Source organism: Pinus tabuliformis, chromosome 7 (assembly GCF_031772625.1).
Source record: "Pinus tabuliformis cultivar Carrire ecotype Pingquan chromosome 7, CPIR1, whole genome shotgun sequence".
NCBI lineage: Eukaryota > Viridiplantae > Streptophyta > Pinopsida > Pinales > Pinaceae > Pinus > Pinus tabuliformis.
The window spans coordinates 1565982516-1566126694 of record NC_142293.1 but is presented as its reverse complement, the minus strand read 5'-3'; the positions used below and the strand labels follow the sequence as shown (position 1 = coordinate 1566126694).

At 38.4% G+C, this 144179-nt stretch overlaps 5 protein-coding genes and 1 pseudogene across 5 annotated transcripts; all 6 read right to left on the bottom strand.

Moving 5' to 3' along the window:
• Positions 1-17002: 17002 nt before the first annotated feature.
• On the bottom strand, positions 17003-18373 carry LOC149254040 (replication protein A 70 kDa DNA-binding subunit A-like). The gene is made up of 2 exons (XM_089454662.1): positions 17501-18373; positions 17003-17293 (listed from the first exon to the last, which is right to left on the bottom strand). Exons 1-2 carry the CDS (start codon positions 18371-18373, stop codon positions 17003-17005), a joined length of 1164 nt encoding a protein of 387 aa, XP_089310788.1.
• A 2031-nt stretch (positions 18374-20404) lies between these two features.
• On the bottom strand, positions 20405-21775 carry LOC149254039 (replication protein A 70 kDa DNA-binding subunit A-like). Its single transcript, XM_089454661.1, has 2 exons — positions 20903-21775; positions 20405-20695 (listed from the first exon to the last, which is right to left on the bottom strand). The coding sequence occupies exons 1-2, from the start codon at positions 21773-21775 to the stop codon at positions 20405-20407; spliced, it is 1164 nt and encodes a 387-aa protein (XP_089310787.1).
• A 2030-nt stretch (positions 21776-23805) lies between these two features.
• Positions 23806-25176, bottom strand: LOC149254038 (replication protein A 70 kDa DNA-binding subunit A pseudogene; annotated as a pseudogene).
• Positions 25177-27206: 2030 nt separating this feature from the next.
• LOC149254037 (replication protein A 70 kDa DNA-binding subunit A-like) lies at positions 27207-28577 on the bottom strand. Its single transcript, XM_089454660.1, has 2 exons — positions 27705-28577; positions 27207-27497 (listed from the first exon to the last, which is right to left on the bottom strand). The coding sequence occupies exons 1-2, from the start codon at positions 28575-28577 to the stop codon at positions 27207-27209; spliced, it is 1164 nt and encodes a 387-aa protein (XP_089310786.1).
• A 9351-nt stretch (positions 28578-37928) lies between these two features.
• On the bottom strand, positions 37929-41998 carry LOC149254036 (disease resistance protein Roq1-like). Its single transcript, XM_089460054.1, has 4 exons — positions 40985-41998; positions 39778-40876; positions 39364-39675; positions 37929-39138 (listed from the first exon to the last, which is right to left on the bottom strand). Exons 1-4 carry the CDS (start codon positions 41233-41235, stop codon positions 38023-38025), a joined length of 2778 nt encoding a protein of 925 aa, XP_089316180.1. The 5' UTR covers positions 41236-41998; the 3' UTR covers positions 37929-38022.
• A 10750-nt stretch (positions 41999-52748) lies between these two features.
• On the bottom strand, positions 52749-110841 carry LOC149254035 (calcium-transporting ATPase, endoplasmic reticulum-type-like). The gene is made up of 6 exons (XM_089454659.1): positions 110811-110841; positions 109871-110722; positions 109591-109740; positions 109029-109395; positions 52898-53054; positions 52749-52802 (listed from the first exon to the last, which is right to left on the bottom strand). The coding sequence occupies exons 1-6, from the start codon at positions 110839-110841 to the stop codon at positions 52749-52751; spliced, it is 1611 nt and encodes a 536-aa protein (XP_089310785.1).
• Between the last annotated feature and the right edge of the window lie 33338 nt (positions 110842-144179).

Below are 144179 nucleotides of genomic sequence, written 5' to 3'. Positions count from 1 at the left end.
TATTTTTTACAATGTGTTAATGAGATTCATCTGAGTTGATTCCACTTGAATTAGGTCATAAAAAAATTCAAGTTAATACCAAAATTTACCCCATTGAATTTTCATTTGATTAAGTTAGGCATTTGATAGGTTAACTAGCTCACTAGTTCTTGAATTTCCAGTTTTTAGAGTAATAATTTTCTGCTATTTTTTAGCACGTGTTAACAGGGGTATTTTAGAGTGATTCCACTTGGAATGGAGACCTAAGACATCCTACTTAATAATAATAAAAAACTTTATCCCATTTGAATTTGATTTACTTGGGCATTTAGCAAGATTATCGCTCTTGTAGCATTACAGGCATCTTATAGCAACTGCTTGTAGCAAACTAGTAACATCACTTTCCTTCACCATTTTTGATCCCCACTGCAACTTTGACTTATTCTAGATGAATAATGACCCATAGGATCTAAATCCATGATTAGGGAGACCTAAGGACCACTCTAGACCCCTCCTTCCTCCACTGCAAGCACAAAACAACAAATAGAGTTAGGAAGCAATTTTCACATTTGAAACTCTTCAATGCAAGTGAAGTAGACTTAGTTTCTGAATTTCTTAGTTATGTGTTGTAGATTAACTTTCTTCTTTCCAAGCAATTTTCAATTAGATTAATGATTTCCATTTTGCAAGTATAATAATTGATTTGATTTATTTGAAATTAGAGTAGCATGGTTTATTTTTGCAACTAGGTTAGGTTAGATTTTATGACATTCACTGCATTAGATCAACGAAAGAAGGACACATTGCATGTTTCACATGCAGTGTCGACACCTCTTAATGTTGTACGAACCCCGGGTTGATAATTTAAGTTGGTAGCCTTGGGAGTTGTGGGATTCTTGTTGCAATAATGGGGCTCATCACTTTTTGGTGTCGTTTTCGGGGATCAAACCTGGGTCACCCGACAACGACGCAAAAAAGTGATGAGCTTCAATATTGCAACAAGATTGCTTCAACTCCCAAGGCCACCAACTTAAATTATCAACTCGGGTTTCATACAAACTTAAGAGGTGTCGGCACTATATGTGCAGCATACAATGTGTCCTTTCATTGATTTGCTATAATGGAGTGAATGTCATCAAATCAAAGCCTAAACTAATTGCAGAAATAGAAGTGTTACTTTGAAAAGGAATTAATCCTAGGCAAGAACAACTATTTGTAATTGAAATCCTAAGAGCTTGAATTCAAATAAATAGGCCTAATCTACTTTTTAAAAATGCATGTCCTAATTGGTGTTTATTCTTCCTTAGTCATGGATTTAGAGCCTAGGGGTCATGATTCAAGCCTAAGAGACAAAAAACAAGCTTTTGGAGCAAATCTAGTCAAGTTTACACGTGCTACAAGAGTGTTACAGGTGAAACAAAATTGCTACAAGCGAAACAGAATTTCTACAGGAGGAGATAATTTACCAAATGACCAAGTAAATCAAATGAAAAGGGGATGGGATGATTTTTTTTATTAATTAGGATGTCTTAGGACTCCATTCCAAGTGGAATCACTCCAAAATACCCTTGTTAACTCGTGCTAAAAAACAATAGAAAATTACTACTCTAAAAACTGGAAATTCAAGAACTAGTGAGTTAGTTAACCTATCAAATGCCTAACCTAATCAAGTCCAAATGCATTGGGGTAAATTTTGTTATTAACTTGAATGTTTTTATGACCTAATACAAGTGGAATCAACTCAAATGAAGCTCATTAACACGTTCTAAAAAATAGCAGAAAATTACTACTATTTTGCTACAAGGAACTTCCAGAAATTCTAGATTTGTGAACTAGTAAACTAGTCCAAGTAGCTAAATGATGGAGATCACTTTTCAAAGGTGTTCTAAGCATGCTTGTGACTTTGTAAATAACTTGAAAATCACTTACTTCAATCATTTAACCCAATCCTACAGCAAAAGAAGCATCAATACTAAATGCAGAAATAGAAAAAACAAGAATAAGAGATGCATGTGAATAAGTGAAAATAAGAAAAGAAAATTATACAAAAGGGCTCTAAGGCTCCTGGGATGGCCAAGCCCAAGGATACTCAGATTCCTATGAAGGAGACCAAACTTTATAAGCTAAAAATGACACAAAACTTCATTATTTGAATCAATCCAAGTACATCCTTGCTAGAAATTAAAGTGGAGCTACCAAAGAATAAGGTTTCTCCACAAGAAGACTAAGAAATACCTGACCCTAGAGGAAAATTCGAATTGGTACTTATAAAAAATGATGATGAAGCATTCTCTTTGAATGAGGAATATTTCCCCTCCAAAATCCCTCAAATAGTGGATCTGGTTCCCAACACTAGGAATCTGCATTAAATGACATGGAACACATTCCTAGATTTTCTCAATCAGTGGAGCTTCAGAATTTGTGCAATAATTTCATAATATATTGTTTATTTATTATCCAATCTTGATCCTCCTCTAGTAGGGAGAAAGTACCTAGATTATCTCCTCCTCCAAATTTTCATAATTTTCCCAATATTCTCACAATATTCTTCAAAAATAAATAATATTAAGCACATAATATGAAATCATCTCTAAACCTTCCTAAGAACGTATTAAAGCAAAAAAACATTATTAAGTGTAGAATGAGAGGTTTAATATAGCCTTAAAGTGCCTAAGAAAGGTTAGATAGGCCTTAATTTGTGTCTAATTTAGAGGCCCATCATACCCCCTACTGAAATTGTTGCTCATCCTCTAAGCAACCTATCGATCTTCTTGCCTTGTTGTTCTTCATGTATGCTAGCCTATTTCATTCTTTGTTTGTTGGTCATGTGTTGCTCCTCCTGCTTCTCTTCTTGCTACTCTTCTATTTTCATTTCTTCCCCTATCTTAGTTTCACATGAAACTTCTTATGCGGGTTTAGGGTACTTCTTTCTCTCAGGTGATTCTTCAATTGTAATGGTTTCTATTTGTGAGGGAAACACCTTGATTTTGGTTTGTCTTCTTGGTATTCCTCTAGCACTTCTCCTGGTGAAAGGAATTATTTCCTAACATCCATTACCTCATTACTAATGTCATTCTCATTGAATTCCAAGCCTCTTACTGCTGATACAAATTCTTTGCCATGACACATCATATTATCCATTAAATTCTTATGAAAACCCTTGATTAGAAATCTAAATTATCTTTTCTCATTAAATTATGGAATTGAAAACACTTAACAGAGAGACCTTTCTTCTTACAGAGGGAGAAATGATGGTAAATAAACTGAGGCAAAAGAAAGGAATGATGTGATGACCAAACTGGTGACTTCGATACCTTTCACCCTTAGAGAATTTACCATATTTGTTGCAAATCCTTTGCAGCTCTATTGTGTTTCTTTGTACCTTATAGTAATTAATTAATCAATATTCAACACCCTATTAGCAAATTTTTTCTCTTGTATCCCTTTGTTAACTTCCTGTATCAATCTTTCTATCTCCTGTAGCAGTTTTGTTCGCTCTTGTAGCATTACAAGCCCCCTGTAGCAATCGCATGTAGCAAACTTGTAGCATCACTTTCCTTCACCAATTTTCATCCCCACTGCAACTTTGACTTAGTCTAGATGAATAATGACCCCTAGGCTCTAAATCCATGATAAGAGGGCCCTAATGACCACTCTAGACCCCTCCTTCCTCCACTGCAAGCAAAAAATAACAAATAGAGTTAGGAAGCAATTTTCACATTTGAAACTCTTCAATGCAAGTGAAGTAGACTTAGTTTCTGAATTTCCTATTTATGCGTTGTAGATTAAATTTCATCTTTCCAAGAAATTTGCAATTATATTAATGATTTCCATTTTGCAAGTAAAATAATTTATTTGATTTGTTTGCAATTAGAGTAACATTTTTTATTTTTTCAACTAGTTTAGGTCAGATTTTATGACATTCACTTCATTAGCTCAACAAAAGAACGACACATTGCATGTTGCACATACATTGCCAACACCTCTTAAGTTTGTACAAACCCCGGGTTGATATTTTAATTCCTTAGGAGTTGCAATATTCTTGTTACAATATTGGGGCTCATTAGAAAGGAAGAAATTTTTCCTAGTTGTGACACTTACTTGCTTGTCTTCTTTGCTCCATCTAATTCCGAGAGGAAAGGTGGTCACTATGTTGATAGTTTCAAGACAGAGAGAGATTGTCAACCCTATGAAAACATTTGTGGCACTGTCCTCCCCTTGACAGTGTAATTCCATGGCAAATTGATGGGCAAGATCATCATCATACCCCTTTAGTAGCTCAAAGAAACCCAACCACTGGTGGTTTCTGAAAATGTCAACTACAGGAGGGTGTTGGTGAATTCTCTTGGTGTCTGAGGGTTCCCTTTTGTTAAATACTCCCCCCATATCTTCTCTATTACTCCTTGATTCTATGTAGGTGTGGAATTCAAGAAAATTCAAATAGTCTTAGTAGTGAAACAATGGCACAAAAAGTGGTGAAATAGTGTCACAATGCTTGGTAATAGTGAGCAAGAAGGGTGCTTGAATTGATATCAACCAAACTATTTTCTTTTCTCTTAACCACAATAGACTTCCAACAGGAACCCCTACTAATCAATTTACAGTTATAGGCTCTTAATTTCAAGCAGACTGCTCATGAAATTTGGTGTAGAAACAAAGAAGGAGGGTATCACTTCTTATCAAAGCAATTATGGGTGTGCATGAAGGTTTTGAGACAGTATCAAGCCACTGTGACTCTTTTTCCTCCTCTCAAGTCCTCCTATAGCTCCTCTCATCCCTCCTGTAGTAATTGCAGGCCTACTTGTAGCTTTCTCCTGTAACACTTTGCAATCAAGGTTCGAAGCTCCTTGGTGGCACTCTAGGTTTCTCAATGCACTAGCTCATCCTTCCTCTACCTGTTTTTGGAATGAGTGATGGTGCAAATGAATTCGAGCCAACACATAATATCCTCTTTTGGTTAAAATCTCAGAGCCCTATAATGACTTGGATTTAACACGAGTTTCCTCTTTTGGATTGTTTTCCCCACTAATTGTAATCATTTCTCCATCCTCGTTATTATCACCGCACTCTTCAAGGACACCACTTCATTTTGAATTGACATTTCTACGTTGTATGGGCCACTTAAATCACACTTGATTTTACTAGTCGAGGGTGGCTAAGTTCACTGAACACCTCCAACCTATTAAAACACCTTTTCTTGCTTAAAACACATTTTCGTCATTTTTATGCAAATGGAGGAGGTTAGGGTTGCCATACCTGACCCTAGCTATGGATCGAACTGTTGCAGACGTTTTCATGTTCGAGTTGGTCCATATACCATTTTAATCAAGGGAGTTGACCTCTTTGACTTATTTCATGTGGATGTCTTCATTCTTGATGCTACCTTGATTGTTGTTTTTGTTGTGTGTTTGTCGGTGTCTCTTCTAATATCAAAGTTGTTGCTATTGGTGGAAAGATTTCTCGATAATGAGGTGTCTCTTCATAGCTACAAACAAATATTCATCATCCCTTCTAGTGTTTTAAAAAAAAATCAGTGATTAATGTATGGTTGCACAAGCTGCTACATGAGGAGTTTATTCCTGTAGCAATCTTTTGTACTCCCCTTGAAGTCTTTTATTTTCATCGGGGAGATGATGATAAGCTATGAGGATAGGGTTATATTCATGGAAGAGTAGTGCAGAGACTATAGAGATAGAAAATAGTATCTTATGTGTTTTTTTCTTAAGGTAGGATAGAGAGGAGAATTTGAGCAAATTTTTGGCGAAATGATTGGATGGGTGATGGATGGATGATGGAAAGGCCATAAGAGGACCTTATTTATCATTTATCAAAGTAAAAATTGTATTTTGGATTGTTTTCCTCCTCGAATATCCCTCTTTTAGCTCTACAGACTCCTCCTGTAGCATTATAGGACCTTCCTGTAGCAATACAAGTCCTTCCTGTAGCATCATAGAGAGGAGGTGAAACTTAGATTTCTTGATGAGGGATGGTGGAGAGAGATAGTAATATGAATGGAGAGGTTGGATATGAGGTGTATGGATGGAGGAATGTATGATAGCTTGTAGGTCTTGGCCTGTAGCCATGAAATTTTCCATCGTGTACAATTCTGCAAAACAAAAGAAAGGTTAACAAATATGATATAAGCTTCTTCCTTGTTCTCTTTTTCTTTTCTTTTTCTTGAGACACATAGGTTGCCTCAAAGGAAGTTTCACCTAGGGATATTTATTATTTTTTCTCTTTTTGTGCTCTTGGGCTGCCTCAGAGAGGTTTTCAACCCTGAAATTGGCCTCAGATGCCTCATAGAGGTTTTCATCCAGATTATTTATTTTATTTTTTTGTTTTTTTCAATTTCTAGGAATTTTGTGGATTGGAAGCTATGAAACTCCCAATCACATTCAATTATTTTATGATTAAACTGATAAATTCCTCCTTAGATAGGGGTCTTCTATATAACTTCAACCTATAACCATTTACAAGCAAGGGAATGCCTTCCTCATCAATGGTTCTGATCTAGACAGATCCATTTTCATGACACTTTTCCACTAGGTATGGACCCAACCATCTTGTCATTAGCTTCCCTTTAAAATATTTGAAACTAGAATCATATAACAGGGCCCAATCCCCTTCTTGAAAAGTCTTTTCCTTGATATGCTTGTCATGCCAGACCTTCCTTTGTAGTTGTATGACTTCAGTGTGTAAGAGAGCTTGCATTCTGAACTCATCTAAGCCATTCAGTTGGAGCAGCCTTTCTTGTTGTGTTGTGGTGACATCTAAGTCCAACTGAGTTGCCATTCTCAAATTTTTATATTCAAACTCAATATAAAGTCGAGCCTTCTTCCCATAAACAAAATCATATGGAGTGAATCTAGTGGTGGTTTTCCAAGTGGTATTGTAGGTCCAAGTGGCCTCTATTAGTCTCTATGCCTAATCTTTCCTACTACTACTAAAAACCTTGGTGAGGATGCTCTCCAATGCTCTATTTGTGACCTCTACTTGCCCATTTGCTTGAGGATGATAGGCACTAGATGTCGTGTGCTTGATATGGTACTGCCTCATGAGCTCTTCAATCAAATTGGATGTGAGTTGTGCTCCTTGATCAGTGACTACCTCCCTTGGATACCCAGACTTGTAGATGATGTTTTCTCTTAAAAATTATGCCACTTTTTTCTAAGTTACTACTTTGACTTCCTTTGTCTCAGGCCACTTTGTCAAGTAACCAGTGCACACAATAATGTACTTTTTCTATCCTGATGGTGGATTAATTGGCCCAATGAAATCCATGCCCCACTTGTCAAATGTCTCTAAGGCCACTTGAGGTTGTAGGGGAATTTTATCCCTGGGTGTGTATTTTCCCATCCTTTGGCACTAATCACATCTAGTGGTATATCTCCTTGCATCTTGATGTAAAGTGGGCCAATAGTAACCAACTTGTAAAACTTTAAAGGTTATCCTTTTTGCAGCAAAATGACCTCCACAAGGACCATCATGACATGTTGAGAGGATGTCAAATACCTCCTCTTCTCTTACACATCTCCTCAAGATTTGATCTAGTCCCAATCTAAAAATATTTCCCCCAATCCAAGTGAAAGGAGAGCTTTTCCTTACAATCTTGCTTTTCTCCCTAGATGATAGATTAGGAGGGAACCTCCCAGCAACCAAGTAGTTTTATATGTCAGCAAACCAAGGAGAAAGCACTGAGATGGCAAAGAGGTGCTCATCTGGCAGTTGATCATCCACCATCTCTTCATTACCTACAGGCAAGGTTAACCTGGACAAAAAATCTGCAACCACATTTTCTTTCCCTGGTTTGTCAATAATAGTCAAATCAAATTGTTGTAACAATAACAACCATCTAATTATCCTAGCATTAACATCAGGCTTGTTCATCAAATATTTAATGGCTACATGATCAATATGAACAAAAGTTTGGTACCCAGTGATATAGTGCCTAAATTTGTTTAAATAATGTACTACAGATAAGAGCTATTTTTCAGTGACAGTGTAATTCATCTCAGCTTTAGACAAATTCTTACTAATGAAGTAAATAGAATAAGGCAACTTATCCTCTACTTGTCCCAAGGTTCCCCCCACAACTTTATCTGATGCATCAATATGGATATGGAAAGGCAATGCCCAGTTGGGACCTCTTAGGATGGGTGCAGTGGTCAAATTTTCTTTCAACACTTCAAGGGCCTCTTGAAAACTATTGGTCCAATAGAAATATGAATATTTGGCCAGTAAACCAAACAAAGGTGAAGCCACTTTACTAAAGTCTTGGATGAATATCCTATAATACCCAACTAGTCCTAAGAAGCTTCTAACATCTATTTTCTTCTTAGGGGTAGGGACCCTTTTGATGATGGAAATTTTTTTTGGGTCTACCTATATCCCTTCCTTGGATATGGAATGGCCAAGGATAGTCCCCTCATTCATCAAGAACTCACATTTCTCAGGGCTTAGAGAGAGATTCATTTCAATTCATTTCTTCAAAACCTTGCACATATTGGAGAGAGCTTCATGGAAGTCACATCCATAAGGAGTGAAATCATCCATGTATATTTCAATAGAGTCATGAACCAATTCAGAAAAAATACTCAAAACTACCCTCTAGAAAGTAGCAGGGGCATTGCACAAACCAAATGGAAGAACTCTATAAGCAAAGGTACCCCAAGGACATGTGAATGTGGTCTTATCTTGGTCTTCGAGGCTGATCTGGATTTGATTGTATCCACTAAATCCATCCAGGAAGGAGAAGAATTTCTTCCCTGTAAGGCCATCTAGGACTTGATCAATGAAGGGCAAGGGAAAATGGTCATTTTTTGTCACCTTGTTGAGTTCCCGGTAATCCACATGGATTCTCCACTTCCCATTATTCTTAGGAACTAACACAAGAGGTGACACCCACTCACTATCTAAAATGTGGTATACGAACCGTGCATCCAGTAGTTTTTGTGGTTCTTCTTTCACAATGTCCTTAAGAGTTGGGTTCATCCTCCTCTGGGGTTGGCGCACAGGCTTGCATCCCTCCTTGATGTAAATATGGTGAGTACAAACTGAGGGATGCACACCTTTCATTTCCTTATAGTCCCAAGCAAAAACATCTAAGTGTTGCCTCAACACTTTGCATAATTGTTCTTCCTGTTTTGTCGAGAGAGAAGGGTTGATATTTAAGGTTTTGGATGGGCCAAACTCTACAATCTTTACATGGTCTAGACTTGAGTCAATAGGGAATAAGTAAGCCCAATGATTACTCCCATATTCTTTCATCAATGCATTAATTGGTATGGGAGTGGGAGCATGATTCTGAAGGATATGGTCAATGAGATCATCTTCATCAGTTTGCCTCCCTCCTGTAATAATGTCTAGAGTGCATATTGGGTGGGGGGTGGTGTGATACAGTTCATCTTCTTCCTCCTCTTCTAACTAAAAGGGTAAGCCATACTTAATAGAAGGCTAAGTAGGAGGATACAATACCAATTGTTTAGACAAATGTCCATTCCTAAAGATCATGTTCCCAACCCTACATCTAATGTAAGAATCAACAATGGCTAACCATGGCCTTCCCAATATGAGAGGATAGCCATTAAACTTGGTTTTGGGCTGGAGAACCAGGAAATAAGTAGGATGCTCCCAAGATTCAATGGAGACCATAACATCTTCAACAACTCCCTCAAGATCTAATGTAGATCTGTTTGCTAGCTACAGCAATTTGGTGGTCTTCCTCAAAGCCCCTTAGAGGTTTAAATTTTGCATGGTTTCCTTAGTCATCACATTGATTACAGCCCCAAGGTCAATCAGGGTGTTAGGGACTATAAGGCAATCAATGTGCACATCTACTACAGCGCTTCCAGGGTCTAGATATTTCGTGAAGATCACCGTCCCAAGCATAAAATCAGATAATTTCCCAACAAAAATTATGGTGGGGATGTCTCTTTTTCTTCTCCCAAAATTTTTGAAACATTTCTCCTTGATGAGCTTATTATAGATGGGAATATATTTAATAGCCTGGAGAAGGGGTGTTTTAACAGACAAATTCTTCAGTTCTCCCAGAAGTTAAACCTCTTATGGGGTGTGTTTACTAGGGTGGATCAACCTCTCAGAGAGGAATAATATCTTCCTTCTCTTCTTCAAGCTCTTCAGGTGGAGGTGTGTGGTTATCTGGAAGCACTCTCCCAGACCGAAGGTTGATCTCCTAGATTTCCACAATGTAAGAAGGATAACATGTCTCTTCATTGTAGACCTATTGTGGTTGCTTGTTGTTCGGGTTCAGATTTGGTTGAGCATGAATTTGAGATTTCTTTGGTGGAGTAGGATGACTAAGTTGTGGTTGAGGTTGGGGTGGAGGTAGTAAAGCAAGAGGTTGGTTAACTTGAGGCCTCCACCCTTGTCATGGGTTGCCCCATTGAGAATATTGGGGTGGATATTGCTGAAAACGATGGTTGATAGGTTGAGGAGGATATGGAGGAGCATAAGACCAAGAAGGAGGTGTGGACTAGGATGGATGAGTGGAAGAGTACCAAGGTTGAGAGGGTGCATTCTGATTTGGATTATAATAAGAGTAGTGTGGACCTTGCATACCTTATTGATATGGCTGAGGTCCTTGAGGTATTCTTTGGTTGATGAAACAAAGTTGCTTTGACCCCCCTTCTGCTCCTTGATATACATCTTTTAGTCTTGGAAAAGAAGGGAAATTTTAAATTGCATGATTTTATTCTCAAACTAGGCAGACCTCTATGACATTCAATGGGCACTCATTCCTAGGATGTCTTTTGGTGCATCTAGGGCATAAAATAGCTAGTGCCCTTTCTGCTTCCTGCTACTTTCTTTTGATTTGCATGGTATCCATTTGTAGTGAAAAGGTATGCAACATTTCACTCTTGAAATCCTCCAACATGTTACCTATCTCATTTTTAATGGATGTTGGGGAGGGAGAAGAACTGACCAAGCCTTGAATAGCCCTACCCTTCTTCACGGTAGCCTTAGAGCGATTCTTGAACACAATTTTAATGTCATCATAGGATAATTGATAGATATCTCCTCCAGAAATCATGTTGAGGGTTTCCAACGTATCTTCCCTGGTCCCTCAGAGAAGAACTAGTTTGATTGATTTAGGATCAAGGGTGCATTTGTCCCTCCTATAATTGAGTTGAAATATCTCCTCATAGCCTTCTAGGGATTCATCAAGTCCAAGAGTCATCCTAAAGATTTATCCCTTAGTTTATTTTGACCTACAATAGTCCCTATACTTGCTATTGAAGGCATGTTGCATTTGGGCCCAAGTAGTGATGCTACCCCCAGGAAGACCCATAAACCAGCGCAAGTTTGCATCTTTAAGGGTAGAGGGGAATAACTTAAACTTCTCCTCATCAAAGGAATAGTCATAGTTCCTACAGACAACAAAAAATTCAAACATGAAGGTTTCAGTATCCTCAAACGTTAAGCCATGGAAATGTGGAAGGGAAGTAGGGATTATGTTCTTCATTCTAGCATCTCCATTGGTCTCTGTGATAGGGAAAACCTCATTGTCCCTATTTTCAGCCATAGTTTAGGTAGGTGAAGTTGGTTCTTCTTCTTCCCTAATAGGTTCTTCAAAAAATTTAGGTTGCTCACTTGGAGTATCTTCTAACTCCTCTGTAGTCAAAGAGGGAAGCTCATAGTCACCGAAGAAGAGTGAAGGTTGATTGTTTGAGAGTGTGGGGATTTTTGGTAAGAATTTTCCCTGATTATCCCTACTCCTATGAGGTATGAAAGGTTTTTTTTTTTTTTTTTTTCTTTTTCAAAATTGTATGCAAAACAGAAAACAATTCTTAAGCATAAACAACATCTACTTAGACACCTCCCCGACAATGAGGCCAAAAAGTGGTGAGCCTCGGTATTGCACCAAGAATGTTGCAACTCCCGAGGGCTCCTCAACTCAAATTATTAACCCAAAGTTCGTACAAACTTTGAGGTGACAGTGTTATATGCACAGCAGATAAGATTCCACTCATGTCACCCCTAGTTATGACATAGATCAAAAAGATCTCAGAGACCCTTCCTCCTACTGAATTAGAATGAAAGCTTGTTGATAAAGGTATAATTGGAAATTGCTTCCAGCTATGAAAATTTAAGGGCCATTGGCTCAACTTGTAAATGCTAACTAATCAATCATGAAAGGACAAAGGCTAATCTACTTGCATAAATAAAGCTATGTTATATTGCAAAATTCATCAAATTACATCATCTACTTGCAGAAAGGAAGCTAATGTATCTTGCATAATTCATCAAACTACCAATCAGAATTGCATGTACCATCTACCTAGTTCACACTTGGTTATAATCAGTAATCTGCTTTTATGATAAAGAAACAAACTCTACTCTATTTTTGCAATGAAGAAAAGGAAGGAGTGGAGTGGACTAGGAGCTTTCCCTGATCATAAAATCACAACTGGGGTCATTATGCATCTATGCTAAGTCAAAGTTGCAGAGGGGATCAAAACTGATGAAGGAAAATACAGCTACAGGTTTGCTATAGGTGATTGCTACAAGAGGCTTGTAATGCTACAGGAGGGCACCCGAGTGCTTTTTGAAGGTGGAAACGATGTCTTGAGGATATGGAGAGGTGGACGAGAGTTGAAGCAAATGGAGGGATGTTTGTTCGAGCCCCTAGCCAAGCTCGAGACCTATCAGAGGCATGTCTTGCACTAGGATGAGTGCTCTCGGTGTACTAGGCAGTATGGCTTATAAAACAGGGTTTTGGGACAGAGTTTGGAAGTGGAGGGAAAAGATGAAAGAGCTTAAGATGGAAGTGGCGAAGGTGCCCTTCCCTGCAAGTAAACCATCCCTACAATCCATCACATGCATTACATCAATTTATCATTAACAAAATGAAATAACTTATGATGGAAAAGATGAGTTGAATTTAAATAACATCTAATTCATGCAATACCATCGATCTTATCACTAAACTAACTTCTAAGCTATAGAAAGAAATTGTAAAATAGGACAACTAATACTAATATATCTCCAAAAAATCATAAACACAATCTTTTTTGTGAATCCTTCCTCTCATTCTCCCACGAGAGATGTGATGTAGATGTTGCAACCACAGGGTTTTATAGATTAATCTCTATTGAAATGCAAGAAACTATGAACTGCTTGGAATCAAGTAGAAAAGTACAAGAAGATGGACCAAAGCCTTTGGGTTGGGCCCAAACCCAAGGGTCTCATCCCTCTAAAACTAACTCAAATGCAGCGTAAAATGAAACTTCTCATTATCAAAAAGTGTAGGTCTATTACATCACATAAAATCTTAAAATAACAATGTCAATATTGAAGCTCAATAGCTACACCTAGCTGAACAAAAACTTTGAATCCTAATGGGCTCTTCTAGTTTATTTATACAAAAGGCAGTGGTAGCAACTCCCTTGAAAGTAGGAGTGGTTCCCTCCTTGATCTCGAAAATGGTGGATCTTGTCCCTCATGATCTTCATTTGGACTAGGAGTCACTCGGTTGCCAATGAACTCAAACTAGTGAGAGAGGATATTATGATCCCAAGCCGAGTTTAGGGAGTTAAGGAGGTGGACAAACCCCTAGATTCTCTCCTAGCTATATCCGTCAAGCCCCTACATAGTAATAGCCTCAAAAATGCTTCATTTTCCTATAATTAAACCACATTAGGCCACATACTATGACAAACACCTTTTACTCCTCTTACTAAGCATAATATAACAAAAAATGTGAATTAATGTAAGATAAGGATAAATTTAAGGCTGGAGGATGGCATATTGATATTCAAAAAGTACCTATTGATGGGACTCATCAGCAGCCTTTGAACAACCCTAGTTCTCCATTCTTTCTTACATTTCTCTATGCTTGTAGGACTGCTATATTGTTTTCTAAATTTCCTGGGCATGCTTATGTCAATAAAGAGCCATCAAAAATTCTTGTATGAAGCATTATTCTCTATAGATCGGATCTATGAATTAGGACCATAGTCAATACAGGATTGTCTACAACATCGGTATTGAACATCAAGTAGATTTGATGTTTAAAGTGTAGTTGTATTGCCGTCATCCTACTAATAATAGCCGCTTGAAGGCTCTAAGTTTATCCAAGAAAGAGGTTGTTTAGTTATGCACTCAAATCTAAACTCAAAAAACCATACATCTCTAAGCATTCTACCAACCAAGTGATCTTCATAAGGCTATATTTGGGTGACATTTCAAGAATTATCCTCTTGAAGTCTCCAAATTTCTCCAATAAAGAGGTTGTTTTGTTATGCACCCAAATGTAAACTCAATAAACCATACATCTCTAAGTATTCTACCAACCAAGTGATCTTCATAAGGCTATCTTTGGGTGACATTAAAGAATGGTGAGGCTCCAAGCGCATGTCCTCAAGCTACTTGTTTCAATCTACTCAAGATCATTGTGACAATGTTCTAAAACTTGGTCTGATTTGACTTAGACTTGGTCAACTATATCGAGTTGATAGGTGATTGGGTTGACTCATTTATTAGATCGACTCTATGGGACGGTTTGGTAGCAAACACGACTCCATTGATTCAATATCAAATTTTCCCTACTTAGTCGAGTAGATGTAGGATCCCACCGTGGTTGATTGAGCAAGAAAAATTCAATCTTTTTAATATGAAAAAACAAAAAACCTAACTCCTAAATCTTAACATTGCTCACAATTAATGATAATGCTAAATTTTTAAAGTAAAGGGACGCCTTTTGCTTGAATTTTAGCATTACCATTAATTGTATTAGGATGTTTAATAGTGGTTCCAACCTTATTGGACTTCATATGGAGAAAGTAAAATTTCATGTCCCATTCAAATTTCAACAAATAATGAACATAGTTAACAATTTTCGATATTTCAAGATTGGCAGAGTTGCAACATCTTTATTGGAATCTATCATGTTTGAGGGTGTGAAATTGGCATTTAATCAAGAACACCAAGCCCTTTATGTACCTTGATGTTCATGGTATTTATTGTTGAACTTCTTTACCACAGGTTTAGCGAAAATGTACCCTTCACTCAAACCATGATCTTTAGTTAGGCATGTTAAGCCTTTTCTACCATATTATAAGGCTTGGATTAGGTAGTTTCATCTAAATAGGATGGTGTTGATTGATCTCACTAAAACCTAGACAAGAGGAAAAGGTGATACTAATGATGAGGATCCCAATATAAGGGATGGTGGAACATTCTCTATCATTTAAATGTTCTTTTCTCATTTATTGATAATGCTTCTTTTTTTTTTAAATTCAATTTTTTTTGAAATCATGATTTGGAGTCTTTAAAATATATATATTTTGTTGGGTCCCTATAATACTAGTGATTACCCCATTAATATTGTAGTTGTACCCCTTATTAATATTGTTGTGCCCCTATTATCCCCGTATTGTTATTAATATGTCCCATAGAATCCCTCTATTGTTATTTTTGTGGCTTTATATTATTATTGTTAGGTCGGCTGGGTTATATTGTGACTCCTTAGACTCCTATATATAGAAAGGAGGTTTTGTCATTTGAATCATCCAAGAATTGTTCATTTATGTAATGTAAAGGAGGTTGCCCCCTCGAAGAGGCTAAATTCTAAGGCGTTGATCTATCTTTTCTATCTTTTTCTTGAGCTGGTTTCATAACATTTGGTATCAGAACTTTGGATTCTAGGGTTTCGCTGCTCCAAACAGGTCATCGTGGAATTTTAGCTATAACTTTTTTTCTGCGACGTTTTAGAAGTTTCAAAAAAAACCCATTTTAGAATAAATCGTGCTGAACCTCGGGTCCAAATTTCAGAGCTGTTCGCGCTATATTTGCAGAGATATGATCTGAGGAAGTTGGTCTTTTTGCAGACTCCTGAATTACATTCCAAACAGGTGACCTGGGGAAAAGTGTCATAACTTTCTCTCTGGGGATCGGATTGAAATTTCGTAAGAAGTTACGGAAAGAGGACAGAATGTAGTTTCTTGTATGCATTTTTCAGATCCAAAGGTCAAAACAGTGACTCGTGGCACATCGTACAAGTTCGCTCTACTGAACTAGTCTATAATCAAGTCACTGTGGGAGATTTCGCATAACTCTTCCTTGGAGAATCCAATTTGGGTCAGACTTGTGGCATTGGAAATAGGACACAGAGGGCTACTGCAGGTCACAAATTCAGATCTAGATGATTGGAAAGTACAGAGATACATCAGAGGCAATATCGAGCTCCTACAAAGTGAAAAAAGGTGTGTAGATTTTCTTAAATTTTTGCTTAAGCTTGGTTTGAAAATTTATTTTGAAGTAATTCAAAAGGCATAGTAGAGCATTATTATCAGTAACTGATGCCCCGAGGAAAGAAAATGCAAACACCTAGTAAGGAACCTGGAAACTCTAGCATGACTCATGAAGAAGAGGAAGAAATGCAACAAGATATATCAAAATTACAAGACCAAGTGCAACAACTATCCCTTGCATAAAAAGGAACAGAATCTAAGATGGATGGTTTAAAGAAAGGCATAGAAGCTAAGATGGATTGTTTAAAGAAAGGTGTAGAAGCTAAGATGGATTGTTTAAAGAAAGGTGTAGAAGCTAAGATGGATTATTTGAACATCAGTGAATGTAAGTAGATTAGGTAGAAGGAAAAATATGCAATTAGGAGTACTATAAAATCATATGTTATTCTGGCATCTATTATTGAGAGGAGAGGAGCAAGATAACCAAGATTTTGCTTCCTTCTTCTTCTTTTTTTTTTTACAAGTTTGAACGATAGCATGAATAGATTAGCAAGCAAGAGATCAATGTATAGACATGTAAACAACGAACTGGAAAATTATGTAGTAAGTCTTTACAAATGTTGATATCTATATTATGTAAAATGAAAAGTGGTAAACATACATATTTTGGAATAACTGGAAGAGAGTATTTGCAGCAACAGTGTGCATCACAATAACATGGGTGTGATTTACAACAATATGAAACAATGAGTTGTGCAGAAATGTTTGTTTATGTAAAAACAGTAGTGTTTGAAGAGACCCTAAAAAACTTTTCAAAGGTGGCAAACAACAGGTTGTTTTGAAGTGGACATTGCTTGAATGTCATTGAGGGCTTCTTTGCATGCAGAGGCATATTGAATTTCTTCAGAATTTATCAGTATTGGTTGCAAGCGTTGAACACCATTGAAGTAATTTGCTTTAATGGAAAGTGTTAGCAGGAAGCGGCATCCTGAAATTCGGCCACAAATTTCTTGCAGATCAGTTGGTTCGATAGAAAGAAGGAACAGGTCTTTTGTCGTGATGCCCATGAGCTCGTTTCCTGCATCATTGAAAGCTGTGACATTCTGCAGGTGCCCGGTGTGGTCATGTAGCTCAATTTTAAGTTTGTAACGATAGTCACATTCTGGGAAGTCGCCGTTACATTTTGTACAATGCCAAAGATTGTTAGAATGCTCCACAACCTTCTTCATGCATTGTTTTCCATTGAAATCTAATGGACATGCTAGAAAGTAGAAGTCGTCCATGTGAAGAGCAGTTATTATTGCACGAACTGAAACCCATATTGCTTTATCGGAGGTTTGCATGCCAGCAATTTCATGAAACGTCTTTCGTGGTAGGGCACGTTTCGAAGCAACACCATAGTTTCTACTCAAAGATGGAGAAGAATAGCTATAACCTGTTTCACGGAACCATGCATGTAGTTGATGAGTTTCTTCAACTTGTGGATTTATGATGAGTGTGCTTATTGATATTGTCCCTATTGTGGTGCCATTAAATTTAGATACACGACCTCCTTTGATTGCAAGGATTGGTGGGTTGTCGAAAGAGTAGAATTCGGCAAGGTTTTGTCCTATAGAGTCACAATGGTCTCCCCATAATGTTACATCAATGCTAAAACCCGACTTGTCTTTTAATATGAGTGTTCTCCTTAATGTTTCACTTCCGTCTTTTCGTCGAATTGTTGATGCAGGTGAGGTGGAAGTAACAACACCAATGACATCCACATTCGTATTTGGACTTGCACTTTTTATTTTGGCAATAGTCTTGAAGTGAAAGCTCTGGTAACGAAACGTTGGATCATCTATGGGACATGGATTGATAGTAGAAGCAGCAAACAAGTAAATCTCCCATTTGTTCTTGAGGTGGTTGTAATTTGGATTTGCTTCTTTAATTGTGCCATTTGAAACAATGTATAGCTGCCCAAATTGAATTAGACTGTAAAGAGATTCAGCCAATTCAGCAAATGCAGAAAGGTGGATCTCTTCCTTATCACGATTGATAAGGTCAAACCCAAAAACTTTTCCTGACCCTCGCACATTGTTGTAAGTCTTCAATGATGTTTTTGCAGATGCTCTACCTTGGATTGACCAATATTTTCGAGCAGGATTGAGTGCCATGAATGGAATTGTTGTAGTTGTTGCCATAATTGGTGGAGTAACTATAGAGGGCAAGGTATCTTCTGTTGATGAAGAGCTAACTTGGGATGTACCTGCCTTTGCATGTAGCAGTGTTGATGAGTCCTTCGTCAATGCTGCTGAGTGCATCACAACTTCAAGCTCAACGACTCGGATGGACCTTATGTAAACAAATGAGAAATGAATTAATGAAGTTTTTTTTGTGTAATGCAGGAAGCGTATAGAAGACAAAAAATAGAAAAGGGTAAATTCAAATGTTGGGCCTTACGAGGAGTTTTGAAGCACCGTGCAAGCTTCTTTTTTAAGCAGAATTATTGAGCCAATTTGAATGCCTTCAGATGCAACTTGTTGGCTATATGTTGATGGTAGCAAAGTCTTGTGTTGATGTGCTCCATCAGATAGAGTAATGCAAAAGTGTGAGGATGTTGTTTTTAATGATGTAACACAACCAATATCGATTATCTGGAGCAGTGGTTGAATATCAGTGGAACATATTCCTGTTTTTGTTAGGTCGGCTGGGTTATATTGTGACTCCTTAGACTCCTATATATAGAAAGGAGGTTTTGTCATTTGAATCATCCAAGAATTGTTCATTTATGTAATGTAAAGGAGGTTGCCCCCTCGAAGAGGCTAAATTCTAAGGCATTGATCTATCTTTTCTATCTTTTTCTTGAGCTGGTTTCATAACATTTGGTATCAGAACTTTGGATTCTAGGGTTTCGCTGCTCCAAACAGGTCATCGTGGAATTTTCGCTATAACTTTTTTTCTGCGACGTTTTAGAAGTTTCAAAAAAAACCCATTTGAGAAGAAATCGTGTTGAACCTCGGGTCCAAATTTCAGATCTGTTCGCGCTATATTTGCAGAGATATGATCTGAGGAAGTTGGTCTTTTTGCAGACTCCTGAATTACATTCCAAACAGGTGACCTGGGGAAAAGTGTCATAACTTTCTCTCTGGGGATTGGATTGAAATTTCGTAAGAAGGTACGGAAAGAGGATAGAATGTAGTTTCTTGTATGCATTTTTCAGATCCAAAGGTCAAAGCAGTGACTCGTGGCACATCGTACAAGTTCGCTCTACTGAACTAGTCTATAATCAAGTCACTGTGGGAGATTTCGCATAACTCTTCCTTGGAGAATCCAATTTGGGTCAGACTTGTGGCATTGGAAATAGGACACAGAGGGCTACTGCAGGTCACAAATTCAGATCTAGATGATTGGAAAGTACAGAGATACATCAGAGGCAATATCGAGCTCCTACAAGGTGAAAAAAGGTGTGTAGATTTTCTTAAATTTTTGCTTAAGCTTGGTTTGAAAATTTATTTTGAAGGAATTCAAAAGGCATAGTAGAGCATTATTATCAGTAACTGATGCCCCGAGGAAATAAAATGCAAACACCTAGTAAGGAACCTGGAAACTCTAGCATGACTCATGAAGAAGAGGAAGAAATGCAACAAGATATATCAAAATTACAAGACCAAGTGCAACAACTATCCCTTGCATAAAAAGGAACAGAATCTAAGATGGATGGTTTAAAGAAAGGCATAGAAGCTAAGATGGATTGTTTAAAGAAAGGTGTAGAAGCTAAGATGGATTATTTGAACATCAGTGAATGTAAGTAGATTAGGTAGAAGGAAAAATATGCAATTAGGAGTACTATAAAACCATATGTTATTCTGGCATCTATTATTGAGAGGAGAGGAGCAAGATAACCAAGATTTTGCTTCCTTCTTCTTCTTCTTTTTTTTTACAAGTTTGAACGATAGCATGAATAGATTAGCAAGCAAGAGATCAATGTATAGACATGTAAACAACGAACGGGAAAATTATGTAGTAAGTCTTTACAAATGTTGATATCTATATTATGTAAAATGAAAAGTGGTAAACATACATATTTTGGAATAACTGGAAGAGAGTATTTGCAGCAACAGTGTGCATCACAATAACATGGGTGTGATTTACAACAATATGAAACAATGAGTTGTGCAGAAATGTTTGTTTATGTAAAAACAGTAGTGTTTGAAGAGACCCTAAAAAACTTTTCAAAGGTGGCAAACAACAGGTTGTTTTGAAGTGGACATTGCTTGAATGTCATTGAGGGCTTCTTTGCATGCAAAGGCATATTGAATTTCTTCAGAATTTATCAGTATTGGTTGCAAGCGTTGAACACCATTGAAGTAATTTGCTTTAATGGAAAGTGTTAGCAGGAAGCGGCATCCTGAAATTCGGCCACAAATTTCTTGCAGATCAGTTGGTTCGATAGAAAGAAGGAACAGGTCTTTTGTCGTGATGCCCATGAGCTCGTTTCCTGCATCATTGAAAGCTGTGACATTCTGCAGGTGCCCGGTGTGGTCATGTAGCTCAATTTTAAGTTTGTAACGATAGTCACATTCTGGGAAGTCGCCGTTACATTTTGTACAATGCCAAAGATTGTTAGAATGCTCCACAACCTTCTTCATGCATTGTTTTCCATTGAAATCTAATGGACATGCTAGAAAGTAGAAGTCGTCCATGTGAAGAGCAGTTATTATTGCACGAACTGAAACCCATATTGCTTTATCGGAGGTTTGCATGCCAGCAATTTCATGAAACGTCTTTCGTGGTAGGGCACGTTTCGAAGCAACACCATAGTTTCTACTCAAAGATGGAGAAGAATAGCTATAACCTGTTTCACGGAACCATGCATGTAGTTGATGAGTTTCTTCAACTTGTGGATTTATGATGAGAGTGCTTATTGATATTGTCCCTATTGTGGTGCCATTAAATTTAGATACACGACCTCCTTTGATTGCAAGGATTGGTGGGTTGTCGAACGAGTAGAATTCGGCAAGGTTTTGTCCTATAGAGTCACAATGGTCTCCCCATAATGTTACATCAATGCTAAAACCCGACTTGTCTTTTAATATGAGTGTTCTCCTTAATGTTTCACTTCCGTCTTTTCGTCGAATTGTTGATGCAGGTGAGGTGGAAGTAACAACACCAATGACATCCACATTCGTATTTGGACTTGCACTTTTTATTTTGGCAATAGTCTTGAAGTGAAAGCTCTGGTAAGGAAACGTTGGATCATCTATGGGACATGGATTGATAGTAGAAGCAGCAAACAAGTAAATCTCCCATTTGTTCTTGAGGTGGTTGTAATTTGGATTTGCTTCTTTAATTGTGCCATTTGAAACAATGTATAGCTGCCCAACTTGAATTAGACTGTAAAGAGATTCAGCCAATTCAGCAAATGCAGAAAGGTGGATCTCTTCCTTATCACGATTGATAAGGTCAAACCCAAAAACTTTTCCTGACCCTCGCACATTGTTGTAAGTCTTCAATGATGTTTTTGCAGATGCTCTACCTTGGATTGACCAATATTTTCGAGCAGGATTGAGTGCCATGAATGGAATTGTTGTAGTTGTTGCCATAATTGGTGGAGTAACTATAGAGGGCAAGGTATCTTCTGTTGATGAAGAGCTAACTTGGGATGTACCTGCCTTTGCATGTAGCAGTGTTGATGAGTCCTTCGTCAATGCTGCTGAGTGCATCACAACTTCAAGCTCAACGACTCGGATGGACCTTATGTAAACAAATGAGAAATGAATTAATGAAGTTTTTTTTGTGTAATGCAGGAAGCGTATAGAAGACAAAAAATAGAAAAGGGTAAATTCAAATGTTGGGCCTTACGAGGAGTTTTGAAGCACCGTGCAAGCTTCTTTTTTAAGCAGAATTATTGAGCCAATTTGAATGCCTTCAGATGCAACTTGTTGGCTATATGTTGATGGTAGCAAAGTCTTGTGTTGATGTGTTCCATCAGATAGAGTAATGCAAAAGTGTGAGGATGTTGTTTTTAATGATGTAACAGAACCAATATCGATTATCTGGAGCAGTGGTTGAATATCAGTGGAACATATTCCTGTTTTTGTTAGGTCGGCTGGGTTATATTGTGACTCCTTAGACTCCTATATATAGAAAGGAGGTTTTGTCATTTGAATCATCCAAGAATTGTTCATTTATGTAATGTAAAGGAGGTTGCCCCCTCGAAGAGGCTAAATTCTAAGGCGTTGATCTATCTTTTCTATCTTTTTCTTGAGCTGGTTTCATAACATTTGGTATCAGAACTTTGGATTCTAGGGTTTCGCTGCTCCAAACAGGTCATCGTGGAATTTTCGCTATAACTTTTTTTCTGCGACGTTTTAGAAGTTTCAAAAAAAACCCATTTGAGAAGAAATCGTGCTGAACCTCGGGTCCAAATTTCAGAGCTGTTCGCGCTATATTTGCAGAGATATGATCTGAGGAAGTTGGTCTTTTTGCAGACTCTTGAATTACATTCCAAACAGGTGACCTGGGGAAAAGTGTCATAACTTTCTCTCTGGGGATTGGATTGAAATTTCGTAAGAAGGTACGGAAAGAGGACAGAATGTAGTTTCTTGTATGCATTTTTCATATCCAAAGGTCAAAACAGTGACTCGTGGCACATCGTACAAGTTCGCTCTACTGAACTAGTCTATAATCAAGTCACTGTGGGAGATTTCGCATAACTCTTCCTTGGAGAATCCAATTTGGGTCAGACTTGTGGCATTGGAAATAGGACACAGAGGGCTACTGCAGGTCACAAATTCAGATCTAGATGATTGGAAAGTACAGAGATACATCAGAGGCAATATCGAGCTCCTACAAAGTGAAAAAAGGTGTGTAGATTTTCTTAAATTTTTGCTTAAGCTTGGTTTGAAAATTTATTTTGAAGGAATTCAAAAGGCATAGTAGAGCATTATTATCAGTAACTGATGCCCCGAGGAAATAAAATGCAAACACCTAGTAAGGAACCTGGAAACTCTAGCATGACTCATGAAGAAGAGGAAGAAATGCAACAAGATATATCAAAATTACAAGACCAAGTGCAACAACTATCCCTTGCATAAAAAGGAACAGAATCTAAGATGGATGGTTTAAAGAAAGGCATAGAAGCTAAGATGGATTGTTTAAAGAAAGGTGTAGAAGCTAAGATGGATTATTTGAACATCAGTGAATGTAAGTAGATTAGGTAGAAGGAAAAATATGCAATTAGGAGTACTATAAAATCATATGTTATTCTGGCATCTATTATTGAGAGGAGAGGAGCAAGATAACCAAGATTTTGCTTCCTTCTTCTTCTTTTTTTTTTTACAAGTTTGAACGATAGCATGAATAGATTAGCAAGCAAGAGATCAATGTATAGACATGTAAACAACGAACGGGAAAATTATGTAGTAAGTCTTTACAAATGTTGATATCTATATTATGTAAAATGAAAAGTGGTAAACATACATATTTTGGAATAACTGGAAGAGAGTATTTGCAGCAACAGTGTGCATCACAATAACATGGGTGTAATTTACAACAATATGAAACAATGAGTTGTGCAGAAATGTTTGTTTATGTAAAAACAGTAGTGTTTGAAGAGACCCTAAAAAACTTTTCAAAGGTGGCGAACAACAGGTTGTTTTGAAGTGGACATTGCTTGAATGTCATTGAGGGCTTCTTTGCATGCAGAGGCATATTGAATTTCTTCAGAATTTATCAGTATTGGTTGCAAGCGTTGAACACCATTGAAGTAATTTGCTTTAATGGAAAGTGTTAGCAGGAAGCGGCATCCTGAAATTCGGCCACAAATTTCTTGCAGATCAGTTGGTTCGATAGAAAGAAGGAACAGGTCTTTTGTCGTGATGCCCATGAGCTCGTTTCCTGCATCATTGAAAGCTGTGACATTCTGCAGGTGCCCGGTGTGGTCATGTAGCTCAATTTTAAGTTTGTAACGATAGTCACATTCTGGGAAGTCGCCGTTACATTTTGTACAATGCCAAAGATTGTTAGAATGCTCCACAACCTTCTTCATGCATTGTTTTCCATTGAAATCTAATGGACATGCTAGAAAGTAGAAGTCGTCCATGTGAAGAGCAGTTATTATTGCACGAACTGAAACCCATATTGCTTTATCGGAGGTTTGCATGCCAGCAATTTCATGAAACGTCTTTCGTGGTAGGGCACGTTTCGAAGCAACACCATAGTTTCTACTCAAAGATGGAGAAGAATAGCTATAACCTGTTTCACGGAACCATGCATGTAGTTGATGAGTTTCTTCAACTTGTGGATTTATGATGAGAGTGCTTATTGATATTGTCCCTATTGTGGTGCCATTAAATTTAGATACACGACCTCCTTTGATTGCAAGGATTGGTGGGTTGTCGAAAGAGTAGAATTCGGCAAGGTTTTGTCCTATAGAGTCACAATGGTCTCCCCATAATGTTACATCAATGCTAAAACCCGACTTGTCTTTTAATATGAGTGTTCTCCTTAATGTTTCACTTCCGTCTTTTCGTCGAATTGTTGATGTAGGTGAGGTGGAAGTAACAACACCAATGACATCCACATTCGTATTTGGACTTGCACTTTTTATTTTGGCAATAGTCTTGAAGTGAAAGCTCTGGTAAGGAAACGTTGGATCATCTATGGGACATGGATTGATAGTAGAAGCAGCAAACAAGTAAATCTCCCATTTGTTCTTGAGGTGGTTGTAATTTGGATTTGCTTCTTTAATTGTGCCATTTGAAACAATGTATAGCTGCCCAACTTGAATTAGACTGTAAAGAGATTCAGCCAATTCAGCAAATGCAGAAAGGTGGATCTCTTCCTTATCACGATTGATAAGGTCAAACCCAAAAACTTTTCCTGACCCTCGCACATTGTTGTAAGTCTTCAATGATGTTTTTGCAGATGCTCTACCTTGGATTGACCAATATTTTCGAGCAGGATTGAGTGCCATGAATGGAATTGTTGTAGTTGTTGCCATAATTGGTGGAGTAACTACAGAGGGCAAGGTATCTTCTGTTGATGAAGAGCTAACTTGGGATGTACCTGCCTTTGCATGTAGCAGTGTTGATGAGTCCTTCGTCAATGCTGCTGAGTGCATCACAACTTCAAGCTCAACGACTCGGATGGACCTTATGTAAACAAATGAGAAATGAATTAATGAAGTTTTTTTTGTGTAATGCAGGAAGCGTATAGAAGACAAAAAATAGAAAAGGGTAAATTCAAATGTTGGGCCTTACGAGGAGTTTTGAAGCACCGTGCAAGCTTCTTTTTTAAGCAGAATTATTGAGCCAATTTGAATGCCTTCAGATGCAACTTGTTGGCTATATGTTGATGGTAGCAAAGTCTTGTGTTGATGTGTTCCATCAAATAGAGTAATGCAAAAGTGTGAGGATGTTGTTTTTAATGATGTAACAGAACCAATATCGATTATCTGGAGCAGTGGTTGAATATCAGTGGAACATATTCCTGTTTTTGTTAGGTCGGTTGGGTTATATTGTGACTCCTTAGACTCCTATATATAGAAAGGAGGTTTTGTCATTTGAATCATCCAAGAATTGTTCATTTATGTAATGTAAAGGAGGTTGCCCCCTCGAAGAGGCTAAATTCTAAGGCGTTGATCTATCTTTTCTATCTTTTTCTTGAGCTGGTTTCATAACATTTGGTATCGGAACTTTGGATTCTAGGGTTTCGCTGCTCCAAACAGGTCATCGTGGAATTTTCGCTATAACTTTTTTTCTGCGACGTTTTAGAAGTTTCAAAAAAAACCCATTTGAGAAGAAATCGTGCTGAACCTCGAGTCCAAATTTCAGAGCTGTTCGCGCTATATTTGCAGAGATATGATCTGAGGAAGTTGGTCTTTTTGCAGACTCCTGAATTACATTCCAAACAGGTGACCTGGGGAAAAGTGTCATAACTTTCTCTCTGGGGATTGGATTGAAATTTCGTAAGAAGGTACGGAAAGAGGACAGAATGTAGTTTCTTGTATGCATTTTTCATATCCAAAGGTCAAAACAGTGACTCGTGGCACATCGTACAAGTTCGCTCTACTGAACTAGTCTATAATCAAGTCACTGTGGGAGATTTCGCATAACTCTTCCTTGGAGAATCCAATTTGGGTCAGACTTGTGGCATTGGAAATAGGACACAGAGGGCTACTGCAGGTCACAAATTCAGATCTAGATGATTGGAAAGTACAGAGATACATCAGAGGAAATATCGAGCTCCTACAAAGTGAAAAAAGGTGTGTAGATTTTCTTAAATTTTTGCTTAAGCTTGGTTTGAAAATTTATTTTGAAGGAATTCAAAAGGCATAGTAGAGCATTATTATCAGTAACTGATGCCCCGAGGAAATAAAATGCAAACACCTAGTAAGGAACTGGAAACTCTAGCATGACTCATGAAGAAGAGGAAGAAATGCAACAAGATATATCAAAATTACAAGACCGAGTGCAACAACTATCCCTTGCATAAAAAGGAACAGAATCTAAGATGGATGGTTTAAAGAAAGGCATAGAAGCTAAGATGGATTGTTTAAAGAAAGGTGTAGAAGCTAAGATGGATTATTTGAACATCAGTGAATGTAAGTAGATTAGGTAGAAGGAAAAATATGCAATTAGGAGTACTATAAAATCATATGTTATTCTGGCATCTATTATTGAGAGGAGAGGAGCAAGATAACCAAGATTTTGCTTCCTTCTTCTTCTTTTTTTTTTTTACAAGTTTGAACGATAGCATGAATAGATTAGCAAGCAAGAGATCAATGTATAGACATGTAAACAACGAACGGGAAAATTATGTAGTAAGTCTTTACAAATGTTGATATCTATATTATGTAAAATGAAAAGTGGTAAACATACATATTTTGGAATAACTGGAAGAGAGTATTTGCAACAACAGTGTGCATCACAATAACATGGGTGTGATTTACAACAATATGAAACAATGAGTTGTACAGAAATGTTTGTTTATGTAAAAACAGTAGTGTTTGAAGAGACCCTAAAAAACTTTTCAAAGGTGGCAAACAACAGGTTGTTTTGAAGTGGACATTGCTTGAATGTCATTGAGGGCTTCTTTGCATGCAGAGGCATATTGAATTTCTTCAGAATTTATCAGTATTGGTTGCAAGCGTTGAACACCATTGAAGTAATTTGCTTTAATGGAAAGTGTTAGCAGGAAGCGGCATCCTGAAATTCGGCCACAAATTTCTTGCAGATCAGTTGGTTCGATAGAAAGAAGGAACAGGTCTTTTGTCGTGATGCCCATGAGCTCGTTTCCTGCATCATTGAAAGTTGTGACATTCTGCAGGTGCCCGGTGTGGTCATGTAGCTCAATTTTAAGTTTGTAACGATAGTCACATTCTGGGAAGTCGCCGTTACATTTTGTACAATGCCAAAGATTGTTAGAATGCTCCACAACCTTCTTCATGCATTGTTTTCCATTGAAATCTAATGGACATGCTAGAAAGTAGAAGTCGTCCATGTGAAGAGCAGTTATTATTGCACGAACTGAAACCCATATTGCTTTATCGGAGGTTTGCATGCCAGCAATTTCATGAAACGTCTTTCGTGGTAGGGCACGTTTTGAAGCAACACCATAGTTTCTACTCAAAGATGGAGAAGAATAGCTATAACCTGTTTCACGGAACCATGCATGTAGTTGATGAGTTTCTTCAACTTGTGGATTTATGATGAGAGTGCTTATTGATATTGTCCCTTTTGTGGTGCCATTAAATTTAGATACACGACCTCCTTTGATTGCAAGGATTGGTGGGTTGTCGAAAGAGTAGAATTCGGCAAGGTTTTGTCCTATAGAGTCACAATGGTCTCCCCATAATGTTACATCAATGCTAAAACCCGACTTGTCTTTTAATATGAGTGTTCTCCTTAATGTTTCACTTCCGTCTTTTCGTCGAATTGTTGATGCAGGTGAGGTGGAAGTAACAACACCAATGACATCCACATTCGTATTTGGACTTGCACTTTTTATTTTGGCAATAGTCTTGAAGTGAAAGCTCTGGTAAGGAAACGTTGGATCATCTATGGGACATGGATTGATAGTAGAAGCAGCAAACAAGTAAATCTCCCATTTGTTCTTGAGGTGGTTGTAATTTGGATTTGCTTCTTTAATTGTGCCATTTGAAACAATGTATAGCTGCCCAACTTGAATTAGACTGTAAAGAGATTCAGCCAATTCAGCAAATGCAGAAAGGTGGATCTCTTCCTTATCACGATTGATAAGGTCAAACCCAAAAACTTTTCCTGACCCTCGCACATTGTTGTAAGTCTTCAATGATGTTTTTGCAGATGCTCTACCTTGGATTGACCAATATTTTCGAGCAGGATTGAGTGCCATGAATGGAATTGTTGTAGTTGTTGCCATAATTGGTGGAGTAACTACAGAGGGCAAGGTATCTTCTGTTGATGAAGAGCTAACTTGGGATGTACCTGCCTTTGCATGTAGCAGTGTTGATGAGTCCTTCGTCAATGCTGCTGAGTGCATCACAACTTCAAGCTCAACAACTCGGATGGACCTTATGTAAACAAATGAGAAATGAATTAATGAAGTTTTTTTTGTGTAATGCAGGAAGCGTATAGAAGACAAAAAATAGAAAAGGGTAAATTCAAATGTTGGGCCTTACGAGGAGTTTTGAAGCACCGTGCAAGCTTCTTTTTTAAGCAGAATTATTGAGCCAATTTGAATGCCTTCATATGCAACTTGTTGGCTATATGTTGATGGTAGCAAAGTCTTGTGTTGATGTGTTCCATCAGATAGAGTAATGCAAAAGTGTGAGGATGTTGTTTTTAATGATGTAACAGAACCAATATCGATTATCTGGAGCAGTGGTTGAATATCAGTGGAACCATTCAGCAGCAGAGGAATGGCATTTGTAGTCAATGCTGGCTCCATAATATTAATAGAGGGATTCTATTTCTGTGATAGTAGTACCTGTAATTCATCAAATCACCACAACACAAAAGTCATGTAAAGAATAATGTGATGTGAATGAGGGAACTAATCTAGCAAGGCTAACTTTCGATGGTGAAACAATAATAAGGGCAGAAGGTTTGAGAGTAAATTGTCATTCACAACACTATTAAAGATGAGATGACCTTGTAGGTGTTGTCAGTTAAGGTTAGCTTAGGTAGAAGTACTAGTGCATCAAAAGATCCATGTGACATTAATTTGGACTCATATGTTTTTTCAATAGTAACATCTATTGCGTCCATCAATTCTGAGAAGATTTCAAACAGAAATCTCTTGTAGCCTTGCAAGTGAAATTAGGAATGGAATTCTTCTGCAGGAAGAACAGGGGATTTCATATTAGTCGTTGTTGAATCAAATAAACAAATTGTCGGTTGTCCACATAGACCCCGTGTGCAATTTAGGAGACTGATTCCTTGAAGATGAAGAATCTGAGTCAGTGGATCTTGGCAGATTCTCCACAGTGAGTGGAGGAAGTCCTAACAACCATCTGGATTGATGGTGAGGGCCGGATGTAGTCACAATGACTGGTATATTTTATCAGATAAATTTTAAGGTGATATTCTTTAAGTCTCAAAAACGATAGCACTCAGGTACCTAAAAAGAAAAAATACACTAAGAATGACAATCAACAAACAAAGTGAAATTACCTTGTCTGATAAACACCAATTACTGGAGATGAAACCCAGTCTCTCAATGAGTAACAGAGAAGGATGGACAAATGTACGGTTACGGTTACTTTTGATCTTTGCCCGAACCTTAGGTTTAGGGGCCAAGTACTCTCGTGAAGACGAGCACCCTCCCAAAAAATGAAGACAAAGTAGGTCCGTCTGTTTGAGGTACCAGGACAGCCCGTCCCAGTCACCTTAGGTAAGTACCTAGAAGTATTGGCCACTAGAGATACCTCAAATCACAGACATTACCAGGGGGGACATAGTCGTAGACAGCACGTTGTGTGGGCAGGATACCTGAGTCCCCGACTCAGTTCCGAAATCCTCGAAGGGACCCCCGTTACACAAAATGCCCAAAGGAGTTGTAAAAGAAGGCGGGCTACCTTCGATTACAATCCAATGTTGTCTCGTATTTCGCTCCGTTGTGAGTGGAGTGGTCCTGGTAATATGAGTGCAGAAGGATTTTTCACTCTTTAACGACACTAGTTTGATTTGCAACCTTGGGTAGTTGACTCACTCTCTTATCCCAAGGTCCTAATCTATCTAATGTTGGTTTGCTCTAAAAAAGAGTATCTGATTGATTTTAGTGTAAATTTTAGTGTACTTTCTTATTTGTCTTCGAAGGGGGTGTTGACGTATGAATATGATGAGACTCTTGACTCAATAAACCGTGCAGAACAATGCTGTAAAAAAAAAAATCAATTTCTTATGCAAACAAGTCTTATTCTACACATGTATTATTTCACATATTCATGTATTCATCAGTGCATATAAAGTCATTCAACACTTTGCATAGACGAAAGTTCCTTTTCTCAATATTCCCTAACAACTATTGAACCAAAACAAAGCAGCCTACAACTATTTCGACAAAAGGAGATATACAAATTATCAGTGTTTCTTTCAAAAAAAAATTCTTTTATGAGAGAAAAACTAAAGCATTTTCTTAAAAAATAAATTTTAAGACACCAAATTTGTTGGCATGATAATATTGCATATCCTAATTTAGCCCTTGGGACAAGTTTCCCCCCCTTTTGGTCCACAAAATCACTTGAAAAACATGGAAATGGGTCACTAATGCACAACTGAAAGTTCATTTTCTCAATATTCCATAAAAACTATTGAACCAAAACAAAGCAACCTACAACTATTTCAACAGAAGGAGATATACAGTTTATCAACTTTTCTTTCAACAAGAATTTCTTTTATGAGAGAAAAACTAAAGCATTTTCTTAAAAAATAAATTTTAAGACACCAAATTTGTTAGCATGATACTGTTGCAGATCCTAATTTAGCCATTGGGACAAGTTTCCCCCCTTTTGGTCCACAAAATCTCTTGAAAAACATGGAAATGGTTCACTAAGGCTCTGTCTATGTGTAAACAGAGCTTTAGCTTGGCCACTAATGCTCCATGTGCACAGTCAAAGAGCTTTATAAAGCTCTGTGTAGATTGGCAACATGCGTTAGTGAGAGAAAGAGCTCAAAAAGTGGGCTTTTGGGATCAGTTTATGAAGAGAAAGCAACTTTGAAGGATGCAACAAGTTAGATGGTGGATCAGAGAAGGATACGAAGAATGTCATTTTTGATAAGGGGTAAAATGCACGGGATGAAAACTGCCCTCGAAAGTCTTCCTGAGACTTCCGACAGACCGTAAGGTTATCTGCAAAAGGTCCCTGTTACACACATGTTCATCTATTTGACATATATTGACAGGAAGTGTAGAAAGGATCACCTTTGGTTCTTTCTAGATTCGCTTGGGGATCTCTGTGCGGTAAGCAGAACTCCTCCTGACTAGCTCCAAGATGATTCCTGCACAAAAGAACGATTGTGACGTTAACTAAAGAAGCTCGAAAGCCAAACATGATACTGAGGAATATTAAACTTTATCATGTCTTAGTCCAAGACCATTAGTATTGAGAATCCCAGAGAGGGAGGTATTGGGTATTCTAGCAATATCAACATGTTGTGGCCGATAGGATTATTAAATTAGAATTGTTGAATTTCTTTAGAAGAGATGTTGGTTCAAGCCTAACAGATGAGCAATTTGAGTTGGCTAAAGTATAAGCTTTATTACATAAAAGACATGAGTAGTGGACCAAAAATCATTTTGGTTGTGCATGACAAAGCATCAAGCAATTAATGAAATAATGTCATGCATCTATCCAATCAAAATTTATAATTAATGTTCTGGAGCAGTGTTATGTTATGGCTTTTTTCAATTTATTATTTTAAAATATATATATATTTTTCTGATAAATATAATTTAAACTTTGTGAAATCTATATTATTAAGTTAAAAAAACTATTTAAATAAAATCAATTTTCAATCCAAATTTTGTTTTAATAAATTTTTTGAAAATAATAAAAAAAATTATAATTTTATTTTATTTTAATCAAAATCAACTAAAACTAATTACAATAGAACTTAATCTCGACAAGTATAAAAAAAATCATAAATTATTAAGCCAACATCATATCATTAAACAAACCACATTTATATAAACTTTAATCTCACATTTCTTTCGACCTAAAACATAATAGTTGACTGACAGTTTCACTACTGGCTGTCTTTATCCTATTTAGTGCACAGACCATTTTGATATCTAACTAAAATAAAACTTAATAAATTAAAAAAATAATCCACCCACACTCCCAAGTTCCCTTTCAAGCATTTTTGATATCTAACTAAAATAAAACTTAATAAATAAATAAAAAATCCACCAACGCTCCCAAGTCCCAAGTTCCCTTTCAAGCTTCCTTGAATCGTCAAGGGTCCCAAGTTCCCAGCAATACTCATATGAGGTATGGTCATCTTTGTTAATTAATTCAAACGACTTGACTCAGACTCCCAAGGTGTTAAAGGCTAACATTCCCTATATTGATGTAGATTCAGTGGTATCTGTTATATCTGGTTTTGTTCCATTGCTTTGTTGTCCAAAATCCGTTGCTGCTCATTGAAGAACGTTGTGATGGAAATTGGCGTGGGAAACTTTGAAGCTTATTGATGTAGATTCAGTCGTATCTGTTATATCTAGTTTTGTTCCATTGCTTTGTTGTCCAAAATCTGCTGCCGCTCATTGAAGAACGTTGTGATGGAAATTGGCATGGGAAACTTTGAAGCTTAAAATCAGAAGTGCGTTGATATGGATGTTGCAAAGAGACTGATGCTTCTCCAAGTTTCATAGAGTTTCTCATAATTTTGGTAATATAGCATTTTATTAGTGAATATATCATTTTTCTATTTAATAGGCAAGTTGATCCGGATCTAAACTCAGCCTAGTTATCCAAAAAAAATATGTACAAAATTGAAAACATAAAATTTCAATTCGTTTTTCGCTTCTGAGCCGGGTTTTGATGCTTGGAAAGCCAGGATCCAAGGGATGTAGATTTGAAATTTATTTCTGACAAAGAAAGAGGAATTACAGGGTTTTTAGAATGGCAACAATTGTTATTTTGGCTAGAGTTTGGGTTGTTGTGCTTGTGCTACTTGGGCCATTGCCAGCAGACAGAGCCATTGGCGTTTCGGTCCCTCTGCCTGTCTCACCTGGCGTTTCTGCCCCCACGCCTGTTCCAGAAGACGATATAAGAAGCCTACAAACTATAAAGAAGACGGTAAAAGACCCCATGAATATAATATAGCATTTTATTAGTGAATATATCATTTTTCTATTTAATAGGCAAGCTGATCCGAATCTAAACTCAGCCTAGTTACCCGAAAAAAATATTTACAAAATTGAATATCGCACACAAACATAGCAGTCATTTCACCAATATCTGGATCTCTCCATAAACCACACACAAATTAAAATACAAATAAAAATTGATGCATTGTTTTCCATAAGCTCTCTGTACATTTATTCTCTGTTGGATGCAACATAACAGACAGTGAGTACTTAATGTTTTTTGTGGATTATATTCATTTTGTGGATTATATTCATAACTGATAGCGTCTCTGTAACAATGGTGAATGATAAAAATCAAGGGGGCAAAGAAGTAAGTATACCTATGGCCTCACCTGGTACCAGCAAGCTCACTCTAGCCCTTGGACTAAGAGGGACGCTGATTCCTTTCCTCAGAAACAAAAAGATAGGCAAAGTACCTGTACTTCCAGGAAAGAATCTATATTTTTATACATGAGATAAAAAGGTCAAGCAACCTTAGGAGACATTGCATGAGAATGCAGACTATCAAGTTGGGGAAGCCCAGCAACCCTTGTACTCTATTACTCTTTGAATAAACAATCCCACTGGCTTATTTATCATGTCTGATATTAAAGTGTCTGAACCCTCTCCCAAAATATGGCACTACTGCAGTTACAGATTTGGGTGGTTACAGATTTGGGTGATAACTGAAAGAAGGAACAATCTCATTCATGTGACTGGGCAACAATAGCATTTTGAATGATGAAAACATTGAAGAATTAAATAATTCTGAATTCAAGGCCAATTGCATGAAATAAATGAAAACAACTGAACTACTTATTGTCAGTCCATGTTTTTCTAGGAAATCTATCAAAATAGATAATGTGTTGTAATTGTGCAAAGTAAGGGATTGAAGAAATTAATAGCTGAGATGGTAAAATTGGACAATGCTGGGATTGCCAATGCCCTGTCCCAATCATGAACATTCATGGATTCTTTGTTTAGCCACTTTTCAATATCTCCCTGCACTCTCAAACCCATGCTTGGGTACAATAATACAACATTAAGAATTTTACATTTCAGGTTTCATATGCAGTGTTATCTTGGAGGTATGGCTTTAGAAAGCAATAATATTTAGCAGTTTCGAACAAAATTTTCAGTTTTACATATTTAAATTTTTAGTGAAAACTAACAGTTGATTGAAATGGTAGCTAAAAGGGCCACAACCAACACAGGGGCCTCTCAAATAGAATATACATTTTGATCATCAACCTTTATTAATCACAATTGTGTGATTCAGCAGCACAGTATTAAAGAGATATGCCTTCCCATGCCTACAGTGAAATGTCTGGCAAAATAAAAAATAATAAATAGTGAGTTTGTCTTAAACTATAGACAAAAACAGGAAAAAAAATTCACGTATGGCAAAATTGCAATCCACAAGCTTGAAATGTTTATTATCACACCCACATAAAACAAAAATGTGTATTAGCTGAAATCTTAATGCATATGCAACGCTGCATCTCAGGTTGATTTAGCAATTGCTAAAAGGGCCACAACCAACACAGGGGCCTCTCAAATAGAATACCTGGTGGTCTCTGAAGAAAAAAGAAGCTATCTCGGCACCTAAAAGCATTGGGCTTTCATGTATTCAACTATCCTCGAGAAAAAATACTTTAAATACTAGGAATTCAACTATATGCCCTGCGAATTAAACCCCATAATGAAGGCAAAGAGAGGCAAAATGCCTAAAATACTATTTCCACACAAACATAGTAGTCACCGGTCACCAATATCGCACACAAACATAGCAGTCATTTCACCAATATCTGGATCTCTCCATAAACCACACACAAATTAAAATTAAAATAAAAATTGATGCATTGTTTTCCATAAGCTCTCTGTACATTTATTCTCTGTTGGATGCAACATAACAGATAGCGAGTACTTAATTTTTTTGTGGATTATATTCATAACTGATAGCGTCTCTGTAACAGTGGTGAATGATAAAAAGCAAGGGGGCAAAGAAGTAAGTATACCTATGGCCTCACCTGGTACAATAGGTACCAGCAAGCTCACTCTAGCCCTTGGACTAAGAGGGATGCTGATTCCTTTCCTCAGAAACAAAAAGATAGGCAAAGTACTTGTACTTCCAGGAAAGAATCTATATTTTTATACATGATATAAAAAGGTCAAGAAACCTTAGGAGACATTGCATGAAAATGCAAACTATCAAGTTGGGGAAGCCCAACAACCCTTGTACTCTATTACTCTTTGAATAAACAATCCCACTGGATTATTTATCATGTTTGGTATTAAAGTGTCTGAACCCTCTCCCAAAATATGGCACTACTGCAGTTACAGATTTGGGTGATCACTGAAAGAAGGAACAATCTCATTCATGTGACTGGGCAACAATAGCATATTGAATGATGAAAACATTGAAGACTAAAATAATTCTGAATTAAAGGCCAATTGCATGAAATAAATGAAAACTACTGAACTACTTATTGTCAGTCCATGTTTTTTTGGGAATTATCTGGATCTCTCCATAAACCACACACAAATTAAAATAAAAATAAAAATTGATGCATTGTTTTCCATCAGCTTTCTGTACATTTATTCTCTGTTGGATGCAACATAACAGACAGTGAGTACTTAAATTTTTTGTGGATTATATTCATAACTTATAGCGTCTCCGTAACAATGGTGAATGATAAAAAGCAAGGGGGCAAAGTAACCGTTTAAGGTTTCGAACAATGAGGTGACAATCGTCAGATCCATTGGGTAGACATATTACCATTAGAAACCATTGATTGTGAGTTGATGTGTATATGTTAGACCTGCAACTTAAAGCTAAAGACTAACTACATCGATTTCCGATATGAAAACTCCACATTGATTTACATCATTTCTAATTGATAGATCTATTGAATTAACAAATTGGATTTAACATGTTAATGTCCATTACAAAACAAACTGTTAAATAAAAGATAGCAAAACCACTTTCAGCAGTAATCGGATTTAGAACAAGAACAATGGTCAGTTGCATTAAAAAGAAAATCCCGATTTCCCTCCTATAAGAATCTTAAAAACCAGCGAAAAAACTACTAACTCGATACCTAAAATCAATATTGGGACAATTAATTAGCCTAAACATTAAAACAAACCATTGAGATGTTCTGAGCAAACAATTGTTAGTTTAAATGTACTGTATTAAAAGAAATTTATTGGTGTAGTAAGTACCTGCGCTACGTTTATGCCTGCAATTTCAACAACGGATCCACTGCTTAGGTCAATGTTCTCTTCCAAACACCAAGGGGATTCAGCGTAATGGTCAATAAAAGGGCAATATGAACTGACGCTCTGAGGATTGCAGGGGACAGAGTATCTGAATCCACTGCTGAGGTCAATGTTCTCTTCCAAACACCAAGGGTATTCAGCGTAACACTCAATAAAAAGGGCAATATGAACTGATGCACTTTGAATGGCTCCGAGGATTGCAGGGGACAGAGTATCTCCCATGTGAAGTTTCCCATGACAATTTGTAAGGTGATGGTAGATGAAGCTCAGTACTGGCCAAAAATAGCAACAACAGCTGTCAAGGAAAAAGCAGTGAAAATATCTTCGACAGTGAAAATATCTTCAAGAGACAAAAGAATTGGAAAAAGCAGTAATGCAACTCAAAGGGCCAGGTTCAATGCACAGCAGAACTGGAGGTGAAAAGAAAGCAACTCATATATTTGGAAAAAGCAGTGAACTTCAAATCAACGGTTGAAACTGTCAAACTTGATCAAACGGTTCAGGTTAAAAGTGTTGACAATTGTTGATGCATAGGAAGGCCTATCAGCCTAATTATATTAATACAATTGAAAAGCATAACAAATTTTTATTATGAATAACAAACATTGTCATAAACAACAAACAGATATGTTTATGACAATTAAATGATGGATTTCATTTTTTGGTAGGCATTTTCCATAAATTTGTAAAAAAAAAAAAGAAATATAATAAAAAAAGAATTAAATATAGGATAAATACAAAACTTAATAAATATTAAAATTGAATGTAAATTTATAATTATTAAAAAATATTTTAACTTTTATAAATATTTTGAAATTTCATTTTAAAAATATAATTAAAAAATAATAATATTTGATCAAATTATATATATATATATATATATTATTTTTTTGAAATAATTAAAAATTATTTATTATTATTATATTTATTTAATTTACATTAATTTCAAATTTTACACGTTAAAAAACAAGTCTTTAAAAAACTAAACAAATCCTGTTGATAGTATAATCTTAATATTTAAAATAAAAAATTATATAACTATTTTTCATCTTTAATGAAAATATAATCGTAAAAGTATTTACAAAAAATATCCTTTAAATATAAATTTTAAAAATATATGCAAAGCATATTCACTGTATAATATTTTACTCCGATTCTTTCCCGCTTAAAAGAGAAATTATATTACAACCATAGTTTACTCTGTCTTGTTTGAAGTTGTGAATTGAAAACTTTAATTTCTATATAGTCGCACACCGCTCTCCTCCCGCATCTCCAATTGAGTGCACTTAAACAGGTTCAAGCTGCTGAGGTTCGACAAGCTGCAGAAGGAATCTGGCAGCCTCTCCAATTTCTTGCACCAAGCCAGGCACAAGCTGTGGAGGTTCGTGAAGCTGCTGAAGGAATCTGGCAGCGTCTCCAATTTCTTGTAGCACCTCAAGTCCAAGCTATGGAGGTTCGACAAGCTGAAGAAGGAATCTGGAAGGCTTTCCAATTTCTTGCAGTGATCCAGGTTTATGTGGTGGAGGTTCATTAAGCTGCCGAAGGAATCTGGCAGCCTCTCCAATTGAGTGCACGAAGACATTTTGATGCTGTGGAGGTTCGTCAATCTGCCGAAGGAATCTGGCAGCCTCTCCAATTGAGAGCACGAAGACAGGTCCAAGCTGTGGAGGTTCGACAACCTGCCGAAGGAATCTGGCAGACTTTCCAATCTCCTGCAGGCAAACAGGTCCATGTGGTGGAGGTTTGTCAAGCTGCCGAATGAATCTGGTAGCTTCTTCAATTGCGAGCAACTAGACAAACGAATGTGGTGTAGGTTTGTCAAGCTGCCGAATGAATCTGGCAGCTTCTTCAATTGCGAGCAACTAGGCAAATCCATGTGGTGTAGGTTTGTCAAGCTGCCGAATGAATCTGGCAGCTTCTTCAATTGCGAGCAGTAAGACAAATCCAAGTGGTGTAGGTTTGTCAAGCTGCCGAATGAATCTGGCAGCTTCTTCAATCCAGAGCACCCAGACAAATCCATGTGGTGTAGGTTCGTCAAGCTGCCGAAATAATCTGGCAGCCTCTTCAATCCTTTGCAATAAGACAGGTGCAAGCTGTGGAGGTTCCACAAGTTGCTGAAGGAATCTGGCAGACTCTCCAATTTCCGGCACCGAGACAAATCCATGTGGTGGAGGTTCGTCAAGCTGCCAAAGGAATCTGGCAGCCTCTTCAATCCACGAGCCATAAACAGGACCACATCTTGATGTATGACGATCCTTTCCAGGTGCTTCAGCTGCCCTATGGACTCTGGAATGATCGAGAGATGGCACGCGTTAATAATCTCTAATTCCGTCAACTGCAAAGGTGCCTGGAAGATGAAGCTTTTAGAGTGTAAGAAAGAGATATATACGCTGTACGAAAGATACGTATGATTCTCACCAGGGAAACCGTCAGTAATCATTGGAGATCCTGTGATGCAATATGAATAGCTAACCACAATAGACTTTAAGTCAAAACGTTCAGATTTACCTTCGATTCGCGGAATATGAATAGCTAACTACAACAGACTTTAAGTCAAAACATTCAGATTTACCTTCGATTCGCCTCGCCACAATGTTTCCAGTTCTCCCCCATTCACTCTCAAAACCCTCAAGTTCTTAGTTGTAATCCAGGAAGGTATGCAAGTGTAGGGACAATCACGCGAAGAAAGCCATGTGAGATTTGGCGACCTCAGCCGCAAAATACGATCCAATAGACGCCCTTTATTGACAACACCAATCCTAAGAAAACAATAAAGTTCATCGTACAGTCTATTGTACCATGACGACATTTGTGAGCTCGTCCCCACTAGTTCGGTGCTACGCCCTTCAGGGAGAAGCATTAGTCCGCGTGCTTCCGTTAAAACCTGTTCATTGGGGTGAAGAATTACGAAACTGTGCACGGCTTGCTATGGTTAAATTTAAATATTTTGAAGGTGAAAAAAACGATGGAAAAACTGAATACTTACAGAGAAGTATTTGTGCAACCAATCATCAATGTTCCCGGTGGGACGCCAAAGACGGCGCGGCGTTTCTTCTTCTGCAATCTGCCTTCCCATGTCTCGCAGTTGATCGTGCATATGTATCACATTTTTATCATCTACTTCAACTAGACATTTGCCCTCTAAATCTGTAAGCCGCAGCAAACCGTTCCAGCCTGACGCGTCCCAAACTGCTATGGCACTTGTTTTGCTTTTTCCTATGAAGCAAAAGGTGATATCTAAAAAGATCTTCTGCTCCTCTTCGCTGAGTGCATCGTAACTGATTTTTAATCTGTTCTTTATATCAGGTGAAACTTTCATTTGAACTTTTGATTCATTAAGTGTAGCATCCCAATATGATTCAGGTTTTCCAAAGAGAACTGCCCCAAGCACTTTCAAAGCTAAAGGCAGTCCATCGCATACTTGAAGAAACTGATCTACAAGCTTTTCAAATCCATAGAGTGGATTGGTTTGCCGAAAGGCGTATAAACAAAAGAGCTGTTGCGAGTGTTGTGTGGGAAGGCCTGTTAACTTATAAATGCACGACTCTTCCACTCCTGAGCTTTTCAGCACATCTTTATACCGAGATGTAATTAAAATAAAGCTATCTGGACTTAAGACATCTTTAACCGGTAGAAGTGCCTCTAGCTGATTATCATGATCTATGTCATCTAAAATTAACAAGACATGAGCAGATTTGAGATGCTTTTCAAACATCCCTATACCTTCATGAATGTTATTTATATCCACTTCTCTTTGAGTCAGGCCCCTCAGAAGCTCCCTTTGCACCCAAGGTAGTGAGCTTTTATTAGCCTTTTCTCTGACATCGGATAAAAAAAAGGACTTATTGTAGTTGGAACTCATTTTATTGAAGAGTTCTAAAGCCAACGTTGTCTTCCCCATTCCACCAAGGCCGACTATGCCCGCAACCTGGATTTTTCCAGCCTGCTGTTGCTTCAAAACTGTAGCTTCAAAATCTGTGACTTTGTCATTTAAACCAGTGGGATGTTTGGTCACATACAACCCTGGTTTTCTAATCTTTTTACCCACACATTCGAGGATCTCATCTATCATGTGCACCTCGTCACTAGATATTCACCCACAAAAACACCAACAGGAAATAAATAAATAATTGAAAGCATAGGGCAAAGTATCATATATAGTGTTTACATAGAGAGGGGTTTGGAGGTCTTACCCGTTATACTTGCCGTTGAGATCAAACCCACTTATGTCTGCAACAAAGGAAAGAGCATCTCTCCACTTCTGAATAGTGGCGGGATCATATCGTAGCTTCTGTTCTTGTGTTCGAGAGTCGAACGTTGTCTTCAATTCGAGCTGGTGCAAGCTGAGACCATAACCTTTAGTTTTGTTCTGATCTGTCCACCTAAGATCAGCCGGGTTGACATGGTAAAAAACAGGGATAATTGGAGCCCCAGACTGTCCCATGAGGAGGAGTTCATGTAAACACCAACAGGATTCTGCATTGTAGAGTTGAGGCTTCTGTGATCCATAACAAGTTTATGATAGATTTTTTGGCGAAAATCACATGAGAAATCATTTGTCTACGCGTTTCGAACCAACCAGTGTGGTTCATCGTCAAGACAAGTTGAAGAGCAGATCCAGCTTAGCCTGTTTAAATAGCCAGAGCAGACACACCAACGGATTCTGCATATTTTAGTGAAAAGACAGCAACGTGGACGGACTACGGAGGCGTTTCTAATAACATCTTCTAATTGAGAAGGAAAAGATTGTCCTTCCTGCAAATCCTTTTCATCTAAAAAGGGTCTCAATCCACGTAAAAAAAGAGCACGGTAGAGATGGCCGGCAAAGCTCTTCTTCACTTCCCCACGATGGTTGATAAACACATCGTAATTATCAACAGCAGGAAGAGGAGGAAGCACCATCCCAAGATCTCTGATTTTCCATTTCAATTTCTTCGATTTCACAGGGGGTTTGGTTGATCGAGGATGCAGAGGGAGATGACGACTTTAGGAGGTGCAGATGTGGGGATAAATTGCAACGGCAAGAAAGTGGAGAGTGCAGAGATTACATAAAGTCTCCTTGTAGAGGCAGAGGGTAATAGAATAAGGAAAATATTTTATTTGCGAAGGCCATGAGAACCGTGTCAATGTTATCTGCTTTGCGTGTGGGGTCCACATTGCGAATCATAGACAGGCTGGAGTCTTTGTGCGTTTGAGTGTGGGACCCATAATGCTCTGCGCTCTTTCATTTTACTTTTCCATGCTTGCAGTGAAACTTGAGCTGCATACATATGCCCAGACGTGTGCATCATCCCAGAAAGCACGATACGCGTAAACAAGCAGAAGCCGACAAAATGGTGACTACAAATTACCATCTATCCAGCCCTCACACAGGTCAACCAAATTAATATCATTATAAATTTTTCAATTAAAAAGTGTTGCATTGAACAGGTTGCTTAGAAAAAATTAATCGGGACCCAGACTTGCAGTGCAACTTGAGCTGCATACATATGCCCAGACGTGTGCATCCTCCCAGAAAGCACGATACGCGTAAACAATCAGAAGCCGACACAATGGTGAACTCGAAAGCATGTTCTCCACTATGAATCTTATGGACTACAGCTTCACAACCATCTATTAAAACTGACAAGCCCTCAAACAGGTCAACCAAATTAATATCATTACAAATTTTCCAATTAAAAAGTGTTGCATTGAACAGGTTGCTTAGAAAAAAATGATGGGGAATACACCCATTTCTTCACATTAAGGATCAAAGAAATTAATAGGAAATACACCCCTTCACCGGGAATATTGAAAACCTAATTCATTAAGTTATGTTATTTTGTATTATTAAATTATTATTCATTTGAGGAAGAACATTTATAATTGAATAGTAACCATATTTGAGAAATAGTTAGAATAGAGATTTTGAAATTAATTTATTTTTAAAATTGTAATAAAAAATTACATAAAATTATTAAAATAATTTTAAGTATTTTAGAGTTTGTATATTAAGAATTAGTAAGTTTTGTTAAGGTTTCTACATTTTAAGATAAATTTTCATTTCTAATTTTTTTTTTTTATTTCTAAGTTAACAATCACAAATAAGTGCTTCAAGAAAATTCAAACTCAACCATCCCAAAATAATTCATATAAATACACATTTAAGTACATGAATTATGGCATTTAAATTCATCTTTTAAGAGGTATCTTAAAATCTAGATGACTATTCATATTTAGTTGAGACTTTTCATATTCTTCTACATTGAATGTAATTCATTATACCAACTATCATAACTCTACTAGATTTAAGTTTAACATAAGCTATCATGATGTAAATTTCACAAAAAATACTAGGGTAGTAACTATATGCCTTCATAGTAAAATGAGCACACAAACTACACTTAAATGAATTATTATTATTATTATTTCTTTAAGAGCTTCATTTCTATTTTATTTTGAAACATGAAATATATAATTAGAACAAAATATAGAGGCTACATGGTTGATTTACCTCCTTGAGAAAACCATACCAATGAGTGTTGAGAGATGAGTTCAAAACACCCCCTTAATTAAAGAGCTCAAAAAAATAGTAATCTTGCCTGTTAGTTGGGAAACTAGAACATACAAAGCATTTAATACATAGAGTAACAAATCAAGTTCAACAAAGTAACTAGATGAATCTGCCTTGTAGGAAAAAGTAACTAGGACTTTGCCTTGTAGGACACTAGGTTTGTCTTAAGATAAGATAAGATAATATAGTGTAGACATATAATAAATCTAGAACTTATAAAAATGGAAATAAAACTCATAGTTGAAAAAGATGGAGTTAAGGGTGAGCACATATATACCCCTTTTTAAAACCCATGTTTTGTGATATGTAATTAAGATAGATAATGCTATAATGGTTTGTGTGGGTATTTTAACAAATTCATTTGATGTAAATATTAATTTTTATTAAATATATTGCTAAAACTAAAGAAGAGACCACCTAGCATGACTCTTAATGCTCGAGTGAACAATTGTAAGGGGGATCTAGGAAGTTTCCTACCTTACCTGAATTCAATGTACTAAAATTATGGTATGATATTTGAACCACCCAACTACTAGCAATTGTGGGAAGGAATTATGGAAGTATTACTGAGCTACTCTGGGAGTAGGGGCTCCATACCCAATTTGGAGACTTCTAAGGGACCACATAGCTCAAGGAGGAACCCCAAATTCTCATGTCAGTCAAATTAATATCTGTACAAATTTTCCAACTAAAAGTGTTACATACGGAACAGGATAGTTAGAAAAAATTAATGAGAAATACACACCTTTCACATTAAGCAGGCTAAGGTTGGAAACCTCATCCATAATTCTAATTTGTATTATTAACTATTATTCACCTTGGAAAATGAAAAGGTATAATTGAATAGTAATAATATGTGAGGAATAATTAGAATAGGATTTTGAAATTAATTATGGTTCTAAAATGTGTAAAGAGATGCAGATAAGATTGTTAAATTGTGACAATTTTAGAGACATATGTACATTTGAATTAACATTTTAATATTATTAGTTTTTTAAGAGAAAATATAACACTATTTAATAAAAAAAATGAAAATTACAATCTCAAGTCATTAATTCATTAACTTTGCATGTCACTATGAAAATAGCACAATCAAATTGAGAATAGACGGCAATTTCTTCAAATAAATAAAAGCTTAACTTAATTACTTAAATAGAAAGCTAAGTTACCAAATAAAATTGTTCACTATTTCATTTTGAAATATATTTTTACTTATTTATTCATTATGAATTGAATTGAATGATTTTAATTTTATATAAAAAAATTATCTTTCATTAATTATGAAATTATCCATAATAATAATATAATATTGAATTTATTTATTAAATAGATGAATTAATCTATGTTCATTTTAATCACATTCATTAAGTTTCTAAGAGATATATTTCCACTTCAATATTAGTTAAACTTTTATGAAATATATTTCAACTTCAATAGTATTTAAAGTGAATTTTAACCTATTATTGTTATATGTCAAAGTGATATTAATTTGACATTTTTTACTATGCAAAAATTCTCCCAAGAATAATTCAACATGACTGGGTAAATTCAACATGACTGGGGAATTCTTCTACAATCATTCTAAATTGTAAGTGCCTTTGAGCTAAATCAAAACTCTTTATGACAATTTGCATTCAATGGATTTTCAGCACTAACTTTTGTAATTCAGTGGGTAAACAAATTTACAAGGCAAACAAATTACCAAGCACAAAAAACAACATACATATTTTATGTCAAATGATCATCGGCATGGAGGGCATATATATATATATATATATATATATATATATATATATATAACACCCCCTGCCCCCAAAAAAAAGAGCATAAAATTATAGGAGGCATGCATGTACTCGAGCTTAAACTTGGTAGAAATAGGTCAAAATGTTCTCTTATCTATAAGGTCAATACACCATTTAAGATGATTGGCCGACTCAAAAGATAAAACTTAAAATTCCTACTTGCAAGCATGTAACTCCCCCTCCATATACAAGCTTCAATCACATTGATTTTCTAATGACAATCAATATGCTCAAAACAGATTATTAAGAAATTCCCCAATGGCAAGTCATGCTCAAAACAGATTATTAAGAAATTTCCCAATAGCAAGTCATTAATGCTAACTACTGGAAATAACAAATATCAATTCCCCTTTAAACCTTTGTCAATTTTCCGAAACATCTCATCATTTCTAAGAATGTTTACTTTCTCAATATGAAATTAGACTACTTATTAAAAAAAAAAATTACGAACCACATTATTCATGGGAAAACCAATACTTATAGGATGTAATTAAATTATGTGAAGATACTTAAATGCATTAGGAATGGTTAACCACTTTAAAATGGTCCTATTTCTAATTTATTAATTAAAAGAATTATATTTTTAATTTGGATTTTTGTATTAATATCATTTTAAAATAAACTTGGTTATTATTTTAATGCGTTACTATATCCTCCCTGAGGGGGTGTAGAAGTAGGTGCGGCTCTCCTTTCAGAAAGTGCATTGGTGTACCACCTCGTTGACTTCTGTGAAGCCGTGGATACATGTAGTTAATTCAAAGGTTGTCTCTATGTGTGCTATTAATTGTTTTAAAATTTGCTTTCAGAGGAGAGACTTTTGTTGGAGGTGGTATCGGGGGTTTGAGGGCGTGGGTTTTACCTCGTCTTCTAATTCTCAGGGCTCTTTGGGCTGGCATGGTTAATGGTCGATAGCTATGTAGTTGCACTGGGAAGTGGAGGCACTGCATTGGTTAGTGATCCTTACTTGGCAAGCCATTCTCTCACTTGGTGAATTATCCTTTACTTTGGTTCTAGAGGTTGACAGTCGGGTTTTGGCATATGGCTTTATCACCTTTGTTATAATTGTTCCTTTTCTGTTGTCGAGTTCTTTTGTTCCTTTTGTTTCTTGGAGGATTTGGAAAGTGGGTTAAAAGTTACAATTTAATAGTAACAATACTTGAGGAATAGTTAGAATAAGGATTTTGAAACTAGCGATTGCCCCAAAAGGTGAAAAGCGAGGCTGATATGATTGTTAAATTGTGATAATTTCAAAGACACATGTACATTTGAATTTAGCATCCAAATATTATCAGCCTCTCAAGAGAGAATACAACACCATTTAATAATAAAAAAATGAAAAGTGCAATCTCAACCCATTAATTGATTAACTTCGGAGTGTCAATATGAAAATAACACAATCAAAGTGAGAATATAGCGTAATTTCCTCAAATAAAAAAAAAAAAACTTATCTTAATTACTTAATTGAATCAATGGATAACTATAAAAATGGATGAATAGAAACCTAAGTTAGCCCAATGAAATTATTAACTGTTTCGTTTTAAAATATATTTTTACTTATTTATTCATTATGAATTGAATTGAATGATTTTAATTGATATAATTTAAAAAAATAAAAATTTGTCATCTTTAATCTACTATAAAATTATCCGTAATAATAATAGAATAGTGAATTTATTTATAAAACAAATGAATTAATCTATATTCATTTTAATCTCACATTCATTAAGTTTCTAAGAAATATATTTCAACTTCAATATTATTTAAACATCTAAGAAATATATTTCAACTTCAATTGTATTTAAAGTGAGTTTTAACCTGTTATTTTTATATGTCACAGTGGTATTAATTTACTCTTGCAAGAATAGTTCAATATGGCTGGGGAATTCTTCTACAATCTTCCTAAATTGTAAGTGTCTTTGAGCAAAAACAAAACTCTTTATGATAATTTACATTCAATTGAAAGAATATTTTAGCGCCAACTTTTGAAATTCAGTAGGCAGCTAAGACAATGAGGCAAATAGATTTACAAACACAACAAACAACATACAATATTTTATGTCAAATGATCATCGACATGGAGGGCATGCATACTCAAATAAATTAAAAAACAAAGCAAAAAACACTCGAAAAATAAAAATCAAGCATAAAACTGCACGATGGCATGCATGCACTCCAGCTTAAACTTGGTACATATAAGCCAAAATTTTCTCTTCTCTACAAGGTCAATAAAATATTTAATATGATTAGCCGACTCAAAAGATAAAAGTTAAAATTCCTACTTGCAATCATGTAACTCCCCCCTCCATATACAAGCTTCAACCACATTGCTTTTCTGCTGGAAATCAATATGCTCAAAACAAAATACTATGAAATTTCCCAATGGAAATTCATTAATGCTAACCATTAGCAATAACAGATATCATTTCCCCTTCAAACATTTGTCAATTTTTTCGAAACGTCTCATCATTGCTAAGAATGTTTACTTCCTCAAACTAGACTACTTATGAAATGAAATAATATTTTAACGTCTAGGAGTAAAAATAGTCCATGGGACCATTAGTTCCCTATTTTTCACCTTTTGCAATTCAATCATTTTCTAATTCAAATTGATGATGAGATGGCCCAACCTTCCAAGAATCCCCTCAGTGAAAAGACAATGCCAAGAAACTGATGCTAACATATTCCCATAACTTTCTTTGATGTCTTAGAATGTATCACTTTCCAAAATGATTTTTTTTTTCGATTCCATTGCCCCAAACGTGCAAAATGTACACAATCGTTCTTCCCAAGCTTCATTAAGCCTTTTCCACCATCTTGTTTCACACTGAATTTGATGCAATTTGGTTCTTAATTGACCAATAAGAACATTTTCCCTCCACGGAATGCTAGCTCCAATGAACTCTTTTTGTTGTAGATCACATGTAGGATTGAATCCCTCAATGTAGTGCTTCTTCTTTCTACCCAAATCTTTTCCCCATACATGTTTACGAAACTTCTCCATAACAAAATTCTTTAGCTCCTTGCTATTTGTGGGACAAACATTGAGGAAGATATTCCATTTTTGCATCCATGTGTAGTTTTGTTTCATCCACATTTTCTTTCTTTCACTCGTGCCTTCATTGAAGATAACATTAGGTCATCTACCTACTCCCATTTTCTCAATTCTTTTTAAATATCTTATGAGCCACACCATAGCAATCGCTTCAATGGGAGTTGCTCCTGTTTCACTCAACATTATCTCATAAGGTAATGAACTTTTTATTTTGAACTTCCTCATGATCAAACGTTTTTGGATTTTCTCAATTTGTTTCCATTTTGAGACGAGGGTGCTGCTAGCACACAGTTCACACCCATATAGCATCACTAGACAAGCTAGGAGTCCAAAAAGCACTTTAATCAATCTCATAACTCTGCCTTTCTACATCTGTTTTGAAGAGAATATAATCTTTCCACCTTCCTAAAATTCGCTTCTTTCGGCAGTCCTCCCATTTAAGTTTGTTGTTGAAATCAATCCCAAGGTACTTGTACTCATTTACTTATTAAAAGAAAAAGAAAAAAACTAACCACTTTATTCTTGGGAAAAACAATACTTATAATATGTAATTAAATTATGAGAAGATACTTAAATGATTTAGGAATGGTTAACCACTTTATTGTCTATTAATGTATAACTAGGAAAACCAATAACCTCCTAACATATTCACCATGTAATTAAATTAGTATAAAGATACTTAAATGCATGCATGCATGAGGAATGGTTAAATTCATAAGATATTTACTTTATGTTCATCATTCTTACCTTTGTTTTTTATAGGAAGTCTTTATTAGAATTATCATAAGTTTGTGTGTTTTTGTTTTTGAATAAAATATAATGAAGTTAATGACATTCATGCTTTGGATTCAATAAACACTAAATATCCTTATATATGATGTCTATTCATTGCCATGTGTTTTTGTTTAATTGAATAGTCAACACTTTCATTAGCATGACTATATGTAGTTAATTAATTATTTGTTGAATTAGAGATAAAATTTGAAATTAAAAAATTATTATTATTATTATTATTATTTTAAAGAGAAATAATAATTAAAATTAAAGAATTATATTTTATTTAAATAGTGGAGAAATTACATCTTAATAAGGATTTTAATTTAATAATTAAAGGGATTATATTTTTAAATGGATTTTTATATTAATATCATTTGAAAAGAAATTTGGTTATTATTTTAATGTGTTATTATACCTTCCCTAATGAGGGTGTACAAGTGGGTGCGTCTCTCCTTTCGGGATGAGTGTTGGTGTACAACCTAGTTGATTTTCGTGAAGCGGTGGATACATGTGGTTAATTCGAAGGTTGAAGGTATGTGTGCTATTAATTGTTTTAAAATTTGCTTATGCAGGAGAGATGTTTGTTGGAGGTGGCATCGGGGGCTTGAAGGTGTGGGTTTTACCTCCTCGTCTAGTTCTCAGAGCTCCTTTAGGGTGACATGGTTGATGGTTGATAGCTATGTAGTTGCAGTGGGAAGTGGAGGCACTACATTAGTTGATGATCCTTTCTTGGCAAGCCATTCTCTCTACACCTTGGTGAATTATCCTTTTCTTTGGTTTTGGAGGCTGACAACCGGGTTTCTAGGATATGGATTTATCACCTTTGTTATAATTGTTCCTTTTCCGTCATCGAGTTTTTTTGTTCCTTTTGTTACTTGGAGGATTTGGAAAGTGGATGAAAAGTTATAATTTAGTAGTAATAATATTTAAGGAATAGTTAGAATAGGGATTTTGAAACTAGAAATTTCCCAAAATGTGCAAAGGGATGCCGATAGGATTGTTATATTGTGATAATTTCAAAGACACATGTACATTCGAATTTAGCATCCAAATATTATCAATCTTTCAAGGGAGAATACAACATTATTTAATAAAAAAATGAAAATTGCAATCTCAACCCATTAATTGATTAACTTTGTAGTGTCAATATAAAATTAGCACAATCAAAATGAGAATATAGCGTAATTTCCTCAAATAGAAAAAAAAATAACTTAATTACTTAATTGAATCAATGGATAACTATAAAAATGGATGAATAGAAAGCTGAGTAAACCCAATGAAATGGTTAACTATTTCATTTAAAATATTTTATTACTTATTTATTCATTATGAATTGAATTGAATGATTTTAATTGATATAATTTAAAAAAATAAAAAATTGTCATCTTTAATCAATTATGAAATTATCTGTAATAATACTAGAATAGTAAATTTATTTTTAAAATAGATGAATTAATATATATTCATTTTAATCTGGCATTCATTAAGTTTCTAAGAAATATATTTCAACTTCAATAGTATTTAAAGTGAGCTTTAACCTATTATTTTTATGTGGCAGTGCTATTAATTTGACATTTTTTACCATACAAAAATTCTCATAAGAATAATTCAATATGGCTGAGAAATTCTTCTACAATCCTTGTAAACTGTAAGTGTCTTTGAGCAAAAGCGAAACTCTTTATGACAATTTGCATTCAATTGAAAGGATTTTTTAGCAAGTCTAGCTTTTGTAATTCAGTAGAAAACTAAGACAACGAGGCAAACAGATTTACAAGCACAACAAAAAACATACAATTTTTTATGTCAAATGATCACCGGCATGGAGGGCATGCATACTCAAATAAATTAAAAACAAAAAAACACTTAAAAAATAAAAATCAAGCATAAAACTGTAGGATGCATGCATGTACTCCAGCTTAAACTTGGTAGATATAGGTAAAATCTTTATCTTCGCTACAAGGTCAATACAACAATTAAGATGATTAGCCAACTTAAAAGATAAAAGTTAAAATTCCTACTTGCAAGCATGTAACTCCCTCTCCATATATAAGCTTCAACCACGTTGCTTTTTTGCTGGCAATCAATATGCTCAAAATAGATTACTAAGAAATTTCCCAATGGCAAGTTATTAACGTTAACCATTGACAATAACAAATATCATTTCCCCTTCAATCCTCTGTCAATTTTTCTGAAACGTCTCATCACTACTAAGAATGTTTAAATCAAACCCACCCAACCAACCAACCAACCATTCTCGGGAAAACCAATACTTATAGGATGTAATTAAATTATAAGAAGATACTTAAATTCATTAGGAATGGTTAACCACTTTATTGTCTTTTAAAGTATACCTAGCAAAACCAATAAGCTCCTAATACATTGAGGATGTAATTAAATCAATGTAAAAATGCTTAAATGCGTGAGGAATGGTTAACTTCATATGGTATTTATTTTATGTTGGTCATTCTTCCCTTTGTTTTTTTATTATAAGAAGTCCTTTTTAGAATTATAGTAAGTTAGTGCGTTTTGTTTATGAACAAAATATAATGAAGTTAATGACATTCATGCTTTGGATTCAATTAACATTAAATATCCAATTAACCTTAAATATATTTATATGTGATGTTTATTTATTGTGATGTGTTTTTGTTTAATTGAATAGTCCATGACTATACGTATTTAATTAATTATGTGTTGAATTAGAGATAATATTTGAAATTAAAAAAAAAAAAATATTATTATTTTTATTTTTATTTTTCTCAGTAAAGACTAAATCTATTAAGTAAACGTATGGTACAATGAGAGCTTACAACCAAGAGAGACAAGAACAAAGGCAGCCGGAAAGGATAGGCTATCCACCTCGGCTCCTAAGAGAAGAGAGCAGAACTGAGCATGAAGAAGCAAGAGGAACAGAGGAGCGAGGAACAGAGGAGCAGGAACCGAACAGAGGATTCTACCCAACATGTGTAGTATCGACTATTCGGCATTTTTTCCCTTTTTTTTTACCAACTTTGACCCAATCAAGAGAACTTTGCTGGGCTGGCCTGATCTGCAAACTGAGATGTGCTGGCGGAGAGGCCTCCTTGTCTGAATCCGAGGTGGAGGATTCATGATTCCTTTTCTGTGAGACTGGTAGAACAGACGGATCCACAGGACCAGTCGCTGGCGGATCCTGTGCTGGCTCTGCTGCCAGTCCTTCCATATTCTCTTCCTCTTCATCCGAGCTGGAGTCAAAATCGTCCATGGGGGTAGGATCATGTGGCTTCCAGCTTTTGGATTTCTTCTTTTTGGCCGGCATCGTGGGACAAGAGCTTTGGAGGTGTCCTGTATGATGGCAATTTCGGCAGCGAAAGGCTGTGTTCTCGTAATCCAAGGTTTGAGTCCAGTGGAAGTCTCCAATTTTGAGATTAATCTGGTCCGGGAGACCTTTGCTCATATCTATTTCTGCACAAATTCTGGCAAAGGTGTATAAGCCTTTTTCCCCTCTAGTGATGTCTGTGTCTAGGAAGCGGCCTAGAGAATCGCCAATCCCTTGGAATACAGCAAAGTGCCATAGATGCGCCGGGAGGTTTGGAAGTCTGACCCAGATGGGAAGTTTAGTGATGACTGCTGTAGAAGGATCGAAATCTGGGAACCAAGGGGTGAGGAATAGGCCAGCTGCACCCCAGAACCATGGGCCATCAGTTAAGGCTTTTTGATAGTCCTCACCGAAAGCAAACACTACGATGAAGAAGCCCTTTGAGCATAACAGAACCTTGCAGTTGTTGGTCCAGTTAGTGTGAAGCCATTGGTAGAGGTCTGCTGTGCGTGGCCATAACCCATTGAACCTGCAGATAATGGCATGTTCAGCAAACTTTTGAGTTTGCTCATCCAGCGATGGATGCTTTATTTCAATGGATGGGGTTTCTTCCAGTTTGTCCACCAGAAAGGGCTTGGGAGCCTGAGCTGGAGGAGCTGTTCTCTTAGGCAGCTGAGCATGGACAGCGTCCTTGTATGAAAATGCCCCAGCTGAGGAGGACTGTTCCCCAACTCCCCCTCTCAAACGAAAGGTAAAAACAATGGAAGCATTTCTCTTAATACTGTAAAAAGACAGGGGGTTAAGATCCTCGAGCTGTTTACCTTCATAGAGAAGTCGATGAGCTGCGGATGGAATCCCCACCTTGAGTTCTAGAGCAAGCTTGAGGTCTTGCACTTGATCCGACGCTCTCACCCATTGTAGCAGCGTTTTGCCCGAGTTTAGCTTGATCAGTATCTGGAACGAGGCAGAGAGATCATAGCGCTGCTTGCTGATGAGCCCCAATTTTGGTACAATTTGGGCTCATTTTGGCCTATTCTACTTGCTCAAACCATTCATTTTTTACTGCTTATGCATGCATTTCTTAGTTTATTCATGTTGTTTGTAGGAAGAAGGGTAGGCACTCTATCTACGTGACTAATGCATTATGATTCCAGGTTTTAGCATTAAAAGGGAGCAAAAGACAACGAAAAAGGAGACAAGGAGACAATGAGGTGGCACTGCTGGCTTTTAGGAGAGGATGTCCACGGTCTTGGGGACATTCCTCGTGATTCCCACCAAGAACTCCGAGCTCCAATCCATCTCCCCTCCGAGCTTAGAAGCAGCCAGTTGTTCTACAGGAACAGCAGTTATAACTGTTCTACAGGAACAGTAGTTATGACTGTCCTACAGGATCAGCAGTTAAACTCTAGTTGGACAGCCGAGCTCCTAAAATCGAGGACACTTGTTGGATCATCGTTTTTGTATAACTATAGAGGCCTTAGCCTTGGATAGGTTGTTGAAACTCTCGTATTGCTATTGTAATTTTGGAGCACAGCTCAGTTTTTGTTCCTTTTTGTAAGCCAATTTGGCATGATATCAGATTATGAATAAAGAAGGCAGATTTTGATCTAGTTCTGAGTTTTCTTAAGGAGACTATAGCTCTCAGGTTAGGGCCCAACCTGAGAGCCATAGATCCCCTCTGTTGTAGTGTTGTTTCCATTTCATTTCAGCACTTTGAGCTTTTCATTTGCACATGCAATTCGAATTACAGGTTGTTAAGTTGGTCTTTTTCATGAGTTAGATAGGAGTTGCTTATGGTGAATTTGTTTCCACTTGCGTAGTGTAGCAGAGGATAGGTATAATCGATTGGAGCTCCAACAAAAAGGTTGTTAAGGCTCACTGCCATCTCATCTGGGATTGGAGTGCAGTCCATGACTAACCACCAAAAATACGCATTTCTTTATTCCATGATTGTTGCAAACACAGTCACGTTATGTTAGATGCTTCCACATGATTCACACCTGCACCACACTCCTTTACCACAGCTTCATGCACATTCTCCTTCGCGTTTAGATTGATGTTCATTGAATTTATAAGCACAGGTAGTCTAAGTTAATGCATTTTCGGTTTGGTGATAGTCACAAGCATTTGTTCCATTTACACTGCTTTCTCTCGTTCCATTACTTCGTCCTCCATCTTGATCACGCATGCAAACACATCTTTGACCTCTGCTCCACTCTGTTATCTCCCAAAGTCTTTCACTCCTCTCGTACTTCCATTCTCTAGCCCTTTTCGTTGACATAGCCCTCTATCTTCCAACCCACTCCCTACACTCACTCCCCATCCTATTCCTTCACTTCTACAGCCATCACCAGCCTCATTCCTACCTTACACATCTCCCCCTACCATTTCATCACTCCTCCATCACGCCAAACACTCACGGTAGGTCATCCTGTAGCCGTTTGTAGACATCCTGTAGAAACCAGAGTATCCTGTAGGATCCCCTGCAGACTTCCTGTAGGAGGCCACTCACTCGGTTGCCGAGCTTCTGAATGAGAGGAACCTCTGTGGATGGATGCTAAGGATCCCTAGGGACCTCTCCTAGCCTCCCCAACCTGTCCCACGCTTTCCTTCCTTCTCCATCCCATCTGCACAATCAAACCCTAGTTAGCACAAAATCACAATCATTCCACACACTTAAGGGAAAAATACAAAAACATATCTTTCATGATGCAAGTAGTTTAGATCCATGCATTTGCACTTATTAGAGGTAACAGCAGCATTGGTAGAAGTTTCATTCACATTTTTTGCATTGTAGAGGTTAGACTAGTTAAATTAGGGTTTCCTAGGTTTACATGCTTTGATTTGCTTTCAGTTCAGTTTGTCAAGTAGAGTAGCTTTCCTTTGAGAATAGCTTTCGTCCATCAGTTAGCAAGCTTCTTCTGAGAGCCTATAGAAGTTGGCTTGAGCCCTAGCGGACTTGTGCCAGCTGACCAAGTGACAGCTGCGACAAGAGCTAGTACTTGTGCATACAGCACCGTCGCTTCCAAGTTTGTATGAACTACCGGGTTGATAAAATGAGAGACAGGAAGCCCCAGGAGTTGTAGCATTATTGCTACAATACTGGAGCTCACCATCTTTTTGGCGCCGTTGCCGGGGAAGCGGCAGAGTATTGGTGATTGTTGCTATTCTTCTATTTTCCACTACAACCTTCTTCTAAGTAGTTTATTTCATTTCCGTTATGCAATTTCATTTATGCAAAAGTAGATTAGCATTTCTTGCTTTCCCAGATTAGCATTTCCTGCTTTCATAGATTAGTATTTCCTGCTTTCATAAATTAGCATTTCCTGCTTTCCTAGAATAGCCTTTCAATTCCGCATTTCAATTCTGCAAGCATAGACTAGCATTTCATTCTTGCAATTTCATTTGAGCAAAATAGAGTAGTCCTTTCCTGCTTTCATTTCAATTTCGCAAGATAGTTAGTTGCAGTTCAATCTATTTCATGCCTTGTAGGAGTAGAGATAAGTTAGAAAAATGATTGCACAACACCCCCACTGCTTCACACAGCCAACGTTCCTCTTCGATGGCTGTGATGAAAGAACTCCTGGGTGGACATCAAGACATATCTGAAGAACCTATAGGGGAGAAGAAGAAGAAAACATTCCTCTGAAGCAAATGGCTACCAGTAGAGATGTTGGGAGCAACATCTTGTCCAAAGATGAATTTGAAAATCAGATCAAAGATTTCAAGAGTGATATGAGGCAGTTTCTTGCCATGCAACTGGATACCTTGCGGATCCAAAAGAAGCAAGAGGAAGCCAAGAGGGCTTTGGTCATTTTTTGTCCTAGGTGCCTTAAAAAGCATCCTAGGAACGAATGTCCAAGGCACTCTCTAGAAGTGTGTTTCATCTGTGAAGAATACCATCCTACAGATCAGTGCCCTTCCTTGCCCAGAATCAAAGCTACATATCAAAGAGCCAAGGGAGCCACTGAATCACTCTGTTATATGAACCAAAGGAGGCCACATGGACCCGTACCCTACCAGCAGGAACTACAAGGGATACCCGAGACCTATTATGACCCTTATCAAGCCACTTTCATGCCTTCTTGGGATCCCCCTGCTCATCCTTCCTGGTCTACACCTCCTCCTTGGTCATATTCTCCTTGTTCCTTCACAGATCCATATTATGCCCAACCAGTTGCTCATTCATTTCACTCTTATGCTCAGCCACAACCTCAGTGGAATGCACCTTATCAGGAGTGGAGGCCCCAGTATAACTCTCATCCCGCTCATTTTCCTCCACCACCTGCTCATCCACAACCATCGCCTCCTCCTCCACCAAGGCAACCCCAAATGCCTACCCAACCACAATGCCATCCATCTCCATCTCAAACTCACACCTCCACTCATCTACCCGTACCATTTCCAAAGCCATGCAATGGAGTAGCTCAACCCCATTGCAAATCTAAGGCATGACATATCCAAACAACTCCTCTTGAGCCCAATGATCTTCACCAAAGCTCAGGAAGAGTGTTGCAAAAAAGAGATCATCGTGAAAGCATTGAAGGACCAAAGGCAAAAGAAGATCCAAAAGAAAAGATCAAAGAACCATGGGCTGCACTTGATGAAGAGAAGAGATCAGAATCAGAGATGGAGAAAGTTCCCTCATGGTTACCATCAAATCTTCCATGTATTCAAGAGAAAGATCAGCAAAAGGAGGAAGATGAGAAAGTCATGATAGAAAGTGACATGAAGAATGATCCAGATCAGCAAAGGGACCAAGGATATCAAAGCTATATTGAGACATGGTTCCAGACAGTCACTAAGTTGCAGCAGTACTCTCTTCCTCAACTATGTTTGATCCCTTCAAAGTCAGATCATTTGGTCTCTGAGATCTGGATACCTGTCAGAGCATGCATTTCGAGCCTCCACATCATTTTTTCTCTAATCTCGATTTGCACATGGCTCCATTGGAAGTATTCTTATACTTGAAAGGAATTTTGTTTTTCAAGTAGGGTAGGGTAGGAAAAAAAAAAAAAAATGAAAAAAGAGGAAAATAAAAATCTAAGGTGAAAACCCCCTCGGAGGCGCCTTAGATTGGCTCATTGATTGAAAACCTCCATGAGGCGGTCAATGGGTTGGAAAGAAAAGAAAATAAAAGAGAAAAAGATCCTTGGGTGAAAACCTCTCTGAGGCGCCCAAGGCAGGTGGTAGGGGTGAAAACCTCATTGAGGCGCCCCTGCTATCTTTCAAAAAAAAAAAAAAAAAAAGAGATAAAGATCCTTGAGTGAAAACCTCTCTGAGGCGCTTAAGGCAGGTGGTAGGGGTGAAAACCTCATTGAGGCGCCCCTGCTATCTTTCAAAAAAAAAAACAAAAAGAAAAAAACAAGATCAATAAGTCATTATGTGAAATTTGCATGCAGATTGCAGGTGTTCTATGGAGGAGAGGAAGCCTCTCAACTCAAAGCCAGAAGTCCTTATCATGCAGCCAGGACACCTCACCAGCACCTCCTCCAAGAATGCCTATGTTCTTCAAGGTATGTGCACTTTTATTATAAACTGAGTCTTCTACAGGAAGACACAGATTTTCTACAGGAAGGTGCGATTTTCTACAGGAAGGTGCAAATTTCTACAGGAAGAGCTGCCTGTCTACAGGAAGCTCTGTACTTCTACAGGAAACTTCCTGTAGAAGCTTAGAACGAGCCAGAATGCGTTTCATGAGCAGATCTGATGACTACGGGTTGGTGTGGACGCATGCAAGCCTCTTTTGGGCCCATGCACGACGTTGATACCTTGCTCCACCATCCTCGTCACCATGCAACTAAGATCCCTGCACCAGCAAACCAGATCAATGAGTTCTCGTGGAAAAATCAGTTGTCAGAGAAAAATGAACACTGAGAGCTCATACCATGTCCATGTCAAGCATCAGAAGCTTCGGGAGCGCGATTAGCAGGTCATCTCCATTGTCAAGTAGCATGCACCCAAGGAGGTGAGACTGTTACAAGGCACCCCGCGGGAATCCTGTAGCAGTCAAACCTGCAGGAGTGGATACCATTCATCGCCTAGGCATCTGCAAGCAACACACGGGCGCATGCAACCAGAGCGTCCACTACAGCGCCAACATCCTGTAACCACGAGCCTCCGGGACTGTGTAAGCCACATGCAGCAGGTAGATCCGTCGTCCAAAAAACTGAAAATCATGTGCAGACGCGCGCAGGTAAGTGTTCTAATCCTTCCTTCCATCAAATCGCATGAGTATCACTTTGATTTGTTTGCATGGCGTAGAAATGAATGGTTGAGCGGCCGTAAGGCCAGTTGACTGGCCACGTTGGCTAGTGAAGGGATAGTCAGATGATGGGTGGCAGCCACGACAAAGGGAACACGCAGCACGCCCGTGAAGATCAGTCCCGTCAACCGAGAAACGAGTTTAACCGAAAAGGGCGGCGGCAGATCTGTGGGAATGAATGCGGCAGCAAGTGAATGTGCAGGCGGATGATGGGTGACGTCACCCAACGGTCCGGCGGGGACAGCTCACCCTCCGCGCCACGAGCTGCGCCGATTCAAAATCTAATCGGCTAGATTGTGCGCGTATATCCATCCACCTCCACTTCAAAACTTGAGTAACTCTTCTGAATACCTCTGCATGTTGATACGCCAAGCTTTCGGCCGACTGAACGCCGGTGAAGCACCTCTCGACCGCTGGCCAACTACCGTTCTCCCCGAAGCCTACGCACTGCTCCTACAGGAACAGTTTCTACAGGAACGCAGTCCTACAGGAAGCAGTTTCTACAGGAACGCAGCTCTACAGGAAGGTGAAGTCTTCACGTAAGAAAAGGTGGCAGAAAAGAGGTAACCCTGAAACTCCTTCCGCAATTGGCTTTCAAAGGTGGCAAGGTCATTATTCACAGTCTGGTCATAAAAAATATTGGATTGCCGTGCCTATACTATCGCTTCTACAGGATAGCAGTATAATTAGACTGTGGTCTGTGAATTCATTGCATGCTCTGTCTATAAGACCGAATTTCCTTTGTATCTACCGCCTTTGGTCAAAACCACTGTGTTCATCATGCCTGGTGGGTTTATAAGACGAGAGCCCACTGATTCAAATACATTAAGGAGAAACCTGGCAGTGGTTGAGCTCTTCACTAGAGCACAATGGATGCCTTTTTGTGATAAACTACAGGGCTACGATGATGAAGTAACTGAGGAATTCTTGCAGGCTCTGCAGCCTAAGTCCCAGACACTGGCCACAGTAACCTTCAGAGGTCTAAGCCTCAAACTCACCCCAGAACACATCAGTCGGATCACAGAACTTCCTATGGGCCTGCCGTGGGACAAAGACGAGAGAAAGCTGAGTCAGCAAGCCAAGAAGGAGTTCTTCCCACCTGAGGAAGAATTCTCTGAGGATAAAAACGGGGTGAGGAGGACCAGCCTGTCACCACCATGGAACGAAGTCAGTTTGCACATTATGAAATATATTACTTGTGAAGGCCGGTTCAGTATCGTGTATGCATATCACTTCCGGCTCCTCACTGAGTTAAGGCACGGAATTGACCTTCCTGTAGAGCAAAAACTAAGCATCCCTTATTATCTCCTGCAGTCCCTAATGGAGTGTGCTACAAAGCTAAGACAGGGCATCCCTGATCAGATAGCCCATCATGGGTTAATAAAATTGCTTGTGGAGGATGCACTGCACTCATATAAAGTTCCCCTCTCCTGGGAGTCATTTAGGAATCTAACACGAGATGGGGACATTAAAATGTTGATCGAAGATAGTGGCTCCTCCAGCACTGAAGACAAGGAAGCGGTGGCTGAGGAAAAGAAGGCTGAAGAAAAAGTTGACTCCCCCATCCTGTCAGCAAGAGAAATAAGGTCAAAAAGCAGAAGAGACAAAGTTGGGGCAGGCCATGTCAGCCCAATTACCTCTTCAGCACTCACAAGCAAACAAAAGGATCAAACCCCTGCAGCAAAGCAAGTAAAAGTAAAGACACCTACCACTACAGGAAAGGAGAAGCGAGCCTCTACAGGAAGCCCGAAGATCAGTGAGAAGCAGGCTTCTACAGGAAGCCCGAAAACAAAGACAAAGGCTTCTACAGGAAGCCCGAAGATCAGTAAGGAGCAGGCTTCTACAGGAAGCCCAAGAGCAACGACCAAGGCTTCTACAGGAAGCCCGAAAATCGTTGGAGAACAGGCTTCTACAGGAGGCCCAAAAACGGAGACAAAGGCTTCTACAGGAAGCCCGAAAGTGCAACCACGGGCTTCTACAGGAAGCCCGAAGACAGAGACAGGGGCTTCTACAAGAAGCCCGAGATTGGAAAGAGGGGCTTCTACAAGAGGCCCGAAGGTCATTGAGAAACAGCCTCCTATAGAGAGTCCGAAGACAAAGAAAGAATCTTCTACAGGAGGCCCGGAAGCGGGCAAAGCAGGGTCTTCCACAGGAAGCCCGAAATCTAAAAAGGAGGGTCCCTCTACAAGGAGCTCCGAGAGAGCAAAACGCAAGAAAGAGAAGGCTGGCATTCTCGAAAAGGAGGCAGCAGCGACACTGGCTGCCCTCAGCACACCTCCAAAACCGAAAGAGAAAAGGGAGAGGGAGACCCCTCTACCACCTGAAGCCAGGAGAAGCAAGAGGATGACCGCGGGCAAGCCACAGCCTCCACCCAGCAGCCAAACCACTTCAGGGGATGTCCCTACTTCACCCAGTGCAAGGACCCCCTCTAAAACATCAGCTACCCCCGAAAAGGGGAGCCCAAAAATAACTTCCTGGACACGAAAGATAGGCCAGTCGCCTTCCGAAGCCCGACTCAAGGAAATAGAAAAGGGGAAGGAAGCATCACCCTCGTCACCACCAGGGGCAGAGAAGGCAGGGCCATCAAAAGCAGAAAAGAAAGAGCCTGTTCTGGTCCCGAGTCCTCGGCCAAGGACAAGGAGCAGGAGCAAGGTTGCTCAAGGATGAGCAAATGGTTCAGCTGGGGGGTGATGATGAGCCCCAATTTTTGTACAATTTGGGCTCATTTTGGCCTATTCTACTTGCTCAAACCATTCATTTTTTACTGCTTATGCATGCATTTCTTAGTTTATTCATGTTGTTTGTAGGAAGAAGGGTAGGCACTCTATCTACGTGACTAATGCATTATGATTCCAGGTTTTGGCATTAAAAGGGAGCAAAAGACAACGAAAAAGGAGACAAGGAGACAATGAGGTGGCACTGCTGGCTTTTAGGAGAGGATGTCCACGGTCTTGGGGACATTCCTCGTGATTCCCACCAAGAACTCCGAGCTCCAATCCATCTCCCCTCCGAGCTTAGAAGCAGCTAGCTGTTCTACAGGAACAGCAGTTATAACTGTTCTACAGGAACAGTAGTTATGACTGTCCTACAGGATCAGCAGTTAAACTCTAGTTGGACAACCGAGCTCCTAAAATCGAGGACACTTGTTGGATCATCGTTTTTGTATAAGTATAGAGGCCTTAGCCTTGGATAGGTTGTTGAAACTCTCGTATTTCTATTGTAATTTTGGAGCACAGCTCAGTTTTTGTTCCTTTTTGTAAGCCAATTTGGCATGATATCAGATTATGAATAAAGAAGGCAGATTTTGATCTAGTTCTGAGTTTTCTTAAGGAGACTATAGCTCTCAGGTTAGGGCCCAACCTGAGAGCCATAGATCCCCTCTGCTGTAGTGTTGTTTCCATTTCATTTCAGCGCTTCGAGCTTTTCATTTGCACATGCAATTCGAATTACAGGTTGTTAAGTTGGTCTTTTTCATGAGTTAGATAGGAGTTGCTTATGGTGAATTTGTTTCCACTTGCGTAGTGTAGCAGAGGATAGGTATAATCGATTGGAGCTCCAACAAAAAGGTTGTTAAGGCTCACTGCCATCTCATCTGGGATTGGAGTGCAGTCCATGACTAACCACCAAAAATACGCATTTCTTTATTCCATGATTGCTGCAAACACAGTCACGTTATGTTAGATGCTTCCACATGATTCACACCTGCACCACACTCCTTTACCACAGCTTCATGCACATTCTCCTTCGCGTTTAGATTGCTGTTCATTGAATTTATAAGCACAGGTAGTCTAAGTTAATGCATTTTCGGTTTGGTGATAGTCACAAGCATTTGTTCCATTTACACTGCTTTCTCTCGTTCCATTACTTCGTCCTCCATCTTGATCACGCATGCAAACACATCTTTGACCTCTGCTCCGCTCTGTTATCTCCCAAAGTCTTTCACTCCTCTCGTACTTCCATTCTCTAGCCCTTTTCGTTGACATAGCCCTCTATCTTCCAACCCACTCCCTACACTCACTCCCCATCCTATTCCTTCACTTCTACAGCCATCACCAGCCTCATTCCTACCTTACACATCTCCCCCTACCATTTCATCACTCCTCCATCACGCCAAACACTCACGGTAGGTCATCCTGTAGCCGTTTGTAGACATCCTGTAGAAAGCAGAGTATCCTATAGGATCCCCTGCAGACTTCCTGTAGGAGGCCACTCACTCGGTTGCCGAGCTTCTGAATGAGAGGAACCTCTGTGGATGGATGCTAAGGATCCCTAGGGACCTCTCCTAGCCTCCCCAACCTGTCCCACGCTTTCCTTCCTTCTCCATCCCATCTACACAATCAAACCCTAGTTAGCACAAAATCACAATCATTCCACACACTTAAGGGAAAAATACAAAAACATATCTTTCATGATGCAAGTAGTTTAGATCCATGCATTTGCACTTATTAGAGGTAACAGCAGCATTGGTAGAAGTTTCATTCACATTTTTTGCATTGTAGAGGTTAGACTAGTTAAATTAGGGTTTCCTAGGTTTACATGCTTTGATTTGCTTTCAGTTCAGTTTGTCAAGTAGAGTAGCTTTCCTTTGAGAATAGCTTTCGTCCATCAGTTAGCAAGCTTCTTCTGAGAGCCTATAGAAGTTGGCTTGAGCCCTAGCAGACTTGTGCCAGCTGACCAAGTGACAGCTGCGACAAGAGCTAGTACTTGTGCATACAGCACCGTCGCTTCCAAGTTTGTACGAACTACCGGGTTGATAAAATGAGAGACAGGAAGCCCCAGGAGTTGTAGCATTATTGCTACAATACTGGAGCTCACCACTTGCTTCTGCAGATCTGAGACGTGAGAAGGCTGGAACTTTGAAGGGCTTTCTTTTCCTGAACTTGCCGCGGGGGTTTGTGAGGAGATGAGGAGAGAATCCTCAGGTCGTTGGTTCTGTCATTGCGATCTGCCCCAAAGAGTTTCCAGATGGTCCATCCGTGCCGATTCAGGAAGCTTGAAGAGTTCTGAGGGTCAATAACAGAGAAATGGCGAATCTGGGGGGATAGAGAAGGTGTAAATATGATTGAGCAGCCTTTCAGGGCAAAGACTTTCTTCCCGCGATGCCTTACAGCTCTAAGCATGAAATGTCCATAATCCAAGGGATCCAAAGTCCCTAAAAGTGTTGTTCCTACCCCTAGAGGAACAAGGTCAACCAATTACAGCTTCTCCCAGAAGTTCTCCACCAGAAACTACTCAAAATTGGTCAAAACTGGATCAGCGCACCTAAATGCACTACCAGGGTGCTATGCAGCGCACCTTGTACACACGAGAAGTACACTCATATTTATTTATAATTATTAAAAAATATTTTAATTTTTATAAATATTTTGGAATTTCATTTTAAAAATATAATTAAAAAATAATAATATTTGATCAAATCATATATATATATTATTTTCCATAGCTGAAATAATTAAAAATTATTTATTATTATTATATTTATTTAATTTACATTAATTTCAAATTTTACACGTTAAAAAACAAGTCTTTAAAAAACTAAACAAATCCTGTTGATCGTATAATCTTAATATTTAAAATAAAAATTATATAACTATTTTTCATCTTTAATGAAAATATAATCGTAAAAGTATTTACAAAAAATATCCTTTAAATATAAATTTTAAAAATATATGCAAAGCATATTCACTGTATAATATTTTACTCCGTTTCTTTCCCGCTTAAAAGACAAATTATATTACATCCATAGTTTAGTCTGTCTTTCCCGCTTAAAACTGAATGAGCTAATTTGTATATTAGTTATCAATCGTTTTCACTCTATTTAAAAAATATGAATATCTTTTTAACAAAATCATTTTTATTAATTTGAAAAAAGATTTATAAGCATTAAAATCATTTTTATTATCAACCGAAAAAAGGCATTCACAATTGCCGAATAAAAGTTGGAGTTTAACTATAGTATAATGTGGTGTCCAAGAAAGATGATCGAGCGTGCGGGCGGTTGTTGTTTCAAAATAAAACCCAAGATGGTTTTTCTGGGAGAGTGCGCAATTTATGAGATGATATTTAGTAGGCGTTCTTTCTTTCCATTATTTCAGACCTTCATATCATCATTATTGTCAATACCAAGCCACGCCATGACGGTTGCTTTTACTCTTTTCTACATTTCAAGGTGATGGGAATTCTCTTCCTTAGCCAGCCGACCAGTGAAGTTCACCCTGATTTTCCCTCCTGCTACTTTGGATAATGGTGAATACTTATATCAAATTTCTCTACTCGATGACTAATTATAACTTATAGAATTTTTTTTCAATAATCTTTTTTTTTTAATGGATTTGTCTGAGGTGAAAAGAAAAGTTAAAAATTGTTGTATCGAAAACAAGGTTAGTCAAAAAAATAGAAACAAGGAGAGTTGGGAACAGTGGGGAGAGCCCTAGCAATATTTTTACCATCACATATATTAAAGCTAAAATAACCTGCACAACCCAAATAGTAAAGGAAGAATCATGACATGAAATGACAAGGAAAAAGACCAAGAAGGACAACCTTCAAATGAATTGACAACCCAAGGAACTAGTCATATATTCAATAACAATCTCATAGGATTAAGGGAACCATTAACATGTGCCACATCTAACCTTATATTACAACATCAATCTTCCACAATATTAAGACTACATCAAGGGATACTGCAAGATAAAAATCCTCACACTTAATCCCTTTACATGTGAAAAGACTTGCCTTGAAATAGATAATTCTAACAAACAACCATAATAGCCACTCAAGATAAAAACCCAAAATATCCAAGAGAAGAGATGATGAAATAGAGCCTCACATTTACTTGGTTTTACCTTTTACATGATCCTCAACTAAGTTAAGAGGGGTTACCTTATCAATCCAACCATGACTACAAATGGAAATTGGCTATCCAACCATGACTACAAATGGAAATTGGTTATTCTTTATATAGAGTCTAGCTCAACTTCCTTTAAAATAATAATTGTCTCCTAGATCCCCGATTCCTCGAAAAATAAGATTAAAATATAAATATCTCATAACCCATTCAAATGTCAAGTCAACCAATGCATAAAGTAATGGGAAAGTTATGCCATTTGTCTTCTCCTCAAGGTGGATGTTTCCACCATCTAGGGTTAAACCATGTAACAACATCTCTATATGCATTGATTAGTTTATTAGTTGATGATAATGTAGAGGACATCGTTTCCATTGATTGTGCCAATGCTCCATATGCCAACCATTCAAGTCGTATTTCAATCATGTGTAAAGGGGTTGATTTAATATGTTGTTATGTTTTTCTCATGAAGTTTGTAGATACGTTGACAATGTATCGTATTAAAAGTGAACTCATTGTACGTTTTGATGTTGTTATAAGAATTCACAAATCAATCGCTTTGTTGCAAATAGAGGTTGAGAATAACACCTAGGAAATGACTTACAAGCCTCTTATATAGTATTACTAGAAGTATTGACTAAAAGGGTGTCGTTAGGCTACTGAAACAGGTCCTCCTTTTCCATGTTGGAAATGGTGATGAACAAATGTATGAACAAAACATATGCCTCGTCGATTTCTATATGGGAAAACATATGAAGAATTGATGTATCTGTTATAATCCCTTATCTATGTCTAAGAGGTAAGATTATTGGTGTCGATAAGACAAAATGACAAGAAATTTAAAAATCTTCACCCTGTAGCTACAAATTGAAGGAAAATTCTTGGACTGAGAAATATACTTGCAACTGTTGAGCCTTGGTATTGCACCAAGAATGTTGCAACTCCCAAGGGCTCCTCAACTCAAATTATCAACCCGGGGTTCGTACAAAATTCGAGGTGACAATGCTATATGTACTGCAGATAGGATTCCACTCATACCACCCTTAGTTATGACATTAGATCAAAAAGTGCTCAAAGACCCTTCCTCCTACTAAATTAGAATGAAACCTTGCTGATAAAGGTACAATTGGAAATTGCTTCTAGCCATGAAAATTTAAATGCCATTGAATCAACTTGTAAATGCTAACTAATCAATTCATGAAATGACAAAGGTTAATCTACTTGTAGAAGATCTTGTAGAATTCATCAAATTACCTCATCTACTCGCAGAAAGGAAGTTAATTTATCTTTCATAATTCCTCAAACTACCAATCATAATTGCATGTACCATCTACCTAGTTCACACTTGCTTATAAATCAGTAACTTGTTTGTATGATAAAGAAACTAACTCTATTATGTTTTTGCAGTGAAGAAAAGGAAGGGTTGGAATGGCATAGGAGCTTTCCATGATTATAAAATCACAGCTAGGGGTCATTATGCATCTGTGCTAAGTCAAAGTTGCAAAGGGGATAGAAACTCGTGAAGGAAAATGTTGCGACAGGTTTGCTACAGAGGATTGCTACAGGAGGCCCGTAAGGCTACAAGAGGGCATATGAGTGGTCTTTGAAGGTGGAAACGATATCTTGAGGGTATGGAGAGGTGGATGGGAGTTGAAGCAAATGGAAGGAGGTTGGTTTGAGCCCCTGTCCAAGCTCAGGACCTCTCGAAGGCATGTCTTGCACTAGGATGAGTGATCTCATTATACTAGGCATAATGGCTTATAAAACAGGGTTTTGGGACAGAGTTTGGAAGTGGAAGGAAAAGGTGAAGGAGCTTAAGATGGAAGTGGTGAAGGTGCCCTTCCCTACAGGTCAACTAACCCTACAATCAATCACATGCATCCATCCATTTATCATTAACAAAATGAAATGACTTATGATGAAAAAGTTGAGTTGAATTTAAATAACATCGCGTTCATGCAATACCATTGATTTTATCACTAAACTGACTTCTAAGCTACAGAGAGCAAATGTAAAATAGGACAACTAACACTAATCTATTTCCAATCAATCATAAACACAATATTTTTGGGATGTGGTTGTGAATCCTTCCACTCATTCTCCCATGAGAGAGTTGATGTAGAGCCTACAACCACAAGATTTTATAGATTAATCTCTATTGAAATGCAAGAAACTATGTAATACATGGAATCAAGAAGAAACATAAGTACAATAAGAGGGGCCAAAGCCTCCGGGTTGGGCCCAAACCCAAGGGTCTCAGTCGTTTGAAACTAACTCAGATGCAGCTTAAAATCCAACTTCTCATTATCAAAAAGTGTAGGTCTATTACATCACATAAAAGCTTAAATTAACAATGTCAAGCTTAAACCTCAATAGCTACACCTAGCTAAAAAAAAACTTTGAATCCTAATGAGCTCTTCTTCTAGCTTATTTATACAAAAGGGCAGTTGAAGCAGCTCCCTTTAAAGTAGGAGTGGTTCCCTCCTTGATCTCGAAAAATGTGGATCTTGTCCCTTTTGATCTTCACTTGGCCTAGGAGTCACTCAGTTGCCAATGAACTCGAACTGGTGAGAGAGGATATTGTGATCCCAAGTCAAGTCTAGGGAGTTAAGGAGGTGGAAAACCCCCCTAGATTCTCTCCTAGTTATCTCCATCAAGCCCCGCATAGTAATAGCCTCAAAAATGCTTCATTTTCCTGCAATTAAACCACATCAGACCAAATACTATGACAAACACATTTTACTCTTCTTGCTAAGCAAAATATAACAAAAAAATGTGAATTAATGTAAGAGAATGATAGTTTTAAGGTTGGAGGATGGCACACTGATATTCAAAATGTACCTGTTGATGGGACTCATCATGACCCCCCTGCTGAAGTTGTTGCTCATCCTTTGAGCAACTCAGTCATCCATGTGCAACTATTTCATGGCTCTGGTGGTCTGCCTGACATCCCATGGCTCCTCATATGGTGCCATATTGGGGGTAAAAACCTGCATTCCTCTCTATCTTTGTCCACTCTCTCTACTCTCCTGCTTCATCTCTTCCTTCTTGTAAGCCTAGCAGCAAGGGTGGACTAAGCTTGCGTCATATCCAGCTAATTTTCATCCTTTGCATGATCCTCTTGTATAGTGGCATTCTCTCCAAGGCATTACTTGGCCTTTCATGAGAGTGATATTCTTTGATCTGTAGACTGTGGGGTAAGGCATGCCATCTCCTCTGGAAAGCTTGCAGACTTTTTGTTCCCAACATCCTGAATGTGTCTTCAAAGTGTAGAATGGCTTGCTCCTAGGTAGCAATGTATTTGGGTGCTAAAGCAGCATCATTGGAGATGAGGCCATGATTGCTAATGACAACCTTTGGGCTCACTAGCTCTACCCTGATATACAATGGTTCCTTTTCCTCCTTTGCCATTACCCTTTTCACCTCCTCAACTCTTGTCTCCTCATGAGTCATCCAGGATGCTAAATCCATCAACTGCATATCTCCCAATCTTGAATTGGGATCCCAAAAATTCATATTTTTCAAAGTGAGGTTGTGCATGTAAAATTCAGCCAATTTTGCTTTGTCTTCCATGTTAGTTTGGCTGCAAAATTCAATGAACTGCTTGTAGTCCTGAAAAGGCAGAGATCCATATTGTGCCAAAGTTTTGATTTGGAACTGCAGCCATTGTTCTTTGAGAAAGAAGGCATAATATTTTTATGGTTGTTTGAATTGTAGTTCTTCCATGGAGAGACTTGCCATGGTGTCAAGTTGTGTTTCTTTCTCTTGCAACCTCTCTCTCAACCTCATGTTTTCTACCTATAGTTTCTCCTTCATCATGGACTCTCTCATTCTCAAATCACTTAACTCTTTTCCCATTTCAATGACCTTTTCTTCCATGAGGCCTACATCCTCTACCTTCTTAGATTTAGAAATTTTCATCCACCTGTGGGTTCTACCTCTCTCTATCTCCAGCTCATAAAGGAGTGGGATTGCAAACTTTTTAGGGATAATCCTTCCTTCTTCAATGAATTTGTAGTAGGATCTCAAGCTAGGTTGTGGGCTAGGTTCTTGGAGCTCTTGTAGGTATTTTCCAACAGTCTTTGAGGTGGTGGCTTCCTCTTGTGAATATTTCTTGTGCTCCTGTAGCTTCCCCTATCCTACATGTAGTAAAATTTGCCCCTCCTATAGCAAACCCTGTCTCTCCTATAGAAAACCCTGATCCTCTTGTAGCTTCTCTTTTTCCTCTTCCTTAAAGGCAGATTGTGTCATTGTCTTATTGAAGGTGCCATACCTAGTGGTAGGCCTACTCATAGGTGTTATGGGTGACTCAGTTTTGGTTTTACGATGAGTGACCTCCTCAATCTTTCCTTCAGTGGGTCCTATTTCTTCCTTTTTTCTTGGTGACTTGTCAATAATTATAGGAACCCTTGTAGGAGTTTATGGTTTCCCTTGTCTAATTATAGTGCTCTTCCTAGTTCTGAAATATATTTGACTTGGCCTTGATTGCTTCCTCCTAGGGTTGACATGAATGCCCAATGTAGCTAAGGTTGTAGATACTTCCTGTTCAGTGCCCTCTGCTCCTTGGGGTGGATAAGTCTCCTCAGGGCTTATTCTTTCTTCTTCTTTCTTTTCCTCCTCTTCTCCTTTCATCTCTGCTTCTCCTTCCTTTATCTTTGATGCCTCTTTTTCCTCTATTTTTATTTCTACTTCTTTTGTTCTTGCTGCCTCTTCCTTCTCTGTATTTTCTCCTTCTTCTTCCTATGTTTTTCCTTCTCTTCCTCCAATCCTAGAGGTTGGACTCTCTCCTGGTGTGAGGGCTTCTGTTTCTATGAAAGTCTCCCTATCCATGTCCACAAATTTTTTCCATATGACAGGGATTCTCAAGTGGTTTATAGCATCTACCACTATCAATTTGATGAGGCCATGGTGAGCTAAATGTTGGTGTTTTCCTTCCCTTACCTTCTAACTCATCTCCATGATTGATTGCATAAGGAAATGAGGGACACTAAGTCTTTAAGAAAGGGGTAATTTTGCCTTGAATCTCAACTCGTGGATCAATCTGAAGTGGTAGGCATAAAGCACACTTACTCTCCCTTCACAAGATATATATTTAAAGATATGGTAATCTACCTCATCCCAAGTGTAAGGCATACTTTCTCTTCTCACTCCATTCTTGTCTTCTACAGACTTCTCGAAAGTGATAGGCCTCCAAATTAGACATAAATTAAGGCCCATCTGGCCATCCTTCAACACATTAAACCTCTCTTTTTTGCATTAGATGACATATTTTTAGCTTTAATATGTTCATTAGGAAGGTTTAGAGATAATTTCATATTTGTGCCTAATATTATTTATTTTTGTAGAATATTGTGAGAATATTGGGAAGATTATGAAGATTTGGAGGAGGAGATAATCTAGGGACTTGTTCCCTACTACAGGAGGATCAAGATTGGATATTAAATGAACAAAATATCATGAAATTATTCACAAATTATGGAGCTCCAGTGATTGAGAAAAATCTAGGAATGTCTTCCCTGACATTTAATAAAGATTCCTAGTGTTGGAAACCAGATCCATTATTTGAGAGACTTTGGAGGGAAAACTTCCTCCTTTCAAGGAGAATGCTTCCTCATCATTTTTTATAAGTACCAATTCGAATTTTCCTCTAGAGGCATGTATTTCTTAGTCTTCTTGTGGAGAAAACTTGTATTTTTGCAGCTCCACTTTCATTTCTAGCAAGGATGTACTTGGATTGATTCAAATAATGAAGTTTGGTGCCATTTTTAGCTTCTAAAGCTTGGTCTCCTTCATAGGACTCTGAGTATCCTTGGGCTTGGCCATCCTAGGAGCCTCAGAGCCCTTTTGTATAATTTTTTTTCTTCTTTTCACTTCTTATTCACATGCATCTCTTATTCTTGTTTTTCCTATTTTTGCATTTAGTATTGATGCTTCTTTTGTTGTAGGATTGTGTTAAATGATTGAAGTAAGTTATTTTTCAAGTTATTTATATAGTCACAAGCATGATGCATCCATAGAACAAATTTGAAAAGTCATCTTCATCATTGAGCTACTTAGACTGGTTTACTAGTTCACAAATCTAGAATTTCTGGAAGTCCCTTGTGGCAAATAGTAGTAATTTTCTGCTATTTTTTAGAATGTGTTAATGAGATTCATCTGAGTTGATTCCACTTGTATTAGGTCATAAAATCATTCAAGTTAATACCAAAATTTACCCCATTGCATTTTCATTGGACTAGGTTAGGCATTTGATAGGTTAACTAGCTCACTAGTTCTTGAATTTCCAGTTTTTAGAGTAATAATTTTCTGCTATTTTTTAGCACGTGTTAACAAGGGTATTCTAGAGTGGTTCCACTTGGAATGGAGACCTAAGACATGTTGGCATTTTGGCACAGGTGTGGCGCTACGATACAGGTGTTGTCCTTGATGGCAACTCTCTTTGATGACAGATCTCAGTCCAGACTACAAGTATGAAGAGAAATTTCATATACGCAGGTTCATTAAGCCCAAGTTGCGTATACACGCAGGTACGCTATATACTAAGTCGCGAATACGCAGGTTCGCTATATACGAAGTCGCGTATGCATGCAGCTTCATGAACAGAAAAGGGCGTACATGTCGAGAAGCTTCCCTTTGGTCCGTGGTAGTTAGTCCTCGGTACTTGAGCCTATGTCTTTGGACCAAAGTATCTCGACAGACGTGTTGATCCCTAGTTTTGAAGTTGATGGTATTGGATTTCTATGGTTTTGGCCCTTGGTATTGAGCAAGGCCTAAGGCTATATAAGGAGAAGAAGATCATTAGGCAAATACAATTGAAAAGTCTTGAATATCTGAAAAAGAAAGAGATCTGGTATGCAGGTTCTGGGTTGCTTGATCTAAGCTAAGGAGAGATCACACTGGTTGATGGAAGACTAGATCTAAGGACAGATCGGGATCTAATGGTTTGAAATACACTATTATGATATGGTTGATTATGCGTATTTCTAGATCTGCATACTGACGCAATGTTATGTTCTGGGTCTAACTGATGTCTGGTACAGCTGCAAGTTAAGAGAATTTATTTTTAGATCTGTACGCAGGTTGTCTTTGGTAAAAGCGCGTGTATACGCGGGTTTCTCTCATTGAAGTAGCGTATATCTTTTGAAGTTTGATTTTTGGGGTTGCAGTTGGGTCTGACTGCTATTGCAGAGTTCTGTAGTCTGCTCTGTGTTCTGGTGACTGGTGTTGACAGGGTTTCAGTGGTTCAGTGATTCAAAGATTGATGATGCTAGTATTGGTTGTTTTGTGCTTCAATGATCTGTTATGAAATGAATTGTGGTCTTCAGATTGTAATGTTGTGCTTCAGGAATATCCAGTCTGAAAATGTATGAAAAGTGGTACCTAAAAGAAAGAAGATTGTAGGCCAGCACCTACGTACTAGTATCTTAGCTAGTACAAGAGCAAAGGGGGTTGGAGCTCCCTTCCAAGGAAGTTTGGAGAACGAGAGAAGGTTGAAGCCTTCAGCAGGTTGTAGCCTGCGTACTGGTATAAGGCTGCACTAGTACAAAAGATTGTAAACTGAAGTTTCATATTAAAGAAAGATAGAGACGACTTGCAGCAGGTGGTTTTCACCCACATTGGGTTTCCACCTTATATCATGGTGTTCATGTGTGTGTTTTGTGTGTGATGATCTATTCTGTTATACTGCACCTGTTTTACTATCGTGGTTAATAATGTCCTGATGCATTTACTGAAGATAAGCTACTGAATCATAAGTTTTCTTGTTATACGCTGGTTTCTTTAGACACAGTAGCGTGTACACGCTGTTTCACTTAACTGAAGTAGCGTATATGTTTCTGAGCATAAAATGAAAAAGTTTTTCTGATAATACTGATTCACCCCCCCTCTCAGTATTATTTCCAACAATTGGTATCAGAGCAGGTTCTTCAGAGAAGCTTGATCGCTTGAAGGTAGATCATTCATCATGAGCAACTATGAGAGAGAAGCATCAATCAGGCCACTGGTTTTTGATGGGACAAACTTCAATTATTGGAAGGTAAGAGTTACTACCTATCTTCAATCTCTTGGTACAAAAGTTTGGGACATCGTAGAGACATGCTACACTTTTCCTTCAGCTACTCCTACAGATGCAGACGAGAAAAAGAAATATGAAACAAATGCGAAAGCAGTTAGTACTCTATTGGGATGTATATCCCAATCGGAATTCATGAAGGTAATGCACTATAAATCTGCAAAAGAAATATGGGACAAGATTGTCACGAGCTATGAAGGAGACGAACAGGTAAAGCGTGCTAAACTTCAAACTCTCAGGATTAAGTATGAGACTCTCAGAATGTATAATGATGAAAGTGTGGCTAACTATTTCCTTAGAGTTGATGAGATTGTTAATTGCATGAAAAACTTGGGTGAAGAAATAAAAGAGGCTATTGTGGTTGAAAAGGTTCTAAGATCATTGTCCCCCAAATTTGAATCTAAAGTGTCTGCAATAAAAGAAAAGGAAAATCTACGAATTCTTACTATGTCTCAGCTTCATGGAATTCTAACTGCTTATGAAATGAGAAAGGGAGGTCCATCAGACAGAAGAGAAGCTGCTTTCAAGGCTTCAGGCAAAGGAGATTATTATGAAGCAAGTCACATGCCAGAAGATGAAGAAGAAGAATCAAATTTTGTCAGAAATCTTCAAAGGGGTTCTGGAAGGTTCAGAGGTAAGTTACCTTTTAAATGCTTTGCTTGTGGAAGAGTAGGTCATTATGCTGCCAGATGTCCTCACAAAGATAAGAATGACAAGGGAAAGGAACCTGTTAAATGGAACAAGAAACAAAATGAAAAGAAGAAAATCTATTACACTCATGAAGATAGTGATGGTCTTTCAAATAGTGATGAAGATGAACAAGGTAATAGATATAAACTTTTAATGGCTTTTGAAGATGATGACTACGTGGATGCTATAGATGTAGAAGGCTTTTGTGAAGAAATGAAAGATCTCAAAGTTTGCTTAGAAGAGAAGAGTGCTATTATTGATTCTCTACAATGTCAACTAGCTGAAAAGGAAAAACATCTTGAAAAATTGGAATGTGAGATTGTTTGTCTTAGAAAGGAGATTGAGAAAACAAAAGCGATTAATCTTAAATTTGTTAAAGGATCTGAAACCTTGGATGAGATTATCAATGTGCAGCGATCTCCTCTGATCAAGACAGGTCTTGGATATAATGGAGAAACATCTCAAGCCTCTACCTCTAAAAGTTATCTTGATGCAGCAAGGAGAAGCGAGCAAAGGCCAAATAAAAGTCATCAGGTGAATCAAGGACAGTTTACCTCAAGAACAAATAAAGACCATCAAGAAATTCGGGGACAAACTGCCTTAAGGACAAACAGAAGCTACAATCAGCCACAGGTAAAATCTTCCCAATTTGCTCCAAGAATGAATGTGAATAGAAGCTACAATCAGTTGGATGATAGATCTGATTATCGCAGAAGTTTCTTTAATGGCCAATGCTTTTCTTGCCATAACTTCGGTCACAAAGCAACTCAATGTGTTTCCTACAAGACAATCATGACTAGAGAAGCTCAAAAGCAAGGGAGAATGACTGGAACCATGAAAAGGACTTATAACAACTTTTCGGTTCTTGAAAATGAAATTGAATGCTCTATTTGTAATAACTTTGGTCATGAAGACTCTGAATGCAGGAGCAGGAAGACAACTCAGAAGGAACAAACCTCAAATGTCAGAACATGGAGAATAAAGGAACCGCAACCAGAAAGATGTGGGATAGCCTTTTATGCAGAAGGTCAAGAAAGTCTATGGTACATTGACAGCGGATGTTCGAAGCATATGACAGGGGACAAAGAAAAGCTTGAGTCATATACCGCATTAGAAAAGGGGAAGAAAGTTTCTTTTGGAAACGATATCTCTGCAGCCATAAAAGGAAAAGGTGTTGCTCCATTGAAAGAGAAGGTCAAAGCTGGAAATGTTTTGTATGTTGATGGATTGAAGCATAATCTTCTGAGTGTCAGTCAGATGTGCGATCAAGGAACAGAGGTAATATTTAGATCAAATGGATGTTGTGTTCGTGATCTTGATACAGGTAAAACAGTGATCAAAGGACGAAGGACTCCAAATAATCTATACATATTTGAAGAAGGACCACAACAATGTATTTGAGCAAGGATGATGAACACTGGCTATGGCATCGGAGGTTGGGGCATCTAAGCTTTTCACAAATAAGGAAAGCATGCAAATATCAGGCAGTTCGTGGTCTTCCAGATATCAAAATTCCAGACAAAACTATATGCAAATCTTGTCAGTTTGGGAAGCAAACCAGAACTAACTTTCCAGAGAAGGAAGGATCAGCCAGCATACCTCTTGAGCTAGTCCATACAGATGTATGTGGTCCATTTAGGAAAAGGACACCTCGAGGAGAAGAATATTTGATATTATTCATTGACGATTTCTCCAAGTTTGTCTGGTTAGGGCTTATGAAGCACAAAGATGAAGCATTCGAAAAATTCAAATCCTTCAAAGCCTTGGTTGAAAATGAATCAGGACACAAAATTAAGTGCCTCAGATCTGACAGAGGTGGGGAGTTTACCTCAAACGAATTTTTCGATTTCTGTGAAGAACACGGGATAAGAAGAGAATTCTCTACAACTAGAACTCCTCAGCAAAATGGGGTGGTGGAAAGAATGAATAGAACAATCCAACAAATGGCTCGTGTTATGCTTGATGAATCAGGTACTCCCGCAACTTTCTGGGGTGAAACTGCACATGCTGCGGTTATTATTCTTAACAAAACAAATGTCCGAGTAAACAGCACTCAAACACCTCATGAGCTCTGGAGTGGTGAGACTCCTTCTGTGAAGCACTTCAAAATCTTTGGGAGCAAATGTTATATTAAGAATATTGATGAGCAACTTGGCAAACTTGAACCAAGAGCAGATGAAGGCATTCTTCTTGGTTATTCTCCACATAGCAAAGCATACAAGTGCTACAATAAAAGACTTGGCAGAATTGTTGACAGCATTGATGTAGTGGTTGATGAGAAGGGATATATTCCTAGGCAAGTTCATCATGAAGACATTGAAGAAGATGAAGGCTACCCTCAAAGGCAGAATGATGAAGAAGAAGAAGAAGAACCTCAAGAAGAACCAGAGGAGCAGACAAGAATAGAAGAGAAGACTCCATCCAGATATGTTCAAAAGAATCATCCAGAATCTCAGATTGTGGGGCAGAAAGAAGCAGGAGTACAAACAAGAAGAAGAATTGCAGAAGCTTCAAGCTATTTGGCATTACTCTCTTCCACTGAACCACAAAGTGTGAAAGAGGCATGCAAAGATGAATGCTAGGTCAAAGCAATGGATGAAGAACTTGAGCAGATCGAAAAGAACAACACTTGGGAATTGGTTCCTAGACCAAAAGATAAAAATGTCATAGGGACAAAATGGGTCTTCAAAAATAAATTGAATGAAAATGGAGAAGTAATTAGAAACAAGGCCAGACTTGTTTGTAAAGGGTATGCGCAGCAAGAAGGAATAGATTTTGAAGAGACCTTTGCTCCTGTTGCAAGACTTGAGGCCATCTGAATGTTCCTTGCTCTCTCAAGCTTTCAAAACTTCAAGGTATTTCAAATGGACGTGAAATCAGCCTTTCTGAATGGAGACTTAGAAGAAGAAGTATATATTGAGCAGCCAGATGGTTTCATTCTTGGGAATGATCCAAACCTTGTATGCAGATTGAAAAAGGCTCTCTATGGTCTCAAACAAGCTCCAAGGGCTTGGTACTATCGATTGGACAAATATCTTCACCAACAAGGCTTTTCAAAAGGATCAGCAGATAGCAATCTCTATATAAAAGTTGAAAATAACAAATTGCTAATACTTGTTGTTTATGTAGATGATATTATCTTTGGCAGCAATGAAGAGACTATGAGTCAAAACTTTGCCTTGGTTATGCAGAAAGAATTCGAAATGTCACTACTTGGAGAATTGACATACTTTCTTGGATTGCAAATCCAACAAAATGAAGGAGGCATCTTCTTGTCTCAAACCAAGTACCTCAAGCAGATCTTGAAGAAGTATGGCATGGAAGATTCAAAGCCAGTATGTACACCCATGGTTATAGGATGCAGCCTCAGTGCAAATGATGAATCAGCAGCAGTTCATCAACCAACTTATAGATCCATGATTGGGAGTTTGCTTTATTTGACTACCCGACCAGACATCATGCATGCAGTCAGAATAGTTGGGAGATTTCAGGCAAATCCAAAGGAGACTCATCTTCAGGCAGTGAAGAGAATTTTCAAATATCTTCAAGGGACACAAAATTATGGATTATGGTATCCTAGAGATACAGATCTCACTCTTCATGCTTATACAGATGCAGATTGGGCCGGAAGCGTGGATGACAGGAAGAGCACAAGTGGTGGTGCATTCTTTATGGGCTCCAGATTAGTATCTTGGTTCAGCAAGAAACAGAGTTCGATTGCCTTATCTACAGCTGAAGCAGAATATGTGGCTGCGGCATCTTGTTGCACACAACTTCTTTGGATGATGCAGACCTTGCAGGATTTTCAAATCACTTGCACTTCACCAGTCTCTATCTTATGTGATAATACAAGTGCAATCAGCATTTCAAAGAATCCAGTCATGCACTCAAAGACCAAGCACATACCAATCAAGTACCATTTTCTTCGGGAACAAGTGCTTGAGCAGAAGGTCAAGTTGGAGTATGTTCCTTCTAAGGAACAAGTTGCTGATATTCTCACAAAACCACTGCCTAGGGAAACTTTTGAATATCTCAGACAAAAGCTGGGAGTAGTTGATGCTTCATCCTGCTATTGAAGCTTGTCTGTTCTACAGAAAAGTTGGTATACGCAAGTTACGTAAGGGATATCCGCGTATATACGCAGATTTATGCTGGGAAAGTCGCGTGTATGACGTGTGCGTGTTGTATAAAGCATATCCGCGTACATACGTTGTTTTATGGAGGAGAAGTCGCGTATATGGAGTTCTGAATAGCAAGGGTAGACTCTGGTTGGAGAAGGTCTGAGATGGGTATGCCAGAATTCTTCAGGCACAGTTTCAGGGGGTGCAGCAGGCACAGGTTCAGGGGGAACAACTTAAAGTCTCATAAAGCATTGTTGGCATTTAGATGCTTTTGGTTCTAGTACACAACTGTTGTTGATTTTAGGAGAAGGAGCTCAGAAGGAAATCTTGGTCGCTGATCTAAAAGATGTTTATCAGATGCTGCTTGTGACTTTCATAAGTCTTGGTCTAGATTTGTTGTCTCTATGTCATGTATCTCTTTTATCTCTTTTATGGTGTCAAGGTCATGTAATGGCCTATGTTGGTTTCCCCACTATGCCTGGGATGAATGATGTAATACAATTGGTTGTTATATGTAACTTTCTGACGTATCCCCTCTTGGAGTATGGATGTATGTATTGAGTCTTTTGGTGATAGGAAGGTCTTGGTTCTTTTGAAGAACATCTTTTGCAGATATTGCCTACAGTCAGGGGGAGCATGTTTCAGCACAGCCAAGCAGAGATATCAACATGTACTCAGGGGGAGCACAGCCCTTTGCCCTTGATGACAAAGGGGGAGAAGGTTCTAAGGATCTTGGGGTTGCCATCAAGTCCAAAGGGGGAGATTGTTGGCATTTTGGCACAGGTGTGGCGCTACGATACAGGTGTTGTCCTTGATGGCAACTCTCTTTGATGACAGATCTCAGTCCAGACTACAAGTATGAAGAGAAATTTCATATACGCAGGTTCATTAAGCCCAAGTTGCGTATACACGCAGGTACGCTATATACTAAGTCGCGGATACGCAGGTTCGCTATATACGAAGTCGCGTATGCACGCAGCTTCATGAACAGAAAAGGGCGTACATGTCGAGAAGCTTCCCTTTGGTCCGTGGTAATTAGTCCTCGGTACTTGAGCCTATGTCTTTGGACCAAAGTATCTCGACAGACGTGTTGATCCCTAGTTTTGAAGTTGATGGTATTGGATTTCTATGGTTTTGGCCCTTGGTATTGAGCAAGGCCTAAGGCTATATAAGGAGAAGAAGATCATTAGGCAAATACAATTGAAAAGTCTTGAATATCTGAAAAAGAAAGAGATCTGGTATGCAGGTTCTGGGTTGCTTGATCTAAGCTAAGGAGAGATCACACTGGTTGATGGAAGACTAGATCTAAGGACAGATCGGGATCTAATGGTTTGAAATACACTATTATGATATGGTTGATTATGCGTATTTCTAGATCTGCATACTGACGCAATGTTATGTTCTGGGTCTAACTGATGTTTGGTACAGCTGCAAGTTAAGAGAATTTATTTTTAGATCTGTACGCAGGTTGTCTTTGGTAAAAGCGCGTGTATACGCGGGTTTCTCTCATTGAAGTAGCGTATATCTTTTGAAGTTTGATTTTTGGGGTTGCAGTTGGGTCTGACTGCTATTGCAGAGTTCTGTAGTCTGCTCTGTGTTCTGGTGACTGGTGTTGACAGGGTTTCAGTGGTTCAGTGATTCAAAGATTGATGATGCTAGTATTGGTTGTTTTGTGCTTCAATGATCTGTTATGAAAGTTGAATGAATTGTGGTCTTCAGATTGTAATGTTGTGCTTCAGGAATATCCAATCTGAAAATGTATGAAAAGTGGTACCTGAAAGAAAGAAGATTGTAGGCCAGCACCTACGTACTAGTATCTTAGCTAGTACAAGAGCAAAGGGGGTTGGAGCTCCCTTCCAAGGAAGTTTGGAGAACGAGAGAAGGTTGAAGCCTTCAGCAGGTTGTAGCCTGCGTACTGGTATAAGGCTGCACCAGTACAAAAGATTGTAAACTGAAGTTTCATATTAAAGAAAGATAGAGACGACTTGCAGCAGGTGGTTTTCACCCACATTGGGTTTCCACCTTATATCATGGTGTTCATGTGTGTGTTTTCTGTGTGATGATCTGTTCTGTTATACTGCACCTGTTTTACTATCATGGTTAATAATGTCTTGATGCATTTACTGAATATAAGCTACTGAATCATAAGTTTTCTTGTTATACGTTGGTTTCTTTAGACACAGTAGCGTGTACACGCTGTTTCACTTAACTGAAGTAGTGTATATGTTTCTGAGCATAAAATGAAAAAGTTTTTCTGATAATACTGATTCACCCCCCCTCTCAGTATTATTTCCAACAAGACATCCTACTTAATAATAAAAAAAAACTCTATCCCATTTGAATTTGATTTACTTGGGCATTTAGCAAGATTATCGCTCTTGTAGCATTATAGGCCTCTTATAGCAATTGCTTGTAGCAAACCAGTAACATCACTTTCCTTCACCATTTTTGATCCCCGCTGCAACTTTGACTTATTCTAGATGAATAATGACCCATAGGATCTAAATCCATGATTAGGGAGACCTAAGGACCGCTCTAGACCCCTCCTTCCTCCACAGCAAGCACAAAACAACAAATAGAGTTTGGAAGCAATTTTCACATTTGAAACTCTTCAATGCAAGTGAAGTAGACTTAGTTTCTGAATTTATTAGTTATGTGTTGTAGATTAACTTTCTTCTTTCCAAGCAATTTGCAATTAGATTAATGATTTCCATTTTTCAAGTATAATAATTGATTCGATTTGTTTGAAATTAGAGTAGCATGGTTTATTTTTGCAACTAGTTTAGGTTATATTTTATGACATTCACTACATTAGATCAACGAAAGGAGGATACATTGCATGTTTCACATGCAGTTTTGACACCTCTTAAGTTTGTACGAACCCCGAGTTGATAATTTAAGTTGGTAGCCTTGGGAGTTGTGGGATTCTTGTTGCAATAATGGGGCTCATCACTTTTTGGCGTCGTTTCCGGGGATCGAACCCGGGTCACCCGACAACGATGCCAAAAAGTGATGAGCTTCAATATTGTAACAATATTGCTTGAACTCCCAAGGTCACCAACTTAAATTATCAACTCGGGGTTCATAAAAACTTAAGAGGTGTCGGCACTATATGTGCAGCATACAATGTGTCCTTTCATTGATCTGCTATAATGGAGTGAATGTCATGAAATCAAAGCCTAAACTAATTGCACAAATAGAAGTGTTACTTTGAAAAGGAATTAATCCTAGGCAAGAACAACTATTTGTAATTGAAATCCTAAGAGCATGAATTCAAATAAATAGGCCTAATCTACTTTTTAAAAATGCATGTCCTAATTGGTGTTTATTCTTCCTTAGTCATGGATTTAGAGTCTAGGAGTCATGATTCAAGCCTAAGAGACAAAAAACAAGTTTTTGGAGCAAATCTAGTCAAGTTTACATGTGCTACAAGAGTGTTACAGGTGAAACAAAATTTCTACACGCGAAACAGAATTTCTACAGGAGGAGATAATTCACCGAATGACCAAGTAAATCAAATGAAAATGGGATGGGACGATTTTTTTTTATTAATTAGGATGTCTTAGGACTCCATTCCAAGTGGAATCACTCCAAAATACCCTTGTTAACTCGTGCTAAAAACAACAGAAATTACTACTCTAAAAACTAGAAATTCAAGAACTAGTAAACTAATCAAGTCCAAATGCAATGGGGTAAATTTTGTTATTAACTTGAATGATTTTATGACCTAATCCAAGCGGAATCAACTCAAATGAAGCTCATTAACACGTTCTAAAAAATAGCAGACAATTACTACTATTTTGCTACAAGGGACTTCCATAAATTCTAGATTTGTGAACTAGTAAACCAATCCAAGTAGCTAAACGATGAAGATCACTGTTTAAAATTGTTCTAAGGATGAATCATGCTTTTGACTTTGTAAATAACCTGAAAATAAATTATTTCAATCATTTAACCCAATCCTACAGCAAAAGAAGCATCAATACTAAATGCAGAAATAGAAAAACAAGAATAAGAGATGCATGTGAATAAGAAGTGAAAAGAAGAAAAGAAAATTATATAAAAGGGCTCTAAGGCTCCTGGGATGGCCAAGCCCAAGGATACTCAGTTTCCTATGAAGGAGGCCAAACTTTAGAAGCTAAAAATGACACAAAACTTCATTATTTGAATCAATCCAAGTACATCCCTGCTAGAAATTAAAGTGGAGCTACCAAAGAACAAGGTTTCTCCACAAGAAGACTAAGAAATACCTGAACCTAGAGGAAAATTCGAATTGGTACTTATAAAAAATGATGGTGAATCATTCTCCTTGAAGGAGGAATATTTCCCCTCCAAAATCCTCAAATAGTGGATCTGGTTCCCAACACTAGGAATCTGCATTAAATGACATGGAACACATTCCTAGATTTTCTCAATCAGTGGAGCTTCAGAATTTGTGCAATAATTTCATAGTATATTTTTTATTCATTATCCAATCTTGATCCTCCTATAGTAGGGAGCAAGTACCTAGATTATCTCCTCCTCCAAATTTTCATAATTTTCCCAATATTCTCACAATATTCTTCAAAAATAAATAATATTAAGCACATAATATGAAATCATCTCTAAACCTTCCCAAGAACATATTAAAGCAAAAAAACATTATTAAGTGTAGAATGAGAGGTTTAATATAGCCTTAAAGTGCCTAAGAAAGGTTAGATAGGCCTTAATTTGTGTCTAATTTAGAGGCCCGTCATACCCCCCTACTGAAATTGTTGTTCATCCTCTAAGCAACCTATCGATCTTCTTGCCTTGTTGTTCTTCATGTATGCTGGCCTATTTCATTATTTGTTTGTTGGTCATGTGTTGCTCCTCCTACTTCTCTTCTTGCTACTCTTCTATTTTCATTTCTTCCCCTATCTTAGTTTCACATGAAACTTCTTATGCGGGTTTAGGTTGCTTCTTTCTCTCAGGTGATTCTTCAATTGTAATGGTTTCTATTTGTGAGGGAAACACCTTGCTTTTGGTTTGTCCTCTTGGTATTCCTCTAGCACTTCTCCTGGTGAAAGGAATTATTTCCTAACATCCATTACCTCATTACTAATGTCATTCTCATTTAATTCTAAGCCTCTTACTGCTGATATAAATTCTTGGCCATGATACATCATATTATCCATTAAATTCTTATGAAAACCCTTGATTAGAAATCTAAATTATCTTTTCTCATTAAATTATGGAATTGAAAACACTTAACAGAGAGATCTTTCTTCTTACAGAGGGAGAAAGGATGGTTAATAAACTGAAGCAAAAGAAAGGAATGATGTGATGACCAAACTGGTGACTTCGATACAATTCACCCTTAGAGAATTTACCATGTTTGTAGCGAATCCGTTGCAGCTCTGTTGTGTTTCTTTGTACCTTATAGAAATTAATTAATCAATATTCAACACCCTATTAGCAAATTTTTTCTCTTGTATCCCTTTGTTAACTTCCTGTATCAATCTTTCTATCTCTTGTAGCAGCTTTGTTCACTCTTGTAGCATTACAAGCCCCCTGAAGCAATCGCATGTAGCAAACTTATAGCATCACTTTCCTTCACCAATTTTGATCCCTACTGAAACTTTGACTTAGTCTAGATGAATAATGACCCCTAGGCTCTAAATCCATGATAAGAGGGGCCTAAGGACCACTCTAGACCCCTCCTTCCTCCAATGCAAGCAAAAAATAACAAATAGAGTTAGGAAGCAATTTTCACATTTGAAACTCTTCAATGCAAGTGAAGTAGACTTAGTTTCTAAATTTCCTATTTATGTGTTGTAGATTAAATTTCCTCTTTCCAAGAAATTTTCCATTATATTAATGATTTCCATTTTTCAAGTAAAATAATTGATTTGATTTGTTTACAATTAGAGTAACATGTTTTATTTTTGCAACTAGTTTAGGTCAGATTTTATGACATTCACTTCATTAGCTCAACGAAAGAATGACACATTTCATGTTGCACATACATTGCTAACACCTCTTAAGTTTGTACAAACCCCGGGTTGATATTTTAAGTTGGTATCCTTAGGAGTTGCAACATTCTTGTTACAATATTAGGGCTCATCGGAAAGGAAGAAATTTTTCGTAGATGTGACGCTTACTTGCTTGTCTTCTTTGCTCCATCTAATTGTGAGAGGAAAGGTGGTCACTATGTTGATAGTTTCAAGACTGAGAGAGATTGTCAACCCTATAAAAACATTTGTGGCACTGTCCTCCCCTTGAAAGTGTAATTCCAAGGCAAATTGATGGGCAACATCAACATCATACCCCTTTAGGAGCTCAAAGAAACCCAACCAATGGTGGTTTCTTAAAATGGCAACTACAGGAGGGTGTTGGTGAATTCTCTTGGTGTCTGAGGGTTCCCTTCTATTAAATACTCCCCCCATATCTTCTCTATTGCTCCTTGATTCTATGTAGGTGTGGAATTCAAGAAAATTCAAATAGCCTTAGCAGTGAAACAATGGCACAAAAAGTGGTGAAATAGTGTCACAGTGCTTGGTAATAGTGAGGAAGAAGGGTGCTCAAATTGATATCAACCAAACTATTTTCTTTTCTCTTAACCACAAAAAACTTCCAAAAGGACCCCCTACTAATCAATTGACTGTTATAGGCTCTTAATTTCAAGCAGACTGCTCATGAAATTGGGTGTAGAAACAAAGAAGGAGGGTATCACTTACTTCTTATCAAAGCAATTATGGGTGTGCATGAAGGTTTTGAGATAGTATCGAGCCACTGTGACTCCTTTTCCTCCTCTCAACTCCTCCTATAGCTCCTCTCATCCCTCCTGTAGCAATTACAGGCCTACTTGTAGCTTTCTCCTGTAACACTTTGCAATCAAGGTTCGAAGCTCCTTGGTGGCACTCTAGGTTGCTCAATGCACTAGCTCATCCTTCCTCTACCTATTTTTGGAATGAGTGATGGTGCAAATGAATTCAAGCCAACACATAATATCCTCTTTTGGTTAAAATCTCAGAGCCCTATAATGACTTGGAATTAACACGAGTTTCCTCTTTTGGATTGTTTTCCCCACTAATTGTAATCATTTCTCCATCCTCGTGATTATCACCACACTCTTCAAGGACACCACTTCATTTTGAATTGACATTTCCACGTTGCATGGGTCACTTAAACCACACTTGATTTTACTAGTCGAGGGTGGCTAAGTTCATTGGCCACCTCCAACCTATTAAAACACCTTTTCTTGCTTAAAACACATTTTTGTCATTTTTATGCAAATGGAGGAGGTTAGGGTTGCCATACCTGAGCTTAGCTATGGATTGAACTGCTGCAGAGGTTTTGATGTTCGAGTTGGTCCATATACCATTTTAATCAAGGGAGTTGACCTCTTTGACTTATTTCATGTGCATGTCTTCATTCTTGATGCTACCTTGATTGTTGCTTTTGTTGTGTGTTTGTCAGTGCCTCTTCTGATATCAAAGTTGTTGTTGTTGGTGGAAAGCTTCCCTAATAATGAGGTGTCTCTTCATAGCTACAAACAAATATTCATCATCCCTTCTAGTGTTTAAAAAAAAAATAGTGATTACTATATGGTTGCACAAGCTGCTACATGAGGAGTTTATTCCTATAGCAATATTTTGTACTCCCCTTGAATTCTTTTATTTTCAGTGGGGAGATGATGATAAGCTATGAGGATAGCGTTAGATTCATGGAAGAGTAGTGCAGACACTATAGAGATAGAAAATAGTATCTTATGTGTTTTTTTCTTAAGGTAGGATAGAGTGGAGAATTTGAGCAAATTTTTGGCGAAATGAGTGGATGGGTGATGGATGGATGATAGAAAGGCCATAGGACCTTATTTATCATTTCTCAAAGTCAAAATTGTATTTTGGATTGTTTTCCTCCTCGAATATCCCTCTTTTAGCTCCACAGGCTCCTCCTGTAGCAATACAAGTCCTTCCTGTAGCATAACAGAGAGGAGGTGAAATTTAGATTTGTTGATGATGGGATGGTGGAGAGAGATAGTAATATGAATGGAGAGGATGGATATGAGGTGTATGGATGGAGGAATGTATGATAGCTTTTAGGTCTTGGCCTGTAGCCATGAAATTTTCCATCGTGTACAATTCTTAAAAACAAAAGAAAGGTTAACAAATATGATATAAGATTCTTCCTTGTTCTCTTTTTCTTTTCTCTTTTTTTTTCTTTTTCTTGAGACACATAGGTTGCCTCAAAGGAAGTTTTCACCTAGGGATCTTTATTATTTTTTCTCTTTTTGTGCTCCTAGGCTGCCTCAGAGAGGTTTTCAACCCTGAAATTGGCCTCAGATGCCTCATAGAGGTTTTCATCTAGATTATTTATTTTGTTTTTTTGTTTTTTTTTTCAAATTTCTAGGAATTTTTTGGATTGGAAGCTATGAAACTCCCAATCACATTCAATTATTTTAAGATTAAACTGATAAATTCCTCCTTGGATAGAGGTCTTCTATATAACTTCAACCTATAACCATTTACAAGCAAGGGAGTGCCTTCCTCATCAATGGTTCTGATCTAGACAGATCCATTTTCATGACACTTTTCCACTAGGTATGGACCCAGCCATCTTGTCATTAGCTTCCCTTTAAAATATTTGAAACTAGAATCATATAATAGGGCCCAATTCCCTTCTTGAAAAGTCTTTTCCTTGATATGCTTTTCATGCCAGACCTTCCTTTGTAGTTGTATGACCTCATTGTGTAAGAGAGCTTGCATTATGAACTCATCTAAGCCATTCAGTTGGAGCAGTCTTTCTTGTTGTATTGTGATGACATCTAAGTCCAACTGAGCTGCCATTCTCAAATTGTTATATTCAAACTCAATATAAAGTAGAGCCTTCTTCCCATAAACAAAATCATATGGATTGAATCTAGTGGTGGTTTTCCAAGTGGTATTGTAGGTCCAAGTGGCCTCTATTAGTCTCTATGCCTAATCTTTCCTACTACTACTAAAAACCTTGATGAGGATGCTCTCCAATGCTCTGTTTGTGACCTCTACTTGCCCATTTTCTTGAGGATGATAGGAAGTGGATGTCTTGTGCTTGATATGGTACTGCCTCATGAGATCTTCAATAAAATTGGATGTGAATTGTGCTCCTTGATCAGTGACTACCTCCCTTGGATACCCAAACTTGTAGAAGATGTTTTCTCTTAAAAATTATGCCACTTTTTTCTCAGTTGCTACTTTGACTTCCTTTTTCTTAGCCCACTTTGTCAAGTAACCAGTGCACACAATGATGTACTTTTTCTATCCTGATGGTGGATCAATTGGACCAATGAAATCCATGCCCCACTTGTCAAATGTCTTTAAGGCCACTTGAGGTTGTAGGGGAATTTCATCCCTGGGTGTGGGTTTTCCCATCCTTTGGCACTGATCACATCTAGTGGTATATCTCCTTGCATCTTGATGTAAAGTGGGCCAATAGTAACCAACTTGTAAAACTTTAAAGGTTATCCTTTTTGCAGCAAAATGACCTCCACAAGGACCATCATGACATGTTGAGAGGATGTCAAATACCTCCTCTTCTCTTACACATCTCCTCAAGATTTGATCTAGTCGGAATATAAAAATATTTCCCCCAATCCAAGTGAAAGGAGAGTTTTTCCTTACAATCTTGATTTTCTCCCTGGATGATAGATTAAGAGGGAACCTCCCAGCAACCAAGTAGTTTTCTATGTCAGAAAACCAAGGAGAAAGCACTGAGATGGAAAAGAGGTGCTCATCTAGTAGTTGATCATCCATCATCTCTTCATTACCTATAGGCAAGGTTAACCTGGACAAAAAAACTGTAACCACATTTTCTTTCCCAGGTTTGTCAATAATAGTCAAATCAAATTGTTGTAACAATAACAACCATCTAATTATCCTAGCATTAACATTAGGCTTGTTCATCAAATATTCAATGGCTACATGATCAATATGAACAAAAGTTTGGTACCCAGTGATATAGTGCCTAAATTTGTTTAAATAATGTACTACATATAAGAGCTATTTTTCAGTGGCGGTGTAATTCATCTCAGCTTTAGACAAATTCTTAATGCATCAATATGGATATGGAAAGGCAATGCCCAGTTGTGACCTCTTAGGATGGGTGCAGTGGTCAACTTTTCTTTCAACACTTCAAGGGCCTCTTGAAAATTGTTGGTCCAATAGAAATATGAATATTTGGCCAGTAAACCAAACAAAGGTGAAGCCACTTTACTAAAGTCTTGGATGAATATCCTATAATACCCAGCTAGTCCTAAGAAGCTCTTGACATCTCTTTTCTTCTTAGGGGTAGGAACCCTTTTGATGATGGAAATTTTGTTTCGGTCTACCTGTATCCCTTCCTTGGATATGGAATGGCCAAGGACAGTCCCCTCATTCATCAAGAAGTCACATTTCTCAAGGCTTAGAGAGAGATTTATTTCAATGCATTTCTTCAAAAACCTTGCACATATTGGAGAGAGCTTCATGGAATACACATCCATAAGGAGTGAAATCATCCATGTATATTTCAATAGAGTCATGAACCAATTCAGAAAAAATACTCAAAACTACCCTCTGGAAATTAGCAGGGGCATTGCACAAACCAAATGGAAGAACTCTATAAACAAAGGTACCCCAAGGACATGCAAATGCGGTCTTATCTTTGTCTTCTAGGCTGATCTTGATTTGAATGTATCCACTAAATCCATCCAGGAAGGAGAAGAATTTCTTCCCTGCAAGGCCATCTAGGACTTGAACAATGAAGGGCAAGGGAAAATGGTCATTTTTTGTCACCTTGTTGAGTTCCCAGTAATCCACACGGATTCTCCACTTCCCATTATTCTTAGGAACTAACACAAGAGGTGACACCCACTCACTATCTAAAATGTGGTATACGAACCGTGCATCCAGTAGTTTTTGTGGTTCTTCTTTCACAATGCCCTTAAGAGTTGGGTTCATCCTCCTCTGGGGTTGGCGCATAGGCTTGCATCCCTCCTTGATGTAAATATGGTGAGTACAAACTGAGGGATGCACACCTTTCATTTCCCTATAGTCCCAAGCAAAAGCATCTAAGTGTTGCCTCAGCACTTTGCATAACTGTTCTTCCTGTTTGGTAGAGAGAGAAGGGTTGATCTTTAAGGTTTTGGATGGGCCAAACTCTACAATGTTTACATGGTCTAGACTTGAGTCAATAGGGAATAAGTAAGCCCAAGGATTACTTCCATATTTTTCATCCATGCATCAATTGGTATGGGAGTGGGAGCATGATTCTGAAGGATATGGTCAATGAGATCATCTTCATCAGTTTGCCTCCCTCCTGTAATAATGTCTAGAGTGCAGATTGGGTGGGGGGTGGTGTGATATAGTTCATCTTCTTCCTCCTCTTCTAACTAAAAGGGTAAGCCATACTTAATATAAGGCTAAGTAGGAGGATACAATACCAATTGTTTAGACAAATGTCCATTCTTAATGATCATGTTCCCAGCCCTACAACTAATGTAAGAATCAACAATGGCTAACCATGGCCTTCCCAATATGAGAGGATAGCCATTAAACTTGGTTTTGGGCTGGAGAACCAGGAAATAAGTAGGATACTCCCAAGAGTCAATGGAGACCATAACATCTTCAATAACTCCCTCAAGAGCTAATGTGGATCTATTTGCTAGCTACAGCAATGTGGTGGTCTTCCTCAAAGCCCCTTAGAGGTTTAAATTTTGCATGGTTTCCTTAGTCATCACATTGATTATAGCCCCAAGGTCAATCAGGGTGTTAGGGACTATAAGGCCATCAATGTGCACATCTACTACAGGGCTTCCAGGGTCTAGATATTTCGGGAAGATCACCCTCCCAAGCATAAAATCATATAATTTCCCAACAACATTTATGGTGGGGGTGTCTCTTTTTCTTCTCCCAGGATTTTTGAAACATTTCTCCTTGATGAGCTTATTATAGATGGGAATATATTTAATAGCTTGGAGAAGGGGTATTTTAACACGCAAATTCTTCAATTCTCCCAGAAGTTAAACCTCTTATGGGGTGTGTTTGCTAGGGTGGATCAACCTCTCAGAGAGGAAAAATATCTTCATTCTCTTCTTCAAGCTCTTCAGGTGGAGGTGGGTGGTTATCTGGAAGCACTCTCCTAGACCAAAGGTTGATCTCCTAGATTTCCACAACGCAAGAAGGATAACATGTCTCTTCACTGTAGACCTATTGTGGTTGCTTGTTGTTCGGGTTCAGATTTTGTTGAGCATGAATTTAAGGTTTCTTTGGTGGAGTAGGATGACTAAGTTGTGGTTGAGGTTGGGGTGGAGGTAGTAAAGCAAGAGGTTGGTTAACTTGAGGCCTCCACCCTTGTGATGGGTTGCCCCATTGAGAATATTGAGGTGGATATGGCTGAAAAGGATGGTTGATAGGTTGAGGAGGATATGGAGGAGCATAAGGCCAAGAAGGAGGTGTGGACTAGGATGCATGAGTGGAAGAGTACCAAGGTTGAGAGGGTGCATTTTGATTTGGATTATAATAAGAGTAGTGTGGACCTTGCATGCCTTATTGATATGGCTGAGGTCCTTGAGGTATTCTTTGGTTGATGAAACAAAGTTGCTTTGACCCCCCTTCTGCTCCTTGACATACATCTTTTAGTCCTGGAAAAGAAGGGAAATTTTCAATTGCATGATTTTATTCTCAAACTAGGCAGACCTATATGACATTCAATGGGAACTCATTCCTAGGATGTCTTTTGGTGCATCTAGGGCATAAAATAGCTAGTGCCCTTTCTGCTTCCTCCTACTTTCTTTTGATTTGCATGGTATCCATTTGCAGTGAAAAGGTATGCAACATTTCACTCTTGAAATCCTCCAACATGTTACTTATCTCATTCTTAATGGATGTTGTGGAGGGAGAAGAACTGATCAAGCCTTGACTAGCCCTACCTTTCTTCATGGTAGCGTTAGAGCGATTCTTGAACACAATTTTAATGTAATCAGAGGATAACTAATAGATATCTCCTCCAGAAATCATGTTGAGGGTTTCCAACGTATCTTCCCTGGTCCCTCGGAGAAGAACTAGTTTGATTGATTTAGGATCAAGGGTGCAGTTGTCCCTCCTATAATTGAGTTGAAATATCTCCTCATAGCCTTCTAGGTATTCATCAAGTCCAAGAGTCATCCTAAATATTTATTCCTTAGTTTATTTTCACCTATAGTAGTCCCTATACTTGCTATTGAAGGCCTATTGCATTTGGGCCCAAGTAGTGATGCTACCCCTAGGAAGACCCATAAACCAGCGCAAGGTTGCATCTTGAAGGGTAGAGGGGAATAACTTAAACTTCTCCTCATAAAAGGCATAGTCATAGGTCCTACAGACAACAACAAATTCAAACATGAAGGTTTCAAGATCCTCAAACGTTAAGCCATGGAAATGTGGAAGGGAAGTAGGGATTATGTTCTTCATTCTAGCCTCTCCATTGGTCTCTCTGATAGGGAAAACCTCATTGTCCCTATTTTCAGCCATAGTTTAGGTAGCTGAAGTGGGTTCTTCTTCTTCCCTAATAGGTTCTTCAAAAATTTTAGGTTGCTGACTTGGAGTATCTTCTAACTCCTCTGTAGTCAAAAAGGGAAGCTCACAGTCACCGAAGAAGAGTGAAGGTTGATTGTTTGAGGGTGTGGGGATTTTTGGTAAGAATGTTCCATGATTATCCCTACTCCTATGAGGTATGAAAGGTTTTTTTCTTTTACTTTTTCAAAATTGTATGCAAAACAGAAAACAATTCTTAAGCATAAACAACACCTACTTAGACACCTCCCCGACAATGATGCCAAAAAGTGGTGAGCCTTGGTATCGCACCAAGAATGTTGCAACTCCAAAGGGCTCCTCAACTCAAATTATTAACCCAAAGTTCGTACAAACTTTGAGGTGACAGTGTTATATGCACAGCAGATAATATTCCACTCATGTCACCCCTAGTTATGACATTAGATCAAAAAGATCTCAGAGACCCTTCCTCCTACTGAATTAGAATGAAAGCTTGTTGATAAAGGTACAATTGGAAATTGCTTCCAACTATGAAAATTTAAGTGCCATTGAATCAACTTGTAAATGCTAACTAATAAATCATGAAAGGACAAAGGCTAATCTACTTGCATAAATAAAGCTATGTTATATTACAAAATTCATCAAATTACCTCATCTACTTGCAGAAAGGAAGCTAATGTATCTTGCATAATTCATCAAACTACCAATCAGAATTGCATGTACCATCTACCTAATTCACACTTGGTTATAAATCAGTAATCTGCTTTTATGATAAAGAAACCAACTCTACTCTGTTTTTGCAATGAAGAAAAGGAAGGAGTGGAGTGGACTAGGAGCTTTCCCTAATCATAAAATCACAACTAGGGTCATTATGCATCTATGCTAAGTCAAAGTTGCAGAGGGGATCAAAATTGATGAAGGAAAATATAGCTACAAGTTTGCTACAGGTGATTGCTACAAGAGGCCTGTAATGCTACAGGAGGGAACCCGAGTGCTTTTTGAAGGTGGAAATGATGTCTTGAGGATATGGAGAGGTGGATGGGAGTTGAAGCAAATGGAGGGACGTTTGTTTGAACCCCTAGCCAAGATCGGACCTATCAGAGGCATGTCTTGCACTTGGATGAGTGCTCTCAGTGTACTAGGTAGTATGGCTTATAAAACAGGGTTTTGGGACAGAGTTTGGAAGTGGAGGGAAAAGATGAAAGAGTTTAAGATGGAAGTGGAGAAGGTGCCCTTCCCTGCAGTTAAACCATCCCTGCAATCAATCACATGCATTACATCCATTTATCATTAACAAAATGAAATAACTTATGATGGAAAAGATGAGTTGAATTTAAATAACATCTAATTCATGCAATACCATTGATCTTATCACTAAACTAACTTCTAAGCTACAGAAATAAATTGTAAAATAGGACAGCTAATACTAATATATTTCCAAAAAATCATAAACACAATCTTTTTTGTGAATCCTTCCTCTCATTCTCCCACGAGAGATGTGATGTAAATGTTGCAACCACGGGATTTTATAGATTAATCTCTACTGAAATACAAGAAACTATGAACTGCTTGGAATCAAGGAGAAAAGTACAAGAATATGGACCAAAGCCTTTGGGTTGGGCCCAAACCCAAGGGTCTCATCCCTCTAAAACTAACTGAGATGCAGCTTAAAATGAAACTTCTCATTATCAAAAAGCGTAGTTCTATTACATCACATAAAATCTTAAAATAACAATGTCAATATTAAAGCTCAATAGCTACACCTAGCTTAACAAAAACTTTGAATCCTAATGGGCTCTTCTTCTAGTTTATTTATACAAAAGGCAGTTGAAGCAACTCCCTTGAAAGTAGGATTGGTTCCCTCCTTGATCTCAAAAATGGTGGATCTTGTCCCTCGTGATCTTCATTTGACTAGGAGTCACTCGGTTGCCAATGAACTCAAACTAGTGAGAGAGGATATTGTGATCCCAAGCCGAGTCTATGGAGTTAAGGAGGTGGACAAACCCCTAGATTCTCTCCTAGCTATATCCATCAAGCCCCTACATATTAATAGCCTCAAAAATGCTTTATTTTCCTACAATTAAACCACATTAGGCCGCATACTATGACAAACACCTTTCACTCCTCTTACTAAGCATAATATAACAAAAAAATGTGAATTAATGTAAGATAAGGATAGATTTAAGGCTGGAGGATGGCATATTGATATTAAAAAAGTACCTATTGATGGGACTCATCAGCAGCCTTTGAACAACCCTAGTTCTCCATTCTTTCTTACATTTCTCTATGCTTGTAGGACTGCTATATTGTTTTCTAAATTCCCTGGGCATGCTTATGTCAATAAAGAGCCATCAAAAATTCTTGTATGAAGCATTATTCTCTATAGATCAAATCTATGAATTAGGACCATAGTCAATACAGGATTTTCTGCAACATCAGTATTGGACATCAAGCAGATTTGATGTTTAAAGTGTAGTTGTATTGCCCTTATCCTACTAATAATAGTCGCTTGAAGGCTCTAAGTTTATCCAAGAAAGAGGTTGTTTAGTTATGCACTCAAATCTAAACTCCAAAACCATACATCTCTAAGAATTCTACCAACCTAGTGATCTTCATAAGGCTATATTTGGGTGACATTTCAAGAATTATCTTGTTGAAGTCTCTAAATTTCTCTAATAAAGAGGTTGTTCTGTTATGCACCCAAATGTAAACTCAATAAACCATACATCTCTAAGCATTCTACCAACCAAGTGATCTTCATAAGGCTATATTTGGGTGACATTAAAGAATGGTGAGGCTCCAAGCGCATGTCCTCAAGCTACATGTTGCAATCTGCTCAAGATCATTGTGACAATGTTCTAAAACTTGGTCTGATTTGACTTAGACTTGGTCAACTATATCGAGTTGATAGGTGACTAGGTTGAATCATTTATTAGATCGACTCTATGGGTCGGTTTGGTAGCAAACATGACTCCATTGATTCAATATCAAATCAGCCCTACTTAGTCGAGTAGATGTAGGACCCCATCGTGGTTGATTGAGCAAGAAAAATTCACTCTTTTTAATATGGAAAAACAAAAAACCTAACTCCTAAATCTTAACAATGCTCACAATTAATGATAATGCTAAATTTTTAAAGTAAAGGGACGCCTTTTGCTTGAATTTTAGCATTACCATTAATTGTATTAGGATCTTTAAAAGTGGTTCCAACCTTATTGGACTTCATATGGAGAAAGTAAAATTTCATGTCCCATTCAAATTTCAACAAATATTGAACATAGTTAACAATTTTCGGTATTTCAAGATTGGCAAAGTTGCAACATCTTTAGTGGAATCTATCATGTTTGAGGGTATGAAATTGGCATTTAATCAAGAACACCAAGCCCTTTATGTACCTTGATGTTCGTGGTATTTATTGTTGAACTTATTTACCACGGGTTTAGCGAAAAGGTACCCTTCACTCAAACCATAATCTTTAGTTAGGCATGTTAAGCCTTTTCTACCATATTATAAGGCTTGGATTAGGTAGTTTCTTCAAAATAGGATGGTGTTTATTGATCTCACTAAAACCTAGACAAGAGGAAAAGGTGACACTAATGATGAGGATCCCAATATAAGGGATGGTGGAACATTCTCTATCATTTAAATGTTCTTTTCTCATTTATTCATAAAGCTTTTTTTTAAAATTCAATTTTTTTTGAAATCATGGTTTGGAGTCTTTAAAATATATATATTTTTAATAAATTTAAATATTTTTTAGTAAATTGAGTGATTAAAATCATATTTGTCAAAGTCAATCCTAGTGTGAGCTCGAGTCTAAGTTGAACCTATATTGATTTTGAATCAGATTTTAAAGTCTATGTCAAAATGAAACACGGTTTATGTATAATAAGTAGAAACCTTCTTTCAATTCGTAGAATATGTGCCTTTAAATTTTTTTACAATGGCCCTTTTTTCAAACTATTGCTTGTCTTTTCACATTATACTCCATTGGTTATGCTTAGTGTTATGATGTATCTTTTGCTTCTTAGGGTAGTGTAAAAGTTTTATTTTCTTCTCCTTTTACCTTAGTTTAACATTTGATGTTATCAGAGTATGAGTGTCGTCTTAGATATTTCATTGTGTCAACATGCTAAGAGAACTAGAACAACATGCAAAAGCCTCATTAGCTAGTTTGTCTATAATATGGGCCTCTTGATTGTCACCAACTCCTCGATTATGTGTGTTATATTCTAGGGAGTTTCTAGCATATTGGATCAAAATCATGTTCTAAACACATCATCATGGTTGTACCTAGGAACCTAGGAAATCCCTTAGCTTCCTTTAAATCAAAGGTAAAACCTTAGTCGATTCTTCTAAGTTTACAATGCTTCTTACAGTGGTTCATGTTGCATCTCTACAAAATCTAGCATAGAATCGATGCAAAGCCTCATTGAGGTATGGACCAAAGACTACGTGGGCAATAAGGGAATGGTTGCCAATATTACCTCAACAACCAATCCCCTGCTCTTTAGTGGAATTTCACCCTGAGGGAGGCTTCCCCTTATTCACCTATAAGGGTATTTTGATTAGAAGACTCAAGGTGATATAAATGGCCTAAGGAAAGATACCTTAAAGTTAAAAGACTCAAGTATCCTTTATAGAGGAACAAGCATTCTAACCTTAGACTAGCTAAGGACTACTACAAGTTATGGTTTATTAATAGACAATATAAGGAGTATCCATACATGGAATAATCAAAGAAAGGATACTCTGAATGATTTAGGTCAACAAAGGGATAGGGGAACCCTCAAATAGGCTTCAAATTGAAGCCTAGCTAAGGACTAGGGTTTCATTGACATAAAGAAGCTAAGAAAAGATGATGTTGGCCTTGAATATGGAATTTTAACCATTGTAAATGATAGAATTTGTGATTTAAGGGTTCAAGAGGCTAAACCTTGGAATTTCATCCAAACGATCCACTCAAACTCAACTTTATGACAATTTGGCCATAGGAAACCATAACGACTTTCGTTTTAAAACCTAGGAGAGGTAAAGAAGAGAAAAATGTTTAAGTTTTGATGGATTTTGATGAACATAACCTTGGCCAGTGTCTAATGCTACAAGGGCTAATGAAATTTTACAGAAAATTTTAAAGAAAGATGAAATTTTATTGGAGTAAGTGGGGAAAATTTTGTTTTCCTTTTATAAATGTTAGCTACCTTTTTTATGAGGGGAGAAATCAAGTATAGATAATGCACACTAGGGGTTCTTCTATAGGTTTCAAGGAAGAATTATCATGCTAAATTTTACCAAGATTTCCAATAAGCAATATGCATTTAGACATGCAACATTTTAGAAACCCTAGATTGAATTCATTCACATGCAAAATATAGAAAAATCGGCAATAAAAGTACATTTTACACCAAGAAATTCTTCTTTCAATTCCAAAATGGTGTCTCCAATGCAAAAGCAAATCTCCAAGAAAAAAACGCTCCATAAAAATCACAGTATGCCAAGAAGCGAGTTAGATAAAGGAAATTAAACTCTCTCTAAGGAGGTTGAATTCAGATGTGTGATGATGATAAAATGGAGTGGAAAGATACTCTATTTATACGAGGTCTATCCCTTTAGCTTTACAAAATAATTAAGCCTACACGCCCTAAAACAAGCTTACTTTTGAGTGTTTTACAAGACAAGAGGTTACAACCTAACTTCATAGCTCAAAAGTTAAAACCATAAAATAATGCCATAAATGTCCACACACTTGGGTAAAATTCCTCTAGAATCATGATATCAACTCCTTTTTAAGCAATAAATTCCATGATAAAGTGCAAAATGGGTTAGGGAGATTCTCCACCACCATAATTAACTCTAAATATTGAGAAGCCTCAAGAAGTGCACTCAAAGTGCTTCCATGTCCAATAATCATGTTCTCGATGGCCTACGTCACCCTCTCAAGGGCTAGATGGCTAATGTGGAAACTTCTCTTTCTAGCATTGGGGCTCTACGATAAAGTAAACGTCTTCCATTGTCATTAACTGGATGACCATCATCATCTAGATTACGGAAGAAAGAGTACAAGTCCTCTATTGTAATCTTATGGATGACCATCATCATCTGGAATATGAAAAAAGAAATTCCTATCAAGTCGTGTCAAGGCAAGCTTGGGGGCATCCTAGGGTTGTTGGGTACACAATCAAGTAAATCCAAAAACTAGCAAGAGGAGCTCAATGTTTCAACATATGGGGTTGCTTTGGTTATCTCGTGGAATCATCAAAATTCTAAACACTCTACTATGAAGGGGCCTCACTGCATTCACAAGGTCATCACTACTCTCTAGAAGGTGCAAAACAATTTGGGCATGCTAGTGGAGTGTTGTAGGGTTCCCTCAAAGGGATTTCTTTTTATGTGAATAACCACTTGGAAAATCCATCTCAATATCAAATGATAATCACCAATCATTAGGGACAATGACTATAGATGCATCAGAGTGGACCATACTTAATGCTTGGGGTCATAATAACATTTCAAACTGAGATCACCTTCAAATATATAACTAGACCAAGTGTCATAAAAGTGTTCTCTCCTTGTGTTAGGGACGACTAGATGGTCAACCCTATTAGGTGTTTCCATCCCCTAAGGTAAAGTCGTAGGTACTAGTCCAACTCTTCAATCCATAGTTACATGTGATAATAGTGGAAATGGAGGGGAACTTGAGGGCAAGGTGTCATGGTCATGGAACAAACTGATGGAGTTCCAATATCCTGAGTGTATAGATATAAGGATGGAGCAATCGTGGAGGCATGAGTTACACCTTTCCTTGACCTACTTTTTACACCTCTTTGGTGCACCTTTTAATTATTTTTTGTAATGCTTTGACTAGGAGCATAGCTTAGGAGATTAAGCTTTCTTTTAATGATTGAGCATTTATTTACTCTTTAATTATGAGATAACTTATCGCTTATTATGGTTGGGCCATGTAAGAGTTCCTTTATCATATGATGGAGCATCAAGTGCTTAAGGAACTGGGTGAGGGCTAATGAGGGAAGTAAAGCTCATGCTGATATTTTTCCCACATGTTAATTAATGTCTCGACCATATTTTTCATTCAGTAACTTTCCTTTTCTTTCATTGTGGTCATTCTATGCTTTTAACGTTCTTTTATTTGCATCAATCTCTAAGGCAAATTTTCCAGCCCATAATTAAGGATGAGGATGAAAGAGTGCCAATCCCAATGAACCAATGACCACAAGCCCAAAGAATGGAGATGAAATATAGGGAATCATGGAAAGTGGAGAGTTAGAATATCATGGACATTCTACTTCAATCCAAAATCTCCCATATAGTGCACCTCCTATGACCCTCAAGCCTCAAAGGAGATCCCATTGGACTAAGGTCAAAAACTAACCTCCTTGGTGAAGTGAGAGAACAAATTTACAATCAAGATTGATCAATCATCTAGATCACCCATTAATTCATGTTAGAATTTCTGAAACATTAAGTAAAAGCACATGATTCCAAGCTGGTTAAAGTACTTGTTGAAGGATGACCCACCTTCCTTCAAGAGGAATGTTGGATGGGAGCGATATCTTACCAATGCAAATGCTAGAGGATCATAGCACAATGTCATGTACTAAGAAATGTAGGGTTGTTGGCTAGTTGGTTGTCCAAAGGAGAATTTTTTTCTTCTTTTGCGTTACCCACATCTTGGTGTGTAATAGTTCCAACATATGTAAAAGAAAAATATAAAATTGTATCTTCTTATCATGGATAAAACTACATCTCAATCATTGCCTACAAAACTCTTCTTGAAAGAACATATTGCAAACCTCAACATATAGTAGGGTTTATCTCAAAATCATGTCCTAATGTACATGTAATTTTGTTCATAACAATATTCTCCTTTTCCATTTAAGAGATCGTCTAGATTTTTCCCACAAGCGCATCTTGAACTATAGAAATAAAATGGGTCATTTTGCCTCCTTAACATTGGGTACCATAAATGCACTGGAACTCAATCAGAGTTGACATTAGCATTTAGTGGAAATGCCTCAAAAATGTTATAAAAAAAAAAAAAAAAAAAAAAAAAAAAAAATATGTAAACATGAAAATCCCCTTGGTCTTTTGAATTCAGTCAACTCGTGTGCTATTTTCGATTCCCAATCAAGTATTTTCTCCCTATAGAGGGTGTATTAGATAATTGTAGAATCCACTCCAACAAGTCTGCCAAATAATCATGCCATTTCATTGTAAGGTTCAAACAGGGTTGAAATTAGCATTTGGTGGTTTTATCCCTTCTTCCAGTAAGGGTACCTATTTCCACAAAATATAGAGGGGCCCTAAGGAGGAAAACCTATGGGACAACTACTAGAATAAGTGACAATAATTGTACAATGACCTACTATCACAATAGTCAATGTCCCCTATTCTTTACAAACCTTCACCGGTGGTAGGAGTCCCGACAAGATGGAAATCACTTGGACTAAATATATGAATGATTAGGTATGAAGTGATTCCACAAGGCCCATTCAAGGAGAGACATAATAATGGCATCAAACGAGAAAATTATCGATTACCTGTTTTTTGAGGTAGCAAAAAAAGCACCCGATTTTGAAAAGTGGTTATTCAGAATAACTTTTTTTTAGCATACTTTTGGCACTTTAAATTTTCTTATGTATCATTTTTTTTAAAATGTTACTAATTTTTATGTTGATTTTGAAAAGTGTTGATGCAGCATCAACCCATTTTTTTCGAGGGCTTATTTTTTAAACTTTAAATTTTTTTATGTGTCAAGTATGAACATTTGTTTTAAAATGTTAGTGATTTTCATGCTAATTTTGAAAAGTGTTGATGCAACATCAACCCTTTTTGTTTAGACTTATTTTGTACACTTTAAAATTTATAATGTATTAAGTGTGGATAAATTTTTCTAAATGTTGGTAATTTTCATGTTGGTAATAAAACATAAAAAATAAATAAAAAATCATCACTATATATATATATATATATATATCAAAAAATAAATAAATAAAGGGGAAAAATTAAAAAAAAAAAAACAAACAAACAAACAAACACATAATTTAAAGAAGAAGAAGAAAAAAACATCAAAAGCTATTTTTTTTAAAGTTAAAAAATAAAAATTGTGTAATTAAAAATAATAATAAAATGACAAATTTTAAAATAATTAAAATTAAAAAATAAAATAAAATAATCAAAATAAAAATAAAAATAAAAACAAACAAACAAAACATTTAAAAAAATAAAAACAATAAAAAAATTCAAGGAAGTTAAATGCTCTTCAAGAAAAACCCTAAAATGAGGAGGCCACGACTTAGGGTTTTGAGATATGTGATGATAATAGGTATTCCTAAGGTCAAGACTCTAGGTGATGAGGTAGGACCTCTCGAGGAATATCTATGTGATGCTTTGATTCTTCTAAGAGGCTCTTCGCTCCCTCTAAGAGACCTAAAAAAGATTTGCACGAGACCTAGGGTTTTGAGATTGTCCATGGACAAAGGCACTCTCAAGGTCAAGGGAAGGAGAAGAAAGGGTTTCTCAAGGTTTATTTCTCCAAATACTATGCTCATATAACCTTCAAGGAAGGTCCCAAATTAAGGAATACAAGTAAGGTTTCCCTTTTAAGGAACACCTAGGGCACAAGGATTTATGGACGAATAACCGTGAGAAATCTACCAAACTTGGAGATCCCCTAGGTGAGACCTCAAGGAAAAGTCTTGTCCTCGTCGAATCTGAATATTCTCTCTCTAGCTAGACATCCCATGAAAAGGGGCCAAAAATTTGAGGAGAAAATATGGAGAACAAAATAGTTGGTCACCAAACAACTTAGGTCGATGCCTTCTTCTTTGGGCTAAAGGAGTCCTAGATGCTTTAGACTGGCCAAATTTGTGTTCAAGGAGGTCAAAAGTTGATGTCCTAGCTACAAACCTTCAATAACTACCTACTGTTTGAATATGGAGTTTCATGAAGAAAAATAACATTTCATCACTAGGAACATCCATTGCATGTTATATCATGAGTAACATATGCAAGAGCCAACCAAATAGCTTCCAAAAATATCTTCAACAAAAATAGGGCACAACAGCATTTACATTAGTTGCAACAATTACATGCATTAGACATTTTCAAATGAAAGATTCCATCAACAAAAGAACTTACAATATAATCATGCAATATATCCATCCATATCCAAGAAGTACTTCCAAGACAAGATAGAAAATTAGCTCCAAATATCATAGTGCATCAAATATAATCCACAAGATCTCCAAAAGAAAAAAGTGTGAATTAGCTAAAGAGGTTGAAACCGCAAGTGTGATGATGCTGTCTCACAAATGAGAGTGAGTTCTATTTATATGAGACCTTAGAGGTCGAATATTTATCCTAGAGCCCCTAACATTATAATAATGTGCAAAATAAAGGCCTTAGTCACAAGCCGATAAAGTAGCTCTGATAAATTATGAATTAACCATCCAAGAGCTAGCCAAATTGATGACATCATGCTAATGTAGGGTCGTTGGAGGGCCACATTGAGTCCTCTTTATGCCAAAATGTGAGATAGGGCTCTACAAATCTCGAACAAGGGCATGGCCCCTTAGTCTCCATGCAATTCATCATGTGGGGCCCCAAATTAGGCATGTCGCACAAAAATTGGTCTCATGGATGTCTTGATGATAAGAAATCCTATATAATGCTCCAAATGAGGGCTCTGATGATGGTTCTTGTCCTCCCATGTCTCAAGGGTGAGGCAAACCTCCTATGGGCATGGATCAACTGCCATAATATGTTAAGCTAGTTGGGGCACACTGGTCCAAGTGCATCATCTCACGAATAATATGGGGCAATGAGCAGACTACTAATGCTTTTGAAGGTGCCCATGGCATGAAATGATGCTTTAGCACATGATGTAGTCCCATCGATCTCAACACATTCCATAGAAATGTCAATATGATTCTCTGGTGGGCTTGGGCCCTAATTAAATTGCCCATCCCATGATGAAACCACTTGCCAATTACATATAAGATCTAATACACTTCCTCACCATTAGGTACAATAATTCATTTAATGCATCTAAGTGAACCAAGATTGTTAATCAAGGGAAAATTAAGACTTCATAGTGGGATTCCCTTCCAAATTTAGGGCTTTAACCATGTAATAGTGTTAGCTCCCTAGGTAGGAGTCATGTGAATAAAGATGAGATGGATAGGGACATGGGGGTCTCAAATCCAAATTCCATGGGTTCAAGGATGGTAATGATGAGGAATGTCCACACATTTGGGTGTATAGGTGTAGGAGGGAGCAATTGTGGATACATGGCTTACCCCGACCTTTATTTTTCCACCCTTCTTCATTAGCCATTTTCCTTTTCTTGGTTTTTCTCTATATTACTACTCGAGGTTCCAAGAGATGAGATCATGCTATGTATGATATATGTAGTTATTACCCCCTTAAGGTGGGTTATTTCATCGCCCACCTGGTGTTGAGACATGCATGCGTTTCTCAATGATGTGGGGGAACTCATGGGCCTAGGAACGAGGGTGATGGCCATAATGATAATGGGTAGATCTCATGTTTGGCTTTTGTCAGTGTGTTATTTTAATGTCCCAACCATCTTTTGCATTTTATAATATTATTTTGTTTTGTTTCTTGCTTATGGCAATGATATGATTTTAACGTTCTTTTAGTTGCATCAACCTTTGGGGCAACATTTCCAGGCCCGAACCAAACATGTGGACAAGGGGAGGGGGTGTACCAGTTCTTGTAGACCTAGTGGTCATGTGGACCCAAATAAGGATAATGATAAAATAAGTCTCGTAATGTGTGCAGGGGAGTGAAAAATATGGAACATGAAAATGGGAATGTGCTACCAAAATCATGGTTTCCCAAGTAATTCCCTTCCTAAAGCCATATGCCAATAGGGGAGATCCCAAGGGACTGGGATTGAGGATTAAACCCCCATTTAAGGTGAGTGAACAAAACTATGATAAAAAACCTTTCCTTCTTCCAAGTCACCCAATAATCCATGCCCAAGATGCCCAAGGAAAAATAAGTGTTAGCACTCAATTTCACAATAGAAAACATACCTTTTGGGTTGGACTACCCACCTTCAAACATATGCTCTTGATAAATCACCGAGGGGACATATGACTGATGCAAGGAGCATAGATCAAATGACACAATGAATCGGCTACACTAGTGGCTTTCAATGGTTACCGATTATCAACTAAAGAGATATCTAGGAGAAAAATTCTCCTATGGGGTCACCCACTTTTGGTGGGTAACAATACCTATAGCAATTGTTTCAATAAGATTGCTGCAATTTTTTGGGTCAGCTTATACAAAGACCTAGAATTAGAAAAGGTGTACAAGCATTCAAAGATGTGTATATGGTGAAATCATGACATGAGGAGAAGATGAGAATGATTTTGAGGCTATATTATGACATAAAATACCAATGCTCAATAGTTGGAACCTTTAAGTGGCTGGAAAGAACGTGATGTATGCACGTACTGACATATTCCAATATGAAATTCCATTTGAACCAAGAGAACAATATCGAATATGGGTTGCTATACATCCATGTCTTATGTTGTGGATCTCAATTATTTTGTTATGTTTGGGACCACACCACCTAGAAGTGGAAACAAGGCCTAGAAAGTTGTGGGTTGGACCTAGAAGCAAGGCAGTAGAAGAGGAGTTCTTTGACACCCGTTTGGCTCCTTTATACAAAATAGAACAACTCATCTTGGCTATTGTTCCTTTTTCATGAAATATCCCACCACCAATAATTGTGATAGATGAGGCAACATTTTGGGGATTGTCTTGGGTTAATATCTCGCCATTTGAGAGAGTTGTTAATTCATCGTTTGCAGGTTTGTTTTAGCGGTATTGAACAACCAACAACCCATGAATTGTTCCAACTTGGTTCCATCCTTAAAACTAAGTGAATAGAATAATTTTCATGGCAGAATTAATTTCAAATTTGATTCCCTTCATTAGTCAAGTTCTAGAATTATCCTTTGTGGTGGAAGCCTAAGCAATTCCAAGGAGGGATACAGGAGAACAAAATTTTGATCCAGATCTCCTCTGAAATCATTATGAAAATTCCTATGGGACATTTTTTAATGAGCATAATGCTAATAATTTTCATCTTGGAATGATTATAGAACAATATCAAAAATCTGGAATTGCATTGCTGAAGGTGCAACAGTAACAAGTTAAACAACAACAACAATACATGTTTTATAATAGCAAGAAACCATGGATATTTTATTACATATATTCATACATAAATTATGGCATGTAAAAACACTTATCAACAGTGAAAAGGGTTCCTTTTGAGGGTTGTCAATAAGACTGCAGATGGGAAAGAAACATAATAAGACTACAAATGAAAAAGAAACATTAGAGTTCTAAATAATTTTACTAATAGCTTACCTATGCATAATGCATATTTATATATGATGGAAGGCACTGCAATAAATGTCATTCTTTGAGTGAATATGGCACTGCTACTATGGCAAATTTCCAACAGGCTGGGTGGAGGTCTTCAATCAGAAATATTTTGGTTTGTAATAACGCTATTAATTTCAATGGACAATGGCATATGAAACTTTGTGTGGTAGGTTATAAGGGCATATTTTTGAGTTTGGGTTTGGATACCAATGCACCAAAAATAATGAAGCTAAGTCCTGTGGAATCTCCACTACCACATGGATAATTGGTGGTCCCTATGATCATCACCAAATATTCATTTGTTCAACTCATCCAAAGGAAAACCTAGTGGTTTTGAGGATGTCAGTGCAATTCTACTTTTGGTTTAGCAGCCTACGAGTAACCCCCTAATAAAACCCTTAGCTTGGGGAGAGAGAGAGTGGGTGGAAAAATCAAAAGAGATGTGGAATATTAAGAGGTTTAGTTTCCACCCCTTCGCTACCATTGAGCCATTCCTGTAACTATTGCAATAATTTTAGTCCAAAATGGCCGATATTCTAATTAAGTAGTGGAATCTCATTTCAAGGTGATCAAAATTATGTTGTGGATGTTAAAGGATGAATTATTCTTTACAAATATTTTGTGGGGACTCATTTTATATTTTATTGTACATGTGGAAAAGCTACTTGCATTTTTTATTATTTTATATTTTAATTAGATAGTTCCAGAATTTAGACTAGGTCCAATGGATTTTATAAAAATATTATTTTAATGAAAAGGGAGTCCTTACCTCTATATAAAGGAAGGAATTATGCATTTGTAAGTCATGGTTGGATAGTGGGAGTATTATGTAGGTTTTAACCTTGTACAAAAATTACCTGAAAACGAATTCTTAAAACAAAAAAAATATACAATGACGAGAACATAAAACAAATATACACAGAGATTTCCCATGGATCACAAAACCGAGACTACCAAATTGATTTTTCATTATTTTCCTTTCAATAGTACAATACATATATATACATGTTGAAGCATTCGTAAACGCCAATCCACTAACTGGTGAGCCCCAGTATTGTAGCAATAATGCTACAACTCGTGGAACTCCCTTCTTTAATTTTATCAACCCGGTAGTTCGTAACAAACTTGGAAGCGACGGTGCTGTATGCACAAGTACTAGCTCTTGCCGCAACTGTCACTTGGTCAGCTGGCACAAGTCCGCTAGGAGCTTAAGCCAACTTCTATGAGCTCTTAGAAGAAGCTTTTTAATTGATGGATGAAAGCTAACTCGAAGGAAGCTAATCTAATTGCAAAAAGAAACTGAGAGCCAAAAAGAAACGCAAACCCTAGCAAACCCTAATTCTACCAGCTAGTCCTACTGACGCAAAGGAGAGCATGCAAACTACTAAAAGAGATGCCATTACTTCTATGAAGGTAAAATACATGTGTCTAGACTACCTCTATCTGAAGGAAACATCTTTTTGTATTTTTGTTTAAGTTGTTGGAATTATCATGCATATGCTTCTAACTATTTTTGACTGTGCAGAGGTGGATCAAGGAGGAGAAATGTTTGGGAAAGGTTGGGAAGGTTCATAGAGGGTCTAAGGGGTCCCTAACACCCTTCCAAAGAGTCTCACAAAGTTTGGCTGCCAAGAAACCGTGTTTATGAGCTTCTACAGGAAGTCTGCAGGGGTTCTACAGGATGTTTAGGATTTCTACAGGATGTTCTGTAATTCTTCTACAGGATGTTTCGAAATGGGATTTTGGAGCATGGATGGAGGGAAAAAGAGGGAGGAATGAGTATGGGGGTGAAATAGGGGTGTGAAGAGGTCTAGGACTTGGTGGATGAGGCTAAAGGGCGATTGGATTTGTTCAAGGATGGAGGAAGCGATGATGCACAAGAATGTAGGAATTAGGGCAAGGTGGGGAAAGTATGGCAAATTAAGGGTACGAATCATGGACTAAGGGTTGGAGCAGATTATCTGATGGATTATGGGTAGATAGAGAAGGATAACAGGTGCTCTGCAAGTTATTTTTCGAATTTAACAAATGAAGACTTGGAAAATCAAGAACCTAATTACCTTGACCTAATCTGACCTAGATAGTAGCAAAAGAAATGGAACAGAAGTTTATTTGCACAAAATCAGATGAACTAACTATGCAACTAAGCAATCATAACCCTAAGCATGCAGTCAAAACTGATATCAAGTTTGACAACTAAGAATCCAACACTAATACTTGCATGGTGAAGCAAAACAGCGTTTTTGTGGGCAGCAAGGTCACCTTTGTCCCAACTCACGATCCCACTGAGGGAGAGGTAAGATCAGAGGTGCTTGAGCCCCTTTTTCCAAGGATCCTTTATGTTATTAATCTATCCAAATCAATCTGAACATGAAAATCTACTTTAATCATCAAAAGCAACCTAAATAACACAACAAGTTTTAAATCTAAATAGCAGATTTTACTCTAAGAATGCAGCAAAGACACATAAAGGTAAACAAAAGAGGTACTGGGCGCTTGAGATGGGCCCAACCCCAAGAGCTACAGCCTCCTAAGAGAGATTTAGAGCTGGTGCAAAACTGGATTCATCTTTATTGATCAAGAAATGAAGAGTTACATCAAAACTGTCCACAAGGAGAACTTGAAAATGAGCTGACAACAAAACTAATCTATTGCCTAAAAATCGAACTACAAAATGACTACAACAAGACTATGAAATGACTAACTACCAGCTAACCAAAATGAGGCCCTAAGCCTTCTTATTTATACAAATTGAGGACCCCAACAGTCCTCCTAAACTTTAGGGACTCAGCTGCCCAAGACTTGTAGTTAACAGCAATCCTACTTGACTTGCTTGGCTGCCCTTGTGCTAATTGATTTGGTGGCCTTTGAACTCCGAGCTGATGGTGGAGAATTCGAGGTAAGGGCCCATAAATGAAGGGGACACCTTCCTACAAATCCTTTCCCTTGTTCTCCCACGAATTTGGCTGCCAAGTGCTCATTAAAACCTTCAATTTTGTCTCCAAGTTGACCAAAAAGGCTACACAAAGCACCCATTAGACTTGTTGGCATAATGACTAACCCAATTCACTCTATTAGCATAAATATAATAAAAACATGCAATAAACTAATGAGAATGGTGGATTAAGTTGAATTAGGAGGTTGAATGAGCCCAAATAACTATCCATTTTTGGGGCTCATCATCACCCCCCTACTGAAAGTGTTGCTCATCCTCTGAGCAACCAATCTATCTCCTCATCTTTGATGGCCCTGGTGGCCTCCTTGTCATGCCAAGCTCCTGAAGTGATGTCCTCTTCTCTGTCATGAAAACCATGCTTTTCTCTCTGCTTCTTCCCACTGTCTGCTCCTTTTCCTAGAGAATTCTCAGCCTTGGTATGATTGTGTAAGTATATTTAATATGATGGTTGAAATGGTGGTGAAAGGAGATAAAACCCATGGAGGATGGAAGAGAAGAGTGGTTTCATGCCTCCTCAACAGACTTCAAGCTTCAAATCCCTCTCCATACTTGATTCTGGCCTGCCCAAAGGCTTCTACAGGATGTTTCTGGTAAAAATACAGAACTTCCTGTAGAAAGTCCTGTAGCTTCCTGTAGAAGGTTGAACCATGACTAAATTGTGTCTGAACCCTGAAAAAAAATGAGTGTTCATGGAGGGGATGGATGCGCTTAGGGTGGCCAACACAGGTGCTGCCTCCTTAGCTAAAATCTCGGCCAATTTCTCCTTCTGCTGCCCTTTCTCTAAACTTCCTGTAGAAAGTCCCAAACAACGCAAAGCCTTTGAACTCATTTGATGAAACTTCCTCAAGAGTAATTCCCTTGATGCATCATCTAATTCAACAACTGATCCATCTGCAAGTTGTTGAAAAGCACTCCTTTCAAGCAAATTTTCCATGGCGCCCTTCACTAGCAGACGATTTTGTCCCATTGGTTCCATGACAATAACACCCATGGATTTTCGATCACAATCAAACTCCAATAAAGCCCGCCTCTTTGATCTTTGTATCCACCAATCACAATTGCCCAATTTCACTGTGCCACTGTTGAGAATGGCACTTGTATCACCTGCCATTGGGTCTGGAACTCCCATTTTTTCAACCAATACCTTCAAGGCTGCCTCAGTGGGAATACCAGTAGCACGGAACTGGTGACCTTGACAAGATATCCCTGCATCATTGCAAACTGCAGCAACTTCTGCCAGAGTTTCTCAATTTTCCCCCATATTATGTGCAGGCCAATCCAATATTTTTCCATCCTCAGGATTATATGTTGTTCCTTCAACAGTAAACTCTCTAAGTGAACCAGCACTGTGCCCTATGGCTATAAACTCACTGACAGACATCTGATTGGTTGTAAGAGTACCTGTCTTATCAGAGCAAATCACTGTGGTGCAACCCAAAGTCTCCACGCTCGGTAACTTACGCACAATAGCATTCTTTTGTGCCCTCTTACAAGTGCCAAGAGCCAAACATGTAGTAATCACAGCAGGCAATCCCTCTGGTATAGCAGCAACTGCCAGAGCAACAACAATCTTAAAGTAGTACGTACATTTCTCAAAGGAAAACCTGATATTTTTTTGGCCACCCATCTATGACTTCCCATGAAAGAAAATATTTGTAGTTCATGATCCAGACAAGAATACAAATGGCACCAATCACTGTTGTCAGTCTTTCACCAAATTCATCTAACTTTCTTTTCAAAGGGGTATCATGACATTCCATTGAAGCTTCCTGAATTTGTGCCTGAATTTTACCTATTTCTGTAAACATGCCAGTGCTCACAACAATGCATGTGCAGCAGCCATTGGTAACTGTAGTTGCTGCAAACACCATGCATGCTTTTGACTGCAACTCACAGTCACATAAGGTGGCTGGATAGGTTCTTTTGACCACAGGCATGCTCTCTCTGGTCAGGGAGCTCTGCTCCATCCTAAAGGTGGATGTCTTGAGGGACACAATTCTCATGTCTGCAGGAACCTTGTCTCCCACCTTTAGTTCCACTATATCTTCTGGAACAAGTTCTCTGGAGGGAAGATCTACAACATAATGTCCATCTCTCAAGACCTTTGCATGATCAGATTGCATTTCTTTGAGAGCTTCCAAAGCCTTCTCAGAATTATTCTCTTGCCATACTCCAACAATGGCATTGAGGATGAGAATCAGGAGAATGACCAGGGGCTCTACATAGGTTGTTATGCCCTCCTCAAAAGACACATTATCACGAAAGTAGGCGAGAAGAAATGAAATGCCAGCTGCCAGCAGAAGTATTTTAACAACTGTATCATCAAATTGCTCCACTGCCAGCTTCCACAAAGGTGTACCATTTTTCTTCTGGAGCTCATTCCATCCATATATTTGACGGCGTTTTTCCACTTCATGAGAATTTAAACCATTCTCTAAGCTCACATCATATTCTTCTAAGCATTCTTCAACAGTTTTTAGACCAAACAGGGAATATCTTGTCCTCCATGGACTATGAAATAGATGATCAGATTCTGAATTCAAACAGATTGCTCCACCATTAACAGATCTATAATGCGTTTGAAAAACCCCAAAATCAATACTTTCAAGAACCCTGGTAACCTTGGACACGAGCTTTAACTACTTTTCTCATTTCAAGCTTGAATTTTGACAAAAATCTCGGGTTTTCCTTCTGCAGAGCTGTTTTCTGCGTTTCCTGTAGACGACTTCCTGTAGAAACGCCTGTAGAGTGCCCCTGCACCTCTAAGTGAGCCCGATACGTTGGAGAATTCTGAACCAGGCCACAAATCTCAATGGAGGACGATGGGTTAATCATTTTTTGGAATCAGAGGATGCATACTTCAGTTGAAAATGTTGCAAGTGCAAGTTAACAGCAGTCTGTGAGTTTCAGCTGAGCGTTCGTTAATTGCTGCGTGATTTGTGGTGAAGGAGTGAGGTGGCCAGGTGTACGTGGCCACATGCAGACGGCAGTGCTATAATGAGCTGCATGTCCTCTTCTTGTTAATCAGTTGCACTGGAGTTAAAGCCTCTACCACTGTCTGTTTTTTTATTTTCAATTTTCACGTGAGTGACTTACCCATGCATGCTGCGTGATTTTTGCCTGGATGAGTGCAATCGGATATGGCTAGCTTCCTGGCTGAATCCCCCCATCTCATTCGTTCATGCAGTGCTTAGATTAGATTCATGCAATAGAGGAACAAGGTTTAGTCACGTACCTGAAGTCAGATGGTTGCTGTGAGGTGCTTTTTGCTGCTGCATGCTCATATTCTGCTGCTGCATGCCTGGATCCTTTGGTTGCATGAGGGCTTGGCTGATGATTTTTGGTTGTTTTCCTTGTGCAGGTGTCCTCTGGCCGGATGCATGCTGCAGGAGTTCATTTCCACGTTCAGATCTGCACCTTCAAGCTGCTGCTGCTGAATTTTCACAGGACCAGAACTTGTTTTCGCCATTGCTCCCAAATGATAGATCGGATCAATCTGAAAATTGCTGAGCATGTTCCTATCATCATGATGCACCTCCCATAGCAAAATTTCGATCAGAAGATGCACAGATTTTGAGAAAAATGGAAAATGGCTGAAGATTTCAGAGATTAATTTCTCAAAAACCGTGCATCGGAATCGGCTGAAACTGCTTGGGTAGGTTACTATCACCCATATGCATATCCCCATGAAACAGGTTTTGAAACGGATGCATGGATATGGAGAAAATGCAAAAATGGCTGATGGTGATGGAGGTTGATTTCTTGGAAACTGTGCACCGAAATGGCCTGAAACTACTCGAGCATGTTGCCATCATCCCTATACAATTCCCTGTAAAACGGTTTTTCAAATGGATGCATGGTTTTCAAGTTAAGGCAAAAACAAATTCTGTTCTAGGTATTTTTGCTTTAAGGCATTTTGCAGTTTTGTTGCATGGTATGAAAAATGAATTTGGGCTGTGATGCAGGTATGGAGATGATGGAGGAGGAGTTTGAAGATTGCAGGAGGACTTCTGAGCCCTTGAGGAAGCTATCGTGTTCGCCAAACCACCTTTTTGCAATCCATTTCTAGCTTCCTACAATTTCTACAGGAACTTCCTGTAGAAGCACAATGAAGAGGCAAAATGAGGTGGAAAAGATGATGGAAAAGGGTGAGGAATGGGAACATGGATGCTTGCAGGCATAACCAATGGATTCCAAGCTTTAGATCCCCTTCCAAAATCGAATCTGGCTCGCTTGAAGTTTCTACAGGATGTTTCCTGTAGAAATATAGAACTTCTTCTAGAAGGCACAAAAACTCCTTTTTGAGTGATCCTCCTGACCTGCAATGTCATTGCTGCAACCTGAAATTATTCAATGGAAATTAGATTGCTTTTTCTTTTTCTTGTTCTCTTTTTTTTTTGAAAAACAACTAGGGCGCCTCATGGAGGTTTTCACCCTAATTGCCTGCCCTGGGCGCCTCCAAGGGAGGTTTTCACCCAGAGATCTTATTCTCTTTTTTTTTTTTTCCCAACCCATTGACCGCCTCATGAAGGTTTTCAATCAATGAGCCAATCTAAGGTGCCTCCAAGGAGGTTTTCACCTTAGATTTTTATTCTCTTCTTATTTTCATTTTTTCTTTTTTTTTTTCTCCTTTTTTTTCTCTACCCTACCCTACTTGAAAAACAAAATCATTTTCAAGTGTAAGAATACTTCCAATGGAGCCATGTGCACATCGAGATTAGAGACAAAATGATGTGGAGGCTCGAAATGCATGCTTGGACAACTATCCGGATTTTAGAGACCAAATGATCTGACTTTGAAGGGATCAAACATAGCTGAGGAAGAGAGTACCGCTGCAACTTAGTGACCATCTGAAACCATATCTCAATATAGCTTTGATATCCATGGTCCTTTTGCTGATCTGGGTCATTCTTCATGTCACCTTCTATCATGACCTTCTCATCTTCCTCTTTTTGCTGATCTTTCTCTTCATCAAGTGCAGCCCATGGTTCTTTGATCTCCTCTTTGGAATCTTCTTTTTCCTTTGGTCCTTCAATGTTGTCAATATAATCTCTGTTTTGCAACACTCTTCCTGAGCTTTGGTGAACATCATTGAGCTCAAGAGGAGTCATTTGCACATGTTGTGCCTCAGCTTTGCAATTGGGTTGAGCTACTCCATTGTATGGCTTTGGAAATGGTATGGGTAGTTGAGTGGAGGTGTGAAATTGAGATGGAGATGGATGGCATTGTGGTTGGGTAGGCATTTGGGGTTGCCTTGGTGGAGGAGGAGGCGATGGTTGTGGATGAGCAGGTGGTGGGGGAAAATAAGTGGGAGGAGTGTTGTATTAGGGCCTCCACCCCTGATGATGTGCATTCCACTGAGGCTGTGGCTGAGCATAAGAGTGAAACAAATGAGCAGTTGGTTGGGCATAATATGGATCTGTGAAGGAACAAGGAGGAGGTGTGAACCAGGAAGGATGAGCAGGGGGACCCCAAGAAGGCATGAAAGTCGCTTGGTAGGGGTCATAATAGGTCTCAGATGTCCCTTTCAATTCCTCCTGGTAAGATCTAGGTCCATGTGGCCTCCTTTGGTTCATATAATAGAGTGGTTCAGTGGCTCCTTTGGCCCTTTGATATGCAGCTTTAATTTCGGGCAAGGAAGGGCACTGATTCGTAGGATGGTATTCTTCACAGACGAAACACACTTCTAGAGAGTGCATTGGACATTCGTTCCTAGGATGCTTTCTAGTGCACCTAGGACAAAAAATGGCCAAAGCCCTCTTGGCTTCTTCTTGCTTCTTTTGGATCCGCAAGGTATCCAGTTGCATGGCAAGAAACTGGCTTACCTCGCTCTTGAAATCTTCCATCTGACTTGCAAATTCATCTTTGGATAAGGTACTGCTCCCAACATTTCTATTTGCGGCCATTTGCTCCAGAGTAATGTTTCCTTCTTCTTCTTCCCTTGAGGTTCTTCAAATATGTCTTGCTGTCCACCTAAGGGTTCTTTAATCACAACCATCGAAGAAGAGAGAATGTTGGCTGTGTGAAGCAGTGGGGGTGTTTTGCAATCATTTTTCTAACTTATCTCTACTCCTACAAGGCATGAAATGAAATCTTTTTGGTTGATTTTTGTTTTTTTCTACTTCTACCTGCAAAATTGAAATAGATTGAACTGCAACTAACTATCTTGCTAAAATGAAAATGCGGAATTGAAATAAAAGCAGGAAAGGACTAATCTATTTTGCTCAAATGAAATTGCAGGAATGAAATGCTAGTCTACGCTTGCGGAATTGAAATGCTAATCTACGCTTGCAGAAATGAAATTGCGGAATTGAAATGCTAATCTATGAAAGCGGGAAATGATAATCTACTTTTGCATAAACGAAATTGCATAATGGAAATGAAATAAACTACTTAGCAGAAGATTGTAGTAGAAAATAGAAGAAAAGCGGCAATCACCAATACTCTGACGCTTCCCTGGCAACGGCGCCAAAAAGATGGTGAGCCCCAGTATTGTATCAATAATGCTACAACTCCTGGAACTCCCTTCTTTAATTTTATCAACTCGGTAGTTCGTAACAAACTTGGAAGCGACGGTGCTATATGCACAAGTACTAGCTCTTGCCGCAGCTGTCACTTGGTCAGCTGGCACAAGTCCGCTAGGAGCTTAAACCAACTTCTATGAGCTCTTAGAAGAAGCTTTTTAATTGATGGATGAAAGCTAACTCGAAGGAAGCTAATCTAATTGCAAAAAGAAACTGAGAGCCAAAAAGAAACGCAAACCCTAATTCTACCAGCTAGTCCTACTGACGCAAAGGAGAGCATGCAAACTACTAAAAGAGATGCCATTACTTCTATGAAGGTAAAATACATGTGTCTAGACTACCTCTATCTGAAGGAAACATCTTTTTGTATTTTTGTTTAAGTTGTTGGAATTATCATGCATATGCTTCTAACTATTTTTGACTGTGCAGAGGTGGATCAAGAAGGAGAAATGCTTGGGAAAGGTTGGGAAGGTTCATAGAGGGTCTAAGGGGTCCCTAACACCCCTCCAGAGAGTCTCACAAAGTTTGGCTGCCAATAAACCGTGTTTATGAGCTTCTACAGGAAGTCTGCAGGGGTTCTACAGGATGTTTAGGATTTCTACAGGATGTTCTGTAATTCTTCTACAGGATGTTTCGAAATGGGATTTTGGAGCATGGATGGAGGGAAAAAGAGGGATGAATGAGTGTGGGGGTGAAATAGGGGTGTGAAGAGGTCTAGGACTTGGTGGATGAGGCTAAGGGGCGATTGGATTTGTTCAAGGATGGAGGAAGCGATGATGCACAAGAATGTAGGAATTAGGGCAAGGTGGGGAAAGTATGGCAAATGAAGGGTACGAATCATGGACTAAGGGTTGGAGAAGATTATCTGATGGATTATGGGTAGATAGAGAAGGATAACAGGTGCTCTGCAAGTTATTTTTCAAATCTAACAAATGAAGACTTGGAAAATCAAGAACCTAATTACCTTGACCTAATCTGACCTAGATAGTAGCAAAAGAAATGGAACAGAAGTTTATTTGCACAAAATCAGATGAACTAACTATGCAACTAAGCAATCATAACCCTAAGCATGCAGTCAAAACTGATATCAAGTTTGACAACTAAGAATCCAACACTAATACTTGCATGGTGAAGCAAAATAGCGTTTTTGTGGGCAGCAATGTCACCTTTGTCCCAACTCACGATCCCACTGAGGGAGAGGTAAGATCATAGGTGCTTGAGCCCCTTTTTCCAAGGATCCTTTATGTTATTAATCTATCCAAATCAATCTGAACATGAAAATCTACTTTAATCATCAAAAGCAACCTAAATAACACAACAAGTTTTAAATCTAAATAGCAGATTTTACTCTAAGAATGCAACAAAGACACATAAAGGTAAACAAAGGAGGTACTGGGCACTTGAGATGGGCCCAACCCCAAGAGCTACAGCCTCCTAAGAGAGATTTAGAGCTGGTGCAAAGCTGGATTCATCTTTATTGATCAAGAAATGAAGAGTTACATCAAAACTGTCCACAAGGAGAACTTGAAAATGAGCTGACAGCAAAACTAATCTATTGCCTAAAAATCGAACTACAAAATGACTACAACAAGACGATGAAATGACTAACTACCAGCTAACCAAAATGAGGCCCTAAGCCTTCTTATTTATACAAATTGAGGACCCCAACAGTCCTCCTAAACTTTAGGGACTCGGTTGCCCAAGACTTGTAGTTAACAGCAGTCCTACTTGACTTGCTTGGCTGCCCTTGTGCTAATTGATTTGGTGGCCTTTGAACTCCGAGCTGATGGTGGAGAATTCGAGGTAAGGGCCCATAAATGAAGGGGACACCTTCCTACAAATCCTCTCCCTTGTTCTCCCACGAATTTGGCTGCCAAGTGCTCATTAAAACCTTCAATTGTGTCTCCAAGTTGACCAAAAAGGCTACACAAAGCACCCATTAGACTTGTTGGCATAATGACTAACCCAATTCACTCTATTAGCATAAATATAATAAAAACATGCAATAAACTAATGAGAATGGTGGATTAAGTTGAATTAGGAGGTTGAATGAGCCCAAATAACTATCCATTTTTGGGGCTCATCACTAACCTTGGATTAGAACATAAATGTAGTTCTCTTAACCGAATCTATAAAATACCATGGGCAGAAAACCATAAGGCCCAAAACCATGTGCAAAACCCATGCATAAAACCAAGGGTAGGTCTTTCCACCATCTTTAGGTCTACCCCCCATCCTTGGGTCCGCATAAAAAATAAAGTTCCAGGGGCATTTCATCGGACCTCGTGTAGGGGGGATGTGACACCCCCACTATGCTCGATGACTGATGTTATTCGTAGAAATAATATAACACATACCCAACATTCTCCCACTTGCTTTCTTTATACACAGGGGGTCACGGGAGAGCTTAGTCATTGGTACAACCCTGCAATATTCATTGTTTCTATACACCAAGAAAAATTCTCAGTGCTCACAGACTTTGTCAATGAATTTGCAACATTCTTCAAAGTGTCCACCTTTACTAGCAACACCTTTTTTTCCTCAACCATATCCCTCACAAAGTAATATTGAACATCAATGTGCTTTGTCTTTGAATGATAAGCAAGTATTTTTGCCAAGAAAATTACACTTTGGCTGTCACAGTCTATCCTTATAGCTTGTTGTACCAACCCCATACTTGAACACAATCTTTGCAACCAAACTACTTCCTTACTTGCATGAGTGGCTTCCATGTATTTTTCTTTTGTAGTTGAAAGTTCCACTACAGACTGTCTCTTGCTCATCCAACTGACTGCTCCTCCAAATAGGTTAAGCACATACTCACTTGTAGATCTTCTTCGATCCACATCTCTAGCCCAGTTTGCATCAACAAAGCCATGAATGTCAAAAACTATGTCCAATCATGGTCTTCCTTGGTAGCACAAACCATAATCACTAGTGCCACGCAAATACCTGGAATCCCACTTCACTGTTGTCCAATGCTCCTTCCCTAGTTTTGAAATAAACCTTCTCAATAATCCCTTTGCATGTGCAATGTATGGTCTATCATAGACCATTACATACATTTGGCTACCAACTGCACTCGCATATGGAACATGGGACATGTCCTCTTCCTCTTCTTGTGTCTTAGGACAATGTTCAGCAGATAACTTTACTCCTACAAGAATAGGAACCTTCACCGGTTTACTATCCTGTATATTAAACCTCTGCAATATTATCTTGGCATACTTGCTCTAGTTCAACTAGAGCTTCCTCTTTGCCCGATCTCGTTTAATTTCCATGCCCAAAATATAGTTTGCAGCATCAAGATCCTTCATGTCGAATTTTGAGGAAAATTTGGTCTTCAAATTCTAGATAATTTCTTTATTATTTTCAATCAACAACATATCATCCACATACAAGACCAATAAATAACATGGTCACCAATCAATTTAAAATACACACAATGATCCACTTTTCTCCTTTTAAAGCCAAGTCCCCATATATATGTATCAAATTTCTGATACCACATCCTTGGTGACTGTTTTAACCCATAATAAGACTTTTTTAACCTGCATACAAGTTCTTTCTTACCCTTCACCGCAAAGCCTTTAGGTTCCTTCATATAGATCTCTTCTTCCAGATCCCCGTGAAGAAATCTTGCCTTCACATCCATTTGTTCTACCTCAAAATCAAAAGAAACAACAACAAATAAAATTAATCTAATAGAAGCTAACTTGGCAACAGGAGAAAAGATATCACCAAAATCAATTCCTGACACCTGGGAATAACCTTTTTCTACCAACCAAGATTTAAATTTCTCCACCTTGCCTTTTGCATTCATCTTCTTCTTAAACACCATTTTCTGCCAATGGGTTTCCTCCCAACCAGTAACTCCACCAGATCCCAAGCCTCATTTTTGTCCAAATATGCCATTCCATCAACCATGGCCTCTTTCAAAAGTTTTCTATCCTCTGAATCCACTGCCTCCCTGAAAGTTCTGAGATCATCATCAGTAATAGATAAAGAAAATTTTGAACAGAAAGCAGATGGACTATACCTCTCTGCCTTCCTTTTCTCTCAAACTAATCTTCTCAAAACTGAGGTTTTGGCTCTTCCTCTTCTAATTCTTGTTCTATTGTAGAGTTTGATTCTTCCTCTTTTCTTTCAAACTCTATCTTCTAAGGTTCCTTTGGTAGGACTTCATGTTTAACAACATCTTTTGCCTCTCTAAACACCACATCTCGGTTGTACACAAACTTACTTGTTTTTGGGTTCTAAAGCATATAACCTTTTAAACCATCCTTATACTCAATAAAGATGCACCTTTCATATTTATTATCCAACTTGGTTCTTTTCTCCTTTGGAACATGTACATATGCATCATAGCCAAATACCCTCAAATGTGAAAGAGAGGGTTTCTTACCATTCCATACCTCATGTGGATTCTTATCCTTGAAAGTTGATGGAGGTGATATTTTAAACAGGTAACATGCAGTATCCACTTCCTATGCCCAAAATTCCTGCCCTAATCTAGCGCCACTAAGCATGCTTCTTGCCTTTTCCATCAACATCATGTTCATTATTTTTGCAACACCATTTTATTGAGTTGTGTATAGAGTAGTATTTTTTCGTTCTATACCACACTTCGCAAAACTCTCCACCATTATCTGCCCTCAACACCTTAATCAATGAGTAACTGGAATACAAAATGGGTTATCCATATTTATAAAACAAACTCTAAGGGAGCTACATTTCCTATTATGAATAATTATTGGTTTTGAAATATGTTTACCATTACCATCTCTATGTGTATTTTAGTCTAATTCAACCCTCCTTTTTCCTTTCAATACAAGAGAGCACACTACAAGAAAGATGATGTGCAAAGGGGATGTTTTCAATTTTTTGTTTGTTGTTGTCTGCATATTTTTGTTTTGTTGAGTTTGAGCATGGCCATGCTTTGTGTTGTACTTGATTTCCTTTGTTTTTCATTTTTCTTCATCTTTTGAAGTTTGGTCTTGGTTTGGTTTGTTGGGTGGGAAAGGAAAGGAAGGCAACAGGAAGAGAAAATGAAAGAGATGAGATAGAGGTCATAGCTCATAAATAAAGGTGAATCATCTTACCTATATGTAATGCACTTCTTCAAATTATCTAGGCTAATTTATCACTCCATTTATTTGTTATTTAATTTATTATATGTTTAATCTATGGTCTCATACTCAACTATATTGATTTGCTTTGTGTAGTGAGTGATTATAGCTATACATTCAATGAAGGTCATGTGGTGAAGATAGCCTAGACACTACAAACGTGACAAAGAGAATGGGTAAGCCATGTTTTTCTCCTAAAAAAATAAAGTTGGCCTTTAATCCACTGAAATATTTATTACTTGCACAATGATTTATCGTTTTGTCATGGTTATGGGGTACTATCATCTTTTTATTGGGTTTGAGAATTGAGTTTTTCCAGGAACTTTGATAAGATAGAACGAAAAAAAATTAGGCTTATTGTTGATGGTTGTAGCTATTATAATGTTGATCAATGTATGACTCCATAGGAGTTGGCATTGGCCAAGGGTAGGCAGGTATGTGTATGGTTATTTCATCGCTTTGTTTATCTGTTATTTAATTTCTTCTATGGTTTATTTGTGATCTCGGCGTAGAGTTTGGGTGAGTCATGTTGTTTCCAACAAAATGGTATTATGATGTATTTCAATGAAGTATTCTTCATTTGTATGATGATTTCTCCTTCTAGCATGGTTCTCGCGTAGTACCACTCAATTTATGGTTTGACATTTAAACTTATCTGGTAACATTGATTAAGCTATGTTGGGCTTCAAATGTTTATGTTGTTTGGTCCTTACTATTTAGGGTTGTTATTGTAATGGTGATGTTTCCCATCATCTAGTGTTTCCATCATCTATACTTTCGCTTATTTCAAATGCCATCTTGTCGATCACTAAATTGTTAGATCTATAAAGCACTTCACTTCTTTCCCCGTCATTAATATAGCATTGTTCACCCCATTGTTGTTTTTAGGTTTGTAATTCTTTCATCATTTCCTTACTTTGTTTTATGAATGCATAATTTGTTGAGCAATTGTGAGCGCCACACTTTTTCCTTATTCCTTGATTTTATACAATATATATTTGGTTTTAAGTTGAGTGGTAATGAGACCTTAGACAATCTAAACAGAAGAGGATGCCTAAGTAGTGTCTTTTCACTACAAAATATTATGACTAGGCGACCTAACGAAATATTCCTTGTCCAACGATTTCACCTTTTGTCATGATCCTCGAGTATTATCATTTAGTTGTGTTTGAGATATGTAGAAATTTATAGAATTTTCCTAATTTGAAATCTCCACCTCAATTCCATGAGGCTAGGCATCTACTTGTACATTTGTTTGCCTTGATGCCAAAACTAATTTCTTCAATGACCTTGCAAGAAACTTCATATCTACCCAACACTACTAATACTAAAACTCAATATTATAAATGCCATAAAGACTTCACACATACATCTTTGCATAGGCCATTAGGGAAATACCCATCTTCATACATAGATGGGAAAATTAATTTAGTTACAAGGAAACTATAATATCAACAATTAAGATGTGAAATTATCATTAAGCATGCTAAGAAAAAATATCAATCAACCTTGACTGTGGCCATCAACCACTCAACCATCTCTCCCGAGGAAAAATTCTATTCTACCTTGTTGATATTTGTGGGCTTGGGTTGGAGGTTGGAGCGCCACAAAATCATTTTGTGGGCTTGGAACCCAACATGTGGGCTTTGTACACAATCTTGTGTGTGTGAATCCATGAGGATTTTTCAACATGTGGTGGTTTGAGGTGATAAAGGATCTCAAGAGCAACCTGGAGCAATGAAAATCACCAAAATTCGAGTTGTTTATCATGAGGTATTAATTTTTGAAGATAGTTGGTGGGCTTTGTGGCACCTAATGCAGGTTGGTCTAGTGTATTTGTGGCACAAAACATGTTGGAGCACACCAAATGAAGCCCTTATATTTTGTATAAATATAAGGTGAGTTGGGAGGCATTTAAAACATCCAAAGTGCCTCTTTCTCATAGAGATCACATATGAGGAAGTCACAGCTAGACGTGGAGCATTGAAGTCTGTTTTTGGTTTTGGGCTGCACAAGTTCATAACAGGTGTGAGAGCCACGCGAGACTATTCTGAATAGTCGCGATAGTTTCTCGGTGTTGATTTGGGGTAGCATCGGATGTGCTCTAGCCATGAAATTTGGCAGAGAGGTTGGGGCACATGAGATCTCCAATACCCAGAAAGGGTTTGGACGGATTCTAAACAGATCAGGAGATATTAAAATAATTAATATTTTTAATGGAGTCCCTAAGTCTAAACTTAGGGAAAATAAAATATTAATGTGTATTAATATGAATCTATGTTAGAATGGTCCAAAAGACATGGATCAAGCCAGATCTAATCTTAGTCATTGATTAGGGACTTAATCTCGGTCGTTGATATGTCAACAGGAAAAGTATAAGAGGAGGCTTGACGGTCACTTAGAGAACACACCAGATGATCAATCATTCTATTCTCTAGAGCGGGGTTTGCTAAGAGAGGTAGAATCACTGATCGGGAGAGCAGTTGAGGGGAATTGAGTACAAAGAAATAGAGAAGGCAGATATTGTGTTGGGAGAGCAGCGCAACAGCCAAGGAGGGTGACGTAGAGCCAGTAAGGGCTCACGCAGGGCCACGTAGAGCCAGCCAAGTGCTGCGCAGAGCACCAAAGGGGCTAGCGCAACTGACGCAGAGGCTCCCAGAGCTGACGCAAGGCCTCCTGGGGCTGACGTAGGGCTAGCATGAGACAGAGAGGGGCTGACTCAGTCTAGATTGGGCAGACGCTGGGGTTGTAGGAGCAGTTTTGTGCTGAGGAGCTACTCGAAGGGTTTTCCGGGGTTTTAGCTAAAAGATTTCTCTCAAACTGTGAGGTATAGCTGCTAAGGAAGTTCTCTGTTGGGTAGGCCAGTTTCAGCACCCAAATTGTACTCTGATATTGCTTAATAAGAAAACCCTCAGATAGCTGCATCGGTTTTCCCACGTTGGGTTTTTCCGGGGACATTGGTCCAAAAATAATGGTGTCATGTGGTGTGTTTGTTCTTGTTTCTTTTAGTTGCTGATCTATAATATGTTGAGCATGCACTAGTGTTTATTTTCAGTATTTAATTTGTAAATAACTTGTTAAAGAAAAATAACAAGTAGGTAGGAATAAATCAGAAAAAGTGCATGAAGGGTTTCTAAACTAAGTAAACTTAGAAACTTCAACATGGTATCAGAGTGTGATTGCAAATCACTTGAGGACTAAAATAAATTGGTTGAGTGGAGCAATAGTAGCAAAAAGCAGTTGTCCCGAGGTGACAGAAGTTGTTTCTAGCAGCGCAAAAGCCAAGAAGTGTGACGCAGAGCCACACAAAAGAAGTCGGGAGCTGCGTAGAGCCTTAGACAGGTCAGCGTTGCTAACACAGAGGGCCAAAGCGCTGATGCAGGGCATCCCAGGGCTGACGCAGACCATCTATGGTGACGCAGACCCATCTGGGGTGACGCAGATCCAACGTGAGGCAGAAAGGGGCTGACACAGTTCATAGAGAGGCAGTTGTTGGAGTCTAGAATGCTGCAGAAATATTGCAGAGTGGAGTTGGTGAGGTATTGTACTCAAAATAGTACCTGACAGAGCAGGGTCAGAGGAGTTGTTACCGAGGGTTTCTAGCTGAGGAACCTGGATCAGCAGTGTAATTGCACAAGACGATTAGAGTAGGGGGCATCTCGACAAGTAGCAGAAGGATTTCCAGGAGGGAAATCAGGACTCAGAGGGAGTCCAGAAGAGAACTTCCAAACGGGAAGTAGAGACTCAGAGGAGTCGAACAGAGAACTTCTAGGAGGGAAGTAGAGGAGCGACATGGCACTACACGGGGTAAGAGACTAGGATAGATTGGACGGAGCATTGAACTTCGCAGTCTGGAAGTGTTTCCGGGAAAACTAGTGTCCATTCAGAGATGCTAGTACCACTAAGACGAGTAGCTATCTTAGAAACAAACAATTCAAAGTAACTTGTGTTTTCCTTTATAAGAGATAGATGAGAGAGAAGCAGAGAGTACCAACCTCAGTCTTTCACTTGGCTCCTTACTTGTTTCCTCTCTCCCTTGATAGAGCTTCGCCACTCCTTTCTCACTTGTCCCGCTTCAAAGAATAGTTGTAGAGTCAAAGCAGAAAAATACCATCAAAGCATAGAGATCTATAACCATAAACAATGTAGAATCAGATGTACATTAACCATACAAATGCATACACAAATACAAGATTCAGAAATATACAATTATATGGAGGAAAACTCAAATAGCTTTATTGATAGAAGTAGTAGAAGAGAGGATTACAACCCAACTGTCTGATCCAGCATCATCCTCCCAGCATGAAAACCCTCTTCACCTCATGAAAAGAAATATCACCCAACAATATAATGTCTCAAAGAGAATCCAATAGCGCTTCCTTACAAATTACAAAATTCCAGCCTCTGGATCTCTAGGATGAGGGATCCATATATAGATATTTGCAGGGGGGTGAGTCAGCTTCTGGGATTTTGATTAGTGTCATTTCACTGATAGTTCTTGGTTCCACTTGGAGATTTCATGATCTCTTACTCATCCCTGGGTGAATTCAGAGAGGCAAGTGTCATATGAGCAGTTTCTAGAAGATTCTATGAGTTTCCACCTAGCAAACTGCCTCTGCCATTTGTCTGCTCTCGCTCATCACATCCTATAGAAGGGTTTTTTAGTATGCATCACACCCTTTGTGTGTAGCAGGTGAGATGCATCGCACCCTCAGCATGGAGCAGTCTGTATGGTCCAGTTTTGACCAGTTCTGAGCAATTTTTTCAGGGAGAACTTCTGGGAAATGATGTAATCAGTTGACCTTGATCCTTTAGGGTATGAAACAACACTTTTAGGGGTTTGAGAGCCCTTAGTTTATTGACATATGTGATTGGGGTTGCAATGCCCAAATATATCTATAACAGTTGCCCCCTAAAGCATGAGGTCGTAAATCTTCTGATGTCGGGTGAAATGCTTTATCATGAGGATCTGAGGCTTTTCAAACTGGAAGGTGACCTGTATAAAATACAATACAATACATTATCTTCATATTATTTTCATGATCTAGCTGAGGCAAGCATTCCCATGCTCAACTTTATAAATTCATTTTCATGTACATAGGACAGACAATCATCTGCGTGGCAGACTGATGATTTTGGTAGAGCCATCATCCCTTAGCCTCGATGATTATCTGTGCAGCCATGGAGTACATTTGATGTTTTTATTTTCACGAATGTATCACAGCCCAGATGGATGAAACTAGATATGTGGTCTTCAAACTCGTTCAATCTTTGCCCGATGTACAAGTCGATCCATGTGAAAATATGTTCTGGTGTCGAACATGGAAAGACATCGCCTGATTACCAGCCAATGATGTAAGTTGTTAACAAGCGCAAGAGGAATCACCAGTAATGATAATGACCCTCAAGGTACTGTAGTACAATTCATGTGGTGTGAATACATGAGTCGATGTCGAACACCACATAAAATCTTCGATCGAAGGCCATTGATGTAAACCTATCGCTGGAAGTGAGAAACTTGCCATTGAGGCATGCAAGCTTCAAAGTACTAAAAGGGTTGTTCCTAAGTCAACTTCTTGGATAATGAGATGATGTCAACAAGAAGTGACCCATCATAGGAGGGCCTTAATGAATCCCATATCTATGAAACATAATGGAGCAAATGATTTTTGTGGAGGTGAAAATGATCTGATGATACAAGGTTCAGGGTGGCGGTCATGAAAAATGGAGCACGAAGGTATTGCAGCGGATGAGGTGTTAGCTGGGTTGGTGAATTCTCTGAGCGACTTCTCTTCAACATATCAGCGACACTAGAATGGATTGGTAGCGTTAACGCCAAAATGGATGGTGCGGAGGACCAATGGTGATATGACCGGTGAACGGAATAGCCCAACCCGACTCAATCATGGTGATGGAGTGAAAGTGTCATGTTCAAGAATGACCTGCTACCAATGAAGTTCTTTAAGTTTTCTTCCCTTTTTCCCCAGTCATTGTTGATCAATACCTCTTTGTTTTCGTCAAGCTTGAGGAGGATAACATATGCTTGTTCTATAATTTTCCCTTTGGGCAAACCTGTCGCTATGTTTTAGCGAGCCTAGCGACAGTGAAACTCGCTCTTGTCCGTACAGACAAGTTTGTCGCTATTGTTCTAACAAGTTTAACGACAAAGATAATTTGGTCCTTTTCAGTTTTAGAGAGTCTGAAAAGAGACAAAAAGGAAACTCCAGTAGTCCTTTTTCGTAGTATAATCCCTTAAGTCCAAAAAAGTATAAAATAATACGAAAGGGATGACTTTTCCGATCACTTTAGCGAGCCGAAAAAGACAAGCGCTCGATCTTTTTGTGTAATGATCCCTCGGGTCCAAAAAGATTAAAATATAGAGGAGGGATGGCACTTCCAATCACTTTAACGAGCTGGAGAGGCCAATTGCTCAACAATCTTTTCATATTTTATGAGTCTAAAAAGAGCTTAAAGGAGACTTGTTTTTTAGGAACGAGTGATGTTTTCAAATAGCAACTGGTTCTAGGTAAGTTTGGAACTTTTCAATCATGGCAGTGTAAAGAAGGTGGCTAATAGAATCACTCGTCGCAGCTGTTCCTTAAAAGGGTAAACAATCAAGTGGAGGCGTATGATTGGCTAAAAAGGTGGAGGTGATGGTAAGAACATGACCAAGGCTCAAAAAGTTGATAGCAATGCGATCACAAAGGTTATTTATTGAAGGTGGGTTATTTTTTAATGAGCTTGAACTCTGGTGGAACATATGCTCATTGCTAGGTTTATCTTTTAACGAGCTTGAACTTCGCGGAAACGTGCTCATGCCAGTCGTATATTAAGGATGTCTCTCATTAGTAGGTTCATTTTTTGGGGAGCTTGCCCCATGCGAAACTTTGCTCCGAAGCCTTTTGTATGTAGGCTAGGAACGACCAACTACTACCCTAAGGGTTAAAGAACTACTAAGGTTAGGTAGAATAGTTTCTCGCCGGGAAACATTTCCTTTACTTTGTCGTCACTGTCGGTCCCGGCAAAGGTGAATGGTGGATCAGACCAATCACCTAACTTAAGCAGTTGAAGTTAGTAAAAAAATATAGGGTTAGAGTTACGTTGATCGCTTTTCGCTTGCATAGAAAAGGTTTGCATGCCCCCAGGTATAAAGAAAAATAGAGTTTCCAGGTTACCATATGGAAGTTCTTGCATTAAAGCAAGGTTGTTCCGCTCACGTTGCAGACGAAACACTTCCTTGGCTCTATCCATCGAAATAGACAAAGGTGAAAGGTGTGGATCCACTGCCAATCACATAACCTTCGACGAGGAAATATTTTTCCAGACTAATCCCATTTTCCTAAACGGAAAGGTGTGTCAGATTGGTCATATTTCCTACGAGGAAACATATCTTATATCTGGGGTTTTCCTGCCGAAGAAGACCAGGGCGCGTGCCCCCTGGGTTTAGTCACATTCACCGAATCACTCACGATCATCAGGCGGACGGACTGGAGGTTGATGAGACATTCATTGTGCAAAAAAATACCATTTAGGGATGGCATTTGACTCGTAGCCATGTTTGAACCGGGGAATGAAAGCTGGTCAACGAGCTGGACCATTCTGCCTTCATACGGGAAACACATCACCCGAAAGAGTGAGGAAACAATAGCTCCCATGCTGTAAATGTAGTCACGTCCAAGGAGTAGATTGTAATCTAAAGGCCATTGGAATACCATCATGTTCAGATGAACGGTTTTCCTTCTCAAAGTTATAGGCAAGTTTGGAAGGATCCCTAATGGTCGACTGGTTCCTTTATTGAAGCCTGACAGATTTCGAATCTCAGGTAGAAGTGATGGCGAACCAAGCGCTTTCCAAGTAGTTGAGGAAAGGATACTCACAGAAGCCCCTTCATCTATGATAGTACCAACCATGATCATTCTGTAAGCTTGTACTATGATTCGGAATGGTACATTAGATGGCAAGCAGGGTCTCGAAAGTAGATTCCAATCAAAGGAAACGACTAGATTGCTTGGAGGAGGGACCGAATAAACGGCCGGATGAATCTCTTGAACTGAGGAACTTCCTTCTTATGGTAGAGGAACGGGTAGATAGCCCTCCTGTTCATCGGATTCTGTGTTAACAAAAAGAATTTGAATGGTGTCATTCTCATTCTCTTTGGAGACTGTATCATCTGAAGGTGGACCTTCTGAAGACAAAACTGGGTCAACTACCGTCTTGACCTATTGACTTTGGTCTGGTGTGGAATCAGAGGGTTTATCTTTGATGATAGGTGTTTCGACAGACAACAGAGGTGTGTCAGTCAGATTTTCAACTAGTGATGGACTTGGCAAGAGTTTCTTGTATCCAGGAGGAAGTTGCTGCGGTGAAGCAGGACGGTTATCCAAGACTCTTTTAGCTTCATCCAAGAAAGGGCAATGGTGGAGGGCATTATCACCTTCACACAACCTACAAGGAAACTTAGATCTTCCTTTTTTCCCATTGACTTCATTTTCACTAGTTGACGGTGTACTCTCAACATTATCGACAGAGGTTGAAGACACCAGATTGTGCAAGCGGGGAGACCAGTCTCTCAAGATCCGTGGGATGCAGGGACAATCTTGATGATAGTGGCCTCCTTTGCAAATGACACATGGAGATTTGCATTTGGATGGTGCAGTGTCTGAATTTTCACCAGACGATGCATGGTTGCCCCCTTTCGCCGTTGGCTTCTTCTTCTTCTTCTCCTTCCCTTTCTTCTTCTTCTCAGTTACTTGGTTTTTAGTGTTACTAGTTTCACCAAGCAAAGAAGAAGGAGAGGGAGAAACAAACGAAGTGAAAGGTGGGGGAGAAACTTCAGTATCATCTGGTTGTTGATTTGATTGCTGAGGAATTACGGTGTTTTGAATGACAGAGGTCGAGAATAGCCATACTGGCAGGCCAATTGCGAGTCTTGGAAGGGACAATGTAGCCATGTGTGGAGCACCAACATCTCCCCAAGAGGAGAAAGGAGTAGGATTCCCCCCAAGGGGAAATCCTTAATTGGTGGACTCCATTTTCTCAACCTGAGACCAATGAGGGAACAATGATGTTATTCCGAATAAAATAAATCTTATAATGCTTTGACACAACTTGCTTTTTCAATTTTTAAGAGTCGAGAAAAAGCTAAAGATGACTCTAGTCGCCTTCGATTTTTAATGAGCCTGAAGTGACAAGTGCTCATATGGACCTTTTCTTTTGAGTATGAAAAGGAAGGAAGTGACTAGTTTGGAAATCTAGACAAAGGGATTACCAAACCAATCGCAAAACTGCAATATACACCTCGGTGGTAAATTATAGAGAAATTACAATGGACTTTACTTACGACAGTCAATCTTCCCAAATGTTGTGTTCAGTGCATTGCAATTGATAGGGCGGCAGACACGACTTTCTAAGGATAAAGGATATCAACCTATTGTGGTCTCCCGATATATACTCGAAGGTACGTGGGAGCACAAGTTCGTACTGGCACTTGTCGTATCAAAGAGGAGGAATCACCCAACCTACGATGAAAACGATAGTTACTAGGCTTTACGACGCCGGAATACGTCTCTAGCCTAGACTTCTAGATGTTGTGCGTTAGGTTCCAAAGCGTTTTTATGTTCATTGAAGTTTATTTTATAGTTGATCTTTCTTAAGAAGTTTGCCTTTCAAGGTTCACCGCATGATGTAGATGTACAACTCCTAAATATGCAATCTAAAATGATAAACAGTCATTTATTTTCTTTTAGCAATGAAAATCCTAGCTACTAAGGAAAGAAAAATATGATTCTTTCAACATAGAGCAGAGAGCACACACTAAATGCATTTTTCCTAAATCAATTTCCGCATGCAGTCTAAATGCAAATGCACATGCATGTATTTGTTTTTCAGTTCTCTTAATGTGAGAATGAAAAAAGGAAAACTAAGTACAAATCTGAACTACTTTTCTTCGAAGCGACACTTTAACAATTTCTTTTCAAAAAAAATGAAAGGAAGACTAAGACGACACTTTCTCTTTCGAATGGAAAACTGTTTTCGACACTTCAAAGAATTGATAATTCAAATCAAATATAATGGCAAAAGTGTAATTGACTATCTAAAAGAGGAAGAATTTACGACACTCTTTTTCTTGACTGAAAACGACAGTTGCGACACTTTGGAATCAAAATACGACAGTTCGATTAAGCTACTGTTTGCAAAGGAGGACTGTAAATGATGAAAAATACATAAAAAAAAAAAAAAAAAGAGAAAACTTTCACAATTCCTTATCAATGGAGGTTGAATAATGTGAAGGAAGAAGGTTTCAACAGTGATATACTGATCATAGACAGCAAAACTATTGAATAGAGTTGAAAACAATGAAGAAAAAACCAAAATCCGGAGGTAGAAACAGTCTCATTCAATCATCGCACCTGTCCTTAAGGAAAACAGGGATGCATCTCACCTATAGCACACAGGAGGTGCAATGCATCCAGACTGCCAATGAGAGACAGTGCAATGGTCTAGGGACGAGACTGAGCTTGGTTTTCACCCACAGTTTGCAGCTAAGATCAGGGATTTAGGCTGAGCTTATGATAGATAGTAAACACAAAGTATAGGGGTTGATCTAATGAGGTTATTGAGCTACCACCAGGGCACTTAGGATGTTTGCAAGTTAGATATTTAGTTCATAAACCAACCTGGAGATTGACTGAAGCAGCGTTGATCTACTTTGCAGTTGCATAGCAAAAATAGTTCGAAGGCTAGCTGGCTTAACCTTAGGCTCCGTCTATAGTTTATAAAGTAAACAACAGTAGCAAACAAACAAACTATTCGTTCCCCAGTGGAGTCGCCATTTTTTTCCGGGAAAACTATTGTCCATTCAGAGCTGTTAGTCCCACTAAGACGGGTAGCTATCTTAGAAACAAACAATTCAAAGTAACTTGTGTTTTCCTTTATGAGAGATAGATGAGAGAGAAGCAGAAAGTACCAACCTCAGTCTTTCACTTGGCTCCTTACTTGTTTCCTCTCTCCCTTGATAGAGCTTCGCCACTCCTCACTTGTCCCGCTTCAAAGAACAGCTGTAGAGTCAAAGCAGCAAAATACCATCAAAGCATGGAGATCTATAACCATAAACAATGTAGAATCAGATGTACATTAACCATACAAATGCATTCACAAATACAAGATTCAGAAATATACAAGTCTATGGAGGAAAACTCAAATAGCTTTATTAATAGAAGTAGTAGAAGAGAGGATTACAACCCAGTTGTCTGATCCAACATCATCCTCCCAGCATGAAAGCCCTCTTCACGTCATGAAAAGCAAGATCACCCAACAATACAATGTCTCAAAGAGAATCCAACAGCACTTCCTTACAAATTACAAAATTCTAGCCTCTGGATCTCTAGGATGAGGGATCCATATATAGATATTTGTAGGGGGTGAGCCATCTTCTGGGATTTTGATTAGTGTCATTTCACTGATATTTCTTGGTTCCACTTGGATATCTCATGATCTCTTACTCATCCCTGGGTGAATTCAGAGAGGCAAGTGTCATATGAGCAATTTCTAGAAGATTCTCTGAGTTTCCACCTAGAAAACTGCCTCTGCCATTTGTCTGCTCTCGCTCATCGCACCCTACAAAAGGGTTTTTCAGTATGCATCGCACCCTCAGCATGGAGCAGTCTGTATGGTCCAGTTTTGACCAGTTCTGAGCAGTTTTTCCAGGGAGAACTTCTAGGAAATGATGTAATCAGCTGACCTTGATCCTTTAGGGTATGAAACAACACTTTTAGGGATTTGAGAGCCCTTGGTTTATTGACATGTGATTGGGGTTGCAGTTCCCAAATATGTCTATAACAGGAAGGCCATAATCTTATCAGTGCTTGACATGAATCATGTCAAGAAATTCGCCTTGAAGACGATAGCTATCCCAGTCGACCCAAATGATAATGACAAGTACGAAGAGGCGATGGCAAGGGCCAAGTGCATTATCCTTAACGGGATCAAGGATCATGTGGTATCACATATAGCTGAGAAGGAAACGACAGTTGAGATGTGGGAGGATCTCAAGAACCTGTACCAGCATACTTCTGTGCAAAGAAGAATGCTGCTCGAGAACCAGATGAGGTCGTATCAAATGACGAAGGGTCAAACGATTAACTCCTTCCTCGGAGGACTGAATGAGATCCAAGATGAGTTGACTGTTATAGGAGCGACACCAGATCAGGAGCTTATGGTGAGGACAACCCTGAATGCTGTCTCAGAAGAGTGGGAAGTGTTTGTCCATAGCATCCTGGGCAGAAGGACTCTCCTACCTTGGGACGAGATGTGGGAAGCTCTTCATCGAGAATAGATCAGATGGCAGTTAAAGACAGGTAGCAGCAGCGAAGGGATCAAGGTCAAGCAGGAGGAGGAGGATGTGGCCCTAGCATCTGAGGGAAAGCAGGAGAAGTAGAAGAAGATAGATCTCTCCAAGATAAAGTGCTTCCACTATGGGGAGATGGTTCATTATTCGACCTAGTGCCCAAGGAAGAAGAGTAAGGGAGAGTCTTTCGAGACTAAGGCAGTGCCAGCACGAGCAAAGAAGGAATTTTTGATAGACGATGACTGTGCCATGAGTGTACACGCGCCACTTGAGCTAAAGTGGGGAGACATCAAGTTGTAGTCAGGCAAACTACTGGCAATGAGGGGTAGGATCCTTGAGGTACCCAGCCTCTTGGATTAGACCTTTCTACGGGAGCCCCGACGAGGAGTAGCAGGACTGGGTGAGTAGGTAGAGACGGATGTGGATGAAGCAGCAAAGAGAGATACAGTGCAAGAGTCCCAAGACAGCGCGAGGCTAGCAGACTGCAATAGTGCGAGATGCACGAGTGTGTTGCACCAATACAGGAACGCACAGAGAGGTGTGCAACAGTGCGAGATGCAGGGAGGTGTTGCAGCAGCATAGAGGTCAAAGATAGGGATCTCTTGTCAACGAAAAAGGGAGCTTCAACATCAGAGGGTGTTTCTAGCCCAACAGGGAGGTCAGTTGGAGGATCAGATACTTACTTCTCAGTAACTGAGTTGCAGTGCAGCAGTGGGAAGCACGATGCAACATGATGAGAGAAGGTGCAGTGCAGATGCAGTGTTGGGAGAAAGGACCAGTAGCAGCACGGATGCAAAGGGAGTTGTGTTGGCCGGATAGATCGATCTTGCGGACAAGACCGATCTCCCTAGTATCAGAAGATAGTCTAGTAACAAACGGACAAACAAACCTATCTTTCTCTAGACATATGCGATTTATAAATAAATACTATAAAGGTGTTAAGATCCTACCTTAGATCCAACACTTGTTCGTAGTAGTCATCCTTCAATCGTTCGAAAGAGTTACCCTCCAATCGTTCGAAAGAGTTATGTTTTAAGACCTATAATCACAAACAAGCAAACATTAAATAGCACCTACATAGCAAATATCATAAATCATGTCTATTATGGTGATCAAGGAATCCATAAAATAAACCATCAATCAACAGCTTATTGAGAAAAACAAACTTATTTGTATTAACTTTGAAGTAGAAGAACCTTACAACCTTTTCAGCCTTGATGTTGAACAAGCTATTCCTAGGGTCCGAAACAGGAATTTCCTTTACTTTGACAAGCCTTGCACTCTTCCAAATGAGATCTTAGAGGTATGTAATCTATCCTCATAAAAACTCAACTAAAGAAGACTAAGTTCCAGTAGCATTTCACCTCAAAAATATTCAGCTTCTAACCTCCCAAGTAACTAGCCCAATGCAAATTTTTATAGTGCAGAGGAGGAGGTTACAGGTCCACCTATGAAGGGATAGAATCCTCCTTCAAAGGGATAAGCTCCTCACATCAAGGGGTTAGCTCCTTAAGGTATGGGATGCATGAAACTTAAGAGAGCGAACTTGCCACCTCAAGATTCCTTCCAGAAGCTTCTAGAAATGACTGAAAGTGAGTTTTTCAAAATGTACTCGTGCCTTTTTAACTTTTACAGGGGTCTGCACCCTTAATACAAAGACAGTACGGTCAAGTGCGCATGAGACTTGACCATTAGGTGCGGGACCACGGGTAAGACAAAGAGAAATTGCAGAACAAGAGTTTTAAAGACTTTGAGGGCTTTTCTCTTGTTTTCAAGGCTTGATATGAGGAACTGATGCTTTAGACTTGCAGAGGAGGCAAGTATGAGTGGTAATGAACTCACACATATGGCAGAATGTCAAGGTGACAATTTTTAGTGCAACAGATTGCCCCCTAAAGTGCGAAGTCTGTAAAAGATGAAGATAGAGTCTGTCATTTATGAAGAGTGAAGTACTTTATCATTTCAAGGATCATCCTGTGGACACCCCATTCGGAACCTGTAAAAACATTCAATGCAAAATATATATATATATAGACATATCATCACTTAGGTAGGCATTCCCATACTCAGATCAAAACTGACTAGAAAACTGACTAAACTGTTCTGATACAGGAATGACTTTTGTAATACATCAAGAGTATAGACATGTGTAGACACAGGATGGACGCAGCCATCTGTTTATGAATAGTCCACTGTATAATGAATAACAAAATTCCTCGCAGCCTGGATGGTAGAAACTAGATCCAGGGTCTTGATTTCCACTTCCCACACTAGTACGATTCTATCCATGTGAATGAATGTGTCGAAGTCGAACATGGTAGAAACGACTTGATTACCAGTCAATGATGTGAACAGTTAACAAGTGTGAGAGAAACCACTAGTAATGTCAATGGTTCTCAAAGTACTCAGTACAATCCATGAAATGTGAATAAATGAGCTGAAGTCGAACATGTCATAGAATCATTCGATTGAAGGTCAATGATGCAACCTATCGTCGAAGGCGAGAAAAGTGCCATTAGGGCATGCAATTTTCAAGGTACTGACGATTTCTAGATCAACTTCCTAGATAATGCGCTGAAGTCGATAGAAAGTGATCCGTCGTAGGCAAGCCCACAACACGAAATTATAGATCAAGTCTTGAAGAAATATATTGGCGAGGACTGAATTAGGGATGGTCAAAATGGATGATAGATATTTCGCAGATGAATGATTTGTTTGAACTATTCTCTTGAACACATAACGACACTGCAAATGGCTTGGTGACAATTGACCAAAAGCTAATACCCAGAAACCGGCTAAAGACTTTCAATGTGGTTTGATTAACTGTTAGGCAAAGGATTTTCCCAACCCAGGTGAACAAAAAGTGTCGTGTTTAGGGGTGGTTGACGGCTTTTTTACAAAACAAAGTGTAACAAATAGGTTCATTTTTCTTTCTTTTCCCCCACCATTTCTGGAAAGTACCTCTTTATTTTTTACAAGCTTGAGGAGGATAACATTTGCTTGTTTATAAGCTCATCCTTCGGATGAATCCAACTTAGTTTAAAATTCGAACCCTAAGAAGGAGTGGTTTGTTCCTGTTTGAAATTGAACAGGTCCTTTACTGTTAAATTTTAACGAGTCCAGTATAGGAAAAACTCAGTGTTTTTCAATTTTATGGAGTCAGAAGAAAAACTTAAGAAAACTCCATGGGGGTACTTTTTCATAAAATAATCCCTCAGGTTCGAAAAAGGATAAAATAATATAGGAGGGATGACATTTCCAATACTTTAACGAGCTAAAAAGACAAGCGCTCGACAATCTTTTCATATTTAACGAGTCTGAAAAGGGTTTAAAGAGGACTCTATTGACCGTAATTAGTCAATGTATACCTTTTTCGTAAATAGTCCATTTCAATCCATAAAAGGGGTAAACTTATACTGAAGGGATGATTATTCATTTATTTTAACGAGTTCGAACAATCAAGTGCTCGGCAATCTTTTCAATTTTCGAGAGTCTGAAAAGAGCTTAAAGAGGACTCCAATGTTTTTCTTTTTCGTAAATTTTTGAAAGAGTCCGAAAAAGTGATAAAAGTATGCTCTTTGTTGAAAAATGATCAATTTTCCCGAAAAATCCAATATTCTGCACAAAAACTCAAAACATTACACATACCTGTTTAAGATAAATAAAAATGATTTAAAAATTTACCTTTTTAAAGTGAAAAATAAATAAATTAAAAATTCATTTATTCGAAAAAACTTATAAAAAGGGCTTTTCTAACTTCATTTTTACCATTTGAGTTCAGAGTGAGAAGTGAGAGCTTTTGGGTAAGAAAGTTCCTGTGAAGATTCTGGAAAATCCGTCTGTCGGAATCAAAAACCGTCAGCTCCAGGTAATCCACATCCTCTTTAACTTGCATTTCATCCATTTACATTTTGATTTTAGGCTTGAATTTTGATTTTTGAAGGAAAAATAGGTTTAGAAATTCGCTCACGGGGATCTGCAGGTGCAACACGTGGGATCTGCGGACCCCGACTTTTTTCTATAAAGAAAAAAGTCATGGGTCCGCACCTATTGCTCACAACCTGTGTGGACCTCCGCACTGTTTCTAAGCAACGGGTGCGGACCCCGTGAAATGAATTTTAAAACTTAAATTTCTCCATTTTTGCCCAAAATTTTTCGAACTAGCTTGTTCTAATATGTCTTTTTATGCATTGTAGAACATTCAAAATGCTTATTTGTCGAGAACGTGAGGACGAGGATGTAGATTTTTCCGCACTAAATCATATGCCCACATTGCAGGCATTGAGAGCATGCAGATTGCTTAAGTTTTGGGGCATACAGGGTATGAGGGCCCAAGTAGACCTCTTGCAATGGCTGGTAGACAGATGGAACACAGAGGACCAGTGCTTCGTGATTGGTGGCCACCAGCTCTAAATCGAGCTAGAGGACATATACTTTTTGACTAGTTTCTTCAAGAGGGGCGAACAATTCTCTCTTTTCGGGACTAGGCCAGGTGGCCAGTCTGTCGCTAGTCTCCGATTGGAGTTTTGCGATGAACAAACAAAGGACAAACAGATTGATATGAAAACTATCAACCATCCTGAGCTTAAGGTTATTGCATTCACTGTTACCAAACTATGCGGGAGTGCAGCATTGCATGTGGCTATTGGATCCCAGATGCAGATGGATGTAGACTGTTTTCGAGGCACCATATTCAACTGGTGCGAGGCTGTGTTGGCAAATGTGAAAGGCCAACTAACTAGAGCAAAGAATGGACAGATGAAGAACTTTGGATATGGATTCATTGTAGTTAGATTTGCTCTAGAGAGGATCCCCATGTTATCCCCGCATCATATTCCTGTTGATGTTGGTCTTCCTCGAGAGCCTAAGATAGTTCAATGGGTTTCTTTGATGGCCCGTCACCCTGAGGAGGGTACAGAGGTTGTTCGATTTCCACCTGAGTATTTTCATTGGTTGAAAAACCAACTTTTTGTGATTCAAGATTTTCTATACGTCGGGATGGATTATCGTGGTCCCAGACATGATTCTTCCACCAGGAGAATAATGGGATGATTTAGGTAAAATCATTTTCAACACTTTCTAAGTTTTAATTTTTATTTTTTTTTAATCGTCCAAAACTGACAATCAAAAGTTTAAATGCAGATGTGGGTCCACGTTGACCAGCTGCTCTCCAACCTTATGAGAGGAGACAACCAGCTGCAGCAGCACTAGCCCCACAGGACCAATCAGTAGAGATCCTGACCGACTTGGAGCATCATCTAGAGCGCTTGACACTAGATATTCCAGAGACTGATATAGATGATATTCCACTTAGGTTACAGAGATATGTGATTAGGGTCCCAGGACCTTTTAGGAGGTTCCTATGTAGGGTGGCCCGAGCAGTGGTTTCTTATCGTGATCATCGCCAGGATATGATGATCGATTTGTAGACTCATGACATTTTTACTTTTTTGTATTATCATTTTTGCCGATCATAAGGTGTTTTTCAACCTATGATCGAAGACAACGTATATTTTGAAACACTACTTCTATGCTATGATATATCATTATTACCAGCTATCTCGTGTAACATGTTATCGGATGTTATTAAATTCACTGTTTTGATTATTGCAAATGTCTATTTATCATACTAGAAGCAACTGCATCTGCTAATGTATTTAAATGTCTTGGAATATGCTGATATTCAATGTAGTCAAATTCACATTCCAAGAGACGAAATCTCAAAAATAACCTTAATAACACTGGATTTCTAATGGCATAAACCCTGTTAAGCTGTAATACAACGAGTTCAGAATCAAACCTAACAGTCAAACTACGAATCCAAAATGAGATGGATTCAGATAATAACTCAATCACTGCACTATACTCTGCAATGTTATTCATTGTTTGACCAAGGCTTACCCCATGCATAGATACTAATTCATCAAAGGGTGAATAGATAACCCAAGCTGCGGAAGAAATGTTCCATGTACTACGACAAGCACCATCAGTAAAACCAATGTATGTTTGAAGAGACGTCGACATCTACAATATCAAGAGTAAAATCAAGATAAGCAGGAATAATGATAAGAGCACTCTCTAAACTAGGCACACTTTTCTAATCCAAAACACACCAGCTGTAAAGAAACTAATCTAATAAAAAATATCCACATAGAATTTAAGCATAATATCTCTTCAGATAAAGTCCATTTATGGGTTTACCCGAAGAGACACCGTCAAAATCTATCAATTCATAAGCCCCTTTTGCCAGCTTTCGCTTAACAATGTAAGGACCATGTGACATAGGTACAAATTTTCCAACCCCTAGCTTATCGTTTGCTTGATCATATAGTAAAACTAGGTCTCCTTCTGAAAAATTACAAGGTGTAACATTTCTGTCGTACTGAGCTTTTATTTGTTTCACATGAGTCTCGTTTGCTATTGCAGCAGTGCGTCGATTCTCATCTAGCTGAGCTAAGTACAAAAAACGTTTCTCTTCTTCAGAAGTAGCTGGGAGTAATTCTATGGCTAATTGTAATGACGGAATTTCGCATTCAATAGGTAACACTGCTTCCAAATCATAGACCAGTTGAAAAGGAGTGAAACTAGTTGATGTTTTTGCTGAGGTCCGATATGCCCAAAGTGCTGAAAATAGCATGGTATGCCAATTTGACTTATGAATACCAATGATTCTTTTGATCATAGTGACTAAAACTTTATTGATAGCTTCAACCAGACCATTAGCCTGCGAGTAATACGGAGTAGAACTATCGTGGCGCAGGCCAAGTTGATTTGTCAGTTCGATCATCATGATATTTGGAAAGTGACTTCCATGATCAGTAATAATAGCTTGAGGAACACCGAATCTAGCAATTATATGATTGAATACGAAAGTTGCAGGAGTCTTGCCGTCTGCCAAAAATGTAGGCATCACCTCAGCCCACTTAGTAAAATAATCTACGGCTAGGATAATATACGCATGCCCCCCGGCCGAGTGAGGGTTACATGTAATAAAGTCAATACCCCACTTTGCGAAAGGACCGACAGTAATTATAGGGTGAAGAGGAGTGGGTGGAGCATGCATCTTACGATCAAAGATTTGACAATTGTGGTATTTCCGAACTGCATAAATACAACCTTTGAATAAGGATGGCCAGAAATAACCAGCGCGCAATGTCTTTTGGGTTGTGGCATACCCAGACATATGACCGCCACATGCTCCAGAGTGACAGTCATTCAGAACCTTTTCAACTTCTTCATGAGTTAAACAACGTCGGAAAACAAAATCCGCTCCACGATGATAAAGTGTATCACCAATAATATTGTATTGTTGGGATTGGAAACGTATTTTCCATCGCTGAGATCATGAGATTTCAGGCCGAAAAGATTGGGTTTGGAGATAAACAATAATATCTCCATACCAAGGATCAAGAGTACTGATAAGAAACAAGGATTCATCTGTAATGGGCTCTTCCGCCACAGTTTCAGTATCAGTACGCGGGAAATCACACATCAGTTCGACAAAAACCAAATATTTCTTTACCTTGGATTTTTCAAATTCCAAGTCAAATTCCTGGAGGATAACTATCCATTTGGAATACTTGCCCCCTAGCAATTGTTTGGTCAAGATATACATCATATGGTTACAATCAAAAATGCACATGACGTGCATGATAGGACGGCTGGGGCGGTTGGCTTTCGCACCCCCCAGCCGTGATCGAGTCCTGCGGCGGCCCCTCGTTGGGCGTTTTCTATCGGCTATGCTGTATTCTGCTGGCTTCGGCCTTTAATTCTGCTGGCTTCGGCCGTAAATTCTGCTGGCTTCGGCCATATTGATTGTAAAAAATATCTGTAGGCTTCGGCCATATGTGGATTTTCTCTCTGAAAAAAAGGGTTACAATCAAAAATTACCGTGGTTTTGCATAATAAGATGTAGTGACCAAATCTTTGGACAGCTTGAACAGCTGCCAAGGCCAATTTCTCCACATGTGAATATTTAAGCTCAATTGGATGCAGAGTTCGACTAAGATAGTAAATCACATGTTCATTGTTGAATTCATCTTCCTGAACTAAAATCATCCCAATGGTGGAATGAGAAGCGGCGAGGTACAAAAGGTAATCCTAGTTTTAATTGGGAGGATGCAGTAACGGTGCATGGGTCAACGCGTGTTTGAGTGCATTAAAAGATTGATCAGTGATCTCATCCCAAAAGAATGGAATGTTCTATTTTAACAACCTAGTAAAACCTTTTGTTATCTCGGCGTAGTTAGGAATGAAACGACATAAAAAGTTTGTTTTCCCTTGCAAACTTTGGAGTTGGCGAAGAGTCAAAGGAGGAGGTAGATTGACGATAGCTTCCACCTTCGAGGGGTCGACACGAATGCCTGCCTTTGATACGATAAATCCAATTAAGCGACCCTTTTCTACACAGAATACACATTTGTGTGGATTCAGCCAAATTCGATAATGCTTACATCTCATAAAGATAGCTCGTAAATGAGTGAGATGATCAGCTCTACGCAATGAGTGGACAGGTAAATCATCGAGATAAGGTTACACAATGTGCTTGATGTCATGAAATGTGTAAGACATAGCCCTTTGAAAAGTTGCTCCAGCGTTGTTTAATCCAAAGGGTAATTTGCAATAAGCAAATGTCCCCATGGGAAAATGAAAGTTGTTTTAGCTTGATCAGCAGGGAGTATGTTGATTTGATTGTAATCGGAAAAACCATCCATAAAGGAGAACATTTCACTGCCGGCACAATCATCAATAATTTGATCGATATAGGGGGTTGGATAATTGTCTTTAGGACAAGCTCAATTAATATCCCTATAGTCGATACATACTCTTATCGTTCATTTTTTTGACAGGAACAATATTCGATACCGAATCAATTAAAGGAATTGGATAAATGAAACCTGCGTGAAGCAATTTCTCAACTTCGGCTTTGATAGCAGCAGCTTTTTGCGGATGTATTTGACGTAAGCGTTGTCAGACAGCTTTTGCATCCGGATATGTTTTAATTTCATGGACAACAATTTATGGATGGATTCCTGGCATTTCTTCATATGACTAGGCAAACACTTCACGGAATTCTTGAAATAGGGCTTTATAAGTGTGGATTTCATCGTCCGTACAAGAAGCACCTATATGAATGTTTTCAATAATTCCAGGCTTAACTGAAATGTCAATAGGAACCGTTCGAGAGATATTTCCCAAATTTAACTCAGAATTAGAATTCTGCAATGGATTTTGTGGTTCTTTGACATAGTCAGTCGTAAAAATAGAAGAAAAATCATTTTCAAAATGATCCAGCTCAGGTAAAAACGAAGATCGGTGATGAAGTTCTTCCCATGGTAAATCATCTGTAGGTTTTAACTCCGTACAGAAATTACCTGCATACGAATTCTAAAACACAGAAAATAAATAATGCGAGAGCAGAACACATAAAACACATATACACAGATATTTTCCCCTGGATCCCAAAACCGGGACTACAAGCTTGATTTTTCATTATGTTCCTTTCAATGTTATAATACATATTTATACATGCCGAAGCATCCAATACCATGGACCGAAAACCATCGCGTCCAAAAAACGTGTGCGAAAATCATGCACAAAACCATAGGTGGGTCCGCCCAACCTAACATAGGGTCCAAAACCAAAAAAATTTGAGGCGTTGCCCCGAACCCCATAAAGTGGGGTTACGAGTGCCCCTCAAACCCCCTGTTAACTATGTGGAAAGAATATAATACAACCCAACATTCTCCCACTTGTTGTTTTCTTTCCACAGGGGGCCACAAGAGAGCTTAGTCATTTTTCTAGCCCTGAAATGCCCATTGTCTCTCTACACCAAGAGGAATTCTCAGAGCTCACAGATTTTGTCAATGCATCTGAAGTATTCTTCAAAGTGTCCACCTTTACCAGCAACACCTTTTTGTATTCTATCATATCCCTCACAAAGTGATACTGAACATCAATGTGCTTTGTCTTTGAATGATATGCGAGGTTCTTTGCCAAGAAAATTGCACTTTGGTTGTCACAGTCTATCCTTATAGCTTCCTGTACTAACCCCATACTTGAACACAATCTCTGCAACCAAACTGCTTCCTTGCTTGCATGAGTGGCTGTGATGTATTCTACCTCTGTAGTTGACAGTGCCACTACAGATTGTTTCTTACTCATCCAACTGACTGCACCTCCAAATAGGTTAAACACATACCCACTTGTAGATATTCTCTGATCCAGATCTCCAGCCCAGTCTGCATCAACAAAGCCATGAATATTCAACACTCTATCCAATCCTGGTCTTCCTTGGTAGCACAAACCATAATCACTAGTGCCACGCAAATACCTGAAAACCCGCTTCACTATTATCCAATGTGTTAGTGTCAGTCTTTCCAGCCTTCCTCCAGTGATCAAATACGCTCTTACAAAGTGATTTTGAAGTGTGAAGGTCAAATTTTGTCATTTCAGTGAGTTTTCAAGCAAAATTTGGTCACTAGGCATTAGGTCTAGGGTTTGCTTTCACTCCTTTCAAAATTGCCCAAATGCCAACCCATGTCATCATTCAGCTGAGTCTATCATCATTCAGAGGGTTGTCATTATCATGTCAATGTCTAATGAGTCATTTTACACCTTGTTCATGCTTCAGTTGCGCCTAGGCAAGGTCATTTCCCTCTCCTAGGGTTTTGAAAGCTAATTTCTCTTGGATGGTCAAATCACTAGCAAAACTTGTATCCAGATGTTCATACACCTTCCCCTATCTTTCATGTACCTTATCAAACACTTCCCATCACTGAGATCCCCCAAATTCCTCATTTTTGCACAAACCCTAGTTTCTAGCTACAACCTGGCAATTTTCTAGGTTTGGCCTGTGTTTTGCCCTTTTGGACCCCTTCCCCTCGCTCAATCTCTGAGATTCCACTTTCCCTACTTCCTAACATCCCTCCCCACTCCCAAAAATTTCCCCAAGAATTTAGAAGCCCCATATCCCCTTCATTTCGCTTCATTTCCACGAAATTCCTTGTTTCACACATCGGGATCAGTTTCACTCAAAAGATGTTTCAGAGAAATCAAAGATGAATTTTGGAAAACTGAGAGATATTTTTGTCCACAACATGCCAAAGAAGAAAAACCTCCTTCACTTTTTGCACAGGTGTCATGGTTTTAGAGAAATGTTAAAAATACAATCGCCAGATCCAAGGAGGTTGGCCAAGGCACTAAAACGACGGAAAAGACCTGATCCACTCCAAATTTTGGCCAAAACCTCTTTGAATGAGCATGGTACTTGATTGGGGACTCCCAGCCCAAATTTCAAGAAATTTGGAGAAAATTTTGTCAATTGTGAATTTTTTGTGCCAAAAACAGGTTTTCTTCACCAACGCGTAGCGCGCCGCGCGCGACCCTTTAGATGGGCAACTCCATTTCAGGAAAACTCAGCATTTTTGGATTTTTCATGCAAAAATACACTTGCTCAGCAATTATCAAGAAATTTCACCAAGTTTTGAGCCTCCAAAAGGTCAAAAAACATGCAAAAAATGACTTTCTGCCACTTTTTTGACACACAGGAAGCAGTCTTGGGAGATTGCAATTTTGGAGGGGCAAATGGACACCAAATTCAGAAATTCCACTTGGGCTGAAAAGTAGACATCCAGACCTTTCCAACAAGAACACTTTTTCCTCTTTTGGACACCTGGAAGTGCCTCAAACGTTGCTCCAAAGGTGCGCTACGCGTTGGGCAATTTTCACATAAATGCACCTACAGCTCAGCAAAACGCAGTTTTGACTAGATTTGACTTTTTGGAGTGGATTTTGATCCTCCTTGTTGTAAATGATGTAATTTTATGATATTTTGACACTCATTTATCTCTTCTAGAAGATTCATTCATGAGATAGGAAAAAATTTAATGAATGAATTGGTTTCCTAGCTTATAGAGGCAAGTTGTTTTGACTGCCTAGTTTTCAGTGCTCAGTTTAGAATTGGTTGAAACAGCTCCTAGGATAGTGAGA

Bases quoted from the DNA above. Each gene is read 5' to 3' on its own strand.
- LOC149254040 (XM_089454662.1), bottom strand. From the start codon at position 18,373: ATGGCAACAACTACAACAATTCCATTCATGGCACTCAATCCTGCTCGA. The intron at 17,294-17,500 runs GTTCGTGCAATA...GGGCACCTGCAG, and splicing joins ATAAAGCAATATGGGTTTCA to AATGTCACAGCTTTCAATGA.
- LOC149254039 (XM_089454661.1), bottom strand. From the start codon at position 21,775: ATGGCAACAACTACAACAATTCCATTCATGGCACTCAATCCTGCTCGA. The intron at 20,696-20,902 runs GTTCGTGCAATA...GGGCACCTGCAG, and splicing joins ATAAAGCAATATGGGTTTCA to AATGTCACAGCTTTCAATGA.
- LOC149254037 (XM_089454660.1), bottom strand. From the start codon at position 28,577: ATGGCAACAACTACAACAATTCCATTCATGGCACTCAATCCTGCTCGA. The intron at 27,498-27,704 runs GTTCGTGCAATA...GGGCACCTGCAG, and splicing joins ATAAAGCAATATGGGTTTCA to AATGTCACAACTTTCAATGA.
- LOC149254036 (XM_089460054.1), bottom strand. From the start codon at position 41,235: ATGGGACAGTCTGGGGCTCCAATTATCCCTGTTTTTTACCATGTCAAC. The intron at 40,877-40,984 runs GTAAGACCTCCA...GTGAATATCTAG, and splicing joins CTCAACGGCAAGTATAACGG to TGACGAGGTGCACATGATAG. The intron at 39,139-39,363 runs GTAAATCTGAAT...TTCATCTTCCAG, and splicing joins TGTGGCGAGGCGAATCGAAG to GCACCTTTGCAGTTGACGGA.
- LOC149254035 (XM_089454659.1), bottom strand. From the start codon at position 110,841: ATGAGAAAAGTAGTTAAAGCTCGTGTCCAAG. The intron at 110,723-110,810 runs GTTACCAGGGTT...GTTTGAATTCAG, and splicing joins AGTTAAAGCTCGTGTCCAAG to AATCTGATCATCTATTTCAT. The intron at 109,396-109,590 runs GTACTCTTACAA...GCAATGATGCAG, and splicing joins GATTTGCTCTGATAAGACAG to GGATATCTTGTCAAGGTCAC.